General features: G+C 46.0%; 4 protein-coding genes across 4 annotated transcripts; all 4 read right to left on the reverse strand.

The window, feature by feature from the left end:
* Positions 1-5,201: 5,201 nt before the first annotated feature.
* LOC119382624 (cytochrome P450 18a1) lies at positions 5,202-36,810 on the reverse strand. Its single transcript, XM_049412798.1, has 8 exons — positions 36,632-36,810; positions 34,500-34,624; positions 34,265-34,371; positions 23,109-23,410; positions 18,550-18,662; positions 15,625-15,883; positions 6,473-6,663; positions 5,202-5,681 (listed from the first exon to the last, which is right to left on the reverse strand). Exons 1-8 carry the CDS (start codon positions 36,808-36,810, stop codon positions 5,503-5,505), a joined length of 1,455 nt encoding a protein of 484 aa, XP_049268755.1. The 3' UTR covers positions 5,202-5,502.
* A 1,998-nt stretch (positions 36,811-38,808) lies between these two features.
* Positions 38,809-83,776, reverse strand: LOC119381512 (uncharacterized). The gene is made up of 18 exons (XM_049412799.1): positions 83,543-83,776; positions 82,034-82,257; positions 81,346-81,470; positions 81,111-81,217; positions 80,222-80,523; positions 78,458-78,570; positions 69,699-69,957; positions 68,879-69,069; positions 60,922-61,095; positions 53,265-53,347; positions 52,565-52,791; positions 49,985-50,109; positions 49,751-49,857; positions 48,572-48,873; positions 43,555-43,667; positions 42,954-43,212; positions 41,965-42,155; positions 38,809-39,527 (listed from the first exon to the last, which is right to left on the reverse strand). Exons 1-18 carry the CDS (start codon positions 83,576-83,578, stop codon positions 39,349-39,351), a joined length of 3,117 nt encoding a protein of 1,038 aa, XP_049268756.1. The 5' UTR covers positions 83,579-83,776; the 3' UTR covers positions 38,809-39,348.
* Positions 83,777-89,834: 6,058 nt separating this feature from the next.
* LOC125757123 (cytochrome P450 18a1-like) lies at positions 89,835-108,816 on the reverse strand. The gene is made up of 9 exons (XM_049412271.1): positions 108,622-108,816; positions 107,818-108,044; positions 106,815-106,939; positions 106,617-106,723; positions 105,610-105,911; positions 101,410-101,522; positions 99,076-99,334; positions 97,718-97,908; positions 89,835-91,732 (listed from the first exon to the last, which is right to left on the reverse strand). The coding sequence occupies exons 1-9, from the start codon at positions 108,655-108,657 to the stop codon at positions 91,584-91,586; spliced, it is 1,509 nt and encodes a 502-aa protein (XP_049268228.1). The 5' UTR covers positions 108,658-108,816; the 3' UTR covers positions 89,835-91,583.
* Positions 108,817-113,037: 4,221 nt separating this feature from the next.
* Positions 113,038-121,051, reverse strand: LOC119381513 (cytochrome P450 2U1). The gene is made up of 5 exons (XM_049412800.1): positions 120,801-121,051; positions 119,668-119,780; positions 116,214-116,472; positions 114,155-114,349; positions 113,038-113,404 (listed from the first exon to the last, which is right to left on the reverse strand). Exons 1-5 carry the CDS (start codon positions 121,049-121,051, stop codon positions 113,299-113,301), a joined length of 924 nt encoding a protein of 307 aa, XP_049268757.1. The 3' UTR covers positions 113,038-113,298.
* Positions 121,052-129,364: the final 8,313 nt, after the last annotated feature.

The following is a 129,364-nucleotide window of genomic DNA, read 5'->3' on the forward strand; positions in this document are numbered from 1 at the left end:
TCTCGCAAGTGCACTTGTATTGGTTGCCAAGGAAGCCCATAAGCGCATGATCCATTTCCTCGGGGTCTCAGTAAAGTTCTTCGCCCCCACCCCGCCTCTCCCACGTCAACGTATGTTATACAGCATGACGAGACAGGGAAATAGCGACCGGGCGTCACCCAATGCAAATTGCATAACTGGTGGGCCGTTTAAAGCTTCCAACCCACTACAAAGGGCTGAACCTTAATTTCTTCATCGTCATCACTCGTCGCGTCAACAAAGTGCACATAATGCCTTACAGACGTGTAGCTGGTGCCTCGGTTCTCTGCAGAATGACGAATAATGGCTTACTAGGTGCTTCTCAACTTCACAAAAAGTGTGATTTATGGCGTAGTGGGTACCTTTCTAGTGTACTTGTATTGTAGCCCCAAGAGAGTTTACAACGGACTCTAGAAACGCCGCTCTTCCAGCTTTCGCCGTGACTGTGCTGCGGTTTCAGCGCAGGCCTGGCGTTTTTTTAACCGGCCGGTGTTACTCGCACTATTGCGCACAATGTTGCTCGCACAGGCACGGTTGTGGTCTATCGAGAAGCGAAGCGAGGCTACCGATTGGGAAGGCGATGCGAACGGGACCCGATTACGTTGTCGCGTTCTACTCTTGAGGCGAAGCTCAAAGTTGCTGAAACTTTCTTTTTTCGTGATTACACTTTGCTTTTTGTGTACGGTTCCTGTCATTTCTTTATCTTTATTTTTGTTCTTATTGGAATGGCTGATAGCCCGTTATGAGAACTCTGCGAGTGCAGTGGAACTATCGTGTACCTTCACTGTGGAAATGTTCCGTTTTGGTCCGCGTTGTGTGTTGTGTGTGATCCCGAGTGATCGCTACAGCAGATTTAGCCCTAGTATAAGAGGGCTGCTAATTAAAAAAGAACTCTTGAATATTGAAGTCCCCGCCTAGCAGATGATAATCTGCATAATCCCTGCGAGTGCAGAGTAAACTATCGCGCACATTCCCTGTGAGTGCAGCCGCTTTAACTCCGAAAGAGCAATCCTCCCAGCTAAGTTACTGTATATGCTACCTTTAGTGACAGTGACTTTAGTGACAGTGCCATATACAGTGACTCTACTCACCGCCCACTAGACCAGCGAGGCAATCACCCCCTTACGGAAAACAATATCCTAGGTCACTGTCCTACACGGTCTTCAACGCCAGAGGCTTTGAAGGCGTTGTTGCGGTTTCTACGAGAAACAGGTCTAAATGACAAATTGTGAATGTTCACAGACGATGTTCGTGTGTCGCCCTTGGACAGTGCCATAGTCATAATTTTGTAGTGCTGTCACAGACCCTTTTTCATCTTTCCTTCTTTTGCACCTCCGTTGCCCTTCCCAAGTTAACCTCCCTGTCTTTCCTTAAACTTTCTCTCTCTTTCTGCTGTGTATATGTATGCGCAGAAAATAATAATAATAATAATAATAATAATAATAATAATAATAATAATAATAATAATAATAATAATAATAATAATAATCAATCAATCATTTATTTAACGTGCCCAGGAACAACCGTGAGGTCTTTGTGCAGGCGCACGCAAAAAAAAATCAATAAAAATAAACAATACCATACAGACAGTCTTCAGAAATAAAAAGAGCAAAAACACGTAGACCAAGAGAAATGAACACAAAAGGGGAGGAGTAAAATAAGACAATATGAGAAATATTGAAGGGGAATAAAAAATTAGATTGCACATATACAACTATGCGGAAAGACGGAGAAGGGAAGACTTTGTACATTGTGCCATACTATGTCAAAACAGTGCAAAGCTCGGATAAAAACAATGATTGTGGACTATGAAAAACGTCAAGATCAAGAAAGTTAATATTATAAAGACTTTGTACTCTGTGAACGGTAGAGTGTTGGAAGAAGCAGGCGGGTACATGAAACGGTCTGTTCTCTCTGGTTAACTTACGCGGAATTCGAAAATTAACGCAATTGAGAAGTACAGGGCAGGATATGATACCGTGGACTAGCTTGTAGAGAAATAACAGATCAGAACGATTTCGTCGGCAGTGAAGTGATGGCAGTGATAATGATTCAGCAGTATTTGAACGAGATCCAGAGTCATTTTTAGCAAAGCGATGGTTATATATGCTGAGGAATTTTTTCTGGACTCGTTCAATGGTGTTACCGCTGGATTGAGCAATGCCATCCCATATCACGGACGCATACTCAAGTTGCGGAAGACATATTGCCGTGTACAATTTGTGTAGGGCCATGGGAGACCTGAATTCTCGAGATATTCTACAAACACATCCGAGGGAACGAAGGCCCCGCATAGCAGCACGCTTAACGTGAGAAGAAAAGTTTAACGCGCTGTCAACAACAACACCAATATCACTGATTTCATAAACCTTGCATAACGGCACAGAATTGACAAAGTATTGAAATGACACGCTAGATGTTTTGCGAGTGATAGACATGAATTTTGTCTTTGAGGTATTTAGAGAAAGGTTATTGCCATTGCACCATTCGGAAAAAGAACACAAATCTGACTGCAGCAAGCGACAGTCGTTAACTGAATGAATAATAATAATAATATTAATAATAATAATGTTCATACCTTTGAACCAGTATACACACCTATGAAGGAAAATGAAGCACTGTCGCAATGGCAGAGATTAGATGGCTGTGGTTAGATTAGTAAGTCTGAAGGCATACGCTGGAATGAGCTTGCACAAGACAGGGAATGCATGATTGGGAGAGGCAGTAAGCATAACAACAATGAAGTCCTAGTCACCAGCATCTCTATATGCGTGCATCTCCACATAAGGACCTATTTGCATGAATGCATGTACTATACGCTTGTCGACGTTGCGGGCACCTTCGAGCAACATTACCTTTCAGGAGGTCTTCCTGGCGCATGCATCTATCTATCTATCTATCTATCTATCTATCTATCTATCTATCTATCTATCTATCTATCTATCTATCTATCTATCTATCTATCTATCTATCTATCTATCTATCTATCTATCTATCTATCTATCTATCTGTCTATCTATCTATCTATCTGTCTATCTGTCTGTCTGTCTGTCTGTCTGTCTGTCTGTCTGTCTGTCTGTCTGTCTGTCTGTCTGTCTGTCTGTCTGTCTGTCTGTCTGTCTGTCTGTCTGTCTGTCTGTCTGTCTGTCTGTCTGTCTGTCTGTCTGTCTGTCTGTCTGTCTGTCTGTCTGTCTGGTCTGTCTGTCTGTCTGTCTGTCTGTCTGTCTGTCTGTCTGTCTGTCTGTCTGTCTGTCTGTCTGTCTGTCTGTCTGTCTGTCTGTCTGTCTGTCTGTCTGTCTGTCTGTCTGTCTGTCTGTCTGTCTGTCTGTCTGTCTGTCTGTCTGTCTGTCTGTCTGTCTGTCTGTCTGTCTGTCTGTCTAATCCATTCGCTTCGTCTAATAGCAACATTACTTCGGACACTCAATTATGTGGAGGATGAATTGTTACTGTCTTCAGAAAGTGACTCATAACGAATATCATGCGCGCAACACTGACCGTACATGGCCAGCAATGTCTGATTCACACCTCCATATGTGCTGACTTGCCTGACTTGCCGATCCCATGGGAAGGCGCCTCCACGTTCGCTCAGATTATTTCGTCGAGAGAGGATCGAATGGCTTTGTGCTGACATGAGCGGGTCTTGCTTTTTTTGCTCATTTTTTTTCTCTCCATCCAAGTATACAGGCGGCACGCCATTGGACGGGGTTATCTGTGTGTGCAGGATTGGGATTATGCAACTGGCAGGCCAGGGTCCCCCCCCCCCCCCCCAAAAAAAAATAATAAAACGAAAAAAAACGACGCGGCAAAGCTCGTGCTTTTTTTCTGACAGCTACCATAAGCCTACGGAGCCGTCATTATTGCTTTTGATCTCGCGGCCTTGTACTTCTCAGCCTGAACAACGTCCTTAGCGCGAAGGACCGTGGTGCTTATGGAAGAAAGAACGGAGGCGTCATGATTGCATATTCAATTATGCAGATCATCGCTGTTCTGGCTTCGGAAATAGCTCTCGGTATGTTTATCGAAGCCAAACCACAAGACGTTGGTTGTGGAATTGCCTATAACATGCTCTGCAGCAAGAGCGAAAGAAAAGTAAACACAGGGTCCACTTCTTATCGCGTCTGCCATACGCAACCAGCGCCGTCTGTTTGCAAAATAAAGTAGGCATACCGCGAACAGCAACCGCGAACGGCAAAGAAAGTTTATTGCTGCTGCTTTTGAATTTATTAGATCGAAGCAAGGGCTTAACTCTAGCGATAGCGTCAGTAATAAAATGAGGCTTAGTTTAAAACCCCTCCGCAGAAGTGTGTGATTGCTGTGCGGTAGTTTATGTTGTATCAGCGCGAGTCCTGTATATTGTATTTGGCGACGTGCGAAGAGCGTCTGCAGCTTACATGTAGCCCACGCTCATGTGCCAATGTGTATGTAGTTAGGCTGGACAGCAATATCATGTTGAGCTGTCAGAAACAGTTGCATCTCTCTAATTTACTTAATTCATGAATGGATTAAAAGCTCATTGTACACGAGCGGGAACAACCCATGTTACACTTCGTTAATACGCATACTCAAAATATACCTTTCAGAAACTGCAAGGTCTAACCATGACGAGGAATTCCAGTGGGTTCCAAGCCGCTGAGAAATCAAAGGAAATGAAACGACAAATGACGTGGCAAAGGCTGCTCATGATTATTTCGAAACTGGTCATATTCTCATATCACAATCTGACATTCGCCGCATCTTACAAGGGCTGAAACGCGAACTATGCTGGTCAAAGTGCTTCGCAGACGCCAAAAAGGAATCAGTCCTCTAGGAAGTTGACACCATTCTTGAATACCAATAGACCTTCAACTCCCACAATGCATCGACACCCTCATACATCGTCTACAACTCACAGTTGCTTCACAAAGACTTTTTATCCAGAATTCCACGTGAGCCATCTAGGACATGTTCATGCGGCCACGACGACGGTCCCAAGCACAACAAACCCAGACAGCGAGTCGTACAGGAGCTCCGTTTACTGAAATCGAAACGAACTTTTTCACAAACCAAAATACTAGGCCCATAGCTATCAAAGCGTAACATAAAACCATGAAAGTCCTTTAACGCTTTTTTAAAGACACGGTCATTTGTGATGAGTACTGGCTCAATATTATCTAGTGTGTACATCCTGCTCTTGTGTGCCAAAAATTAGCGTGCTTTTTTAAAAGACCTTTTGAACTCAGAAGTCAAGACTATATATTTTTCTTCAATTTTATTTTATTCCTAGCGACGAAGGGAAAACGGCTGGCCGTCGCCAAGAAATGGTGTTAACAACTCTTTTAATTCAAGAAAAACGCTTTGAATAGTTTACGTGAGTGCAGAAAGAAAACAAACCTGCCGAAGAAATTTGCTGAGAAATTTGCAAGCTTTAGACGAGAAGTCAGGTCACCATGTGACATTTAGTCGAACTACTGCGACCCTCTTTCACGTAAAATTTCGGGTAATATTTCATCGTGGGATAAAACGCAATGCTTGTGTGTCGTTTGGGGCAGAGATGAGGACGTGCTGAACGTCGAGGGATAGCGTGGTGCCTTGTTTGGGAAGCACCCTGAATTTTTGAAGCACCGTGGTTACATACAGGAATATTTCCATCAGAGCCAGAGATTCACCTGGACGTGCGCGTCTTCCTGCAAGAAAAAAAATTAAAACAGGAAAAAGAATCATTCACTAAGGCTTTCAGTGAAGCGAACTTTAACATTCACCTGAACTCATGACCCTCATATACGAGCGGTAGTCCGCTAACCGAAAGCGAAAGCAAAAAATTGAGTTGGCATTACAATGTTAGTAAGGCGATGATTGGGGCTAGTTGGTTCATGGCGCTTTGTCTCGTCTACTTCTGTTCGTCTGTACGTCTTCTTCGTCGGTAGTGTTTTCATAAAATAGCGCATAATCAAGACTTTGGCATTACAAGTGTAGGTGTCTGTGAAGGCGGCCAATTTTCGGGGCAGTTGCTCACCACAATTCAAAACATGACACAATAATATCTCCTTCCCAGGCACTAGTATATAATCGTAAGCCAAATACCAGGTCTTGTGAGATTACAATACAGTGAGCTTGGTGGTTGGTCAAGTATTATGACGCACACACAGTAAGTATACGACCAGGACACAGAAAGGGAACGCACGACAGCGCTGACTTACGTGTGAACGGACTGCAAAAATATTCAGCTGTCAATCGGATATAGCAGTCCGCAAATTTTTCTGCGCCAACTGCATGTTAGATAAGAGTACACTATAGTTCTAAGAGAGGACAACAACGCTGCACAACAACGCTGCACAAAAATGCCGCATAACAATTACAGGAGTGGGAATTTCGAACGAAGACAAACATATCCAATCAACAATATTGAGCGCGTACATTGAAACGTAAAATGAGTTCTGTCAAGTAGTTACACCTATAAGATGCAATTTGTACACACCCAGACTGAAAGGAACGAACGCTTGCGGCCTCTCGTTGATACTCGTGCCATCAGCGTTGAGGAATCGCGTGGGGTCGTACTTTGACGGGTTGGCCCAGTAGGCAGGGTCGTTGTGCACGCTCCATAGGTTAGGCACGATTACGGTACCAGCGGGAATGCGATACCCACCGATGACAGTGTCACGACCTGCGCTGTAGTTGAACAAAAATCATAAACGCAGTGAGCTTGCGAAGAATCGTGAGAAAAAGAAACCGCGGTATTAATTCACTCAGCTTATCTATAGGAAGTGATCTCGTCCACCGGCTCGTCTCCTTCGATATCCACCGTAGAGGTTGCCTCAGGTTCTCTGATATGAAAATTTTCTAGCGTAAGATTGTTTCTTAAACATGGGCCCACCTCGCCAGCTCATCTACACTCTAAAAAAAAAAGGGAGCGAGAATGGAGTAACGGGCTCCGTTCCTCCTTCGGAGCAGCGACTTTCTCCTTTGCGGACGATTTACTAGTCGCGCCCTCTTGCGGCAAGCGCCAAGGGAGAAACGTTTCTCCTCAACCACGTGACTTGCGCGCGCCGAGTTACATCGTGATTCCGTGCTGCGGAGAGCGGACGCTTTTTCGCGCTCGCTCGGCAGTCTCAGACCAGATTATCCAGTGCTACCGATCTCGGCCAGTCGCGTGCAATTACTTGCACCTAGGATTGATGCGAGCAACACACGAGTGACGGTCATTGTTTTTGTTCTATGCGTTGAGTAACGTGTGTGGCGTTTTTTTTTCTCCTATTTTATAGGCTCGGCGTGTGCGCGATGCGCCGCATACTTTCGTGTGTCTCGTGTTGTTTGTATACGTTTGCGCACGATCTGCTTGTCATAAATACAGTAAGTCCCGCTTCACAAAACAGTCTTGTTTTAATGAACACCTTAGACTGTACACCAATAATTCAATTTTTTTCGGCGTTAACATACTTGGCAAGAGCACGCGTTTTTAGTTTTACACAGCACTTATCAATACAACAAGCAATATAAAGAAGCATGAAAGTTAATTTTTACAACATATTAGCAAACGTGATACCACTGGACAGCGCATGCGTGAAAGTACGATAACGTATAATTGCTGGAGTTTGACGTGTCGAAACCACCATATGATTATGAGGCACGCCGTAGTGTGGGACTACGGATTAATTTTCAATCAAGTGGGGTTCTTTAACGTGCACCCGAACATAAGCACATGGGTGTTCTTTGCCTTTCGCTCCCATTGAAATGTGGCCGCCGTGGCCGCATTTTAACGTTAACCTGCATCATTCATTCATTCATTCATTCATTCATTCATTCATTCATTCATTCATTCATTCATTCATTCATTCATTCATTCATTCATTCTTTCTCTTTATTTTCCGGAATAAAATGAAAACATTACATTCTGGATGGTCTCCTGGGCTAAAAGCTGTAATGAAACAGCTTGACTAGGGCCCAGAAGACCAATGACATGGCAACAAGTGACCGGTGAAAATATTTGCACCAAATTTACAAGATATATCACACATTGTATAAAAAAAAATATTTACAAAAACAAAGCATATAACAATACCTGTGTAAGCGTAACAGGGAATGATTTTTTGAATAAACACATCTCTAACAACAAACAACACTAACAGAATACTCAAATTTATTTACAGAAAAGAAATTTTAATACTACAAGTACAAGGAAAAAAAAAACAGCAATAGTACACCTGTAATTCTGGCAGTAAACTATACGAAACAATAATATCAACACAATATAATAATAGAAAAGCATGATAGCTAATCATATACAACAATATACAGTGAAATGTAGTACAACATTAAGAAATAATTGAAATGTATGAATACATTAGTAATTCAGAAATATTTCACGTAATGTATTTAGCGCAGGTTTATGTATCATCATAACCTGCATCATAATTGCACATATCTGAAAAATAAGTCAATGACTTCTGTCAATTAAGCCAAAATTCTCAATCACATGCGTTTTGGAATACGCATGCCATCACTGAGAATTAGGACGGACTTATGCACGCGTGCAGTATGTATCTCTCGTTCTCAGGATTTTGCTTTGGCGTGCGAAACTCAACACAAAATGCGCTTCTAATGACAGCTGTGCACAGTAGGTAATCACTAACACTCTCACTCACCTTTGTGAAGAGTACTCCAAATCCAACGCAAGACTAACCACCGCCACAACGACAACTACACAGTTGTCGCACAATGACCGCAATTTCACACGCCAGGCGAATACCGTGACGTAACAGTAGCAGAGCAGCATGTAGGTACAGCGTACTGAAATATTACAGAACACGTAGTGTGGGTAGCGTTCTTTTCCATAAATCGCGCGGTGTAGCGCCAGTGTCTCTACTCAAGTAATCGAGCTGCCGCGGCGCCAAGAGCCACTGACATCGCTCTCGAAAGACCACCGTCCGGTGCGAGGCCATCTTGTCTTGTTTCTTCGCACGACCCGCGTTGTAATGTACGTATACACAAATGAGACGGCCGTACCGCATCAGAAGCATTGTCACTGAAGGGCTAGCAGTTGAACGAATCCATGGCCCATCGTCATACTTGTGGTCAACGCATAAATAGAATGTGAACCTATGTCAACGCCAAACCACTCAACGAAGTGACGAAGTCGACGCGACGAAGACGACGGAGAGGCTAGTGAAAGAAACCCACGTGACTGGTATGGCAAATTGACAGAGTTAAAATATGCGTTCCGTCTCTTTTCTCCCAACTCTCTTCAACCTCCTCTCTGGCGGGATCAACTCCCTCTCCTCCGGGAGGCGCGCTTTCCGCCGCCTTGCTGGCGCCGCTGACTTTGAAATCCGTTGGAAAGTTTCGTGTCTGGCGTTGGTAAGGCGTGCGTTAGCCGTCGTCGCTCGTCCGTTTGACGGTGCGCGCTCGCTGTGTGCTTGTGCGACGCGATGTTTTACGACTCGGGATGTTCGTGCATAGTGCTTTGTTGCTCGAATACTTCCAGAACAAGTCCCGGAATATATGTGCCGGCCCCCAAAAGAACAACAGGTGAGCGTGCCCTTTGAGTTGCGGCTTTCATTGTGTCAGTTTGAATTCACGTCCAGTCCATACCGAGTAGCTGTTCACTGCAGTGGGGCTACAGTTATTGTTTTCAAAAATGACTGATTCGAAAAGGGCACGATGCTGCGTTTAAATCGTTATACGAACAAGCAGCGGACATGAAGCCCATGCGACGTAACTATATAGTTACAGGCTTACAACTCTCACAGAACCGCGTGCTTGAATATGTACTTTGAATTTATCTCCGGTTAATTACTCGCCATCGCCTATAACCGCGTTTCTAAGGCTGTAGGTAAATGTATAAAAACTTGTGCTGCTCTGAGACGAACAAACGAATTCACTTTTGCACGAGTCGACGGCGCTCTTCATCTGATTGGAACTTGTTCCTTTTCTTCAGGGCGGAAGCGTTTTTAAAGTACTCCGGAACGCCACACAGCTGATTGGTGCGCCCAGAGAAAAGCTGAAGAATTGCAGAATCGGCGCATTTCAAGAAGAGATGCCATGAATCCTCCGATATCATCTGTTCATTTTCTTCGCGTTTATCATCACTAGTTTTATGAAAATCAACGTTTTTGGAAATGTATAGTCAATAAAGTGCGGCCAATATTAGTTGTGGTATATGTGGAGTTAGTTTTCACATCTTTAAAATGATCTTTACATGATTATTCTATTTTTAGGTATTCAACTGTTTTCATTGTTTTTGCATTGCAGTGAATGTTCAATTTTGTTATGACAATTTTGTGCAATATCGTGCGCATATATCAGAAGCTCTTCTGCACTTTTGTCAGTATAAAAATTGTTTTTTATTATGTGCCCTAATGTTATGCTGTTTTTTTATTCCACTGTTCTTTAAGTTCTTAACTTTGCCGATACCTTTTGTGTTGCTTAGTGGTCATGAACACGTCTATGTGAATCTCCTGTTCATCACTTCTGTTAATTTCCTGAACCTCTGTCGCACCACACTTGATGAAAATGTTGATTTTCGGAAACGAGGACAATAAAACGAGACCAAAGATATTTTGTGTTGTGAGTGCAATTCATTCTTTTGCGTTCTGGCACATGCTGCACGACTGCAGTGTGTTCAGAATGCTTGATTGCAAATTGCGTACATTCAAACGCGCAACGAACGCGCGGCGCAGCACGCGCAAGCGGATGCAAAAAAGGAAAAAAAAAACGCCGGCGCAGCACGCGCGAGCGGGCGGGCGAGCGGGTGCATGAAAAAAAGTGGGGGAGGAGGCTGCGCAGCACGCGCACACAAACAAAACAAAAAGAATAAAAAACGGCGCTTGCAAGAGAGCTAGGAGAGGAGGTGCGAGGCGCGGCTGGTGTTGCCATGACGACGCATACCGTGTGCGCCGCCATTCTGCAGTTTGAGCTTCTGAATCCCAGCCGCCAGGATAGTAACTGAAGGGACGTTTGGCGCTGCCAGCGCTGACGTCATGAATTAAGACGTCCTATGGGAGGTATTGGCCGCGAGATCGAGCGGAGTCGCCGCCTAGCGGCTTCTGGATGAACCGCGCCTAGTGTGGATTGCTCCATGCGTCGTCTGCTAGCCCCGTTGTGTTTGCATGTGCGCGTACGTCATGCAGATCCTCAAAAGGCGGTTTGTTCCTTTGCGTTAGTGCAACTTTAACCGCTCGTACGTATGCCTAATACGATGTAAAGAAGCATTTGGCCTTGATTGGCTGTATCTGTGCTGTAAGAGGATCAGACAGTGGACTTGTCGAGAATGCTGTTTGTGGTCGTCGTACCCTCCGTTAGCGAGAGTCATATCAGTGTAGGTGCCCTTAAGATGAGAAGTATTAAATGTCATGTGAATATAGCCTTCTAGCGGCGTGGTGGTAAAAAAAAAAAGGCCCGCATGTTCTTGAGCGTTTTGGTTAGATGTTGTTTGTACGTTACGCGACGAGCTTTAGTTGTGTACGGCCCTGGTCTGACTAGAGGGAAATATTTCTGTTACGTTACATCTGACACTTCGGTACTTAAATTGTCCCCTCAAAAGAACAGAAAATGATGTGACACGGAAATCGCAAAACTGAGTTGCCTTGCGCAATTTTAACTTGTGACGAAATTTATACAAAAACACCCGTGTACTTAGATTAAGGTGCGCGTTAAAGAGCGCTGATGGTCAAAATTAATCCAAACGTCGTAGTTTACATTTATGTCGTAGTAATTTCACGCGAAGACACATCTATTTTTTTTCTTTACATTATCTTGAGCGTTTGTGTTGCATTGTTTAGATTGACGAAAGGCAGTGGACATTATTCGCTTGAAAAAAAAACGTACTTTGGTCCCGTAGAATAACCGGACCTTTGTTCCATTAATGTCGTGCAAGTAATCAATCGAAGAAATTTCCGTGCTGTACAGTTACCTTTGTGTACTGTTACTGGAATAAAAACTAGCGTGTGCGTGCTAAACGTCTCCGTAGCGCTAAAGCGCTGTCAGCAGGGGCGTAGCCAGAAATTTTTTTCGGGGGGGGGGGGGGGGGTTCAGCCATACTTTGTGTATGTTCGTGCGTGCGTTTGTATGTGTGCGTGCCTATATATGCAAGCAAAACTGAAAAATTTCGGGGGGGTTTGAACCCCCCAACTTGGGGGGTTCAAAGCCCCCCCCTCCCCCCCCGAAACAGTGACCGCCTTGGCTACGCCCTTGGCTGTCAGCCACGTAGCTTTCCTCAGTAAGCCTATCAACTGTCCTACATTTCATGGAGAATTGAATAAGAAATGCGAATGAATATTTGAGCACGCAGTGCATAAAGTGCTATTTCAACTCATCGTACAGGAATACGGGCTTTGTTTTGTTGAGGAGCATCCAAATTAACAAGAAGTAAATGGTTAATTGAGTCGCGCTATACAGCAGTGCGTAGTAGGTGGAACACAAGCTAAACTTGTACAAATAAAACAACAAGAAAACGTCACGCCGACTGTCGCCGAAGGCGAGCAACCCGTTCGTTGGCAGAATGCGCTTCTCTCACAAGTAATTGTAACGTTCGGCGCGCTTCGTGCATTAATTCGGGAATGAAGAGCACACATATTACCACAAAGCTGCAGTAAACGCATTTTGTTTGCCGGAAATCGGGTCACATGGCTCACAACGAAGCGCTGTTGTGCACCTTTGTATACGCGCCGACAACCGCCTATCCACACTAGCACGGCGACGGTGCTGCCACCTGTAGCCCGATCTCGCGGCGAATACGGAGTAACCTCCCCCTTGGACGGAGTCTGAACCATGTCTGAACGGCATGTTGCTGATCTTGCGCCCTCCCACAGTAACTATTGAAAATAAAGAAATCAGAGAGAGAGAGAAATTTCATCTGTGGCCGCTGTCGGAAGATGGCGCTACTTCAAAATGTCATCGGAATGGTATGAACGGCTCTCAATATGGTCGTTTTCGCACTAACTTATTCAACTCTGTAATTATATCGTTCATTATTATGCGGCTTTAGATTAACTGGTGCGCTTGGCTAAGCCATAGCTACTATTTAATAATGTCGGCGTATATTGTGACGCAGCCATGGAATCGTAAAGAGTTGAATAAAAATGACGCACCTTTGTGCCACCATGGTCCAATGTAATTCAGTGACTATATAAGGGCCAGCGCTTCATACAGGGGTATGTGTAAGCGTCTGTACGTATGCGTCTGTAGTGAATGGTTTTATACATGCGAATGAATTGTGTATGTATTGAATTCATTGTGTGTACTATGTATCTGCCTAGTGAACGTGTGCGTATTAACAAAAGCTGTATCAATTTTCCGGTGTCCTTGAGTAATCCATGAATGGGCCTACCTTCCCGACATGCTGTGTGCAGTATCAACGTACGCCGCCTCTGACAGAAACAACTTTTTTTAGTATTGTTTAATCCCTCTAGATGGCGCCAGCTCCCACCTACTTCATGGTCGCGGCGCCCTCACAGCTCCACCTACTTATATGAAGTTGAACATCTATCTATCGAAACTATGCTCTGCCGCGCCGGGATTGTTTTGATGCTACAGAATGTACATTTTGGAGGCACAAACGCATGGATAACGTCGCTACACCGTGTGACGCTTCGACAAATAAAGACAGCAAGCCTAACTAACGTACAGTCTCCGGGTGAGAGCCCCTTTGCAGTAGCCGTCTCTTTTAAAGTGAACGCCGTCTCGCTGGCCGAGCGAAGCGTACGAGTTCCGTCGTTCCGTTTCGCGAGGTTTTCATCACTACAGGTTTGTCTGCTTGATTTTATTGTCATATCGTTCGATAATAAGCTCAGCGGGACCGTTTTTTGTGATTGCCAGTGCCGCATACTCTTGATCAGTCGAGAATCGATGCACTCGCTAGGCCTCACTTCGCTGGCTCGCTTCGCTGGCTTGGCGTCAGCCATCTTGATTTTGACGGTTTCTCCATTTGAAGACGAACATTGGGGACATCGCAGTTTCTCCCTTAAAGGAGAGAGGGTCACTCCATTTTTTTAAGAGTGTATACATTCTAAACGTGGTAACCTATAAGTGTGATTTTGTGCACCGATAGCAAGAGTTACCAAGTTACCAAGCCTTCTCAATTGCCAACCTAGCTTCGGCTCTCGGTGCATGCGACCACCCTGCCGTAAAGAAACGAATGACTGCAGTGCGCGTAACATTGGTCGTTTCAAACTATTCTAGAATGCCTACTACGAGTACGGTTGTTAAGTGCCCACTACACCATTCTTCCTTTTGCGAATCAACGAAGGGCCCACTAAGCGTACGTAAGGGAACACGCGAACCTACGCAGCTGCTCACTTTGTTGATGCTTTTGCACCTGATGATGATTAAATATCTGACAGCTGTGTAATCTCTTAAATATCTCTTAAATCTCTTAAATATCTGACAGCCTTTAGAACACCCACTCGTTGCGCAGTTCACATGTTTTTGACGCCTGATGCGATAATGCACTTGTGGCAAGCAATATTACATGCGTTAAAGGAGACTCCTTCCACTATATGACATTCATATAGTGTTTTTTTTTTTTCGACGCAGTTTCAAGCAGTAGCGGGGCTCTGTGGCAGAAGACCTGTTTGCTACGCAGACGTCCTGGGTTCGATTCTCATTCGAACTGAAGTTTTTTATTATTTATTTTATTTGCATCTTTCTCGATCTTTCGGTCACGGACAAGATGATGATTTTTCGCTCACAACCAACGACGACGACACCGACGCCGACACGGAAATTTCAGCGAAACGAGCTCTTTCACGCTGTCGCGTTAATATATCTGGCAGGGTTCACTGCCATCCCGGGTTAGCTCGGCCACGATTTTGCACTTACTGATACAGCACAACAAGAATCAAAATGATTACCAGCCTACTCGATATTTTAAGTGCACTGAAATAAGACTACATATCTCCGAGATCTGTCCAGCCTTTTTTTGTCTTGCGCCAGCTAGGTTCCTCATAGGTTCATTGCATTTCTACGAGAAACATTTTGCAGAAAAAACCATATGCATGAACACGCATTTATCCAATAACCACACGTTAAACAAACAAGATCTTACGTAACATGTTACTGGGAATGATTAATACTAGGTATGCCGCGTAGCGAAAACGGCAGACGAGGCAACAATTTTTATGACAGCGCGCATTGAAAACAAGGAATGCACAGAACATAACAATAGACGTAAACGTAAGCGCTGAACTTCAACAGTTGAAGTTCAGCGCTTACAATTTTCAATATTCTTTTGTTCCTTGACGTCCTCGTTTCTGACGCGCGCTGCCATAAACTTTCACGACTAACCAACTAGCTCACCAGTACGTCTTAATTAAGAGAACCGACAGCGACTGGTGCTATTGGATCATAAACTTATATGCTACTATTTTTCACACGAAAGCTCTGCAAGGAGATTTCATTGGACATTTAAGATAACATAAAGTCATAAATATATCAGCAGCAATGTTTTTTTGTTTTTTGTGACAAAATTGCTCTTCTTCGTCTGGACCTGTCCAAAGACACCGTTGCTACCGCGACAATGCCTATAGATATCGATATACCATATGGTACCACAAGGCACCGCGTTGGCTGAAGCAAAGTTTTGTGACGTCAACACTAAGGGGTGGGACGCTTAACTAAGATTGACTGTTGACTCACGCTCTGTGTATGCTGAGGGGTGTTATGGTCCTCCACCGTAGAGTTTCCAGTATGGAAGCCATCGTGAATGGCATGCGGTTTCGGTCTTGCCACTCAGGCGACCTCTTCCGGCCAACGACACGGTCGATTTCGCGCTGCAGTTGTGTCTGGTGGCCGTCCGGATCGTTGGCAGCGATATACGGGTTCCAGAGTATGCTGCTTCTTACCGTGTTGGTGGCCGCGCCGTACAGGTTGATTGAGGTCCCTTCCAAGTAGCGCACTGCGGTGAAATGGCGAGCTCAAACCACTGAATGCAGGATTCTTTTTTACGGGGCTGCCAGGTAAGACAACTCATATTTTAAAATTGGCACATCAGTTTCGAAGAAGCTCGTAATGTTGAAAAATGTTTATATAAGAAAAAACTTTGCCTGAGAAGCACTTTTAGCGCATAACTGCACGCATCTAAATCGACGCAAAAGAAAGTTTCCTTCTGATAAATTCGTATGAAATTCCTTCTTGTTTTGCGCTACAGACAAATGAATCACAGTTTCTCCCATTTTACTTTACAATTATTACCAAGTAAGTTAATGGAACTTTTATATGGAGATGTGGTGAAATATCATGGTCTAACAAGCCCGTAGGAATGTTGACACAGTAATAATAAATAAGTGTAAATTGATAAACTCAGCTGCTTATTGCTTAACCAAGTGATTATTCATTGTTTGTTTCGTTAACTAAGTTATTAGTCTCATATCCCGTTTTTCCAGTGGAAACAAATGCAAGGAACAAATAGACCCCTAATGTCTCAATACCATACATATGGCAAAGTTCATTGGGAATATAGTACATTACTCTTCCTTCGGGTAATGAAACAATACGGTGCTGATCACACATCCTCGCAGAGGCTCCTCATTCCGAGCGACTACGCGCCCTCTAAGCTGGGGGGAACACGCGAACCAGTCGTTGCCACTGGGAAGGATGCGAACACGACCAAGTTTTCGCATCTACCACATCAAACTGACGTTGTGTTATATATATATATATATATATATATATATATATATATATATATATATATATATATATATATATATATATATATATATATATATATATATACATACACTTAGATTATGAAGAGTCTGTCTTCAGTTGCCGTAAAACAAATAGGAACAAGGTATACGCTTCTAAAAAACTGTTTATTGGTCGACGTTGCGATCGGAGACCGATCTTGATGAAGATTGGTCTCCGATCGCAACGTCGACCAATAACCAGTTTTTTAGAAGCGTATACCTTGTTCCTATTTGTTTTACGGCAACTGAAGACAGACTCTTCATAATCTAAGTGTGTGTATATATATATATATATACATATATATATATATATATATATATATATATATATATATATATATATATATATATATATATATATATTGTCACGTGGTCATGACGTCGACGAAGGCGGCACTCGGCGTGTCCGAGATGGAACTCTATTTTTGGGCCGCACTTGTGGCCGGGAAACGGAAAGTCAAGCTACCGCAATACACACTGTACACCGATAGCGTCGGCCGTCGATAAACTGATCTGTGGTAAGGCGCGTCGGCATTTATACATGCGGCATCGAACATTCGAGCATTAACGCTGGTGGCCGCGTGAGCTCCAGAATGAGCTCAACAGTTCGTGTTTCCGCGCTCAAGCCTATCAGAAGATTCCAAAATACTCTGGAAGGTTCTCGGACATTAGGGCGCGGCTTGCGTACGGCAGCGGCTACGCGCGCAACGGACAAGTTACATAAAGGAAGGAAGGAAGGAAGGAAGGAAGGAAGGAAGGAACGGAAAGACGGGGAGGTTAGCCAGTTCTTAGACCGGCTGGCTACCCTGTGCTGGGGGAAGGGGTAAGGGGGATAAAAGATGATAGACGAGAGATGTTACAAAAAAAGAGCAAGAAAAGGAAAAAGAGAGAAAAAAGGAAAGGAGAATACGACACTGTTTACAGTCTGTCTCTAAGACCACTTGTCCGCAAGAAGCGCAATAATGTTTTCAAAGCCTAATAATGCAATGGGAGTTTCTGAAGATGCTCTAGAACTTTGCAAGTCGCATATCTCGGCTAAAGTCAATATTTAGCAATTTAGTTAAATAACCCTAAATAACAAATTAATTAATTACAAAACAAACAAATGTCTGTAGTGCGCAAGGTGACTGTCAGCAATTTGCAACTGGTTTCACTCGCCTGCCTCTAATAATGTATTTTTTTAGCGTTGGGTAAAGATAGCTGGGACACCCGGTATATCGTACATACAAATGAAAGGAGATCACGTTCACGTGAAATTAAGTGCATCCGGTAGTGTCTATCGCACTGGTAGCTGTTGGTCAGATTTAAGAGTTGTTTCCACCGTCGACCTTTTATTTATTTGGTCACAAACGTGGCGCTTTTACAGCTGTAGTTACTTTTCAGCTCCGCCTTTTAAACAGCACTAAACAGGCTAGCCTCAATACTATTTACCAGGGGCGTAGCCAAGGGGGGGGGGGGGGGGGGGTTGGGGGGGTTCAACCCCCCCCCCCCCGAAATTTTTCAGTTTTGCTTGCGTATATATACACGCACACATACAAACGCACGCACGAACATACATAAAGTATGGTTGAACCCCCCCCGAAAAAAATTTCTGGCTACGCCCCTGCTATTTACAGAGGCTAAGGTCATTGAACTATGGCAGAGTGAGTCGCAGCTGCATTTAACCAGGGCGTTTTGCAGCACTTGAAGCCGACGTGTCTCCGTGAAGGTTTATCCACTTGATGCGTACCATGAAGTGTACGCGCAAGTTGTGTTACACCTCTCTTTCCTTCTTTTTTTTTTTTCATCCCTTTGTCTCTTCCCGCAGGGAAGGGTATCAATCTCTTGATTTCCCTGCCTTTAATATATTGCAACTATTTCATTATTTACTTACTTGTGTAGTGGGAAGCCGTGCCTTCGTGCTCGCGAATTTTCCTCAGGTACCCGTCTATGAAGTCCCGGTCCAAGTGCATTTCCATGTTGTCTTCTCGTTTTTCAACTTCTTCTCTATGCGCAACGGGAATCGTAACGTCATTGAATGATGCGCTTGCTGAAGTTCATTATTGCTCGAATTCTTAGCGGAGATGAATGTGTTAAATTGAATGCTAGTAGACATGCATGCCCGGAAGAGAAATGTTTTGAGTCTTGCAACATGCCAATATTTGAACCGTCAGATGGTTCCTTACTTTAGGATGTATAGTAAAAAAAAACACACACACTTTTGCGTTATAACGCGCTTTCTTTTCTGCGGGTCTTGAAAGCGTTAGAGAGAGAGAGAGAGAGAGAGATACGAAGAGGAAAGGCAGGGAGGTTAACCAAGCTTTGGCTCGGTTGGCTACCCTGCACTTGGGGTGGGGGAAGGGGAAATAATAGAAAAGAAAGGGTAAAGAAGAAAGAAGAGTAAGAAAGGGATGGATGAACTACACAACACGAACTCGCACTGTTAGTTCACAGGCGCTCGTGAAGCCCGGTGGTCCTCAAGAAGCACAAGAGGGCTTTCGTGGCCTTGCGCGTATGCGAGACCGTAGGCCAAGGTCCCAAGATCTTCTTTTCTGTCAGCGGTCTTGAGTCCAGGTGACGGAGCTTGACTTCCATACTACGTCGTTGAGCTTGGTATGATGGGCAGTGGCATAGAATGTGTTCAAGCGTCTCCTCGCAGGCGCAAATGTTGCATGCCGCACTGCTGGCCATTCCAATGAGACACGAATACGCATTCGTAAATGCCACGCCCAACCACATGCGGCACAGTAAAGTTGCATCGCGTCTTGAGAGCCCTGATGGCAAACGAAGTTGCATATTTGGGTCAATCGAATACAGGCGCGCGTTGGAAAAACCCGGCGTATTCCATTGCAGAAGAGTGATACGGCGTGCAAGTGATTGTAGTCGCCACGCGGCGTCTGTTCTCAAGAGTGGTATGGTTGTCCGCAGTTCTTGGTTATGAGCCGATCGTGCAGCTTCATCCGCGCGATCATTGCCGACAATTCCGCAGTGACTCGGCAACCATTGAAATATAATATCATGTTCTTCCTCGAGTGCTTGGTGGTAGTCGTGCCTTATCTCGTACACGGATTGTTCGTGTAATCCGTGCCGTAAAGCAAAGCGTACTGTTTGTAAGGCTGACCTGGAGTCGCAAAAGGCGGCTGCTGCAGGATGTACTTGACCGCACCTTGAAGCGCTGCGAGCTCTGCGGCTGTCGACATCGTGATGTGAGAAAACTTGAACTGTAACAGTACGTCATCAGATGGAACAACCACCGCTCCGGTAGAGCTGTTGGAATTAGTGGATCCATCGGTGTAAACATGCTTGCGTTCAATGTAGGTTTCTTCCAACAGACGCAAAGACAACTGCTTCAGGGCTAGCGGTGACATGCGTGCCTTCTTAACGATTCCAGGAACCGATAAGCACACGTCAGGTTGATGCAGAGTCCACAACGCAGATGCCGGACGCATCGCAGGTTTGAAGCCAGGTGGTAATATGTCGTAGTGTTTTGTCACAATACCGCAGAATGAAGCATGGGGCCTCCGCGCTGGCAAACACGCTAAATGATGTGACGGTAGCCGTGACAGATGCCGTATGTACGCTCTCAGCGTCTCAACGATGATATGAGTTGCGACCGGCTGTTCTTGTGCGATAGCGATAGTTGCAACTGTCGATGAGCATCTTGGAAGGCCAAGACATGTCCGAAGTGCTTGGGCTTGCACGCTCTGTAGTGCACGGATGTTAGTCTTCCACGTGTTGGTCAGGGCAGGAAGGCTGTACCGTAGAAATCCGAGAAAGAGGGCTGTATAAAGCTGCAGCATTGAATGCACGGATGGTCCCCATGATTTTCCGGCAACGAACCTAAATATGTTCTCAATGCATATCAGTTTTCTCTTCAGATGTGCGACATGGGGACTCCAGGTTAGGTCGCGATCCACAATGACACCTAGGAATCTATGGCTGCTCTTATAAGCAATTGATTGGCCTTCAATGCACACTGGGTAGAAAGACATCGGTTTGCGTGTAAATGCCACTGCTGCGCATTTTTCTGTAGCGATAGTCAAACCTTGCTCGCGAAGGTATGCAGATGTCAATGTTGCCGCCTTCTGTATTCTTGCGCGCACTTGAGGCCGTGTCACGCCGGACGCCCAGATGCAGATATCGTCAGCGTAGAGAGATATATTAGCCGCCTGTGGCAGCGTTTCGGTGAGCCCCACCAGAAATAGGTTGAAAAGAGTCGGGCTCAGCACGCCACCTTGTGGCACCCCACGACTTGTGAAATGCTTATTCGTAGGCCCATCTTCTGTTACGACGAACATGGATCTCTTTGTGAGGTAGCTTCTTACCCATCGAAAGACGTGACCTCCAAGTTCTGCTGCTTCGAGAGCTTCGAGAACGGCCTCGTGGGTCACGTTGTCATAGGCACCTTTCACGTCTATGAACAGTGCTACCGACAGCCGCTTCTTAGCTTTCTGCTGCTGAACGGAGGTCACCAAGTCAATGACGCTGTTGATTGAAGATCGACCCCTTCGAAAGCCAGCCATAGCATCAGGATAGATGTTATAATGTTCGAGGTACCATTCCATGCGTGTCAGCAGCATCCTCTCCATGACCTTGCCGATGCAGCTTGCTAGTGCGATGGGCCGGTATGATGCCAAATTCAGCGGAGACTTTCCGGGCTTCAACAAAGGCACCAGTCGGCTACACTTCCACTCGTCGGGGACTTCGCCATCATGCCAAGATTGATTGAATATGTCCAGGAGACAGCGTTGTGCCTTCGGACCCAGGTGACGTAAGGCAGCATAGGTCACTCCATCTGGACCTGGGGACGACGAGCGCCTGCACGTGTTCAGTGCTGCATGAAGTTCTTCCATAGAGAATGGAACCTCCATTTGCTGATCTCGTGCAACCGGAACGTCATGTGGTAACAGGTCGGTCGGTATAGCGACGTCCCCAGCGATCTTGGCACAAAATTCACCAGAGACCTCAAGCTGTGAGCGACGTTGATGTAGTGCCAGCGCTGCGAAGGGATGACGCTGTTGCGGATGTGAGTGAATGCCTTGAAGAGTCCTCCATACGGGGGACAAAGGCTTGCGGGGATCCAGCGAGTCACAGAAGCTCTTCCATGGTTGTTCCTGTAGTTTGTGCATACGACGCTGGATTTTCTTCTGAATGCGTCTGGATTCTCTGAGGTCATAGATGGATTTCGTGCGTCTATATCGTATTTCGGCACGCCGGCGGATAGCTCGAAGTTGCTCCAACTCTTGGTCGAGTGCTGTACGTCTCGATGTTTTCAAGCACATCTTCGTGGAAGTCTCCATCGCATTACGAATCACTTCTTCAATTGATTCCGGCGGTTCGTGCATGCACTTGTCCTCCACTGATATCTGATACGCTTCCCAGTCAATACGTCTTGAGTGCCCAGGAGAAGGAGAACCGCCCAGGCCTCTTACTGTCACGTACGTGGGAATATGGCGTTAGCTTATTCATTATGGTACTGAGCGCAAACACGAGACACGGGACAAGAAAACGAGCTCTGCGTCCTTGTTCTCCTTTCCCGTGTCTCGTGTTCGGGCAATACAATAATGAATTTGTTACAACTTGCCCACCCCTGGCGGCGTTGTTGCTTTAGGTTAGTATGCACGCCGCATTCTTTCTTTATACCATACATGGATTCACTCGCGTCTTTCAAGCAGGACAGATCTGCTCGTATGCGCAGCGCTTTGAAAAAGTAATTGTAAAGGCCGAGTACAAACACTGCCAAAGCATGCGAGAATATCTTTCAAGCTCTTACGTCACACTAAAGTACCGGCGTTATGGTTATACCGAGAAATTAAAAAGTAAGCTAGGACGAATGAAGAGCAATATCTTTTATATGTTACTCGACGTAAGGCAGCGCCGGTAATTTAATATGACGTCACGGATTTGAGTCCTCTTCCAATGCCCTGGTCGCATATTTTTTAGGGTCATACAAGGTTTTCAAAATAACTATTTTTATACTGTGGCATAAGTCTTATTAACAGACATATTCAGCTGCAGACCTAGTGCTGAGCACACGCTTTCCAGTGCTTAGGACACCACGATGAGCTAAAGCAAGAACTAGGAGCGATCATCCTTTCAGGGTCTCTCACGTTTTATACCGGTGTCACACGGGCACTCTCGATCACGATCAGGGCTGATCCGGATAAGACCAGACCCAGACAAGGTGCTGCTACATGGTCACTTTTAATCGCGATCAGGCCCGATCAGGATTGAAACGATCGCGATCAGCGCATCGTGATCTGGCTTCCAGATCGCGATTCGACTAACGTCTGCACCAAACCCGATACAGATTGATTTGGACCGTATACCAGCGACCATTATTGAACGTGATCAAAAAATCCGATCGGCAATGGTCCTGATCGCGATGAAAAATGCACATGTGACAGCAGTGTTACTCAACTTAGATCTTTGCGAGACTCGTCGCGCGTTCACCTCACGAGCTTGGTGAAGTCCTTAAAGAGGTTATACGTGATGTTCGCTTTCGTGTTCGGAGTGTACGCGGCGATGGCTCGAATCGCGGGCAGGAAATCCACCACGGAGAGTAAGCTCGACTTGCGAAGGAAGTTGGTGAGAAGGTTTTCTATGAAACAACCTTCGGGATCACTTCGGTTGTACCGTCTCCCAAAGACCAAGCCCGAGATGTTGTTGAATACACTGGCCGCCACCGTCTCTCCTATCAGCGTCGGCCTACCGTTGGTTGTCGATATGTGGCTGATGAAGTCCTGCACCTCCTCCTAGAGACGGTGATACAGGAACAAAAGGAAGCTTTAGCTGGAGACCAAGTCAGATTTCATTATTCGAAGACATACATGTACAGCATGTGAAGAAAAGTCGTTGAACAGGAATGTTTCTGGAGCCAACATTTCCGTAAATGGATTGGTGTTGCTGTTCTGACGAAGACCAGTCAACCTGTCAAAACTTCGGCTCTAGCGACGTTATCGGTTCAATTATTTTTAGCGAAAGCTCTACTGCGCTATATCTCCCAAGATCATTCGTCCCATCGCAGTGACCTTGAGCTGCCGGAGCCCGAGCCACCAAGTGTGTCAGGCGTGACGTCACGCCACGTGATCCGCTGCGGAGAGGCGTCACAGCTGCGATCACTTGTAGCCTCGCCGCTGCAGTACCACGTGACCAGGTGAAGGTTCAATGGCTACTTCACCGGCGCTTAGTCAGGCTAGTGAAAGAAACCCACGTGACTGGTAGATGAAACTGAGGCGCCATCTATGAACTGGGATCAGAGTTAAAATCTGCGTTTCGTCTCTTTCCTCCCAACGCTCTTCGACCTCCTCTCAGGCGGGATCAACCAGATCAACTCCCTGTCCTCCGGGAGGCGCGCTTTCCGCCGCCTTGCTGGCGCTGCCGACTTTGAAATCCGTTGGAAAGTTTCGTGCCTGACGTTGGTAAGGCGTGCGTTAACCGTCGTCGTTCGTCCATTTCATGGTGCTCGCTCGCTGCGTGCTTGTGCACTGTGTGACTCGCGCTGTTCGTGCATCGTGCTTTGTTGCTCGAATACTTCCAGAACAAGTCTCGGAATATATGTGCCGGCCCCCAAAAGAACGATAGGTGAGCGTGCCCTTTGAGTCGCGGTTTTCATTGTGTCAAATTGAATTCACGTCCATACCGAGTAGCTGTTTTTTGCAGTGGGGCTAAAGTTAATGTTTTCAAAAATGACTGATTTGAAAAGGTCACGATGCTGCGTTTACATCGTTAAACGAACAAGCAGCGGACATGAAGCACATGCGGCGTAACTATAGTTAGAAGTTTACAACTCTCATAGAACCGCGTGCTTGAATGTGTGCTTTGCATATGTCTCCGGTTAATTACTCGCCATCGCATATAACCGCGTTTCTGAGGCTCTAGGCAGATATATGAAAACTTGTACTGCTCTGAGACTAACAAACGAGTTCACTTTTGAAAGAGTCGACGGCGCTCTTTATCTGATTGGAACTTGTCACCTTTCTTCAGGGTGGAAGCGTTTTTTTTAAAGTATTCCGGAAGGCCACACATCTGATCGGTGTGCCCAGACAAAAGCTTAAGAATTGCAGAATCGGCGCATTTCAAGAAGAGATGCCATGGATTCTTCGATATCGTCTGTTCATTTTTCTCCGTGTTTTCACCGGTTATACGAAAAATGAGTGGTTTTGGAAAATGTAGTCAATAGTTAGAGCGCTGTACGTGGTTGATGTCTGGGTGTGTGGGTGTGTGAATGTGTCGTGTGGTTGCGCTCTAATTAAGTTTTGGAAATGATCTACCAACTAGCCCAACAACAAGTTCTTTTAGTAGTCAATAAAGTGCGGCCAATATTACTTGTGTTATATGTGAAGTTCATTTTGACATCTTTAAACTCATCTTTAAATTATTATTCTACTTTTTAGGTATTTCAACTGCTTTCATTGTTTTTGCATTGCAGTGAATGTTCACTTTTGTTATAATTTTATGCAATATCGTGCGCATATATCCCAAGCTCTTCTGCACTTTTGTCAGTATGAAAATTGTGTTTTTTAATATGTGCCCTAGTGTTATGATCTGTTTCTTATTCCACTGCTCTTTAGTTCTTAACTTTGCCTGGAACTTTCGTGTTGTTTAGGGATCATGAACACCTGCATGTTAATCTCCTGTTATTCTGTTAATCACTTCCGTTAATCTCCTCAGCCTTTATCGCACCACATTTGATGAAAATGTTGATTTTCCGAAACGAGGACAATAAAATGAGACCAAAGATATTTTGTGTTGAGGGCAATTCATTCTTTTGCATTCTGGCACATGCTCCACGACAGCATTGTTTGCGGAATGCACGATTGCAAATTGCGTACATTCAAACGCCCAACGAACGCGTGGCTCAGCGCGCGCAAGCGGATGCAAAAAAAAAAAAAAAAAAAAAAGCGCCCGGCGCGCCGCACGGCGCAGCACGCCGGGTGGGCGAGCGGGTTCAGAAAAAAAGGAGTTGGAAAGGGCCGCACACACAAACGAAACAAAAAAAAAAATAAAAAAAGTGGGCAGATCTCACGTACCGTGGGAGTCGATGTTATGCGAAGCATGCGGCGGGAAGGTGGCGTCATTTCTTTACTGAGCGAAACGCGACAAAATGACGCTAAAGATTTGTATAATTTTATACGCACACATGCATGTTTAAGAGCCGCATATGTATTATATAACCAGTTGTTTACAGTTGGGTAACGCTGCCACGGCAACGTGGGTATTACCAACACCAGAAGAGGTAAGCTGATATGTAGTGCTTATACGGGTCCCGAGAACGCACGCACGTTTCACGAACCCGTGTGCATGTGTGGAAGAAGTTCTTGAGAGTTCTTGAACAAGGGCATCATCACCCTGATCAGTGAGCACCAGCAGCTGGTCATGACTTGGTATAGGATCCGGTCGTGATCGTGGTGACGAGGGGTCCATGTGTAGTGAAGTATGAGGTATAGTACAGCTGTTGCGAATTGTGGATGCCTCGGTCATTTCGTCGACAAATTGTCTGTCGATATAGGCCGTCGAGGCTGGTAGACCTGGATAGTACTACGTAGACCAACATCAGTGGATGGCGCTTGTCGTATTGGTAGACTACCTGGGTGTATGTGGCTTACGTAGCCTAGTCTACGGAGCGGCTGACAACCAATCTGGCATCATCCTCAGCATGACGCCATCGCCCAGCCTCGTAAGAAATGAAGAGGACACTGCGTCGTTCTTGCGGACTAAGTGCACTTCACGGTGCGATGATGGGAATATCATACGTAGCTTTCGTTAATGTATTCCTCCGGGGTATAAATTATATAGCTTCTGAATCATAGGAATACAAATGCAATGTTTATTACACTGCTATAAAAGCGGAGCCAACGCTGGAACCACCGACGTTAATCTGATATGACGCCTGTATCGTAGTAGTATCATGTAGTGTTTATTGCCTTCTTGCAAAATTAGATAGCCAGCACCACAACCTCATTTGTCGTTGCACCGACAATACGCCTGCATAGACCGTTTTTCCAAACCAGTTTATAGACCTGGCGTGGCTCTGTGGTAGAATACCGGAGTGCCACGCAGAATGCTTGGGTTCGATTCCTGCTGGGATCCTAATTTTAATTCCTTCTGTAGAGAAGCCTTGGAACATAGTAATGGGTTCCCCTCTCCAGCGCCTTCTAGTGGGTCGTCCTTTGGTTGCTTGTGAAAGGACGCCGCTCGCGCAGGGGTTCGTGCCTTGCCGTGACTGTCGCCATTACACAGTGTCGTTGAGTGCCGTCTATTAAACACCCTAACAATTTGGTGGAGAGTGCTCTGCTCCCATTCAATGCCCCTGGAGCTTCGATCCCGTACCCTGCCATCTACCATGCCTCAAGACGCCGCCCAGCAAACGCCTCCTCTCGCAACGAGCCCATGTCCCGGTGTCCCGTATACGTGATCCACTATCTTCACTGGCTCCGATAGCACCGACGTGGAGGACTGGCTCGCACTTTACGAGCGTGTCAGCATCCCCAACAAATGGGACGAAGAAGGCAAGTTAACCAACTTGGTATTCTACCTCGCGGGCGTAGCTAGCTTGTGGCACAACAACCACGCGTCCGATTTTGCGACTTGGTCCGATTTCACGACCGCCGTCATCGGCGTTTTTGGCCGCCCAGCAGTTCGTAAGCTACAAGCAGAACAGCGCTTACGCGAACGAGCTCAGCAGGCCGGTGAATCTTTCACAAGTTATATCGAAGATGTCCTCGACTTGTGTAAGAAGGCCAACGGAACCATGTCTGAGTCTGACAAGATCCGGAACGTAATGAAAGGCATTCACGATGATGCCTTCACCATGCTGCTCGCCAAAAACCCTGGCACAGTGGCCGATGTCATAACGCTGTGCCAGAGCTACGAGGAGCTCCGCCGGCAGCGTTCGACGACCCGTCGCTCCCTGTCACGCGATGCAGAGCTTGCTGGCTTGGCGGCAATATCTGACCAGGCCGCGTTGCTGGCAGAAGTCAAGTCATTCGTGCGCGAGGAAATTGCACGCCAGTTCTCCCTCCTCGCCTTTGCCCACCCGCCGCACGTTCAACAGCCGTCGACCACCCTTCTTCCTCCTCTCCGCCGAGCGATTGAGCAGGAAATTGCGGAGGTCATGCCTGAGAACCACCCGCAACCTCCGGCTCCTGCGCCCCAGAGTTACGCTCAAGTTGTCGCCAGGACGCCCCAAGTAATTCCTGCGGCTGCCCCAATGAGTTACGCCGAAGCCGCCGCTAGACCTCCGTTCTTTGAAGCGGGTGTGCCGGCTACATATGCTGACGCCATCCCTCGGCCCCGACTGCAGCCCACCATGCAGTCATTTCAGCAGCCGACCCGTCAATCGCGTCCTACGACAAGGGCGGGACCTACCCCGGCGAACCGATGGCGCACCCCCGACAACCGGCCCATCTGCTTTGCTTGCGGTTACGCCGGTCACGTGGCACGTTATTGTCAACGCGTGCAGCCGCCTCAAGTCGCGTCACCTGTCACCAGCCAGTCAAGCCGTGCATTCTACGACCCACCTCCACCTACGTCGCCGACGTCACGCCCACCTCCAGGTACTCGCCGCTCTCCGTCTCCACGACGTCGCTCACTGTCACCCATGCGGCCACGTTCGGTCGCGCCAGAGCAGGAAAACTAGTCGTCGCAGTCCAGGAGGCGAGGGCTGCGACGCTATCGAACTGTGAAAGCCCTCAGCGAAGTCCATCGAATATAATCGACGTGTTTGTGGACGGTGTTCGCGCATCGGCCCTTATCGATACTGGAGCCGCTGTATCCGTTATGGACGCAAAACTTTGTCGCTTACTTCGAAAAGTGATGACGCCACTTTCTGGGATGTCCCTCCGTACCGCGAGCTCCCAGAGTATTCATCCTACAGCAGTATGCACTGCTCGCGTCGTTATTCAAGACGTTCTGTACGACGTCGAGTTCATCATAATTGCGGCATGCTCTCACGACGTCATCCTGGGATGGGTTTTCCTCTCCCGCCACGACGCCGTAATTCGTTGCGCACCAGCTGAAATCGAACTCTCACCGTTCTCACATTTGACGCCGACAGACAGTCCATCGGCAGTGAGCAAGATCCTCGTCAAAGACGATACGAAAGTGCCTCCAAACTCGTCAACGGCTGTGTCAGTCTACTGTGCCGGTCTCTCCGACACCATTGCACTCCTTTCGCCATCTGCCCGCGTCTACACTAGGAAAGGGTTGCTGGTACCTTTCGCGACCGTGCGAGTCACTCAGGGCAGCACCGCTATTTTTGTTACCAACCCATCCCCGTGCATTGTTACGTTGGTTCGAGGGGAATGTCTCGGCAAAGTGGAACCCGTTGAAGGCGCACAACTTCTGTACGCACCCGATGACTCGCACTGTACCAGTTCCCGTACCATCAGTGCTGTTTCCACGTCTGATTCGTCACCCACTGAGGTATTTGGTTCCTCCATGGCTGACAAACTTACGTCGGTCCAGCGTTCCCAGCTTCTCTGCTTGTTGGATGAATTTCGTCATTCTTTCGATGTCGGGCAAACATCCCTCGGCCGCACATCCGCTGTTACGCATCGCATCGACACTGGCGCCCAACCACCACTGCGGCAACGTCCATATCGCGTGTCTCCCACAGAACGCCGGGTAATTAATGAGCAAGTGGACGATATGCTTTGACGCGATGTAATTCGGCCCTCCGACAGCCCATGGGCGTCTCCTGTTGTTCTCGTTGCGAAGAAGGACGGTTCTGTGCGGTTCTGTGTGGACTACCGACGGCTCAACAAGGTCACCCGCAAGGATGTTTATCCACTGCCGCGAATCGACGACGCGATTGACAGCCTCCAAGGAGCAGAATCCTTTTCATCTCTCGATTTGCGCTCGGGGTACTGGCAAGTACCCATGGCTCATGACGCTCGACCGAAGACAGCCTTTGTCGCGCCCGACGGCTTGTACGAGTTCAACGTCATGCCGTTCGGTCGTCGTCTTCGCTCCGGACTTCTCCACGCATCTCCAACGTCTGCGGAATGTTTTGACACGTTTGAGCAACGCCGGCCTCCAACAGAATCTGAATAAGCGCCGATTTGCGGCACGGCAGCTGACAGTCCTCGGCTACGTCGTGTCCAAGGACGGAATCCTTTCCGATCCGGCCAAGCTTCGGGCCGTGGCCGAATTTCCCAAACCAACGTCCGTCAAAGAACTGCGAAGTTATGTCGGACTGTGTTCATACTTTCGACGCTTCATACAAAACTTTGCCACCATCATATCGCCGCTGACGAAGCTCCTTGGAAATAACGGACCCCTAAATTCGTGGTCGTGCGAGTGTGACGACGCGTTCGCAAAGCTCCGTCGTTTGTTAACGTCTCCTCCCATACTACGCCACTACGACCCTACGGCCCCGACGGAGGTACACACGGACGCCAGCGGTGTAGGCCTCGGCGCTGTCCTTGCGCAACGCAAACCAGGGTCGGGTCAACACTCCGATGTCGGTTTTTCTTAACGCTCTCGCATTTAAGTTATCAATGTCTGTTCTCGCCGTTCCTGGGTAGATATAACCTGTCAATCACCTGTGGCGCATACCCGTACACCGCGGCCCGTGGTAAACGGGCATGTGCCACACGTGTCCGATGGAAAGGATTTGACGACGTACGCGACAGGATTTTCACGTTATTCATGTCATGACACGACAGTCATATTCGTCAAGTCCTCTTACCCTCCCATGCCAATTTTGGTCTACACCAAGCTAAGGGGGCGGTCCTGAGTACAACCAGACGTAGGTGGCTAGATAGATAGATAGATAGATAGATAGATGGATGGATGGATGGATGGATGGACGGACGGACGGACGGACGGACGGACGGACGGACGGACGGACGGACGGATGGATGGACGGATGGATGGATGGATGGATGGATGGATGGATGGATGGATGGATGGATGGATGGATGGAAACGTTCAAAGTGTCAAAGGTTCGCTAAGAAATGCTTAGCATTTAAAAAACGGCGCGCGCGGGAGAGCTAGGAGAGGAGGTGCGAGGCGTGGCTGGTGTTAGTGTTGCCATGACGACGCATACCGTGTGCGCCGTCATTTCTACAGCTTATGTTTCTGAATCCCAGCCGCCCAGGTAGTAACTGAAGGGACGTTTGGCGCTGCCAACGGTGACGTCATGAATTAAGGCGTCCTATGGGAGGTATCCGGAGTAACATCCCCTGGCTTAGTCATTCAATCTCGTCATGGATAGCGCGCCGGATGAGGCCGTCTGTGCTTTCGCTTCTGCGCAAGCCCCAGGTTGAACAGTATAGTAGATGCAGCTAGACGGCAGGCTGCGAAATCTCAAGCAAAGACAAAGTTGCCTGCTGGAACACCGGAGCTAAGGGAGGCCAGATAAGCACGTTATAGAGAAGCTTGCCAAGCACGGAATTGTGCCATGATCGAAACTACTGTAGCCACCGCCTGTGTGCGTAGACTTTGCGAAACCAAGCAAACGTATTCTTCGTTCGTGATAACTACGTTTAAAAGACCTAAAGCACAGCCAACTTTTTTAACACGAAAGTGTTTTATGCCGGGGTCCACCACAGCTCCACTGACGTATTTCCGTCACGAATATGACGTTGTAAAATATAAAGACTAACATATGGCGAAGACAAAGCTAGAGAAAAAGTTCCATCACCGGGAGTCGAACTTACGGCCCGTCGATCCGCAGCACGCGGAGCGAAACGATTCGGCCACAGACGACACGTTCTTTGCTATGCTAACGGCGAGCTATTTATATACATCATTTGCCAGTGGCGGTACACAGAGATCGGTGGTACATCAGCGTGTCTTCGTTATCACTAGTGAAGGGCTCGAAGAGCGCGCTTTAAAGGTCGTCGCCCCACGCGGATGAGCGCGCCGCTCTATGGGGCGTGTTCGCTCGCACGAGCGCTTATCTCGTGATGGCGGTGGTTTGTACGTCTTGTGCTCTCACCACAAGCTTGCGCTGAGAGCACGAAGGTCACTTCGCTCACCGCAGCGGCCGCTTTTGCGAAAGAAGCGCGCTGCTCACACAGAAATAAGTTACAGCAGTGACAGTTCCCGCTCATCCTGTGTATGGTCGTTCCGTGCGTCCTTTCTGCTTGAGCAGCGCGTTGCAAGTTTCGAGCTGCTTGCCGTTCTTCGCGCGACATTACAACTTGTTGCTGTAGCCTCCATTCTTTCGCGCTTGGGGCGAAAGAATGCACAACAGACGCTCAACTACGTCTGTGAAGACAAGTTTCTCTTTCGTGTTATACTGATTTCTATGACAGAGGGATCAGCCATGTTTTAGGGGCGAAGGTCCTTAAAGTGGCACCCGTTCGTCCCCGTCGTAGTGCGTAACCAAGTCTTAACGCTAGTACCAGATCTTGACCTTCAAGGTGGTGCCGGTGGGAGATTTCTCCTGTGCGTTGTTGAACAATAAAAAATTCGCAGCGTGCGCGTTAACTAAAAGCCGAATTCTTCTGTCTCTCATTCCCCATTAGCAGCCATTGGCACGTTCCAGTAGGAAACGTTAGTAGAAGTAGAAGTGTAAGTGTTAGCTAAAAGCCGACTTCTGTCTCTCATTCCCATTAGCAGCCATTGTTTACCTCCAAGTTAGTGCCTGGTGAGATTTCTCCTGTGCGTGGTTAAACAATAAAAATTTTGTTCAAAACGCCGTTGATTGATGAAATAAACCAACGAAAGACGCCAGATGTTTTCTAAAATAAAAACGAAAAGACGCCAGATGTTTCTAAAGCAAAACGAAAAGGCGCCAGCTGCTTAACGAAAGACGCCAGATGTTTTCTAAAGCAATGGTTTTCTAAACAATGAAAATTCACAGCGTACCTGTAAAATTAAAGTGAGCTGCAAGTCGTCATAACTCTCATCGAACCTTTAGTATAAACGCGCCCGATCTCACGTCGGTGATGATGTACTGGGCAGAATTCACGGAAGATTCACGATTTACCGATGAACCTCCGCAGCTTCGCCCACTCATCATCATTCACTCCGTGGATATGCTGTGATTTTTTTTATCACTTCAAGCCTCCATTTCCCGCTGAACTTCTCTCTTTTTTGGATGTACAACATGTGTGTACAACGACATAGACTCGAATATACATGTTTCTTATATAATCTATGGCGTCGTCCTTCGCTAAAGAACATGCTTGAGTGAAGTCAAAGCCACACCATCCGTAACGTTCTCTTCAATTGTATTCGTCACGTTATTGTCTTAGCCACGAAGTTGACCCCTGGTTTTCCTGACCTTGTTTTGCGATGTTAGTGTGCCCGTCTGTGACCTTTTAAATAAATTTTATTACACTAACTGAAAACCTAAGAAACAAATTGCACTTCGTCCGTCATATATTTATATTTGCTCCGACAGGTGCCGCCACACTACCAGTCGATCTCATTTTATTCTGCTGTGCGGCTACAACCTGCAAAAGCATGCGGACAAACAAAAAAAAAAAATCGATAACGATCACCGATACGCGTAAACCCTGGCAATGTGGTTGTGTCTTCAGGGGTGAAGTTACCGCCGCAGACATGTGGATCGTGGCGTTGAGCGGATAGCGAAAGCGCGACGCTCATCGCAGCGACGAGCTGAAGGGATTCCGATCGCCAGATGCCTCACAAAGATTGCACGATGTCGCAGCTACAAGTCAGCAATTGCTAGGTATGTGGTACACAACACGGCTAGGGCAATTCATTTTGTCCAAGAAAAGAAACCTCGAGATAAACACTGTCGCTCAGCTCACGTCAACACAGAGCACGTTGTAACACAGGCAGACGACGCTCGTTGCCCACAGGAGGTTCAGTGATGTGGACTGGACATATCCACTCAGATCGGCCACCTGCGTGACGTCGCGCTTACAATGCGACACGCACTGGAAGTAGGCGGGGATCACAGCTGAGCCGCTGTGATCGGTGGCGATTCGCAGCTTTAATGCCTTGTAATAAAATGACACAGTTTACGCCCATACCTTAAATCGGTCTGTAAATGATCCTTACGACGTGCTCTACCAGCCCAATGTGTTCGTACAAAATCGGCAAAACCGTTTCAGGGTCCCTTTAATTCCTACACTCCGCGTACCTGTAGTACTGATGAATGGAACCACTTCACTGCTTCAATTGAACTGTGATATTTTTTTTTCACATATGAAGCAGCTTTACGAGACCAATATTTCATATAGCTGCGGCATTTAAGACAACCCTTTATGAAAAGCCAATTTTATAGAAACAGATTCTGAGGAAAAGTTCTGTGCAGGTAACTAATATACGACCGGGTAATGGCACTCATGTAGCCAATGTGAGCTTTACAAAATAAGCTATACAAGGTCGGTACATAGATGTATTTGTGTGAGTTAACGAATTTCGAATATTCTAAATCCAAATGGAATAGCTCAGTTGGCAAAACGCACAAATTTGGATTTGTTATTGTTTTGTTTCACGTTCAATCACTGGCACCAATAATAAATCAAACTGCAGGATAGTTGAATGCCGTAGTTAATTTGTCTAGAAGTGGCGTAGTAATCGGTGAAATGTTATCAAATAAATTATCAACATGTACTTAGCCAGCAACGTTAATAAACACTATATTAGTTTATCGGGTATGGGGAATCGCAGTTCCTTACTTGAATATGTTCCTCCATGGGTTTCTTCGCAAATCCATGATTTCTGAGCACATGAAAAGTGAACCTTCTGTTCACTTGCCATGGTTCTCCATTGAGAGCTAAAACACCTGTCGAAAACAACGGATGATTAAGTTAGTGCATTCACAAAGAGCGGCGAGTTGTAAACGCGCTTCATAGCGCGAATGGGCAAGAAAATGAATGCACAAAAATGCAAAAGCATTGAGAGCTAGTTAACCTGTGAATCCTAGGTAACGAAAGATGAAATCGTCTGGCCTGTAGAGCAAGTCGGGATTTGACAGTCCTTCCCGGATGGACTCCACGTCGTTTAGCACGACTACATCCTTGCAGCCAAGGCGAAGCCTGCGAATGTCACGCTTTTAGAATGTTTTGTAGCAGACGATGATATGTAGCAAGAAGAAACAACAACGTTCCCAGTGCTTTTCTTTATCACCGGCTTCGGCCCGTAGTCACGAAAAGTTACCTCTCTCACATAAGGCGTACCACTAATACCTACTTTGATAACTGTGGTTGTTCATATGCAGTGAGACACATATAACAAATTTTTTTTAGAGGACAGATCTTCCTCAGAGCAGCAAGCGGACATGATTTGCCGCTGTTCACTTGCGGGGCATCTTAGTTTCAATGATCTACCCTTAAAAACAGCGACAGTCCTTAGAAACATGGTGTCAGTACATATCAGAAAATTAATCGCCTCAAGAATAGTTTTCAGGAAGGTAATTGCAAACAAAAAGTCACTATATGCGCCGATATACGTACGCTGAAGTACATACATATGTGTACCGGACAGTACATACATTTCACCACCGAAAAGCGCCAAAAAAACCTTTTGGGCGAAGGACTAAAAGACACATAATGTACAGTTGACGCCAAAAGGTTAGAGACCGCTAGGTCCGAGAAAACTACAAATTTCGCAGAAATTTGTGCTTGTATTCGGTCGAACTGCACAGTACGGTCTCCACAGAAAAAAGATTAGCACAAGCGGCCATTGGCCGGAACGTTCGCTTGTGTTAATCTTTTTCTTCGGGGACTGTACGTGTTGCTAGCGTGTTTTAGAACAGGCCGGAAACCTTCATCCAAGGCACCCTGCCCAAGCAGCGGGAATATTCATCTTTGTCTTGTGTCTCGTGGTTTTTAAGCTTTTGAAGCCGACTGTACATACGGTCGTGCTTGGCCTAACAGACTACATGCGATGTACTACGCATTTATACAATACCGGTGTCACATGGGCACTTTTGATCACGATCAAGGCCAATCCGGATCGCATTTCGTGATCGCGATCAACAATGCTCGCTGCTACGCGGTCCAAACTAATACGTATCGAGCTTCGCGCAGACGTCAGTCAAATCGGCAGATTGACTGACACGATCGCGATTGTCTTGATCTCCGTTGCGCCTGATCGCGATTACAAGTGGCCGTGTAGCAGCAGTTGATCCGGATCGAGCCTAATCCGGGTCGGCCCTGATCGCGATCGAAAGTTCCCGTGCGACACCGGTATAACACGTACTGTGCTACATAACGGTGTACTGTTTTAACGCGATAGCGTTAAAGAGCTCGTATCGCAGAAATTCCGCCGTCGGCGTTGGCGCCGTTGGTTGTGAGCGAAAAATCATCATCTTGTCCGTGACCGAAAAATCGAAAAAGCTGCAAATAAAATAAATAATAAAAATGTTTGGTCCGAGTGAGAATCGAACCCAGGCCGTCTGCGTGGCAAGCAGCTGTTCTACCACACAGCCACGCCTCTGCCTGGAGCTGCACTGTAAGTAGCGTTCATGCTTCCCAAAAATACGCGTCCTCTATACGGGTGTGACAGTACGAGATGTAATATTGCAGTAATATTGCGTGGTACAAGCGTACATTGCCATCGGGCGTCACACCATGTCAACATCATAACGACTTGGTGGTTTAAAAACAGCCACCCATTACAAGAGGCACACACATTTCTGCGCGTATTCTCTTAAGACCACGTAGTGGGTGCATCGCAACTTCGAAATAGCTTCTCGTGCATAATTGCTTCTGGTTTAAAGCATACTACCCATTACATAAGGCGCACACCTTAGTGCGCGCATTCTGTTAAACACTCGTAGTGTTCGAAGTGCGCACTAGGGGCAGGATATCGCTATCGCGTTCAACTCTTAAAGGCGAAGCTTAAGCGTCCCCCAATTTTTATCCAAGAAATAACACGCTAGGTTGGTTGAGAGGCAATTTGAACAGTAGATTTTAAAATGTCGTACAGAGCGCTAACGTTGGTTTTGCTAATAACAATATTAAATGTTCGAAATGCGTCTTTTTAGAACACGTTGCAAACGAGGAGCTAATGTTGCATTAAGCCTACTTAGAGACACCTGCCTAACAATCGGTCCGTGCTGTTTGCTGAGCTCATGGAAAATGATATGAAACGGTTTCCACATGAAGGGAATGTAGCCGAGTATTGGTACACCCTTTGGTCCTGGAGGTAGACGCTTGGAATCGTCTCGGTGGCGTTCCGCTGGCGATCGCATGATACGCAGGACAGTTGTGAGCGCCATGGGCACAACACCGAGACCAAGCAGACTGTTTCCCAAGTGAAGACCTGAAGGTATAATCGTTATCATTATTAGGCTTGAAGACGACAACTTAGCAGAAGCTGCCGAAGAGAAACGAACAAACTGAACTATTCTGTAAACTTTAAGAGTTCCGACAAGAGGCAGAACATATGTGTATTATTCAAAGACGAGAAAATGTTTGAGAAGAAAAAGAAACTCAATGTTAGACAAGACAGCGCAGTCACAGATAATAAGCTTACAATGAAATCCACATCGTGGACACTGAAAACACAGAAAGCAGCAAGCATTTTTTTACGGGGAACACGTCAGAATGGGCTGGAGTAATTAAAATGTGTATATGTGGGGAGGGGGGGGGGTAGCATGGGTTAATCTCTACTGGACGCGCTATTTCCAAGACGAGTCACCTCTGATCGTTTAAACGATTGAACACTATCACCTCAAGTATGGCAGGACAAATGAAAACTGATGGTTTTCTATCATAACAGGAAGAAATTCGCGGTGTGTTCGGTGTTTTTTGGCGCAACGCTAGGACACTGATCCATTTAACGCCAACGTACACAGACAAAAAAAAAGTGAACATCATGCAGTCGTAGATTGATGACATCTCCCATGGAAGACTGCGAAGGAACAAACCTGAATTTTGACGATATGTGACCTCATTCGTAAAAAGTTAGCTGAAACATAATGTACCAGAAACGAGTGACACTTACGAGCAAACTTCATGACCGATTCCTGCCACTCCTTCGGCTTTTATTGATGCTCACAAAATTTGCGTACTTTTTTTTACACAGCTGTGACCTGCATGCTGCAAATCCCTGCCACGGGCATCAGTGCTGATCGCTTCGTTTTAAAACTGCTATACGGACCTACACAGCCAAATAGGAGAGAAGTTGGTTTAAGTTCACATAATCCTGACTTCATTACGGGAAATAAGCGTAAAGAGTTAGACCATTTTAAGCTAAATCTGACGCGTGCACAGTATCTTAAAGAGACTGTCTAAGGCCGTATTCAGCCTTTGTTGCAACCACATTCACATTTATCCATGCATTTGGCATTAGACAGTGAGGCGGTAGTAGAAAACACTGCGACAGACAGACAAAATTGCTCCTACTCATACAATAATAGGTGATGTTTCCAGAAGAGGCGTATTGTTACAGACGGGAACAACTCCTGTAGCAAAGTGCTTTCGATTCAGATACTTTATGAACGATCGCGGCCACTCATGGTTGTGTAGTCAGTTTCTCACTTTGTACTCACGATTAATGGGGCGTAACGTGTGGTGGACGAGCAATTAGGGCAGAATCTAAGAACACAACTGGGAGGAAATGTAATAACCAGGACTAAAGGTAACCGAACACTTGAGGTGAATACCCCAGATTGTACTTTGATAACACTTTATAAGATATACGCACATGAGCGGGAATATAACTTACATGTGGGAGCCAGTCATGCTGGCCACGAAACTCCATGCCGGAGACAGAAGCTCTTCGTCCTAGATTTAGGTTGTAGGTTCTCTCCTGCGGCCCTGTACTACTCCGCTTCGTAATACAGTGAGCGGTGAGCAGAATCAGCATTCCTTACTTGTTACGTTTCTTTTTTTTTTGCCCATTAAGGCAAGTATATTTTCCCAATTTGAAGCGAAACTTGTCGTCATGCGGAAATTGCCTGCAATAAGGGACGGATTGTGTTGGACATAAGACAATACCAGAGCTGTCTTATCAGGAAAGCAAACTGTGTTATTGACAGAAGAAAAAAACGCCTGCTGTTGCGTGAGTGTGCGAATGAGGTAACTGCGTGTATGAAAGCTATAAATACTCACGTTAGCATCGCGTTCTGCTGGCTTAAACACTCGACCACTAGCTTTTCCTAGACGATTAGGTCAACCGTTTGCTTGGATGACCTTCTTTTACAAAGTTGCTTAAACAGTGGTAGCGTCGCAAGAGCGCTACACGGGTCAGAAGAGACGACGGAGTGCTGCCTTGGTAACAGTTTATTTCTTTCCCAGAAGGCTTCACTACTTATACAGTCACGCAGAATCACAAGAGCCGCGCGCCGAACGCGGCTGCTGAGGTTTATAAAATCAACTTGGTAAGAGCCAGAGATATTTATTCTGCAAGGTCTCATGTGAAGTCATGATGACGTCACAAATTTTGGTGACCTGTGATGTCATGATGGCGTTATTGGGTGACGTCATCACGTGGTGATAATTGTTTGCATCATTGGTGTTGACGCCAGCACCGATGGTCACTTTTCGCTTTTGATGAGGCATCTAAGACCCATCAAAATCTTGTCCTCTAACCACACGTACTGCAGTGAGCAGCACGTTCTGCTGATTTCTTGAACAATTTAGGCCAGCGACTGGAACCCGCTATTCTTAATATAAGATGATAACAGAGAACCTCGATGTAGATAATTAGGATAGCTTGCTATGTAGCTGTCGACAGCTCTTCCACTTGATATTCGAGTAAGCCCTTGAGACCTGTATAAGTCTCTGTCTCTTATCTGCTGTCACATTATGAGTTATCGTTCAACGAAGCGGAGCGCCTGCGTATCGTCGACGACCATGAGCAGAGCTGGTTCAATGTCGAGGGAGACGGTCTTTCCTTCTTGAGGATAGATCTTGAACTTCTGGAGAACGGTGGTGACGTACAGAAAGACTTCCATAAGAGCCAGGGTCTCACCAGGGCACGCTCGCTTTCCTGCAAAACATGCAAATAATGAAGACGAAATCAGTGGTGGCGTCGCAAAATATAAGCATTGTCTTGGAGTTTTATGTCGTACGTCTATATATTACAACATGGGAGTATATTATCGCCAAAGTAAAAAAAGGTGATGTTATAGTTTTTTAACACGAAATTGTTTTATGCCGGGGTCCACCATGACTTTAGTGACGTATTTCCGTCACGCAAATGACGTCGAAAAAATTTTCACGATCAGATGGCAAAGAAAAAAAGTTCCGTTAACGGGCATCGAACCCACGACCGCTCGACAGATGCCGGGCACGCTATCCACTGCGCCACGGTCACTTTCTTTCTTCTTTCATGGTATTTATCAAACCGAGTATTACAGTGCACAATAAGAGCACAAATAAAGCAAACAGAAGTACAATCACATAGCGACAATAAGCGCTCAAGCGTTCCTAAGGGCACACTCGATGGCTAACACAACGTGCAGTAGAACAGTGAGAGTTTTTCACATCGTGTTATACTGGAAAGATGGTGAGGCCGAGCACCTCACCAAGAGGGGGTACCAGTCAGGTCTAAAGTCCAGGTCGTCATAAATGTCCTTTAGCTGAATAGTCATGCGAATGAAGTGCATGTCTGAAGAAATGGTGGGTTCTGCGTTACGGTCCTGCATACGTGTCTTCCATAAGCTATGCATACCCATGAGGAAGAACATATCATATGGCACTTCATCAAGCGATGTTGGTATAAGATAACGTATGGTGTCAGAATTAATGACAAAACTTTTCTTCAGTGCTCTCTGAAGGACATCCCAGAACAGAATAGCGTCTTTGCAGCTAACAAAGCAATGTTCTATTGTTTCCGGCACATCACATAGACGGCAGTTTACAGAAGAAACAGAAATACAGACTCTAGAGGCTCTACAAACGCGCCTTTTATATCCGCCGCTCTTCCGATCGGCGGGGTGGTGTTGCCCTCTGGGGCCGGTAAAGTAAAGTAATTCGTCATTACTGTGGCCTCCGCGATTAGCATCTGTAACGCGTTACACGTTCTTCCCATTCGGCGCGTTTTCAATAGAAGTTCAATTTTGTTAACACACCGCAAGGTGGCGATCGTATTCCAAGCGTTACAAAAGTGTTGACCTCGCTCACAGCATCAAGCTAATCCAAACCGAAAATAGCCGTGAGACGCGCGCCTACCTCACCTAGGTGTAAAGGCCTGACCACATGTACGCGTCGCAGCGTGTCAGCGCGTGACATTTTCACTCGGCGTCGCGCTCGCTCCCTATGGGGAGAGAGTGCGCGCAACTACGCGAAGCTGTGCGCCCTCTCTCTCCAGAGGGAGAGGGCTTGGCGCCGCGTCAAAATGTCACGCGCTGGCACGCTGCAAAGCATACGTGTGGTTAGGCCTTAACACCTCGTTCCCCGCTCACGCGCTCGCCCCGAGAAAAATCGCGTCCGGGCTACCGGGGCGGCACGACGCGCTTTGCGTTTCCCTCTAGTCCGGCCGCGGCATTCAATCACATTTTAACATGCCGCGGGGTGGTGACTAAGTTCTGCGTCCAATATGCGACGCTCTTCTGGCTATCACTACCTCGTCCTCTGATTACGCTTGCACCGTTAACTACTACAGCTACCACAAGGGTTTGTTTAACCATTCAACATGAACGTCAGTCGTCGGGATGGAGATGTACCACCAATCATCAAAGTGGGTGCATCCACGTTAAACGATGCTATAGCTGCCAGACATCAATATACATTGTACAAACTCTCTTATATCAATGTACAGTAAATATTCAGTTACTTCTGTAAGGGCACGCTTTACTTTCGTGTTATTCCGATTCCTGTGACGGAGAGATCAACCATCTTTTTTCGGTCTATGAGGCCTCAGCAACATCACTTCAAGCCGTATTCCATCTGCCGATAGGTGCACTATATCTTATTCTAACGTCCATTCTATTGTAACTGTGAAAAAAAATCTTCCTTGAACACTCGTGAGCTTGCTGTCGGTCCTAGCCTAAGAGAAGTATGCACTCAATCAACTGTGCGCAAGGAACATTCGGTAGTAGGGGGGGGGGGGGGGGCTGATTGCTATAACTCCTGTCTTGATCGCCCGTCTTCGTGTGTTCTTCCCTTGTCCGTGTGTAAATTAGCGCTATTTTTTTAGAAGTTATTACTATGTTTTTAGGCTTTGTCGATACATAGAGCTGCAAGATTGTTGCTCAGTCCTTACATTTGAGCTTCGTCTGTATCTGTTTGCACTCGGTAGTTTATTGTCTCCTAATTTTCATGTTAACCAAAACATAAGAACACTGACCCACTCACTCATCGAGTAAACCACGTCGTTTCGATATCGGCTTCTATTTCGGTTTTCGCGCTCACAATATAGGCGACAAATATTTCAGGAGCCACTGTTAGCGCACTAGCCAGTGCTTGTGCACTTGTGTCCTTACCCAGACTGAAAGGAATAAACGCCAATGGTTTCTCGTCCACCTCTGTGCAATCGGCATTAAGAAAGCGTCTGGGGTCGAACTCCGACGGGTTGCGCCAAATTTCCGAATCGTTGTTGAGGCTCCACATGTTCGGCACGACAAAAGTACCAGCAGGAACGTGATATCCGCCGATTACTGTGTCCCGCCCCGCCCTGTAAAATGAAGATATAGCCATGTATAAAGTAGGCATTTTGCGATGGATTCATGATGGACGAGTATATTAAGACGGTACATGAAAGTGTGGTAAACGTTCTTGAAAACGGGTACTTGCTAAATATCTGAAGTATTACGCGCCAAAACTACGATATCATTACGAGGCACACCGTAGTGGAGGGCTCCGGAAATTTCGACCATCTGGTGTTCTTTAACGCGCACTCACATCACACACTACACGTGCCTCTAGCATTTCGCCTCTCCCGAAATGCGACCTCTGCGGCCAGGATCGAATCCGCGACCTTTGGGTCAGCAGCCGAGCACTTTAATCGCTGTACCATTGCCGGTACGTCGCTGTACGTGCATAGCATATTTCATTTTAGCGCTCGTTGGTTATTCCTTAACCTCCAAATTTCATCCGCATCGCTTAGAAGCAGTACAATGCAAATACGCTTGCATACACGTGGCGAAAGTTGGGATGAGGAGGTGTCATGTGAATGGGGTTCACTATAGTTAATGACATAATGCTCTAAAGCGACATTCCTTTACTCCCCTGAACATAGGCGTGCGCAGAGGGGAGGTGGGGGCACCCCTCTGCTCTGCGGTGAGTCTTGGCCCCCCTAATGTAGCCTATGTCTCTGAATTCTGAGCTCTCGCACAGGATGTATACATGGGGATAATGAATGAGCAATCAGTCTTTTCCTCGATGAAATATTATGCTTATCGGCTGAAATTTGCGACAACCCTGCTCCTAATTTCCCTAAAAGGTCCAGTTGAGGCTGCGCTCGCAAACTTACACCCTGTGCATACTGAAAGGCGACGAAGTCCTCCAGCGCAGCGTCTCCAAAACGGATGCCATAGTGTATGGCATCTTTAGGCGGTCCTTCCACTCCGGCAACCTCCGGCGGCCCACGGCCGCATCGATTTCTCGCTGTATGCGTGCCTGCTGGCCATCGGGGTCACTGGCAGCAACGTACAACATCCACAAGATCACAGTTCGCACAGGATTGGTTGATGGACCGTAGAAGTTGATCGCATTGCCTTCCAAATATTCCACTGCAAGCCAACATTTCACATCAGACACCAACACACACAAGCCAACAACAAATTTCCGGTTGCCATATTGCTGGGTAAAACGCGCAATGACCTTGGTAGGCGCGAAGAGACATCGCTGTCCATTACGGCATATGGCCACTAAAATATAGCTGTATTATGCAACATATGAAAACTTATCGTGCAGTTACACCTGAAGGGTGTGCCATTTAACACACATACACGGATGAGGTATACAGACAGAAGGCACATGCCTTGTCTCTACTAATTCTTCTATGTATGCGTGCTGACTTTCCCTCTTCTGATAGCTATGTTCAACCAACTAGCCTCAAAGAGTAACCTCACTCGTATAATGAGAATCGGTTCCCATGTTTTCCTTGATCTTCCTCAGGTATCCGTCAATGAAATCTGTCCCTGCGTACTGGTCCATATTTTCTTCATGCTCTTTAACCACATTTCTGAAAATAAAAAAAAAATACTTGTTAATTGTTTTCAAAGAACTTGTTATGTGCAATATTTCCTACGTAGATTGGCGGCTATGGTTAAAGAAATATGTCTCTGCATATCCATGTCTCTGTGTTAGGGACACGCTTTGTTAAGGGGGCCGTAACACGGTCTCCCAACCATTTGCGGTTTTCAGCGAGAAATGGAAGTAGGGGATCTATTGTACCTGTGAATATGTGAAAAATGGACTGTAAAAGAAAATTTCAGTGCGAAATGAGCCCTAAAGTCGCCAGCTATAAATGCAGCCCACCGCCGGCGACCGCCATTTTGCCATGGCGTGTGTGACGTCATGTGCTGCGCGGAGCGCAGCCGTCGTCTTCTACCAAAGTTGCAGTCGCTGCAAATCGTTGACTTTCAAGTCCAATTGCTGAAGAAAGCTGAGATTGCTCGACTGCATGTGCAGCTGACCCCGACATGAAATCGTTCGCTGGAATGCAGGCGCTCGCATGGATGCAGCTTGTTACATCACGGCTCGCGAGTGCGTCCGTGTTGCCCGACTCTCATACCGTTCGCGTGTTTATAAAAATATTCAATGTACCAAATCAATCGGGACAAGTGGCTATCTGCTATCAAGAGCCTCGATTCCGGGGCTCAACTATGGGCTGTCCGGAGGGCCCACCATGCGGCGGTCGGGCTTGTCCTGACTGTCCCAACGTGGGAGCGGCCCGCTGCACACTGAGTCGCGCACATCCGCATTTTCAGTAAAGTTTTGCATCCATCCATCCACTATAAATTAAGAGATCGACCAAATGCGCTAAAATTTCGCCAGCCTGCTTGTGAACGCACAAGGAATAACCCACATAACACAGATTATGATAGAAAATTGGGTGTTATGACTCCTTTAAATGAACAAAATTGTTTTTTATGCCTGGCACCTAAAAAAATCTGTGCAGTCATGAATGCACGGTACCAAACAAGACACAGTGATATCACTACTTTATATAGGAATGCGCTATGAAGTTTCGGTAGGGAGTGCTGTGGGTTACTTGAGATTCCGCTTCCCCTTTGAATGAACGCCTGAAGCTCAGAAATTATTGATTCCGAAATAGTGAAATTTGCTCTTATATACAAATAAAAAGTGCGACTGCACTTCCGACTGACAGGGTTTTGTAAGTCTGTCGCCCCATAAAAGTGAAATATTTGCTTAACAAGGTGTGGGTTCGAGCTATAGTTGGTACTCCATGCCCTACTACTTCTTGCGCGAAAACATTCTTAGACAAAGGACGAAAGAGACACGTGTGCGCATGTCCGTGTCTGTTTCGTCCTTTGTCTAAGCATTTTTCGCGCAAGAAGTAGTAAAATAGTTGGGAATAAGAAAGCCCCGCCCAACATACATATATATTTTTTTCGTTCCTCTTGATTTCTCATACAAGTGAAATGAATAATAACGGCCACATATGTTGCTTGAAAATTCCATGACGCTCTTTTACAATAGATGACGTGACTGTGGCCGTAAGGTTATCGCAGCAGCGCGAAATTAGTACGCATGTGCACCATGATGGGTTTACGTAGTACTGCGAATAAGACGCGGTATGTGTGTCATATATCTATACACGAAAAAAAGCACCGCCAGCTGTTTTATTCCTCGCTACAAAAGGCTGCGAAATACGAGTAAAAGCAGATGTTTACCTGTACTACGGCATTAAAAGAGGGGTCGTTGCCATTGTGCACATAGGAAAAGCAGTGCATTAAAATGTGAAGCGACCAATAAAATCCGTTTTGAACTCTAACCGAACATGGACATGTAAGTACAGTTCAGTGCAACATGAGTAGCATGTCATATTTTCGCCATAAGCCATGCTGCGTTATGTCATTTCCTGTGCTCTGATAATGTAACTGTCTTGCACGAAACAAGCATTGTATGCTCTATGCTTTGTCGAAACAGGACTTAGACTTAGGTCTTGTCTTAGCAATAAGCGCGCGACGGCGCTCTTTAGGAATATTAAACACAGTTCTGAGGCATCCGCTTTATACAGGTTAAAACAAGCTATAGATAGCTTGCACGTGACGTCATGGACGCAGCTTCATAAATAACGTACTTTTTCACCAACATGGCGGCTTTGATGACAGCATAATCACATTGCGCTTAACATGCTTCAATATGATAAAGATGCGGCCACAGTGTTATTGGCGTCTTTGCGTCAACAACGAAAGAACTTAGAAGTGATGCAATCATAGCATAACGCGACGTCACAAACCTTGCGTCTTAACGTGCAGTGCGCCAACATGGTGGTTTCAGCGACATTAGTGCAAGCTATCTATACCAGTTCCTGTATTTATTCGCCTAATATGCACTGAACTGGTAACTAGAAACATTCCTTCGTGCATCACGCTTTTCGGAAAGACCCTTCTGATAGATATTCTTTTTTATCTTCATTTGTGTTTTTGCTACTGAACATACTTTGCATTACGCATCCGTCATCAGTGCAAATACCTTGCAGGCTGCCTGTTGCGAAACGCACACAGATAGAGATAAGGCGAATGGTATATACGTCTACATTAATGCTCGTCGCCTATTTGTGGAAGTGTGCCCTGCAATGGATGGCGATTCTCAAGCGTTTGTAAAACTTTGCGCCGTGAATTTGCCGCGATCTCACGTCCATACATTCAGGGCACCATCACTCAGATATAGAATGAAGCGCTGGACTGCATGCGTGCATAACTTGCCACCTTCTCAACTGTGCAGTAGAGTAGGTGGCAAGTTATGAGCAAGTGAAGCGAAAAAAATGTCAAGGAAGCGCAGCCCAGGACACCTTGATGGATGGGATCACGAACGCTGCAGCGGTTGCTCCGCGCTCGATGTCAACTGACCCGTCGATGAAAACTTTCAGGTGGTCGGCGTACTTTTCTTCAATGTATTCAAACACCAAAGAACGTGCTTCTGCTATGGGTGTTGAGCGCTTGCTGTGTATACGAGGAATTTTCAGTTGGCAATCTGTATTCTCATGTGACCAAGGTAGGTCTTATCGAAGTTGTACGTCGCCGAAGGCGTCTGAGGAATGCTCATCCTGGGCTGCATCGATTCGTCGAGAGCATGTGAAAGTGTGGCAATTCAGGCAGCCCTGTAGAAACTAAAGTCTTGTAAAGAGCAGGCAAATCGTGTTACTTTCAGACAGTAAGCCCGCTCTGCAACTATTAAAGCGTGCACTGGTCTTGGAGAAGTGCACTCAAAGATCGCTGCATATATCCTTAAAGGCCTGCACAGCGTTGGGCTTAATATAAAGTTTCAATGGATTCCATCGCATGTCAGTATAGTGGTTAATGATGCGGCTGACAGACTTGCCCGGAATGCTTTGAAACATAGGCCAAAGAAGGCTCCTAGAGCACATCAACGTCTTTTAAGAGAAGCTGTCAACAGGTGTTTCCATTTTTCATGGTTGACACCTCACCAGCCATGTGTGACAAAAGGCAGAGGCCTATCTGTTGCATCAAAATTGCACGGGATCAGCGCCTACACCAGCATAGCTCCACAAGATCAGACTTTCCGCGACGCCATTGTGCCCGGCTTTCAAGACCTGTGGTGATATCGAACATTAGTGCAGTGAACTTGAAGCATTCCAACGCTTAGGCTCGCAACACGACAGTGTAAATGATATCATTTTTCCGCGTGGCCACTGGACATTCAGGAAGAAGGTGTCGCGCCTACTTTGAAGTTTTAGAGGCGAAGCACCTTAGGGTCTTAGCTTGTTGGCATGTCATGTCATCGTCACGGCGGCGTGTCATGTCGTATAGTCACTGTCTATCATAAACGGGTATGTGCCACAAAAATTGGTTAAAACCCACTACTCGCCACCGGTCCACGCTATGCATATTATGAGTTAAAGTTTCGTCGTTACTGCCTAAAACATTATGTCTGGCTTAGCAGCGGTGTCAGAATCCCTGACGAAATTTACCTAGGCGCTCAAGTTTATCTTAAACCAGACACAAACTTGGATCGCTACGGTAAAGTCGTGTGTTTGAAACACCACTTCTTGAAACATATCGGCAAAGTGATGGTAATGATGGCGCTTTACTCGCCAGTTAGCCTAACAAATAGCTGACGACGTTAGTGGAGCTGAAGCACCCTTCCCTACATGCCCGGTTTCAGGCTTGGCACCACTAGTGCCTCATCAAAGAAATCTCTCTCAAAACAATGTGGCGAACTACCTCAGTCAGATCGTTCTTCTTCTTCTTCCGTCTTTTATTGCCCATTAGCAGCAATTTTGTTGTGAGAAACACCGGCGCACACTGCATGCTTCGCCCCTCCCCAGGTTTCACTTTATTCGAGCTGAAACAACCTTCCCTACATGCTTCGCCCCTTCCCAACTTTTTTTATTTGTCAACATTCCTACACTTATATGGCGTTATTTTTAAACTTGAACGACCTCGCATGTGACTGGTGATGAGTGACATTTATGTTGGAGTGTGGTGTGGTGATATGGGAGTCCAGCACAACACTGTACGCAGGATATCTCATAGGCCACCGCCATGTGCACTGTTGCGTCGCGGTACGCGCGACTTCTTGGTATCCTGCCCGCGCTTCGCTTTAAAAAGGACATTATTTAAACATAATCTGAAAGCAGGAAACCGGGCGAGGGAATTGGCTGCAAATCTCGCAAGGCTAGGTCCGCCGGCAACCTACATCATCATCATCATCATCATCAACTCAAGGAAGCGCGTCCAGGAGTTTGTAAATGTCGCAACGCTTGGATCATTCAGCCGCTTGTGCGCACATTCCTTTCAAACATTTAGTATTGTGAACTTGAGCTGTATCGTTTACATTACTGCACAATATCCACCGGCAGTTGCGTTCACAGCTATTTCTCATTCATTTGGTCCGCAGTCCGGCTAACTTGCGTAACAATGGAGGTCTGCTCACCTGACATGCTGCCTCATCTCCTTCATCACGCAGTCCATGATGCGCAAATTTGAGTTTGGAACGTAAAAAGCCAGAGTGCGAACAAACGGGAGGAAATCCATGACAGAGAAGAAGCTCGCGTATCGAAGGAATGTACTGAGCAGGCTTTCGAAAACGCGGCCCCTGGGATCATCCAAGTCGTAGCGCAGCCCAAACACCAATGCTGAAATGTTGTTAGCAACGCTGGACGTGAGTGGCTGAGCTATCTGCACGGGTTGTCCTTTACAAGATGTAAGAAATTCCACGAAGCGTTCTAATTCTTCCTAAAAAATAGAAAAGAAAAACACAATCAGGCACGCATCGCCATCAGCTTAAACACAAATATGTTTCATATAACGTGCTTAAATTTGTGAATAATAATAAGCAAAAACAAAACTGTTTAGTTCCAGTGTACTGAATTTTTTATGGGCGAAGCACCTTAGGGTCTCGGCATGTCGGCGTGCATCGTCGTCTGCTGTCGTGACGGTCCATTTGCTTGAGCGCGAGAGAGGGCGCCACCGCATCAGCGCTCGCCGTGTGGCGAGAGAGTTCGTTTTCTGTAGGGAACACCGGCGCAGACTGCAGGCTTCGCCCCTCCCCAGGTTCCACGTTAGTGGAGCTGAACACCCCTGCCTACATGCCCCTTCTTTCTGGGAGGGAGGGGGAAGTGGCTGAAGATTTATGGCCGCCATCTTGAATTCCAGGGCAGTTCCGAGCAAGCGCCACCTCCCCACTGTTTCTTGCATTGCCGTCACGTCGATTGGGGGAGGGGGGGGTGCACCTGATCGGTATTGTACTACTTCGCTTCACCGCTCCCAGACGGCGACACCACCGCGCCAACCAAGAACACCGTGCGAAAGAGAATGTGTGAGAGATATAAGGCGTGTTTGTGAAGCATCTTACATGTACGTTGGTAGCGCAGTGGGTATAGAGCGCCCGGCACCTATCGTCGCAGACCGAGAGGTAGTGGGTTCTATTCCCAGGGGATTCGTGACAATGAAACTATTTCTTCTAGTTTTTCTTTGTCATCCGTTAGTGTGCATTTTATCAACCTCATATCCGTGACAGAAATACGTCAATGAAGTCTTGGTGGATCTCGGCATAAAATACTTTTGTGTTAAAAAAAAAGACACTAAGAGCACGTGTCACCGATTTTCTTACGTGAATGTGTTCCTCCATAGATTTCTTGGCGAAGCCCAGGTTTCTCATTATTTGAAAGCAATATCTTCGGTTGACTTGCCATGCTTCGCCGTTCAACACAGCAATTCCTGTAGGACAAACCGGTTTAGTAGATCTTATACCGAATTTGTACACTGCAGTCAACAGTTCTGGGACATGCGCAAATAAACTACAATAATAAGAGTGAAAATCATGCGGATGAATTGACTTTCGTACCCTTCACACCGAGGTAGTTAAAGACGAAATCGCTTGGTCGATAAAGCACGTCAGGATTTGTGAGTGCTTCTCGAACGGAAACGGCGTCGTTGAGCACCACCAGATCCTTCACTCCGAGCTGCAATCTGGAAATACGAATTCCCTGCGACTTACTATCAAAGTGTCACATTTTTGTCTAACAAACGTTTGAACAAATAAGTCAAAGTTAACATAATTGTGGGATCATGGGTTCTTTCCGGTACGTTTTGTCTTTTAGGCTTGAAAAACTAAGAGCGCACGGAAAACACAGACGACAAAAGGTCACACATACGCACACACGTAGGCGCTTACTTCCAACAAAATTTATTCTTGCGATCCACTGCTAGGTATAGCACACAATCAGCCCATATCGATGCGCGAAACTCCCAAACGCCCCCAGTCAGAGAGGCCTACGTGTGTGCATATGTGTGACCTTTTGTCGTCCGTGTTTTCCGTGCGCTCTTAGTTTTTCAAGATGAACTACCAACGTGCCCAAACTGCCGCATGGCTGGTCTTTTAGGCAAAGAGTGCACAGCAAAGATCGTCTGGCTCAAAACAAACTAACATGCAAGACAGACGCGGTACACATTTGCCATCTAAAAGAGGCGCGCGCACACGCACACACACACACACGCACACGCGCACGCACGCACGCACGCACGCACGCACACACACACACACACACACACGCACGCACACACACACACACACACACACACACACACACACACACACACACACACACACACACACACACACACACGCGCGCACACACACGCGCGCGCACGCACACACACACACACACACACACACACACACAAACAAACACAAACACACAAGATGTACTCATGCCACCCAAAGAGAGAGAGAGATAATATTCTTTAAGGAAATTCCCGGAGAGGTTAGCCTGGTTTGTCGCCTGGCTTGCTACTGCAGGTGTTGGGTGATGACTATGGTATATACAATGATCACATATACACCATATACACACATATAGTACGTACAGTCACAAGCGCACATATATACATAAAAAGAGTAATTCACAAGCTTTGGTTAAGCCGAGTGTTCCTCAAGAACGCCAACAGCGCTTTTTTGTTGCGCATTGCACAACTGCTGTCTTGCCACGGGCCGAGAAGGTGCCGCAGCTCCAATATCGAAACGCGTTGCAAATGAAGTGCTGCCTTCAGAATCTGTCGTTCGGCCACCCAAAGTTCAGCCCACTAACGGCACGGAGCTCGTAAAAATTGACTGCAGAAGCAACTGTGGATATTCAATGGCATGGCACATTTTGCATCGTCTTATACGTTGCGTCTAACTTCGTGAATCTGAGAAAAATCGTCTTGTTCTAACACGGTCCTGTAGATATCACTCCCGAACATACCGTAACACGCGAGTAATGGGCAACTTTGTGCGTCAGCCTTTCACAAGTCTGAATGCTAGAGGCCCATGTACAGTCGTCAGCAAGCTTACTCGAACGCTCCGCAGCCTGGTCTGGACTGGTTTGACTGATGCCAGCAGCGAAGCGCTGGGCGCTGTTCCCGAGATAATACCTCGGTATGCTCAGATAGTACGTCGGCATGCATTGGTAACATCTTGGCAACAGGACCGAAAGCTACGCGGCTCTGGATACGCGGCTCAGGGCAGGCTGCGGAGCGTTCGAGTTAAGCTTGCTGACGATTGTACTGTGCGATGTCAGTGCGCTATGACAGCGGCGTTGTAGTGAGCGATGTCAGTGCATCAAAACTATGCGAAGCTCTCCACTACGGCGTGCCTCTTAATTATATCGTGATTTGGGCAAGTAAAATTCGAGAAGTTGTTTCACAAGTCTGTGATTGATCTGCAGCCCTTTGTTTAAGTTAGAGAGAAAGTGGGCATGTTGCCTGTATACCTGATACGTATAAAGAAGATGCAGGTGCCACTTGAAGCCAATGCCCGAGTCATTATTGCCATGACATGAGAGCGAGAGAGAACAGAGAGAGATACGAAGGGAAAAAAGCAGGGAGGTCAACCAAGGACGTGTACAGTTGGCTACTCTACCATTGAGGACGAGGAGCGAGCGAATAATAAAGTATACCAGAAAAAAAAAAGGATACGAACAAAACTTGATAAAGACAGTTAATGTTAATAACCCCCAAAGAGCAGTGTTCGCTAACAGTTAGTTCCCAAGTGTTCGTAAAGTCTATTTTACGAAATGCGATAGCGTGTCTGTGGCCTTGCGCATCTATAAATGCCTGGCTGAGCTATCCAGGTTTTTTTTTCCTTCCAAGAGTAGTCTCTTATGTAAGCGACTGAGTCTAGCCTACAGAGTACACTATTCAGCGTTAAAGCATGCGCATTAGCACTGTTCGTGCAGTAATGTTGAAGGCCGCTGTGCACAGGATAAATACGGGTGCAATTAATAATGTAATAGCCTACATCAATGAGCGCAGTGTGGCCTGAGTGCAGATATCGAACCCCTTTCATGGTTACATGTGACTTTGGAAGTTTATCGGAGTAAAAATTGGCTTCACTTGGTTTTGCAGTCGAGAAAAGCAATAACTAACAGGAGAAAAAAAGAAGCACCTTATAATGGGACCATATTTCTTGCTCAACTCCTTGAATACCACGTGGTACGGTTTCCATATGAATGGAAGATAGCCAAGAACTGGAATGCCTCTTGGTCCAGGTGGCAAGCGCCTATCTGTCTTGTATTTTCTCTTTGAAGCAAGGTTCCTTAAGATCAGCAGTCCAGCAAATGTGACAGCCAACCATACGAAAATTACCGACCAGCTGCTTTCCCAGGCGGCAACCTGAAAGAGAAGGAGGTAATAAAGCTTTCCTCAATAAGCATATGTCAGAAAACTGCTACTGCAAGAAGTTTTAAACTGAAAAAATACTTATCTCGCACTTAAAGAACGCATTAGAGTGAGGGATTTCACGTTCCAAAGGACTACATGGGTTTGTATGCATCTTTGTCATTCACGCATTTCACAATAAAATTTCATGGGTAATAATATGGCGCTTGACTTCCGTAAGGAACACACAAGCAAGGAGATGCATCGCATTTGGCTTCTCAGAAGTTATGTTGACAACCTCAGCTTCTTAATGTGGCAGCTAAATCTAAGCACACGAGCGTTACTGCATTTCGCCCCGCTCAGACTCAGGTCGCCGTAACCGGGAATGTAGCCTGCGAGCTCGAGAATAACAATAAAGCTTCACTCTCACTAGCACTTAAAAGTGTATGTATTTATATGACGTTTAACAATTATCGCAAACCACTTACGAAGGAGACGTAATGGAGGCGCCTGTGCATCAATGCTGTTGGCTTTCTGCGAAAACCTGACGCACGGATGCGCAGAAAAATAGCTTTTTTATAGCCTGAGCTTATCTTACTCCTGGTCAATTGCGATGGTCCAGCGTCCACGTTTTATGGAAGCTTGTCCCACGATTTTTACAGCAGCTGTGTACCTTGCACGTGCTTTTGCCGGAATCAGGGCATCTTGCTTATGTCCTTTCACTGCCTTTCAGGTCGCATTCCACTTCTAGCTGTCTTACTGCGCGGGCCATGCCGAATGCTGCTCTTACCTCACAAACTGCACTCCGAATTGAAATGTTCACTTTTTGCAGTTACAACTGCCTTCCTGACCAAAAAATTGGTAGCTTAATTCTGTCATACTTACTTGTAACATCGACGAAAATGACCATGGGATGATTATGTGTTTTCATTGTATGTATTTTCATTCCATAAACGACAGCAGTTGACGGTGCTTGAAAGGTGCTCACTGCAGTAACTTCGTAACACTAGTACGGGCACGTAGTAAAAATTTCCATAGCTATCTACTTACGAAATTAAATCCTGGCATTGAACGTCTCGAAGCTGCGCAGGTAGACCTACGAGGAAAATTGCATACGAAAAGACGTCGGAGAATATTTGAATCACCAGTTGTTCTCGAACGTGCACCTTACAGATGGGTCCACGAGCACTCTCGGCTTCCGTTCGTATCGAAATGCGACCGCGGAGACCGGAAATCGAATTCGCCGTTTCGTGCGTTGCAACACAATGCCATTGCTACTGGGACACCGCTGCGGGTTGACTGCCAGCTACGATTGCCGCACTTTTGTTTAAGCGGAATGCAAAGTAGTATTTTACCTGCATACAAGCAAGCCCTGGAAAACTCTAGGGGCATGAAAGCAATGTAAAACCCTCTTAAATGTTCTGTAATTGTAGTCCGCTGCTCATACCAAAAAACTAAATAACAATAACATTATTACTATAGCGATTTTACACCAAGCTCTCTTCAGCTGAGTTGCTCTGAGAGCAAATGGTTCCCTACACGTAGTCGCATTAAATAATTGAACTCACGACGGCCAGATAGATATGCCCGGATAAGGGTAAGCGACGGCCTGACGTGATACCCATTTTTCTTCCCAGGCGCAAAACTTGAATACAGAGCAAGAAGTATGTCCCACCACCACACCATACCCTTAACCGAGAAGAAGCCGTCGCCTGGCAACGACTAATTGCTTCCCCTTGTCTCTTCGGCCTACATCTCTGGTCCCACACGCTATTCCTTATACTGTCCGATAGATAAATGCAGCGATATATGCAATGTAGTACGAAGCCCACAGTACAACGTTGCGTCTAGGAATGTCCACACCCTCAGGGCTACCACCCGTTCCTCTGCTCTCGTCTTCCCCCTGGGATACAGTGCTGGTCCGCTCAGAAGCGGAGGAAGAGTTTCGGCTGATACATAACACACGTGGACTGGCGCAAGCCAATCGGGACCATCGCCCTCGTAAGTCTCCGCCCTACGAGGAAGGTGTCTCAGCCTGCAATAAAAAAGCGTTTCTCTTATCTCTACCTCTCTCTCGCCCAAATAACTAGTTCGCCCTTTGCATATCTAGATACCGGTGTGTGGGAAATTGACGTAGATGAGTTTTAACTGCTGAAATATGAACAATAAGACGAGCACGCCTACAGAACGCGCTCTTGTTTGTCCAAACGTTAATATGCATGTGGCAAACTAAAAGAATGATAACCCGTTAGCACAGATAGGTGACATCGAAAATTCTGGCTATTCCCACGGAAGAAAAACCTCATTATTGTCACTGGAAGCATAGTACAGTTGAAACTCGATTTAACAAAGTGATCACCGAGTCTAAAATATTTCGTTAAATAGGGCAGTTCGTTAAATTGAGAAATATTTTCCGGTCCTTCAGTATCTAAAATCGCAACGTAGCGCAACCCAACAGCTACCAGCGCATTGTTTTTGCCGCCAACCGACTCCTGAAAATGTGAAAAACCCGCGAGGGAAGCCCGATGATGGCCCGGACATGGACATTCCCATGTCGCCCGGGTACGGGGGCGGGGGCTCCATCTGCAAGCGATGCAGGTCAAGTAGACGGTCACGTGAAGCTATGGCAGGCTGCCGACATGCAATGGCGCGGTGAATGAAAGTAACGATTGTGCCAGCAGGCCGAGCAAGATAGTAGCGAGGAGACGATCAGTCCTATCAGTCACATAATCATGAAATGACGAAAGCAACCATCGCCGCCCCTAGCGCCATTTAGTACGTATGAGACCTACCGACTCCCGAGTCCTTTGTTTGGTGCATAAGCGCGGCGTGCAGCCCCGTCAAAATAAAGCAATGGCCGTAACCAGGGCGGCTAGATGGTCTAACGTTATAGGCCCCGACAGCTGGTATGGTGGCGCTGCGGCGCTAGGACAGTGAGCGCCGCGAGTAGCGGCCGCGCGCGTGATCCTGTCGTGTCATGTTGCGAATGCCGCTCTGTGTGAGCTGAGCAATGGCATTGCGGAGCGAGCAGCGCGCGAGATTGTGTGGATTCCGCGGAACTGTATACGTAGAAAGATATTTAAAATAAAACCAATCTTCTTCACGGCAGTGACCTTTACACCGCTAATCATGTTTGCGGCATCAGGGAGGAAAATGTGTCAGCAAAGGGGCCCTTCGATATCTGTTGCAAGTGTGTGAAGAGCGTCGACTAGGACGTCCGTCTTCAGGTTATCAAAGTTTTATCGAGGTCTTCTATTAAATTAAAAGCATTGTGACGAAGATGCACCTCCATCCAGCAGCATCGCCAACGCTCGCCACGCTAGGCTGGTGTGTTTCTTCCCTCATCTATTACGCGAAGAGCTCCCTTTGACTATTGCATCCGTTCTCGCTATTCAGCAGGGGTTCTCGCTATTAATCAGTCTGCGTGTGTTGGTGTTCGCACTAAGAAAGAGAAAAAACATTCGTTCCTCTCGCTTTTTTTTTTACGCTGGCTCGTTCCTTCAGACCTTTCGATGATTTCTGCACATTTTCCCAGCTGTCTATAGAGCCAATTGCACATTGTGGGAGCAAGATGCACATGCAAGGGTGGGCGCCGAGGATGGTGTAAACTCGTCGCCGCCTTGTCTATGTTTGTTAACAAGTGCGAGCACACATCCTGCACAGACCTATCATGCGCCTGGCTCTGGCCATCGCCGCGTCCCCTTCTAGATACGAAGATGTTTAACGCTTCGTCGCAAGGTCACACTGTCACCTTTCCCATAGCACGCAAGAAAACGTGTCGGAAGACACAGGCAGAATGCAGGGATTTCAAACTTCTCTCATCATTGCGCAAGAAGTGGGCACTGCATATGCGGTTTCGGTGCTTCACAAGCTGCCTAAGACCTCCATCGGGGCTAGAAGAAGGCAGAGTTTATGACCACAACGAGCAAATATGCGCAGTAATAGCAAGGAAAGCATTAAAAAATTAAGAGCGTCTGTTTATCTCGCACGTCGCACCGCCCTTACCGATGCTGTCATCTCTCGTTCTCGTGAGCCTTCCATATAAATCTATATAATTTCATTTTTGGCAGCTTACAGCCAGTGTTTCTGTAGCTGTTGCGACAGCCATACACGCCACAATACGTAGTTACACTCCTGTTTGACCGCGAATTAGCTTCGTTCTTTCGAGCTGCTATGGTTCCGCCCGTACGCACCCGCTCTCAGCCGCGACTGATTAGAAACGCGCCGCGCCGTGGGCGGCGCCACTTGTTCAGTCAAAACTGCAGCGCACTAGGCCTATAGCGTTGTAGCATATGGCAAAAGGAAATCGCAATTTTTTTTCATCCAGTTTCTTCAGAAAAAACCTGGCTAAATCGGGTTCGGTGACCAAGTTAGTTTGTTGATTCGCGATGCTGACAACATTTAACGCTATGGGTACCTGCCTGGAGTAAAAATATTTTCGGTAGATTGGAAAACTCGTAAAATCGGCTTTCGTTAGATCCAGTTTCAACTGAACTCGTGTTAAGAGGGAGCTGTTCACATTGGTGTAATCACAGTAGAAACTTCTCGTGTATTTTTATAGCTGCACAGCTGGTAAATGGTCGGTAAAGCTGAAGACTAGTTTCAAATGCGCTAAAACGGTATCTGATAGAGACACGAAGGCGCATCGCAGTACATTTTTAATTACAAAACAAAAACACTCCTTACTCTCCGTGACTTGCATATAAACAGGGAATCATACTGTAGATGTATTGTTTAGAATTTTGCGGGACGCACGCAACATTCTATGTCCTGACAGCACCGACTGCATAGCTGTAGGACTACTACTAAATAAAACAATCTCTTGAGCGCGCATCCTGTATACATAAGCGGTTCCGTGAAGACGTCACAGAAGGTCAAGTTCGAATGAAGCCACGCATAATGTAATCCGTTACTCACACTACGAAGCAAACCATGATGATCACAGTGTTCCATAATAGAGCTGTAGAGACGTAGTATTCGCGCCTACTCCTAGCCACTCCTGCTTAGAAACTAGCAAGAGTTGATAACCGCGCTCTGAGTCTGCACCTGTTCCATATAACGGAAGTCAAGTGGGACTTACCAACGAGTAGTAAAAACGCTATAGAAATACTTTCGAGGGTACGATCCATGCGATTCGAAAAGAAAGTCTCGTCTTTTTATTTCTTTCTAGCTGGTGGTATTTTTTAGTTGGGCAATGTACTAGCGGATGTGAAATAAGTTGCAAGGGCGGTGTAGACAGGAAAGACGCAGTAAACGGGTCGTGCACTAAAGATGACGTATCATTTCAAACAGTGCATTTCAATATGGTTAAAAACAGAGGTTTTAAAAAAATGATCCAGGAGGGCAACATATTCTAAAGTGGAAGAGGTACGGGTGCAGCGTGTTTGTCACAGTACAACTGCCGTCATAAAAGCAGCTGGCAGAAGGTGCGCTGGGGTCTACCATTTTACAGCAGAGCGTTTGCGCGCGAGGTTGGCCGTGTGTGGCAGATAAAAAATTATCATCACAAACCGGCACGCGCTCTCTTCTTCATTGTCGTATTCTGCTACGCTCCCAGAACACGTTTGAAATTTGAAGTTTATTTACAGTTTTAACAGTATATGAGACATGAATTGTCATGGCGCCGGAACAAAAGGCGTGTTTATACACGCCTAACTTGGCTCCTGGCACCACGAGCACAGAAGACAACGGATAACTGCAGGAAAAAAACGCCAGGGCTGCGCTAAAACCGCAGCACAGTCACAGCGAAAGCTGGAAGAGCGGCGTTTCTAGAGCCCGTTGTAAGCTCTCTTGGGACTATTAATACAAGTACACTAGCAAGGTACCCACTACGCCATAAATCACAACTTTTGTCAAGTTGGGAAGCAGCTACTTAGCCAATATTCGTCATTCTGCGGGGAAGCGAGGCACCAGCTACACGTCTGTAAGGCATTATGTGCACTTTGTTGACGCGACGACTGATGACGATGAAGAATCATGGCTCAGCCCTTTGTAATGGGTGGGAAGCTTTAAACGGCCCACCAGTTGAGTAATTAATGTGCATTGGGTGACGCGCGGTCGCTATTTCCCTCTTCAGCCATGCTGTATAACATACGTTGACGTGGGAGAGAGAAAGAGGGAGGGGGGGGGGGAGAACTTTACTGAGACCCCGAGAAAATGGATCATGCGCTTATGGGCTTCCTTGGCAACCAATACAAGTGCACTTGCGAGGAACCCACTACGATATAAATCATTGTAATTTTTGACAAGTAGGGAAGCAGGCACTATGCCATTTTTCGTCATTCTACGGAGAGCGGTGGTACCTGCTAAACGCATGTAAGGCATTATGCGCACTTTGTTGATGCTGTACCTGATGACGATGAAGAATTATGGCGGAGCCCTTTGTAATGGGTTGGAAGCATTCAATAACCTACTCGTTGCGCAATTCGCATTGTGTAATGCCTCGTTACAGAATTCGCGTTGTGCGACGATTGGTGCTTATTTTACTCTTCTACCACGCTATATTGCATGTGTTAATGTGGTTCCTTCCCGACATGAAGCCTGTATAGGAGCTTTGTGCAAAGCAGTTTCAAGCACCGCCATGGCTCAGAGGTTGAATACTGGGCTCCCACGCAGAGGGCCCAGGTTCGAACCTTGTTCCATCCTGGAATTTTTTTCTTATTTCGTTTATTTTTATTTCGAGCGATAGTGGTTACGGACACCGGCGGCGGCGGCGGCTGACAACTACGGCGCCAGAAACGGCCGCTGAAATGATCTAATAACAGCTTTTGCTGTAAAAAAAAAAAAAAATAAAACTCACAGAGGCATACACACATGTATATGTGCATGTACATAAATGTCGCAATTACAAATGAACTAGTTCTATACACCATAATAGAGTGCAATAATTGGAATAAGACACAAATGAAAATGTATAGATGCACGGCTTTACAATAATTGAAGCCAGATATTTTTTGATGCATAGTATAACGAGGATAGTATAACAAGAGGGGGGAAAGAGAGAGGTGAGAGGGTAAAAGTACGGAAAGCCGAGCTAGTTGGTACGAATGCATTGTGCAATAGCGCAAGAAACACAGGGACACAGGCAAGAGAGACGATGCAGGCGCTAACTTTCAATTGACGTTTATGTGTGTTTCCGAAAAAATAAACGTCAGTTGAAAGTTGGAGCCTGTATCGCCTCTCCTGCCTGTGTCCTTGTGTTTCTTGCGCTATTCCACTATGGAGAGGGTAAAAGCCGAGCCAAGTCAGGACGAGCTATGTGCCCACCAGCTCTGCTGTGAGACAGCCTTGCGGGACTTAGTGCAAGCTGCGGAAATTTTTTTTGTCACGCATTTCATGCGCGTTTGTTACGCATGTTGCATTGCAATGAAACAACACACGCACGCATCTGCATTTTTGGGCGTTTTATTTCGATATAGTCATCGACAGCTGACGACTACGTTGATGACAACAGATGATGACAATATCACGACGTATAATGTCAATGAAACACTACAATATCGCAGGCATATTGCAATCTGTGGCACAATCAAAGCCCGTCGCGAACGATGCGAGCACATCGGTGGGGCTACCGGAGAACTATGAGAATAACAAAACATTATGTATGCTTATTAATTAATTAATTGATTGATTGATTGATTGATTGATTGATTGATTGATTGATTGATTGATTGATTGATTGATTGATTGATTGATTGATTGATTGATGTTTCTGTACACATACACCAGATTTATTGGTGTATGTTTCTCCCCTATCACCAGCATAACGTAGATTAGGAAGGAGCAATATTGTAGCCACAGAGTGAACACTCGGGTAAGGGTTTAACGTCCCGAAACCACGATATGATTTTTAGGGACGCCGTAGGGGGGGGGGTGCTCCGGAGATTTCGAACACCTGGGGTTCTTTAGCGTGCACCTAAATTACGTACACGGGCCTCAAACAATTTCGCCTCCATCGAAAATGCAGCCGCCGCGGCCGGAATTCGATCCCGCGACCTTCGGGTCAGCAGTCGAGCGCCATAACCAGTAGACCAACGTAGCAGGGCTAATTGAAAATACTTGACACTGAAAACTAGCGCCAGTTGATTGTGCTATAAATGACAGAACTTTACAATTCACGATGTTCTCCCGGCTTCTTTGGTCAGCGTGGTATGAAGCGTAATGGTTGCGTCTCGTCTACCAGCGAAAGGAGGCCGTGCTTGGCCTCCAGGGAGAGCGTTTTTCCTTCTTCAGGGAGTACCTTGAACTTTTGTAGCACGGTGGTGACGTATAGAAAGACTTCTATGAGAGCCAAGGTTTCTCCCGGGCATGCCCGCCTTCCTGCAAAGTAAGTCAGAGTAGTAGCGATTCATTAAAAGCACAGATGTCTCTGATCGGGAATGTAGTCGCCTTCGTATCACGTGGACCCCGACAGCGTCCCAACCGAGAATTGCAAAGAAAAATGAAAGGATGCGAAAAGGAAGAATGCGCAAAATGCCTACGAAAATATGCAGGGTGATTCTCTTGGAACTTGCCTATTTCATTGGGCGGTAGTCTTGTTACAAAGTATCCGATTTAAATGCGGTTTGCTGCAAAACATTCAAGCAGGATGAAAATTTAATGAATCGTCCCGTTTTGGGAGTTCAACGCTGAAAAAAAAAGAATAAGTAGGAAATAACAAAAACCGCGAAATGCTATACAAGGAGTGACGGCAAGTCCGTCGCACGGTGGTGTGGTCCGGTGCATCGTTCTCGTCAACCAGCGGCGGCTGAAGTTGGCGACGCCAGGCTCATCACGTTACCTTGACGCGAAAGCCGAGCACTCTATACTCCCACGTGCGAGCCTCGCGGCGTCGCCTTGACGCATACCCATTTGGGCGTGCTATCGGCGTTCCTCTTGTATGAAATTTCATGGAATGTCGCGGTTTCCGTGATTTCTTACTTATATTTTAGATGTTGTACATGAAAAGCCAATAAATTTTCATCCTTCCTGAATCTTTTGCCGCAAACTCCATTAAAATTGCATAATTTTTAACGAGATTACAGCCCAATGAAATAGGTCAGTTCTGAAAGAATCATCTTGTACAAGTACAGTCTAAGTGAAAGGCCAGGCAGTAGAGCTGGATCTCGGGAATTTAGCTGAAAATAGCTCGATAAATAGTAATTTGAAATTGCATTTACAAAGTGATTTACGTTTATGCGGGTGCCAAAGCCAAATAGAAATTGACTGGGCAGTGAAACAAGTTTTATTTAAAAAAAAGAAAAGCAGTGGAAGGTGGGAACGTTAAAGAGACGCACGGTTACACATTTCATTACAATCTGCGGGCATGAGAGAGGCCGTAATGTAAAGCACCGGATTTTCACTCATATAAGGCTCTTAAAAGCCCACATGACTCAAAGTGAACGATATTAACACCTATAGCAATAGGTCGGCAAAGTCGTGAGAGCGGGATAAGTAAAACACGTTCTTCAGAGGAGCGTAACTGTACCACGAATTCCTACCAACTAGCACAAAAGTATACCCTTCACCGTAATTATTTTTTCCAAATTCAATTACGATTTTTTGGGCTCATGCTTTGTGTCAAGGGAGTGAGCACGATATCAGAAGCAGCATATTGAGGCTCTTATGTGCAAACCGCTGCTGATAAAAAAGATTGCCAGGCCGCGCTGAATGCGCAGCACAGTCACACGAAAGTTGGAAGAGCGGACTTTGTAGAGGCCGTTGTAAGTCTCTTGAGGAACGATACAATACACATGCACGGTACCCACACGCCATAAATGATTGTAATTTTTCTATAGCGAAGTTCCCACATGTCATTTTTCGTATTCTTCGGGTCGGTAGGCAAAGTCACTCGTGAGTCGACTCACCAGACTCCCTCAGACTCAGATCGAGCCATGAGTCTGAGTATGAGGGAGTCCGAGTGAATTATACTTTGGTGAGTTTGAGTCCGAGTGAGTCCAGCTGAGAAAAGTTTGAGTGAGTTTGAGTCCAAGTGAGCCCTAAGCCCAAAATATACTTATTGAGTGAGTGTGAGTGTGTGTCACATTTTTTGCCGACCTATGGTCTTATCTACTCAACTTCAGCACTACTATCAGCCTTATGTCTGCTCACGTTTATACTGATGTCTACTCGCACATATTTCAAAACATTAGCGTTCACACGCCAGCTCAATATTTATTAAAGCGATAGTGTTAAAAAACTCGTTTCGCAGGAGAAGCTCGTTTCGCAGAAATTCCGGTGTCGGTGTCGGCGTCGTTGATTGTTGCCTTTGCCCGAAAAATCGAGAAAGATGTAAATAAAATAAATAATAAAATCTTTGGTTTAAGTGAGAATCGAACCCCGGTCTTCTGCGTGGAAAGCAGGCGCGGAAGCCACGCCATTTTTTTTCATAGTATTTATTACAGATGTGAGTAATTGGCATACACAACGAACAAAATACTCAAGGCGGCCTCTACAGGCGTACAACAAGCGTTACACAGAAAGAAGTACCAAATAAGAAGCCATGAAAAAGCTTGGATACCTTAGGAGATCGTTACGGCAGTCAACGCAAGAAATAAAACTATTAGCATATAAAACCTACATTCGTCCCCTTTTGGAATATGCCCGTGTGATTTGGGACCCATGCACAAAGAAAAATATTGGTAAACTAGAAAACCTACAACGAAAACCTGCTCAATTTATCTTTCTCTCGTAAAATCGCCTTACGTCAGTTAGTGCTTAGCTTCAGACAGCGAACTTGAAAGCCCTACATCTGCGGCGATATCGCGAAAAATTAAAATATATGTACAGTACCTACTCTATCACGATAAGCTTGGCATTGCATCAAGTGCGTGTATAGAAAAAGTCATGGGACGACCCACGCGGGCGGATCATTAAAAAAAAAAAACCTACAGTAATTTTCTCGTAGAACCAACCCGTACATGGGCTCTTTTTAACACGAAAGTGTTTTATGCCGGGGTCCACCACGGCTCCGCTGACGTATTTCCGTCACGGATATGACGTTGTAAAACATAAAGACTAACCAGTGGGCAAAGAAAAAAGTTCCGCCGCCGGGAATCGAACTTACGACCGCTCGTTCCGCAGCGCGAAGCGCGAAACGATTCGGCCACGGACGGCACGTTCTTCGTAACGCTAACGGCGAGCTATTTATATACACTATTTGCGGGTGGCTGTACTCAGAGATCTGTGTTAGTGTGTTTTTGTTATCACTAGCGAGATGGCGCGACGGGCTCGAAGAGCGTAGAAGAGCGCGCTTGAAAGGTCGTCGCTGTTGCGACGAGCGCCCGCGTCTACAGGGCGTGGTCGCTTGTGCGGGCGCTTATCTCGTGATCGCGGTGGTTTGTACGTCTCGCGTTGAGAGCACGAAGTCACTTGGCCCATGCAGCGGCTGCTTTTGCGAAAGCAACGCGGTGCTCACGCAGAAATAAGTTACAAACGTGACAGTTAGTTCGCTCTCATCCTGTGTATGTTCGTTCCGTGCGTCCTTTCTGCTTGAGCAGTGCGTTGCAAGTTTCGAGCTGCTTGCCGTTCTTCGCGTGACATTACAATTTGTTGCTGTAGCATTCATTCCATCGCCCTTGGGGCGAAAGAATGGGCAACGAACGCTCAACTACGTCTGTGAAGACACGTTTCACTTTCGTGTTATACCAATTCCTATGACAGAGGGATCATCCATGTTTTTTTCTCACGAACTGTACGCGAGTAGAATCGCCTCCCTGGTGGGGCTGTGGAGGAGGCGACAGTGACCTCATTCTTAGCGGAGCTGAAGAACTCATAGAATGTCTTCCCGCCATATTTATACTCTTTGTTTTGTGACGTTGGCACGATTTTTTTCTTCTTCTTTTTGCTTGCTTTCATGCGATGTTAGTACACATTTGTATATATATTGTGCTACGTGAATTTACATGCCATGCACTGTATTTTTTTACCGCGTTCCAAACTGTGTGTTCGCGGCATTTTCTGTGCGTAATATATTGTGAAAACATTCAGTGTGCTATATTCATGTTACCCACTTCTGATTATGGCTTCATTCTGAAGAAAGCAGAAACCCTGTAAATGAATGAATAAAATAAAATAAGTCTGTGTCCTTAAAGGGCATTAACGCAGTGCATTTCACGAACAGTGGATACCAGTCCGGTTGAAACTGTAATTGTTCAGTAAAGTCTTTTAGCTCAAAAGCCATTTGAATGAAAGGCAACCGCGATGATACCATGGGTTCCGCACGCCTGTCTAACATGCGAGTTTTCCATAAACTGTGCATACCCATTAGTAAGAGCATGTCAACTGGCATAAAATTGCTTTTGGGTGGCACGAGATAACGTATGCTATAAGAATTTAAATCGAGTTGTCTTTATAGAACGTCCCTTTATAGAACGTCCCAAAAGAGTATGACGTCTTTACAGCTGATGAAACAATGTTCCATAGTTTCCGAAACTTCACAGAGGTGACAATCGATTGAAGATACAATGATGCCTTTGCTGCATAACCAGGTCTTTACAGGTAGCGTCTCTGTATGAATTTTGTAGAAAAATGCCTTGGATATTAATGAAATAGGCATTTTCTTCACACGCACAAGCACGTCGTCTCCAGGCAATCCAACATAAAGCCTGTGTCGATTCACTCTTCTGTGAAGCAAGGCTGTCAGTTGTCACCACTGCTTTCTGCCCTCTATTTGGAACCACTACGCTAAAGTGTGATTCGATCTTGCAATGTTCACGGTTTCAGTGTTTACGGAAATAAGGTGAAAGTATTAGCGTATGCGGATGACATAGCGTTCTTTTGTATAGAAATTTCTAGTATAAAAACAGTGGTGTCCACTATTCTGGAATTCGGAACCATTTCTCGTGCATGAATGAACTTTGCTAAAAGTTTGGGACTGTGGCTTGGCCCATGGACTTTTTAAACCAACGAATTTCGAGAGTATTGCATGGTCCTGTGTGCCATCGAAATACCTTGGCGTTCCACTGGATGCATGTCCAGTGGAACGCCACTGGATGGAAAGAACGTGCACCCAGCCTAAAGCGTTATGCCCAGACGTTTACTCCCCGTAACCTCTCAATTTTTGGCAGACCTAAAGCATGCAATCTATTCCTGGCAACAAAAATATCCTACATACTGCAAATACTCCATTGTTCCAGGTTTTACATTCAGAGCTTTCACCGAATATTTGCTACCTTCATTTGCTCATCAAGTTATGAGCCGATGAAGCGTGACAATGTTTTTAGACCAGTTTGCGCAGGTGGTCTTGGGAAGGTGTATCTCTTTATTAGACAAGTGGTGTCGCGTTTTTTTTTTTTTCTGTTTTCGGGATGTGCTCATTCGCTGCTTCGAACATTTTTACAAATGAATCTCGCCGATGTTTTACCAAGTTTAGTGGTGTCTGCTAATTGTGCCTCGCCTCCCTATTTGCAAGGATTCATGCATGAAGTGTATGAATCAGTGCGTTTTTTTGACAGTAAGATTCTCTAATGACTATTTATTCTCTAGTTCGAGGAAATTAGATCTATATAATACCATATTATATATGTTATCTCCTGCACCTTTGTACCGCCCACACAACCGCGCCATTGCTTGAAACAGCTTCGAAACGAACACTTTAGGAATGTCTTGTAGTGGGAGGATACTCCTTACCGCATGTAGTATTGCTTGGCAGAAGCGTAGAATCGCGTAAGGTCAAAGCATGTGAATAGCGCAACGAGTGGATGTCTTAAAGGCCCACCCATCACAAAGCGCTCAGACATATTTAATCATCATCAACAACTAAAGCATCAACAACGTGAACAGCTGCGTAGGTACACGTGCACGTGTTTCCTTACGGACGCGTAATGGGCCCTTCGCTCTTTCTCAAAAGGAAGAATTGTGGCGTAGTGGGCACTGCGCAGCTGTACTTGCAGTAGGCATTCTAGGATAGTTTGAAACGGCCAATGGTACGAGCACAGACGTTCATTTCCTTTCGGCACGGTTGAGGCACGCACCAAGAATCGAAGCCAGGCCAGCAGTTGAAAAAGCCTATGTGCACGGGGCCCGAATACGCGATCGCTTTCTACTCTTGAAAGCGAAGCTGAAGCGTTTTCCATGTTTTTTATCAGAAGCGTGAGTTACGGAGATGAGGGGTGCCTTGACACGCCCCGAAAAATCTTTCACGAGAAGTTCTTCATAATATTATCTCGTGTAAGTAGTGTCTTTGAATAAAAATACCCTTACCGGATTTCAACCGCTGATATTTGAAGATACGAGAACAAAAGGCGCCATGTAGAGCATGGAGGAAGGAATACTAAGGAGAGGCCCTATCGTCTTTCAATGCATTGCGAAAAGTGGGGCGGAAGTGACGTCAGATTTATGGGGCAAACAAATCGGTATGGGGCAAACAAAACAGCAGACGCCCCGCGGCGTGCTAACCACCGCGGAGAGCTTCTGCGCAGATTTGTAGTCCCGGCGTGAACTTAGCGCGTATTGTGCGGTTCGCACGCAGTAAAATGTTGCAAGCAGACGTTTACCAGGCCGTTCGTGCGTGGCAGGCTCGAGCACTGCGTGCTGAAATTCATCGTGGAGCGTTTTTGTGCAACAGTACAGAATACCGGTACGTGCCGTGATCAAAAAAGTTCAGCCCCTGCATCATCGTATTCGAACTCACCTAGCAGTGACTTACGCGTTCTGCTGGGCGTTAGGCCTTCCCTTTCTCGTAGCCCGATTTACCGATCTGTTGCCGGATTAGCGGTTCTTTGTTCGTGTATATATGGAGTGAGCGTCGTAGCTATATCGGCGCAACGCCAACCTATAGTTGACGTAACTTCACGTCGAAAAGAGGACACCGCTGTATTGTATACGCGATCGTGCACGTAAAGTTTGTAATTCCAGTACGCACACAACAACAAGCACGCAGCGAGCGCACACCGCACAATACATACATCACGTAGTCCGATAACAACAACATAAGTTTATTGCCCTTTCGTTGAACGACACAGCCTCTAAAAACGTACGATGCCTTCGGCGCATGTTATGTACGGCGCGTCAGACGCCAAAAACAAAAGTTCACGTGTGTTCTGAGTTGACACAATGAGTAAGAAGCAACAGAGCGCACATCCGAGAGCTTCGCATGCAAATACCATGCATTAGTGATCAGCAGTGAAGCGAACGTGTACGTACACATGAAAAGTGACACCCGGTACTTTCCGCAGTGCACGCGATTTGCACCGGGTACGCAACCATACGCAACAGCTGGGCACTGCGTAGCTTTCCTAACGAACACACACAAGGAGCAGCATGCATGAATCGACTGCGCCGCGGCGCCGCTTGCACGGCGAAAAAAAAAAAAAGGCTCGAATCGTGCATGCGCTTGCAAACGACACGACGGAAATCGCGAAATGTTTCGAGGCTCCTTCGCTAGGAGGCGATGCGGGTGTTCGCGATGTGGAGGCTTCACGAATGTGACGTCAGGGCCTCTCCTTATTTTTCCTTCCTCCATGATGTAGAGCAACAATTATGTGAGATATTGTTGTTAAAGAGCATTGGCACCATGGTCGAAAAAGCTATTTAGACGCTAACAGACTCACGGGTCGACTCACACAGGCTCACTAAGACTCAGATCGAGCCGTGAGACTGCTTCTGAGTGAGTCCGGCTGAGTAATATTTGGCGAGTGTGAGTCCGAGCGAGTCCGGTTGAGGAAAATTTTGGTGAGTCTGAGTCCGAGTAAGCTCTAAGCGCAAAATAGGAGTCTTGAGTGAGTCTGAGTGCGCTCCGCATTTTTTGCCGACCTATGCCTATAGCTCACAAAGGAACAAGACACAGAGGTACGACGCGGACGAAGCGCTGTGCCCGCGTCGTCCCTCTGTGTCTTGTTCCTTTTGTGCGCTATAGGGTTAATATGAAATACCAACATGCCCAAGCACATGTTCTTTAAAGTCAACGAGTTTTAAGTTTCGTTCTTTCTTTTTTTTCTGGCTAACCCATCGAAATGCCGGTAATCGAACTAGTGACGCCATGTACAGCAGCAGAAAGCCATGGCCACAAGCTCAGCCATCACTACAGAAATTCGAGACCCTGCCTTACGTTTACAAGGTGTACGTCTAGCCACGCAGACTAGGCACTGCGCAACGAAACAAGGTTGTAAACAAGCATGCTTACCCACGCTGAACGGAATGAAGGCCAATGGTTTTTCGTCCACCTTCTTGCCATCAGCGGTGAGGAAACGTGTTGGGTCGAACCGGGCTGGGTTATCCCATTCTTTCGGGTTGTTGTTAAGACTCCACATGTTCGGTACCACTAATGTTCCAGCAGGTACATGATAGCCCCCGATGGTAGTGTCGCACGCGGCTCTGCAATAGACGGAGCACAAATTTGTAAGTGACAGGCTTATTGCTTCAGCACTAGAGAGCGAGAGAGATATAAACGAGCCTATTTGAAGCAGATGATTTAGGTTCTACTAATCAGGACTTTCAACTAAACATGAAGTTCTTTAATTTGTGCATGCTTAGCAATAAAGTAAATAAGCGGCAGTATTGAAATAACAAATCAAGGTCAAGATGACTGTAAAATATCTAGAAATGTCTGTCAGTTGTGGCGTAACTATAACGGCAGGGCCTTCGTGGCTCTGATTCCGTCGGCAATTCTATCCCAGAGCTCTAGAAAACCACCAGTATATCAAGTGAAGTTGGTCCACCACTGTGGTACACTGGTTACGATGATCAGGTGCTGACCCGAAGAACGCGAGTTCGGACCCCGCCGCGGCGGTCACATTTCGATAAATGCGAAATGCTAGAGCACGCGGAACCCAACTAAAGAGCTTTTAGCCAATTCCCGCCCTACCTATACCTTTAAGAATAACACGAGAAAACTGTGGCACGTCGCGCGTTGTGATCGAAAACGCTAACAAAGGAAGCAAATGCGGGACAAGTAGCCACTGGAAACTCATTTCCATCGCTTCTTATATAGCCGATTCACTCACGCCCTGTGCAGGCTGAGGGGCGTAGGTGTCCTCCAGCGCATGGTCTCCAGAATGGACGCCATGGTGTACGGCATGCGCACCCTGTCCTCCCACGCGGGTGTTCTCTGACGACCCACGACGGCGTCGATTTCCCTCTGCACACGGGCCTGCATTCCCTCGGGGTCGCTGGCAGCAATATACAGGCTCCACAAGGTCACTGTTCGCACGGGGTTAGTTCCAGGACCATAGAAGTTGATCGCGTTGCCTTCCAGATATCTTGCTGCAATCACGAAAGGTGTGTTTTATATTCTGGAGCATGTATCAGCGTATTATCGTTACCAGTAATAACAGAACCTGAGTGTAGTTGCACTGTGACTTAACAAGTTTAGTAACCGAATGCAACGTCATCGAAGTGCAATAAGCATACCTACTTGTGGCCCAGGATTTTTTTTCGGGGGGGGGGGGGGGGGGGGGCAAGGCTTAATTGTTCTAAAGAAAGTATTTCCATGGCAAAAAGAAAAAGTTGCCCGGGAATATAGAAGGCTGGACGAAATTCGGGGGGGGGGGGTATCCCTGGCCTCCCACCCTCCCCCTGCCTACGTGCTTGACTTCTAGATGCCTTGTTGAGTGCGTGAGCTGCTTATCTTATAGCAGGGTGTGTCCAGATAAGATAGAACACGAGGTCCCGGTCACCATTCCCGATTGTGATGAAATTTACTGTAGGTCTAGGCATTACACCCAGAACAATGGTGTCGCAGTTAGTTTTGCGAAAAAAAAAACTTTGTTCGCCTGAAAAAAAAATAAATTTTGGCCGCAAAAAACGCTTTTCCGCCAATTTCGCGATTTCGGAATTTTGAGCGCACCTGGGGAAAAAACGGTGCACTTCTTCGTCACAATATTTATTCCCCTCAAAGAACACGTAAAATAAAATCATATGAGTCTATTATTTCCCTTGTTTGTCGAAGCACTTTTGAAGAAAAAAATCACAAACTTGGCAAATGGCACAAAATACCTCTATTTCGGGAATTTATTGCTGCAAGCAAGTTAAGGTGAGGGTAATAAAAATCGGTACATGTTATCTTTGATACTATCGCTCTCTTTTAAATTAATTTGCGTGGTTTTATCGCGCTCCGTTTTACTCGATAATTGGGCTGAAACGTAAGTGATTTACCAAAAACGCCGAATTTTGAAAATGATTTTCTCAAAAAGGCCATTTTTAACTTTTTTAAAAATCCCTCTGATTGAAGTCAAGGACGTCATCTACCATTGTGCAGAAAAAAATGTTGCATTATTTTGGTTGCTAACAAGTTATAGTGCGTCAAATGTGACCATGCCAGCCTAGCGGCCGCGTCGTTCGTTATGGGCTGAAACTCGGATATAAGATGCTAAAAATACTTGTACGTGACATAATCACAAATCAGCAGCTCCACACCAACAAATGCGCAGCCCGGTGTTATGGTTCAGCAAGCTTTGTCTTGGGATCAGCCGCTTGACAAACCCGCAGCAGCGGCCACTCGATGCTGCGGGCGCTGACATTACATGAGTACCGCTTCGACTGTGGATGAGCTCCGCTTGAGCGCCAAACTACGCTCAGAGGACAAACGGGAGGAGGAATGCATCACTGTAAAAGTTAAAGGCCGTTAAGTGCCAACAAATGTCATAGATTTCAAAACAGGAGAAAGTGCCTCAGATTAGGCTGGCCGACGTTTGGATAGGGGACCTATCTTTGTCAAAGGCGCCTTGTCATCCCTGGCGTGTTAGTTTTATGGGGTTAGTGATGACGTCATGTCAGCGGCGGCGCGTCTGTTGCTGTTGGTAATTGATGCCTGGAAAGAGAGAAACTCGAAAGCAGAGGAGTAAAGCCCTTGCCACATTTCAAGAGAGTTTGCAAGCACGTTCGGGTCTGCCATGTCAGAGTTAAAGGTAGCTGCAAAGAAAGAAAAAAAAGAAAAAAAAAGGGGGGGCGGGTACAACCAAGCGAGAGGGCGAGTGCAGCCATCACAAAGAGCTGCAGAAGGTGGTGAGGAAGGGAACTACAGGCGGGGAGAAAAACCGGGTGGCTTACGTTTAAATGTCCGCCAAGGAGCTGCAGAAGGTGGTGGGGAAGGCAGCTACAGACGACAAAAAAAAAAAGGAAGGTACTCGGGCGGCGTACGTTTAAAATGCCGCCTGCCTACTTTAAGTGATATTGAAAGGGTTGCCTGAAAAGCAAGCTCCTGCTTAATGGGTGAAGTAATTGGCTGGCATATGCATCCAGTGTCGTCGGTGGCTTCCAAAAATTGGGCGCCCGTCAACTAAGAGGGAAAAAAAAAAGTTGAAAGGAACGAGGGGCGGCCGGCGGGAACAATCGGAATAAGACTCGTAGAACTTCCTGAGAAAGCGAGGGCTGTGACAATGCTGGCCAGAAGCGGCCTTTGGAGCGCGGAAAGGGGGAAGGAAACCGTGGTTCGGATTCACTAGAAAATGAAAACATCTTAAGAGAATAACATCTACACGTATGTGCACATTTATACATGCAAGGTTAAGAGATATTAAAAAAGAATATTGATAGTGTATTATGGGAGCTGGTCGGGATTTTATTTTGCGAATAGGTTAAGGTTTTTGAAAGCTGAGCGTACTTCATGTCTCTTAATATTATAGGAATCATGCTATGGCTTTTAACGATTCCAAATTACCACGAGCTAGATTTATTCCTGATGGGTGTAGGGATTGAAATTTGTGTATCAAATACGATTCCATGTATTTCCTCTCACGTGGTGACCGGAAGTTTGTTTGTAGAGTGTAAAGTTTGGCTTGATTGAAATTGTGGTCTTGTTGATTGAAGTGGCTGGCTACTGCTTTTCGTAAGTTGTGCTTTGTGTCTGCGCGGTGGCCGTTCAGTCTTACATGAATTGGTTGTCCAGTTTCGCCTATGTACTGTTTTTTACAGGTGGCACACTCAATGCAGTAGATCAGGTTGTTTGAGGTGCACGTGAAGTTCGATGTTACCTTGTGAAGGTAATCGGATGCTGTGCTTTTTACGTTGGTGGCTGGCTGTATATGTTTGCACGTAGAACATCTTGGACGCCCACAGGGTCCAGACGTTGGTGTAGTTTTTGTTGCGAGTTTTGCATTTACGAGCATATCTTTAAAATCGGCTTCCTTGATGATAATGTCTTCGCGCGACTTGAGGTTAGAGATGATGCGACTCTCCGAATAAGTCATGTTCCTAGGCTTTTTAGATGATTTCGATTGATTAATGATTTCTGTAGTGATAGCTTTAAGATATAAGTCGAGTTCAATTGCCTGTTCTAAGGGAGGAAGCATAGTCATTTGGCCAACACAGAAGTACAAGCACGAGGCTTACAGACAACTCAATAACCCAGAACACTACCGCAAACTAGACAGCGATCCAACAGAACAATACACACTCACAATCACTAACACACTTAGATCCCTCCTTGCTGATGAATTAATAACTCCATCAGAATTCAAGTTTCTGAAACCAAACAACAAAGCAGCAGGGCGGTTTTACCTCCTCCCCAAAATTCACAAAGTACCATCCACCGAATTATACACTGCCAATATTCCAGGGCGCCCAATAGTATCAAATAACAACACCCCAACCGAGAGCCTCTCCGAATTCCTTAACCACTTTCTCGGGGACATTCCGAAGACATTCCCGTCATTTGTACAGGACGCCCCACACCTACTGCGAATAATAGAAGAGATTAATAGCAAAGGCACACTACCACAAAACGCCATCCTCGTCACACTAGACGTTACCGCTTTATACACGAATATCCCGATCCCAGAGGGCCTAACCTCAATAAAGCAAACTTTAAATCAACATAATGTACAGCATTCTACTGAAGTATATTTATCATTACTCGAACTAGTACTATCACACAACTATTTTGAATTTGAAGAAAATTACTACCTTCAAATACAAGGAACAAGCATGGGCACCCCATTCGCACCCACTTATGCAAACATATTCATGGGAATTCTGGAAACAGACTTCCTGGCTCGCTGCGCAGACAAACCCCACACATACCTTCGGTACATTGATGACATACTTATAATATGGGGTCACGGCAGGGACAATCTAGCTAAATTTACATCATTCCTAAACTCCTTTCATCCAACGATAAAGTTCACGTCCGAGACCTCAGCTGAGAGCATCAACTTTCTTGACACAACCATATATCTTGAGAATGGTATATTAAAGACTACGCTGTATAAGAAACCATTTGACAAGCAACAATACCTAGATTATACTAGCCATCACCCAAAACATTGTAAACAGGGCATTTTCAGGAGCCAAGCAACAAGGTTACGTCGCATATGCGTAGAGGATCAGGATTACGTAAACAGACTTACTACCCTAAAAGAAACACTAGCAAACAGAAGCCATCCAAACGCGTTCCTTCATAAGGCTTACACGGACGCACTAAAACTAGATCGCACTGAGACACTCAAACCACGCCCTAAAACCACAACAACAACAACGCCTCTTCTCACTACAAAATTTTCCAACGCACTTCCGAACATAAACAACATCCTCGCAAAATACTATCCGATTCTAACAACCAACCAGAAACTTAAAAAAATCTTCCCCGAACCGCCTAAGGTTGCCTACAGACGCAACGCCAATTTTAAAGATATGCTCGTACATGCAAAACTCGCAACAAAAACTACACCAACGTCTGGACCCTGTGGGCGTCCAAGATGTTCTACGTGCAAACATATACAGCCAGCCACCAACGTAAAAAGCACAGCATCCGATTACCTTCACAAGGTAACATCGAACTTCACGTGCACCTCAAACAACCTGATCTACTGCATTGAGTGTGCCACCTGTAAAAAACAGTACATAGGCGAAACTGGACAACCAATTCATGTAATACCCTTGTCACACGGGTAAGCTTAACCGCTGTTATACCCAACTGCAGTTAGCGGATTTAACCACAGTTACCGTAAACCAGACAGAGGCGCTGTCACACGTTTTCAGCGCTTCCAAGCGTTCTTTAGTTGATACATGGCTGCGTTCGTGCAACACCGCTATAACACCGCCTTGTACAGGGCTTCACGCTCGATTATCGACGCTTCGGCAGCGTGTTTTGATGCGCGTCTATCAAATAGTGTGAAGCACTGTTTAATGAACGAACGCAGCCGTGTATGAATCTCGTGAAATGCACACGAGATTTTTGCAGCACGGACAAACTTCCACCTCAAAGACGGTAGTTTATCTTCCCAAATGCGTTTCAACGCCTCTGTCGTCGCAACGGTCCAGTTGACACGCTTTTGGCTCGGTATTTCGCTGGGAGCCGAGCCGCTCGCGTCCGACATGGGGGCCGCCATGTTGTCAGTTTACGGCGCTAACAGGGGTTGCCTACCTCCGTTTACGAAAACGGTCGTTAGCGGATTAACTGCGGTTAGGGTTGTCGTGTGACAAGGTACAACAGCCGTTAGACGTAACGGCCGTCGTACTTAACTGCGGTTAGACTGCCCGTGTGACAAGGGTATAAGACTGAACGGCCACCGCGCAGACACAAAGCACAACTTACCAAAAGCAGTAGCCAGCCACTTCAATCAACAAGACCACAATTTCGATCAAGCCAAACTTTACATTCTACAAACAAACTTCCGGTCACCACGTGAGAGAAAATACATGGAATCGTATTTGATACACAAATTTCAATCCCTACACCCATCAGGAATAAATCTAGCTCGTGGTAATTTGGAATCGTTAAAAGCCATAGCATGATTCCTATAATATTAAGAGACATGAAGTACGCTCAGCTTTCAAAAACCTTAACCTATTCGCAAAATAAAATCCCGACCAGCTCCCATAATACACTATCAATATTCTTTTTTAATATCTCTTAACCTTGCATGTATAAATGTGCACATACGTGTAGATATTATTCTCTTAAGATGTTTTCATTTTCTAGTGAATCCGAATTACGGTTTCCTTCCCCCTTTCCGCGCTCCAAAGGCCGCTTCTGGCCAGCATTGTCACAGCCTTCGCTTTCTCAGGAAGTTCTACGAGTCTTATTCCGATTGTTCCCCCCGGCCGCCCCTCGTTCCTTTCAACTTTTTTTTTTTTCCTCTTAGTTGACGGGCGCCCAATTTTTGGAAGCCACCGACGACACTGGATGCATATGCCAGCCAATTACTTCACCCTCTTAGTTGACGGGCGCCCAATTTTTGGAAGCCACCGACGACACTGGATGCATATGCCAGCCAATTACTTCACCCTCTTAGTTGACGGGCGCCCAATTTTTGGAAGCCACCGACGACACTGGATGCATATGCCAGCCAATTACTTCACCCATTAAGCAGGAGCTTGCTTTTCAGGCAACCCTTTCAATATCACTGAAAGTAGGCAGGCGGCATTTTAAACGTACGCCGCCCGAGTACCTTCCTTTTTTTTTTTTTTTTTGTCGTCTGTAGCTGCCTTCCCCACCACCTTCTGCAGCTCCTTGGCGGACATTTAAACGTAAGCCGCCCGGTTTTTCTCCCCGCCTGTAGTTCCCTTCCTCACCACCTTCTGCAGCTCTTTGTGATGGCTGCACTCGCCCTCTCGCTTGGTTGTACCCCCCCCCCCCTTTTTCTTTTTTTTCTTTCTTTGCAGCTACCTTTAACTCTGACATGCAGACCCGAACGTGTTTGCAAACTCTCTTGAAATGTGGCAAGGGCTTTACTCCTCTGCTTTCGAGTTTCTCTCTTTCCAGGCATCAATTACCAACAGCAACAGACGCGCCGCCGCTGACATGACGTCATCACTAACCCCATAAAACTAACACGCCAGGGATGACAAGGCGCCTTTGACAAAGATAGGTCCCCTATCCAAACGTCGGCCAGCCTGATCTGAGGCACTTTCTCCTGTTTTGAAATCTATAACGTGTATCCATCCGTCGGCTCCCTTCTTGATCTTAAACAAATGTCACAGTATGCAACGAAAACTCTGCCGGCGATTTCCCAGTGAGCGCCTCCAATAGTGCGCTCATGTGTTGCTTTCTCTCTTCGGATGGCCTAAATATAATTAGGTTCATTCTATGAGCAACATATGGCACAAAAGAAAGCCATTGACATCTAAAGAGGGCTGTCATACGTGCTTCCGATGGTCGAGCAACTGATACTGCAGTTGTTCATCTCGTGCCAGAACACTTGTGTCAGCCGGCTGTGAAAAGAAGTGTGTCCAAGTCCTTTACTTAGCTAAAGAACCGCTTTTACAATACTATATTGTTGGGCGTCCGCAGATAGAATATTCAACGCAAGTCAAGCGTTTATCACGATATTATGCGGCTTCGGGCATGACAGCAGGGAAAAAAAATACATCCGTGCTGTATTGAAGGCGCTCACTGGGAAATTGCCGGCAGAGTTTTCGTTGCATATTATGACATTTGTTGGCACTTAACGGCCTTTAACTTTCACAGTAATGCATTCCTTCTCTCGTTTGTCCTCTGAGCGTAGTTTGGTGCGCAAGCGGAGCTCATCCACAGTCGAAGCGGTACCCATGTAATGTGAGTGCCCGCAGCATCGAGCGGCCGCTGCTGCGGATTTGTCAAGCGGCTGATCCCAAGACAAAGTTTGCTTAACCATGACACCGGGCTGCGCATTTGTTGGTGTGGAGCTACTGATTTGTGATTATGTCACGTACAAGTATTTTTAGCATCTTATATCCGAGTTTCAGCCCATAACGGAAGACGCGGCCGCTAGGCTGGCATGGTCACATTTGACGCACTATAACTTGTTAGCAACCAAAATAATGCAACGTTTTTTTCTGCACAATACTAGACGACGTTCTTGACTTCAATCAGAGGGATTTAAAAAAAAAATTAAAAATGGCTTTTTTGAGAAAATCATTTTCAAAGTTCGGCGTTTTTGGTAAATCACTTACGTTTCAGCCCAATTATCGAGTAAAACGGAGCGCGATAAAACCACGCAAACTATTTTAAAAGAGAGCGAAAGTATCAAAGTTAATATGTACCGATTTTAATTATCCTCACTTTAACTTGCTTGCAGCAATAAATTCCCGAAATAGAGGTATTTTGTGCGATTCGCCAAGTTTGTGATTTTTTTCTTCAAACGTGCTTCGACAAGCAAGGGAAACAATAGACTCATATGATTTTATTTTACGTGTTCTTTAAGGGGAATAAATATTGTGACGAAGAAGTGCACCGTTTTTTTCCCTAGGTGCGCTCAAAATTCAGAAATCGCGAAATTAGCGGAAAAGCGTTTTTTGCGGCCAAAAGTTGTATATTTCTTTTTCAGGCGAACAAATTTTTTTTTCCACAAAACTAACCGCGAAACCATTGATCTGGGTGTAATGCCTAGACCTACAGTAAATTTCATCACAATCGGGAATGGTGACCGGGACCTCGTGTTCTATCTTATCTGGACACACCCAGCATTGGCGTCGGTAGGATAGTGCAAAAGGAACACTTGCCCTCCTCCCCCATCTCCCCCTCCCCACCGCAATGCAACACTGCTTTTCACCCCTCAAGACGAAATATTGCCGACGCCCATGCCTTGTAGTGCAAGAATTTGACATAATGACTTTCCAAAAGCACTGGTGTAACAGTGCATGTGGCTGTTTTCCAGAGCGACTGGGTATGGGTGGATCAAGTTCCAAACTTTTGAAATATTTGTACAGAAGACACAGCGAAAAATGTAGTGCATCGTTTTAACCTACTTGCATTATTTGCAATAGGGGCATATTGTTGATAATATTGTTCAGAACATGCCAGAGAAGCTAACGCACCAGAAATATGTCGACTGTTTTTTCTTACTTGTGTAATGAGAATCGGTTCCCTTGTTTTCTTGGATCTTCCTCAAGTACCCGTCAATGAAATCTCTCTCTGCGTAATTCTCCACGTTGCCACCGCGTTCCTTCACTTCATTTCTGTAATTAAAAGAAAATACCACAGCTGCCAAGTTTGTGATACGCGTAATAGCAAGACGATTTTTTTCTCCCGACTCAACAAAGATACCAATGGCACATGATGAATTATAGAAAAGGACATATCACAAAATTGCCTGAGTAAAATGGAAGCTTACCCTTTCCACCAATGAATAAAACGTTGCGGTGCATTCAACCACCAGTTATCTTGCTGTTGGGAACATATGCATCATTACTAGTTTGAACTCGTTAAGGAACTCGTAAGAGATCCCCTTGGTCATTCGCTTAAAGGCTGGGCTATGTAATGTAGAAACTTGATGGTATGAACCCCCAATCATACCTGTGATGACGTGCCCAGAAATTAGTGTCTGCCTTGATAAAAAAAGACTTGGAGGGCACCTGAGCTTCGCCTTCAAGAGTAGAACGCGATAGCATAATCGGGCCTCGTGAGCATCGTTTCCTTCATTGCTAGCCTGGTCTCGGTTCTCGGCGCATTCCTCAACGCTGTCGTAAGGGAACGAACGACTGTGCTCTTAACATCGGCCATTTCAAACGATCCTAGAACGCACACTGCAAGTACAGTTGTTAAGTGCCCACTACGCCATAATTATTCCTTTTGCGAATCAGCGAAGGGCCCACTGCACGTCCGTAAGGCAACAAGCGAACCTACGCAGTCCACTTTGTTGATGTTTTTGCAGCTGATGATGATTAAATATGTCTGAGCGCTTTGTGATGGGTGGGCCTTTAAAACACCGACTCGTTGCGCCATTCACATGTTTTAACGCCTTTCGCGATGCTACGCTTCTGCCACGCCATATTACATGGGTTAAGGAGGCTCATTCCAGAACATGGGATTCATATAGGTATTTTTTTTTCAAACCTGCAGTTTCAAGCAATAGCGGGGCTCTGCGGTAGAACACCTGCTTGCCACGCACACGACCTGGGTTCGATTCTCACTAAAACCTAAGATTTTTATTATTCATTCTATTTACGTCTTTCTAGATTTTTCGGTCACGGACAAGATTTTTCGCTCACAACCAACGATGCCGACACCAATGCCGACACCGACGCCGGAATTTCTGCGAAACGAGCTCACTATCGCGTTAAAAAACCACGACTCCTAAATAAAGCGATGATGTCTGAAGCTTTTCAGGGCAAAATTCCATGGACTGTATATTCATAGTCGAAAGTCAGACTAGAGTATAACAATACCGAACATATGACTGAAACTGACTGTAGAATACATAAATTTATGCACGCTGCACAGAGGCCATACTTTTAAGTATAGTCTCATTCAGCCTATACTTAGCCGGATCATGAAAACTAAAGTTACCTCGGCGAGACCACCCTGAAAACAGCTCAACACAAATATGTCACGTAAAAAATGTTTCATCATACATGTAACAATTGCATACTGCTACCCTATTCTGTGTCGGTTGGCTACCCTACACGTGGGGTGGGGTAAAGAGAGAATAATGGATTAGATAGAGAAGAAAGAACAAGAGTGACTACAGGAAAGGCATGGATGTTGACTAGACTACGCCCGGTTTGCTACCCTATACATGAAGAAGGGAATGAGGAGGTGAAAAAGAGACCGAAAGAAGATTAAGTGCACGTAATTCACAACACACATTCACAGAGACGATGCGCTCACCTTACAAGCTTTTTAAGCTCCTCTATAACGTAATTCATGATGCGCACTCTCGTGCCTGGGATGTAAGACGCTATCACGCGAAGTACAGGCAGGAAGTCCATGACGCAGAATAATTTTGCACGGCGTAGGAAGGTGCTGAGCAAGCCCACGAAGAAACGGCCTTCGGGATCATCCAGGTCATACCGGCGTCCAAATACTAGTGCTGAGATGTTGTTGGCCACACTGGCAGCGAGTGGATTAGCGATTAGCATAGGCTGTCCTTTCTTTGATTCGAGGAGATTCACAAAGCATTCTAGCTCTTCCTGAAAGTATTTGCAAAAGAAAAAAATTACAATGGATCATCAACGTGTTGTCGGCTAACTGATTTATCGGGGTTTGAGAATATCAATATTTGAATAATCACGACTAATATATGGAACACCAAGGACATAATCGGCCAGCAAAAGAATCGAAAGGCACATGAGGATAACAGAAACACATTGTCGGGATCATATTTGATCTAGAAAAAAAGAGTAGTTTTTCGGATGGCTGGTTCATTGATGAGGAATACGAAAGAATGTGGCCCTGGCTGCAAATTTTCAGCAACGTGCATTGCGGCACTTACTAACGTTACAAGAGTGCACCACAACGTCTCGTATTTGGGTTTGGAGGCTATTACGATGGGAATAGAGCGAGGGGGGGGGGGGTAATGTTGACCAATGGTCCCCCATACGCGTGTTATTGGGATCCTCATTCACATCATTCTACGCCGCGGGCAATAAATCAGTAGTGGCGATCCATGGCTGGTGCCTATGAGCACATGCTTGCTTGCGTGATATTCTTGGGACGTTTCCTGACATCAACGTTCTCTAATGTTATGCTCCAGTAATGGGGAAACAGTGCCACTCACCCGAATGTGGTCCTCCATAGGTTTCTTGGCAAAACCCAGGTCCCTCAATACGTGGAAGCAATACCTACGGTTCACAAGCCACGCCTCACCGTTTATTCCAACAATGCCTGCGTAGGGAAAAAAATTAAAGCGTGGAACGAAAATGACCCCCTTCGTAGAATTGTCTGATTAAAAATCCCTATGAAGTAGTATATAATAAAAATGAACAAGAAATAAGCTATAAACTTTTCTATACCTTTTAACCCAAGATATCTAAACATGAAATCATCGGGTCGATGCAGTAGGTCGGGGTTCGAGAGAGCTTCTCGAACGGTCGCTACGTCGTTCAGCACCACAACGTTCTTTATTCCAAGCTGAAGCCTGCGAACAACACACTTCCGTATATATAGTGACGCGTTTTTATCGACACGCTTGATATAACGCTACCGTTCTATCCAGCGCGGCCTTGTTATAGAGTAGGCTCTTAATTGGCGGCGGAATTGTGAACAGTTCTATCAATGTACCAGATTTATTGATAAATTCAGGGCATTTAATGTCCTTAGATCAACGGTACATGTGGCATTGAGAGGCAATGCACAACATTTGTGGCTTTTCAAGAATTTCCTTCTTTTATATCAGAGAGTTCAGACACTTAAGGCGTTTTCACAATCGTGTGTCCTCGAGGCGCAGTTTTGCTATTCGCACAAACAATACTGACACCAGAAAATTTCTTTTGTATTATTTCTATTTTCCTACCTTGTTGGCCTATATACACATAAATGGTATTCGTGTACTTCCGGTACTTGGTATTTGGCGTATTGCTGTCGGTATTTGTGTACCTTACAGGGCGTAAGCTTGTCCGAGTTAGACTCATTGCTTCATTTTTCTGCTTTTCAGCGTTTTTTTTTTTCACTTTAACGGCAACATATAGAAAGAACACGCACCTGATAATTGGACCATATTTTTCAGAGATCTCCCTAAAAGCTACGTGGTATGGTTTCCATATGAACGGGAGGTAGCCCAGTAGTGGCAGGCCAGTTGGTCCAGGCGGCATCCGCTTGTGCTTCTGTCTGCCATTTGAAGCGAGGCCCTTCACCGTCACCAATCCAGCAATAGTGACCGCCACAAAGGCAAAAATTACCGGCCAACTACAGCACCATGGCCATACCTGAAAGTCGGGGAGTTTCATGTGATCAACAAAAAACTACACTATTGGTACGGTAGAGCGTGGATACTTATTTACAGAACGTTTGACTAGAAGCAGAAGAAGTACCGCTTAAGTGTCACATTTCAACCCTCGTGCACCGTGCGCCCAGTGCTAGGGGCATTACGAATAAATTCGTCACTAGGACGCGGAAATAAGTCGCAGATGTACCTGATGAACAACAGTCGGAGAAACATGCGAGAAAGCTTACAAAACCGTGCACCGAGAAGGGTGGCAGAGAAATAGAGAGCGTACATTCTTGCTAGCAACGAGTACAGTTTTAACCATCGCCTATAGGCGCGTTTGTTGTCTCTGCAGCCGTAAGCTCAAAAAATTATCTTGTAGCACACAAAGCAAATTGAAGATTCGCCACTGTCCGAAGCAATCGTATACATGTATATCTTGGTGGTACTATTGCTGAAAGTGAAAAACTGAAAGCACGCAGTTCAATAAGCAAGAAGCAAGGAGCTGCACAAAATGAAGTGTACGCTCCATATTTTTGTTAAACTTCATGGAAATAGTGAACTAATATTTTTTTTCAAACTGTCAGATCAGTTTCGAATGTACGAAGTCATATTACTGCTCTCATTGAAGTAGACAGACGACAAAGTCCTTGTAGCTTTTTTTACAGTACAAATCCAAGTAGTTTACTAGGGTATGTTTGTGCAGATTGGACTTGGTTAACGCCACTACATATTATCAATCAATCTCATCACAAATCCATCGTTCTCTACATAATATGACATGCAGATTCACAGTACACATCAGCAACAGTGAACACTGAATCTCCCACTTACCAGTTGTCTGAAGAAGACAAACTAATCATCATAGCGCTTTAGTCACTGCGAGATACACTTCGCGTGTTCGTCGGCAAGCTGAAATCCCCATATGTCCAGTACTTGCAAGCCTTCAGTAGGCACCATGACACGACTGTCTACAGTGGAACGTGGTAGGCCCGAGATATTGAGTCCAGTACTATGGAGCGCAAAAGTGCTAAGCTCTCGTGAATTTTTTGTATGCTCACCTCTATCTTTTCTTCCCTTAGTCCCCTTCCCTAGAGTAGGATAGCAAACCGGACGCGCGTCTGGTTGACCGTCCTGCCTTTCCTTCTTCTTCCTCCTCCTCTCTATGTTAGCAAGTCGCTCTACTATACTAACGTCAAATTCCCAGCGCTTGCTTTACATCGGTACAAAAGTTTGGTGTACGTTAGCACAACGTCCACTGAAGTTCGGAATCAAATCTCACTCACCGTAGCAAAAAGGTCTTGCGAGGTAAGTAGAGCCATGGCAATATAACGCAGGCTCTTTAACGAAATCACCTTCGTGTTCACCTTCGTGTTCTCGAATATTGTTTCATTTAAAGATCCCACTCGGCTCAAGAATGCGATTGCCAGCGCGGGCCTATGACATAAGTAATCGGTACCCTTCAGTGACACTCCACGGCCATTCTTTAGACGTCTAACGCCTTCTTCGTTTGAAGGGCGGCGTTGTATTCAACTCGAGGAGAGAGGAGGTAGAGGTCCGAGTCGACCATCGTAAAAGCATGCGGAGTTACTCTGTCAGATGATGCGCACAGACGGGCTGCTGCATTTTCAGAATCGTAAACATGAAGCACTTGTTGCAAGCTGCTCTTTCGTCTCCTTACCTGCGATAACGTTGCTGTGCTCCTTTTATTTCTCTTTGTGATAAGAGTCACGGGCTTACGTACGTCGGAGTTTTTATGACCCTCACATGCTGCTTTTGATTTGCCAGAAAAGTACGCAATGCCATCACCTGGAAGCTCTAAGCAAGCAACAGTACAAGGGTCAATGCAAAGTGTGTAGGCAATGGTTTACTGTGCTGCGGCACATTTCCACCATACTGAAACACCAAAAATCAGCAAGCATTTGCCACAATCACACAGCAAAGCATTCTCTTAATACTATACAATGACTTTATTGCTGGCAATATTGTAGTCAACGTCCGCCCAGTTATCTCTTTAAAGCAATGGCTTCTTTCCCGCATAGCACGTTCTGTGTTTGATCAAAGCACCTGTTCGAGCGCTACAACCTTCTAGAACTAACTGTTGGGCTGGTAGATAACCCATCTTGATAAAATAATTGCAGAACAATTGTGCGCCCTCTCGTACACGCACTCACATACCAGCGCAATCTTTCGCTCGTTAGATTGGAGCGTCTACGAGTGTTTTGAATGACTGAGACTGCGAGTGTCTGCGTGATGGGATTCTGCCGAACCGCGCTTCAATCATTTTATCAAGCTCTTCTTGCCTCACCGGAATGTCAACAATTCAAGGGTGCCTAGACAGCTTATACTGCCAAGTGTATTCGACAGCGAGACAAGCGGCAGTAATTCTGAGGCAGCTGGGCAGATCGTTACGAGGCACGCCTGGAATGACAGTCAGCACCAGTCATCGTTGCGCGTGATCGTCTCTTTTCCGGACTCGAAGATGGCTTAGGCAGACACAGAGCAAACGCGTTTAGGGCCTATGAAGGCAGCTATTACTGTAGGTTATTGTAACTGGAAACGAGGTCAGCCTAATAAAAACTGGTTCGCAAGAGAAGTATTTCACTAAGCAGCGGACAAATGATAGGATGAAGGGTAGCTGGGTTGCTTAAAACAAAGGCCTGGCGGGAAACTGGGCCACGACAGACAGGCGGTCGAGATATAAGGGATCTCTGAGACGTACTGCAGCGCCGTCTCGCGAAGCCTTTGTCGTCTGGACGGTCAATAGCCGAGAACCATCATCTTGGCCTTATTACATGGCACACGCGTTTCAGCTCGCGTGCTTATTTTCGGCACCAGTGCTTGACAATCAAATTTAGTTTTCTTGGATTCTTTTAATAGGTAGTGTGCGAATAGTTAAGACTGGGGCTAAATTGATTTTGAATGCTTCGCTCGAACGCCAGTACCCGTGGCGTCAAAGTTATACATCACGGATTTCGCAATACTTTTGTGTGATTAGTGGAGAGCAGCGGGTGATAAGGCTTACGTTGAAGCCTACGTTTCGACAGGGGCATTTGCCCTCTTCTGCGGTTCTCGTGACCTTGGTAGGGGTCAATGTTCGACAGAAATGCTTTTTTTTAAATAAATTATGTGCCGTTATATTGAAATATTTGCACACTTCCCTTGTTTGAGCTTTGTTCGCTTCAAATTGTCACCATTATCTCAACTTTTTCCTTTTTTACCTTCTATATTTTTGCAGTTCATTTCGCTAAAAAAGGCCAAGTTTGTAAATGTTGGCACATTAACAGTCTGCTTTCTTTTTAAATGTAAGTGAACTGCTACATGAAGCTTATCAATTTTTCTCGAGATTGTTCAAAAGTCTCAAATCTCGACATGTGTCTTCAGTTATTTCTGGCTTAAAATACTTATAATTTCTGGATTAAAAGTCATCTGCCTGTGACAAAGCTGTCTTACTTGAAATTCAAAACTTTTATTTTACGCATGTAAACTCTCTTTCATGGTTAGATGAATAAAGGTGTTGTGTCCCTTCCGTTACTGATACCTTCTACATCACCACATGGCTATCTGATTTCTCAAAGGCTATCTACCTCAATGATGGAGCCTACTTCATTCGGCGAACCTCAGTATACGATGCAAAAAAATTTTATGGGAAAAAGAAAATGCATGGCAAATTCGGTGACATAACAGTTGTGTTCTTGTCTCTCTTCTGTTTTCCATTTCGCACTAATTTTGCATATATTGTCAGTTATTGCTTTTTTCTACTTCTACAGAGATTTTTTTGCTTCTGATATAGCTTCTTAAAAACAGGTTTTTTGTATTTGCATACAATTTTTTTCTTTTAATGATTTTCCTGTTATCATACAGAAGTTTTCTCTCTCTGGAGGAAGAAACTTTGTTTCAGGGAAGGGGGTAAAAGGGAATTCAAGAGCTAATTTGGTGGTTCCCTAGGTTCAGGGCTCCACTGGCTTTCGCCTCCCGGTGGACCTGATCTAGGAGCGCGAATTGCGTTTCCGGGGTCGAGCTGGCGAGATGAGCTTCCCACTGCTCCTTTTTAAAGTTTATGCTATGGTGGCTATGGTTTAGAAATGCATCCAGACCTACGCTATGCCAGGACGTCTGTCCGTGGTGTGGCGGCAGGCCAACTCTCTCCCTAGAACCGAGTTCAGATAACAAAGTAGTGCATGCTTTGTTCCCAATGACGACCAGAATTCGCTATGAAGAAAACGTTTTTTTAAGGCAAGGGGTAGGAAAACGTACTTTGAACATACTTTGAAGTATGTTGGATTGGGTCCCAAGTCCAGGGCCCCACTGGCTTCCGCCGCTCTCCCAACGTGACTCATAGAGATAAAAGCGAAGGAAAGGCAGGGAGGTTAACCAGGTTGCACCCGGTTTGCTACCCTACACGGGGGAAGGGGGAAGGGGAGAAAAAAGAATAGAGAGAGCAAGGAGGAAAGAGGGAACAAGTAATACGCGCACAGTGTTCACCGCACACACACAGATAGTCACAACCGAGAAATATTTGACATCGCTTCCTCTGCGGTTGTCTAGAAGTAGGCGTTAAAAAAGGCTTGCAAGGACTGGCTCCAAGGAATCCAGAACTTGCAGAGCACATCGGGCTGACGGAGTTGTCATTCCGTTGAGGAGGGTGCGCATCGTGGTCATGAGAGACCTCACCACGGCGAGGACTTGTAGGTTCTTGTCGTGGCAGTCATCCGTGGACGATGATGTACATTGCGGGACATTCTGCATCGGCTCTTTATGACTGCGCAGTGGTGGCAGTGAGGGCCACGCGACATCCGCCGCCGCTTTCAAAGCCTCTGCGTCTTTCCGGCTCTCCGATTGTGATGCAGTGGGCGGTGGTGTTGGCGGCATTGGTGGTAGCTGTCGCTTCAGAGAAGTCTGATGGTCTGTCGGAGTAGGAGATCGCGTTGTCCGTCCAGATTGGGCAGCAGTAGCCTTAGACCTTCGTCGCCGACGCGAGCGTCGTTGTCTATTTCTCACCACATCAGCGGCCTCTTTGTGCGTTGAGCCGTCCCGTACCATCTGTTTCATGACGCTCCATTCCTTTTTCACCAATGGACAGTCCCTTGATGAGGCTTCGTGTGATCCATGGCAGTTGGTACACTTCAGGGCAGTTGCTCGGCAGAATTCCGCATTGTGTGGCTCTGCACAGCGGGGGCAAATCGCCACGTTTCTGCAAACTCCGCTCACGTGACCCATTTTTTGACATTTACGGCACTGGAGTGGTCTTGGTGTAAATGGACGGACCACGTGACGAAAGTGTCCCACCTTCACGTGGGATGGCAATATGTCACCTTTGAAGACAATCTTTACGCAACGCGAGTTGCCCAGACGTGAGACTTAGACTATGTTGCTATGATCACTAACTTCCTTGATGAGCATTGGAAGGTCGCCACAAGGAATGGAGATGTCGACATCGTATATGACGCCTACCACCATGTCCTTGTTAAGTGGAAGGTGAGCTCGAACCTTCATACCGTCGAAGTCTGTGACCCTGGTCAGAGCAAGCAGAGATGCCTGGTGTATAACATCGATGGCCAAGACATTCTTGCGGGGGTTGACTCGAACATCCTTGATTTGTGCCTGTTTCGCCATCGGACAATCTGAGGCACCTGAATCGGCAGACCATCTCGAGGAAACTCGAGTCTCTGGCTCCAAACGTGACTCATAAGTGCTAATTGCACTTATGGGTCCGAGCTGGCGAGTTGTGCCTCCCACTGCTCCAAACTGGTTACAAAATTTTTCCCTAAAATGCTTTTAAATTATCTGGCTTTCGGCCACACTTCCAAGAGATGTGGTATAAAGTTAGCAAACTACCGCACCACGGACAAGCGTTCATGGCACAACGTAGGATATATGTACCTTGCGGAGGTCCGTAGCGTCTTCCCCTTGAAGGGATTTATGGGGGACGCTATATTTTTGTCGTGTGCTCCGCCAGTGAGCGAGAATGTCTTTTGGAGTCATTAAGTGAGGTTCGGTTGTGGGAGGCTGACGCTATGCTCGGTTTTTCAGATCTCGAGCTAAAGCGCCTGCTCTCTCATTCCCCTCCAGGCCAGCGTGGGCTGGGTACCAGATTAGCCCGTGCCTCTTGACTAAGTTTTGTCCCATCAATTTAATCATTTTTGCGGGTCCGTTCATATTAAGTCGGTACACTTCTTAGGTGTGTGAGACCATGATTGCTGTACTTCTCTATGTCCTTGCTCTCTAATGGCCAAGGCTATGGCAAAGGACTCTGCCTTCGCAATTGGAAAGGTATATAGAGAGGCGCTCGTGACCGTCTTCATATTCCAGTCAATTGCTGTTGCTACTCATTTCGCCCAGCGTCAACGTATATGACGTTTGTCTTTGCTTTTAATTGTTTCTTAAGCCACTTGATTCTTTCTTCTCTTCTTCTTGTGTCTTCTTCTCTAGTCATATTTTTCGGTAAAGGCGCTACCGAAATGATGCGACGTATGGTATCTGGAACGCTTACCAGCTCCTCTAAGTTTTGGGGATATGGTGGGATACCTACCCTTGTCAGGATCTCTCTGCTTGACCGTGTCCCGCTTAGATGGCTTCTCTCGGATATGAGAACTGCCGCCTTTAGCTCGGCGTACGTATTGTGCACGCCGAGCTCGAGTAATTTTCCGGTTGGTGTGTTTACAGGTAGTCACAGCCGCCTTATAAGCACTTTTGATTATGTAGTCGACCTGCCCTTTTTCGCTTTAGCTTAGCGTGTGTAAAAGCAGGCCTATGTTATCCTGCTCATTTGAAAAACCGGGTATACATTCCTCCTATATCCAAGAAATTATATGTAGGTAAAACAAAAAAAGCCTATAAATTTAACGTTATTTAACATACATATTTTACAGTGTAGGTATATCCTTAGTTCAGTGAAGGCCCACTGAGAGCGCACAATTCCTGGCTGTTCATGTGTCTATTGATATTCTTTATATTGACAATTCACTCTGCATAGTTAATTCAATATTACTCGCACAATGCGAACTTCATCGAATCTCATGCTTTAAATAAATGCTTCGCTATGCATCATTAACTTTAATGAGGTTTACATTACCTCTAAATTGAAGCTCAGTTGCTTGAAACGGCTACCCCAGAGCCCACTACAATTCGTATATATAAGACTGGCAAGTAGGTTCCGTGCTTTAGACATACCGCGGTGTAGTCAAGGCCTGTCATGCCTCCGAATCAACTCAGAAACAAATGGCCTCTTTGTTTTCGGGAAGCGCTTCTCTACTCAGTTGTTCTAGTTTCTTGTTATTTAAAAGCACAAACTTAGTCCCCGTAACCTTGTCTTTCCGTCTCATCTGAATCACACGTACCTTTCTTCAAGTAAGACATGATTCCGGGGTCTGAACACTCTGCATGTCAGGGAAGGCAATAGTACACCCCGAAAATAACATTTCCAGAGCAGAAAGCGCATGTCCAATAACCGCAGGTGTGTTGTCAGGTCATCGCACAAAACCGGCGCACATTTTTCGTTGTCTTTTCGGGCTGTTTGCGCCACGAAATAGCTACCTGTGAGGTTTTGTAGATAACGCTTTATTCCATAGCAGTGGGAGGAGAGGGGGGCAGGAGGGGGGGGGCAGCCACCTTTGTTACAGAAACGTCAAGTCGACAACACTTGTATGATTGAGTGTGTACGTCGCTGCCATTTATCTTCACACGCGTCTTGAGATAGGACATACTTTGAAGGCAAATGGAGCAGAAGACGTTGGCAAAGAATGCTGGAGCCAGTTCAACGTACCCATAAAATGTTATGGCTGTTTGTCTTTAGCGCCTGCGTTAGCGCGAGTGGAGAATTGCAAGAGATATTCCTTTTTTCTTGCTGCGCAAACTTCAACTGGCATCTGCAATGCGTCAGCAGATCCGGGTGGCAGAACTACCAACCCTTGAGTTGCGTTTGCCTTACTTTAGAACCTGTCACTGCGGGTATTCATCAATAGAAATGCTATTGTTTATAGTTCAAATGCTTTGAGTTTATAGTTCAAATGTCGCACATTGTCGCAACAAGCCGCCATTCACGATGGGTGCCCTGGGTGTTTGGTTTCGTGCAAATACGAGGGGCCGCTGCCTCATCAGCGCATGCAGATGAGGCAGTGAAACCATAAAATCTTATGCCATCCGTACTATTAGAGGCAGGACAAAAGATTGTTAAGAGGCAGTTGGCTACCCCAGTTGACCTCTCGACGTTTCTCACGATCTTTTAAGTGGCATTTACACAAGTCAATTTGCTGTCCTGTTATCCCTTACATTACAGCGGTCGGCGTATGTTCACATTGCCTGTTTCAGCGCGGAAAAGAGGATACAATAGGATGCTTTTTTTATGCGAACCCACAACTTTATCTCTCTGAAATAGGCGATCTTAGTGTCCACACCTAACGAGATACAAGGAAAGGTGTTTGCACATGAAACAAGAGTGGGAGCCAAGTCGCTGACTCTGTCGCCCACCGCCAACAGTGGTATCATTGTTTTGTTTAGAGACGTAATAGCCCTGAACATTTTATTGAGCAAACGTTTTTAATGGCTATATGCTTATTAATGTTCACGATGCCACTTTTAATACCTTTCTCTTTCAATAAACCTACGTACTCCTCTCTCTCTCCAGGTCACCGCATCGAAACAAATGACGTCTCATAAAATTATTGTACTCCAAATGTCAAAACTTATCAAACAACGCCAAAAGCTACAGTTGTCGCATTACTCTTTTTTTGGCGAGTTGTTTTACTAAGAAATGTTAAATTGTGCTCGTCCAACACCACCGAAGACTTAGAACTGTGCAAGGTTCTCGGTACCGTTTCTTCAAGGCTTGACACCTGCTTCGCATCTTGGCGTGCATCGACGCCATTTCTCTATTCTTTTTCTCCCCTTCCCCCTCGCCTCGCGCAGGGTAGCAAACCGGGTACAACATAGTTAACTTGTTTCCTTTGCCTTTTTCTCTCTCGTCCTTTCTCGACGCCATTTTCGCAGCAGATGTAATAATAATAATTGCTGGGGTTTAACGTCCCAAAACCACGATATGATTATGGGGGACGCCGTAGTAGAGGGATCCGGAAATTTCGACCACCTGAGTTCTTTAACGTGCACCTAAACCTAAGTGCACGGATCTCAAGCATTTTCGCCTCCATAGAAAGCAGATATAATGGTACATCCAAATAGCTTTTTCTTGTCTATTGGTGCCATCAAATCTCAATACAAACGTCCATCAGTTTGCTGGGTCATATTGACATAAATGCTAGTATCTATGAGTAATAATCGCTCGTAAGCACGCGGCAACATCATCTTGGTATAAAACGCAGTTTTTGCGTGTCATTCGCCACAGAGATTACAGCGGGCGCAGTGACGAGGGAGATGGTTTTGCCTTCCTTCTGGAAGCACCCTGAACCTCTGAAGTGTTGTAACCACGTACAGGAAGACTTCCATCAGGGCCAAGGTTTCACCCGGGCACTGTCTCCTCCCTGCAAACGAAGCAATGACACGACGAGAATAGAAATGTAAACGTCTAGACCAGAAAACCTTTCTGACCTCATCTCCCAATTCTGAATGGTTCTGCGTGCGAAAAGGATTGTAAGTCTCAGTAATCAATTAATCGGTGCCGCGTTTTCACAACTGTTAAGGTGTGACGTGCGCTGAAATACAATGAGCTAATTAATCATATCCAGCTTTTATATTTTCGAATTTTTAGCGTTTGACTCAATCGCGATGTCATCTTTCTGCAGACGAATTATTCCACGACGCGCTGTTGACATAATCACTTAGGTAACCGCTGCTGCGCACTTCGTGAGGCTCGCCGACATAAAAAAGCGTCTCGGCAAAAACTCGCAGGCATCCACAGGTACCTTACGCAACTGACACCGTAAGCCGTATGTGACAGTTGCCAACAAATGCATACTTTTTTGCCTTGCATAACGTTAAGCTATCGCGTTCAGCTGGCTGCTTTTAATGTTTCGCAATGTTCAGTGGCGTGAGCATTTTCTCGCTGGAACATTACGGCATCGTTTAAAGGGACCGCAAAAGCTTCTGAAGACACAAAGAACAAACACGTTATTTTTCTCCTGTCGTAACCAGCCTTTTGGGCGCAATACGTGACGCTATCAGTATGTTCATGTGACGTCATGAGGAAATAAGCTCTTGATTTGTTCATATACGAGGAACATCGGTTGTGACTTGCCTCCTATACGGCTTTGCCATGCAGCAGCACGCCCGTTCTGCCCTGGATCTCGCATGACTATCGTGCTCTATCAACTTAATCCACTTCTTTTTTTTTTTTGTAACACGAATGTCTTTTATGCCGGGGTCCACCAAGTTATCAGTGACGTATTTTCGTCACGGAAATGAAGTCGAAAAAATGCACACGATCATATAGCAAAGCAAGAAATAAGTTCCGTTAACGGGAGTCGAACCCACGGCCTCTCGGCCCGCGACATCAGATGCCGGGCACGCTATCCACTGCGCCACGGTCTCTTTTTCTTTCTTTATTGGACTGCGCCACGGTGTCACACTCTGGAGCCTCTACAAACGCGCCTTTTATCTCACACTTTCCTCTCACAGTGCTCTTGGTCGGCGGGGTGGTGTCGTCCTCTGGGAGCGATAAATGAAGTAATGCATTATGACCGTGGCATACGCGGTTAGCTTCTGCAACGCGACGTTGGTATGCGTACGCCCCCATTCGGCGCGTTTCCAATGGGAGAAGTGCAATTTTTTCACCGCCTTAACACACCGCGAGGTGGCGAGCTTCGCCCAAGCATCGGCCTCGCTCATAGCGTCCATCCATACCAAAAATAGCTCTGCGACGCGCGCCTGCCTCGCCTGCATTTTTTTTAGGGGCGAAGCTCCTTAAAGCGGCACCCGTTCGTCCCTCGTAGTCGTAATGCGTAACCAGTCGTAACGCTAGTACCAGATCTTGACCTCCAAGGTGGTGCCGGTGGGAGATTTTTCCTGTGCGTTGTTGAACAATAAAAATTCGCAGCGTGCGCGTTAACTAAAAGCCGAATTCTTCTGTCTCTCATTCCCCATTAGCAGCCATTGGCATGTTCCAGTAGGAAACGTTAGTAGAAGTAGAAGTGTAAGTGTTAGCTAAAAGCCGACTTCTGTCTCTCATTCCCATTAGCAGCCATTGTTTACCTCCAAGGTAGTGCCAGGTGAGATTTCTCCTGTGCGTGATTAAACAATAAAAATTTTGTTCAAAACGCCGTGGACAGGTGAGTCTTACTGCAGATCAAGGAAAAAGTTATCGACAAACTGGACACGCACACCCAGAGAGCCATCCTCGCACTAGACGTGAAAGGGGCTTTTGACAACGTGTCGCACGAAGCCATACTGCAACACCTGAACGTCTATAACTGCGGAGAAAAGGTGTATAACTACATAAGAGCTTTTCTGAAAGAGAGGACAGCCACAGTGGGAATAGGCGACTTGCGCTCCGAGAAGTTTGAAATACCGCCGAGGTGTACGCCACAGGGCTCCGTTATCTCTCCAACGTTATTCAATCTGGCGATGAGCTCCTTACCAAAGGAACTGAAAGAAATAGAAGGGATTGGCCATGCAATATATGCTGACGACCTCACCATCTGGACTACGGGAGGATCCACAGGCCAACAGCAAGATGCTCTGCAAGAAGCGGCTGACAGAACAGAAAGATACCTGGAAGCATGTGGACTGACGTGCGCACCAGAAAAGTCTGAGCTCCTAGTGTTAAGAAAGCGCACAAGAGGCCGACAACCGCAGCAGACACGAGACCCGGAAGTGAAGGTAGGAGGCGTCATAATTCCTCAGGTTTCAACGCTTCGTATCCTGGGACTCCGAAAACCGTGCTACAGGATTCAGAAAACCGTGCTACAAGTTAGCCATCTGATCAAAAGAGTGACTAGCAAAAGTCACGGACTCAAAGAAGAAGATTGCACGAAAATTATACAAGCGCTGATCACAAGCATTATCACGTACGGGACCCCATACGTAGACATGAAGAACAGTCAACGGATTAAAATAAACACTCTAATCAGAAAAGCCCACAAGATTGCCATGGGCCTGTCGCCCTCCACATCCACGGAAAAGCTGCTTAAAATGGGAGTGCACAACACATGGGAAGAGCTCGTGGAAGCGCACAATGTCAACCATCTGGAGAGACTGAAGCTGACGAATACGGGTAGAGCCCTACTTCAAGATCTAGGTTATCAAGTCGAAGATGGCATGCACGTTCCTCAGCGTATCCCGCACGAGATCAGAAACAACCTATACATAAGCAATATACCAAGAAACATGCATCCTGAGTACGACAAGGGAAGAAGACACGCTAGGATACAACTGCTAAAGGAAACACTAAAACGCACCAACAGCAATGAAGAAGACGTGAGGTACACGGACGCAGCGGCTTACATTACAAATGACCGTTTTGCAATCAGCGTGGTCGACGAAAACGGTCAAGAACTGACAGCAACATCCATACGTGCCAAGGATGCAAGCACAGCGGAAGAGTTGGGCATAGCCCTAGCCATCGCTACACGCAAGAAGACGCGGGCTACCGTGATCACGGATTCGCAAGAAGCGTGCAGAAGGTACATGAACGGAAGGATCGGAAACGCAGCACTCCATGTATTAAAGAGCACGAAGGTGGAAGAAACCACCATCCTCTGGACACCGGGACACGAGTCTCTCGCGGGGAACCAGGCGGCGCACGCTGCGGCTCGAGATCATGCGCGCCGAGCCATCTCCGACACGCAGAGAACACGTACCGATAGCTGTCACAACGAGGATGAACGCATACCGAAGAAGTATTCAGATATTTTGGCGCATTACAGGAAGCAGAGGAAGCGGTACCCGCCGGCACACAAGAGTCTGAGTAGAGAGCAAGCGGTGACCTGGAGAAGACTCCAGGCCGGAACTTACCCGCACGGAACATTGATGCACGCAATGTATCCAGGGACTTACAGGCGGGACTGCAAGTTTTGCCCACCGGACACGCGCAACACCCTGCGCCACATGGTGCTGGACTGCTCGAACAATCCGGACGTACCACCGTCATCACCCCCAAGCGGAAACGCAGAGGAAGGCGCAGACATAGAGAAAGAACTAGAAGACCAGTGGGAGGCTCTGCTGGTGACGCAAGACCCTGACAACCAGCTACGATTGGTGAACAGGGCTCGGGCGGCGGCAGCGAGCCATGGCTACCTGGACTGAGGAGGCCACCCACCTTAGGGCTCAAGTACCAAGAGCCTGGTCAAAAAATAAAGTTCATTTCTCTCTCAAAACGCCGTTGATTGATGAAATAAACCAACGAAAGACGCCAGGTGTTTTCTAAAAGCAAAACGAAAGAACGCCAGATGTTTCTAAAGCAAAACGAAGAGACGCCAGCTGCTTAACGAAAGACGCCAGATGTTTTCTAAAGCAATGGTTTTCTAAACAATGAAAATTCACAGCGTACATGTAAAATTAAAGTGAGCTGCAAGTCGTCATAACTCTCGTCGAACCTTTAGTATAAACGCGCCCGATCACACGTCGGTGATGATGTACTGGGCAGAATTCACGGAAGATTCACGGTTTACCGATGAACATCCGCAGCTTCGCCCACTCGTCATCATTCACTCCGTGGATATGCTGTGATTTTTTCTTTCTCCATACTCGCCTGGCTGTAGCACCGCGTTCTCTGCTTACGGTCGCCCCAAGAAAAATCGCGGCCGGGCTACAGGGGAGACACGCCGCGCGTTCCGTTGCCCTCTAGTCATGCCGTGGTGTTCAGTAATTCTTTAAAGGGACCCTGAAACGGTTTTTTAAGAAGTTTTGTCAGCGTTTAGGCTACAGCATCATCAAATCATTCGCACCACAAGTTAAGCGACGCACCATGTACCAAGGCCGCTACGGACAATTATATCCATACCCTTCTTCTCACCACTGCCTTGCCTCCTCAAATCATGATACACGCTGGTATCTCTGGCCACTGCAGCGCTCTCATGAGCGCACTCGACGGTTTGAGCTTCGCCCAGTCATGGCCTCCGATACTGCGCGCCGACAGGTTGCGCGCAATCTCGGAGGCCCAGTGCGCCCAGCAGCACGCCGTCTGGCAACAGAGACGAAACTCGCGGAGTGGTTGATATCTGCTCCGACAGGTGCCGCCGCACTACTAGCCAATCTTATTTTATTCTCCTGTACGGCGACAACCTGCAGAAGCATGCGATGCGGACAAACAAAAAGAATTCAAGAACGATCATCGATGAGTGTAAACTCGGGCAGTGTGGTTGTGTTTTCAGGGGTGATGTTACAGTTGCAGACACGTGGATCGTGGAGTTGACCGGATAGCGAGAGCGCGACGCTCATTGCAGCGACGAGCCGAAGCAATTCCGCTCACCAAATGCCTCACAAACATTAGACAATGTCGCAGCTTTACGAGTCACCAATTGCTAGACATGTGGTACACAACACAGCCAGGGCAATTCATTGTGTCTAAAAAAAAAGAAACCTCGAGCTAAACACTCGCTCAGCTCACGTCAACACGGAGCACGTTGCAACACAGGCAGGCGACGCTCGCTGCGCACAGGAGGTTCAATGACGTGGGCTGGACATATCCAATCAGATCGGTCACTGGGTGCTACGTGTATTGGAACAATCCTACGTGTAAAAGGCGCGAGAAGTTGAAAACTCGTTCGGCTGAGCCGCTGCGATCTGTAGCGATTCACATGTTTACAGTCTTGTAATAAATTACACAGTTGACGCAGAGAGCTTAAATCGGTCTTCAAATGATTCTTAGCACTTGCATTGCGGGCTCAATGCGTTTATACAAACTCGTTAAAACCGTTTCAGGGTCCATTTAACATGCCGCTGGATGGCGAGCTTGGCCCAAGTTCTGCGTCCAATCAGCGACCCTCTTCTGCCTGGTGCACCGCTTTTTCTGATTACGCTCTCAACGTTAACTACTACAGTTACACAAGGGTTTCTTTAATCACTGATCATGGACGTTAGTCGTCGGGATCGAGATGTACCACCAAGCATCAACGTGGGTGCATCCACATTAAACGGTGCTATATCTGTCAAACACCAATAGACATTGTGCAAACTCTCTCATGTCAATGTACAGTAAGCATTCACTTACTTCTGTAAGGACACGTTTTACTTTCGTGTTAAACCGATTCCTACGGCGGAGGGATCAACCATGTTTTTTTTTTTCGTTTTTTTTTTTTGGGGGGGGGGGGGGTCGGCTGTGCAAGCCGAGATAACAGCGTGTAGCCGAAAAGCGAGAAATTCTGATAGGCTCAATGCTTAGTGCTGACATGGTACGCGTGTTTCTTGAAGTACAAAGGGGTGAACAGGAAATAACGCTTGTTGGAAGGGTAGTGAGAATCTAACCGCTTCCAGCTCTTTGAACTCGGAGTGGTTTAGGGGCCCTATAAGAAACGCAGCTAATATAAGTATAAGAATTATTTTATGGGATATCATTCATGCTATGGCCTCACCAGTTCCAAAAGGAAGAAACGCCGCTGGCTTCTCATCCACCTCAGTGCCGTCATCATTGAGAAATCGCGTGGGATCATACTTGGATGGCTCGGGCCAGTAGGCAGGATTGTTGTGAAGACCCCACAAGTTTGCAACCACCATTGTGCCGGCAGGGACTTGATATCCGCAGATTTCCGTGTCACGGCCTGCGCTGTGTAATTCGAGTTGCAGTTGTCAATATGTTGTGCAGAATGCGTGTCGCTTATATAAGCGAAAAAGAAGTCGACGTGCCAACTATGCAACAATTTAATTGTTGATCTCGGAAAAGATAACGAACTCGGTCACCTACTTTTGCGCTGAACCATAGTTCCCCTTAGCTTAAATGAGCACAGAAAATTTCGTAACCCAATGTTAAATCGTCGGTTGAGGATTTTACGACAGGCTAAATGCGCTAACGAAAACTCTTCGGCATGGCTTGAATACAACTTGCTTAGTTCTATCTAACATGGTTGTCAGAAACCTTATCTCCATGCTAGATTAGCAGCAAGCTGGCCTGCATCTGATCGACATTTCCCTGAATTTTCGATTATTTCGTGCACCCCACAACATGGGTTAAATTCACATTATTCGCGATACTTTGAATGCAGGAAGCTCCACAATGCCCGATGTGCTAAACGTACTGACAATGCCAAAGGAAAGTATAAACTGTCAGCAATGTTTAAAATATGGCTCACGATAAAAACTTCGTCCCGGAAAGGCTATAGGCGTTTGCGATTTCATTCTCATTACAAACTCCAAAGACTGCATTATTCTTCGTGTGCACGACAAACGTTGTTGTAGACACTGCTGGACGGTGTCTACAACACGGACTCAAAGGTTGTGTAGGTCAGCCATAATGAGCACTGTTCCGGTTTTCGTTTGACATCGCTAAACAGTGTTTAAAGTGCAATCAGGATTTATATATCCACAGTGGTCGGTTCTTCAACATCGCTAGAACGTGATTAGATGTTGAAAGAAGTGTAACATATTGCTCCTATATGCGGCTGCTTGGGAAAGGTGTCACTCAGCAGACCACTTAGAAACGCTCGCTTTTTCATACTTTTCCTTGCATCTGTCTGCGCACATGCACGAGTTAAGCGAGTATATAATTTCTTCATTATTTTGTTACGCTCCTACAGCGGAACGTATCCAACTAATCGCTTTTATGGCTCACCACCCTACTTAATTATTTCTCTCCCCCCTGAGTGTTGCAACTGTCCCATTACTACATTTCTGCAAGGACGCAGATCGGTATCCCCGAGCGCTGACACTTTAGCTGACACAGCTATGCACGTACACTGGCGCCACAATTTAACATTGTTTCCATCGATGCACTTACGCCCTCTGCAGGCCGAGAGGAGCCGTGGTCCTCCAGCGGAGCGCCTCCAGGATGCACGCCATTGCGAAAGGCGTGCGGCGCCTGTCTTCCCAGGCGGGCGCCCCCTTGCGTCCAATTGCTGCGTCAATTTCTCGCTGTATGCGTGCTTGCTGACCGTCCGGGTCGCTGGCCGCTATGTACAGGTTCCACAGGACTGCGCTTCGCACGGTGTTGGTAGCTGCGCTGTAGAAGTTGACTGTGCTGCCCACGAGCGTTGCAACTGCGGGGAAACTCTTGTTCTCAAACGCTATAGTTTGCTAGAGACCATCATCATCAGCCTGACTGCGCCCACCACAGGGCAATAGCCTTTCCCAATGTTTCGCCAGTCAGCCCGATTCCGTGCTTGCTGAGGCCACGTTATAGTGGCTATAGACCATGGATGTATCTAAATCTTCTCTTCATTAGCAGCGGCTTGCTTTCTGATGATGAAAAGCCGTTGAACAAGGGAAGTCGTTGCTGCCAAAGTTTCTGCTAGAAGAGTTGTTTTCATCCGAGTGGCATCTGCTTTATTTAGCAGCTTTGCCGCTTTCACGAAGAAACGTTCCCTTGTCGAAGCGTTACCCTCCGCGGTGGCGTAGCGGTTATGCTGCTTGTCTGCTGACCCGAAGGTCGCGGGATTGAATCCCGGCCGCGGCGGCCGCATATCGTTTGAGGCGAAATTCTAGAGGCCCGTGTGCTTACAATTACATGGATGTTAAAAAACCCCAAGTGGTAGAAATTTCCGTAGCCCTCCTCACGGCATTTCTCATAATCACATTGTGGTTTTGGGAGCTTCAACCCCATCAATTAGTCAAAACGCTGACTCCAGCTGCATTTCTAGTTCAGCTACCTTTCATCGATGCAAGCCTCTATCCTTCCACAAACGTGTCTTGGCTTGGAACGCTTTGCTGTAGTCATTTTCAACAAGGGCCCTTCGTTCGCATCGAACCTATCTCGACCATCAACATGAAGACAATTTTTTTTTTCAGCATAATGAAATAGAAGTCATGTGATTAGAGGTCGACCTTTCTCGTCTTACATTAAGTGTAATAAAACAATTTGTGCACGTTTGTGTACTGTATACTTAGAAGAAAACTGGACGAGATATTTCTTCTGAAACCCGGAGATGTCGAAATACTTCAGGTGAATAGGCAAGAAAATATGTAATCGACCGATCACTTGCCCTACAGCAACAAAAACACAAAAAACCCCGCAGATAATGTAGTGTACGCCCTGTTCGAAACTTTTTTTTTCTTATCAAATGATGTCACTCAACAAGGCACAAGTTTTTTTTTTTATTTCCTAACCGTGCTTACCGCGATATTTTAATTCACTTTAAGTCCTTGCCCACTCGGTGAAGTCAAAGTTCCTAGATTTTTTTCTCTTCCTTGCAAAGTACCAACAACAATCGAAGCACCACCAACGACTCTCATTGCCTAAGGCTCGTTTTCGGTAGCCACGTTCTTCCTAACGCTGTTCCCTCACCTGGTGCAACGCGTCCCCCGCTCACTAATCACGAGCGATTAGCGGGAGGAGAAAGGCGCGTCGCGTTCGCATATTGTTCGCTGAAAGGTGCGTGGTTAATGTACTTAGACGTACGTGGCTTTGTAAATCTTCCAAGTTAGGAAGAACATGGCGGCAGACGCCGGCTACGGGTAAGAGAGGCCGGGAGAGGAGGCAGTTGTCGGTACTTAGGCAAAAAGGGAATAATCTAGGGACTTTAGGTGAAGTGGCACTGTTTTCTGCACTGTTTCTGCAACAATGGCACTGTTTTCTGCAAAATTGGCGAAAGCATGCCCCCCCCCCCCCTGTTTTTTTGGTCGCCATTATTGCACAACACCGGTCCTCCATTTGCACCGCCCACCCTAGCGATCTATATCTAAGCGACCACTCCCCCATCTTTCTTTTTCTTTCTTTGCGCACAAGCTCATTCTTCTCCTCCTCCACCTCCGTGGTTGGGGGAGGGGAGCAAGGCGTCAATAAAAACTCCGCTAAGGAATGCATGACTGTAGGTAGTAAGCGCAACTAATCGACGGGACACAACTATAATGGACAGGACACAAAGAAGATGCACACACAACAAAGCGCTATGTTGTGTGTGCATCGTTCTTGTGTCCCGTCAGTTAGTCGCGCTATACAATATACAGTCATGCTTTACCAACACGCCCAAGTCTTCAACCATAGTAAGGAATGCAGTTGCTTCCCCGACGAAAACAAGCCGCCTCGCCGAAACCTTGGCTCCAGCGAAATTCCGTGTTCGACAATTTCTCGCCATCTCAGTCAACGTCACCTATGGAAATCACAATCTGAACTTACGAGTAAATTTAGAACCTTTTCCTTTATCTTCATCAATCTTCCTCAAGTATCCGTCTATGAAATCCTTGTCCATGTGTTCCTCCATACAACTTTCGCGTTCATGCACTTCCTTTCTGTAACAGACGACACACAGATTACTCGAATTTTCTGTTCAGATGGATATTGGTAGCAACCATAAACAAAGCGAATCTTTCTGTCTCTTGCACTAATTGCAAGCTGCACACGTTTAGAAGGTACAAGGCACAAACAGAACACTGTACTGACTTCCGCACCTTGTTGACGGCACGGTATTACTGTTGAGTACCAGAACAGCGCACTGCGGCATTATTATATGCATCATACCAGCGTAGCGTGCCTTCCTAACAAAACAACATACAACGAGAAGCTGCCGTCACACTGAGCACTTTGTGTCACTTTCTTTCTTCCGCCTCAACCTGACACAGACTGAGACCGACATGAGGTGCAAGAATAAAAATAAAAAAAATTACAGCGTATCCACGGGTGAATGATGAAGAGCTTGGGCGAAGCTCCTGAAGCAATCATGGTTACACCGTGAAATGTTCAATGGTTTCGCCGAGCAGTAATCAAAGCGATACGCCGCTTTGATTACTGCACGCCATCTAGCGTGCAGGGTGCCGCTGCTTTTTTTTTCTTTTTTTTTTGCGCACATATTGCACACATCTCTATGGGACAGCGCTGTCTAGTATATAGTCATCCAACTGCAGTTTGCACGCATCTCTATGGGACAGCGCCATCTCTTGAAGGATACGGGAGACGCGATGGCGGGGGAACGCCGGATGGAGCGACGACCAACCAGGTGATGCTATAAGGAGCTTCGCCCCTAAAAAAGATGGCTGATTCCTCTGTCATAGGAATCGGTATAACACGAAAGTGAAACGTGTCGTCACAGAAGTAATTGATTGTTTATAGTACATCGGTGTATGAGAGCTTGTACAATGTCTACTGTTGTTTGGCAGATATAGCACCGCCTGATGTGGACGCACCCACGTTGACGCCTAGTGGCACATTTCCGTACCGACGACTAACCCTCATGATCATGATTTATTCCTTGCGGTAGCTGAAGTTGTCAAGATATACCTGGATACCGCATATGGTGAATCCCGCGCAAATATGGCATCATGAAGCACATAATAAACACTGATACTCGATACGAACTCCTTCAAAGCGTAGTGAAACGCGAATATAAACGTTACGCGCGTAGTGTCTCCCCTCTAGCCTGGCCGTTAATTCTCCCAGGTGAGTGGGGAACGCAGTGCGAAAGACAGGTGAGCGTCGGAGCGCAGTTTTCCGACATGGATGGATGCTGTGAGCGAGGCTTGGGCTAAAGCCACCACCTCACGGTTTGTTAAAGCGTGGACGAAATTACACTTCTATTGGAAACGCGCTGAATGGGACGGTCGTAGCAACGGCGCGTCTTTCTTTTTTTTTTTTTCGAGACTGGTGGCACGCATATCACCGCCCCATTACAGTGAAATCTCTGTGATACGAATCTCACGGGACCACCAAAAATATTCGTATCATCCGAAATCCGTATCACCAGAAAGCATGGAAAATAGGCATGCGACAAAAGAAAGCCGGAGTACGTCTTCATTTATTGTTTTTCAGGGCCGCAGCAACGTCAGGAAGAACCCCGAATGTTGTCAGTTAAGTTTTTAGATGTCAACAATCATACCAGCACTCGTAAGTATGCGGCCCGTACGCGCGTATTTAATTAATGAAGCAGGTTAGGCTAGGTCTAACTGTCCCCACGCGGGAGCGGCCCGCGGTGTCACCCTAAGGGCTGGCACTTCTCCGGATCTTTAAATAAAGTTCTCCGTACCGTACCAGGTGCGTTGTGACCCGCGAAAGCAGTAGCCCCTTCTAAATTTTTTAGTATGCTTTTTTGCATGACACCGAAGTACTGCAGCAAATCTAACACAAGAAGCGCTTTGACGCGATGGATCAAGGCCACAAAATTACAGAACCACGGTCCTGTGTTATGATTTTGTTATCGCGGAGGTGTTGGGGATGATTTTTGGGAGATTTACGACCGTGCCCGCACAAGTGCGACCTCAACGGTCGCGCATGTTGACCTTGTGAGGCCTGACTCGTTCGCCAAGACCTCCTCGCCTTCTTCCGGTCCTCGTCCACCTTTAGAAAAGTGTTTTTCTTACCCCGCAATTCTCACAATTTGGCGGTGCGGCGCGCATGCCCACGCTTGTGTTCCCGCACTCGCACGTGCTTGGCGCGTCTTCCGCGACAGCGCGGACAGCACCTCTCCGTACCTAGGTGGTAGCGTACGTTCGTATCAAACGTCGCTGGGTGAAAATCGGTTCGCAACAACCGTACTCCATTACGTTACACGCCAATGGGTCTTGGCCGGGACGAAGGAAAAATTCGTATGACCCGGAACTCGTATGAGCTGTGATCGCATCACCGAGGTTCCACAGTATAAAGGGGACGCTCATAGCATCCATCCATCCATCCATCCAAGAGCACTGTGAGAGGAAAGTGTGAAAGAGAAAAGGCGCGTTCATGTAGCCTCCGCTATGTGTTTGGCGGAGGCTAAGTGAGCTAATCGCCCGCCAGCCATCGGCGCGGACCAAGAGGTTATGGTTTCGACTCCTCTCAGTGTAACTTTTTTCTTATAGTTTTTTTCTTTGCCATTTGATGGAGTTCATTTTGCTGACGTATTTCCGTGACGGAAATACGTCATGAAAGTCTTGGTTGACCTCGGCATAAAACACTTTCGTGTTAAAAAATGACAAACTTCACGAACAGTTATTTTTTGTGAATTGGTTTTGGGCCCTATCGATCGTGCAGTAGTATATATGCCTCTACAACAGAATGTTGTGCGCCATATTTCATCAACGTTGCAGTCAGCAGGACCCAGCAATATCCAAGCGGCTACGCTGCAGAAAAGCAGTGCTGTGAAATGACAGGTGGTGATTTCAGGTCGAAGATTGGGGGATAAAGATTTATGGGGATACAATAGGTACGAGGCGTTTCGAGGTCTGTGGAAAGGTGTAATGGTTTCGGGAATTACATTTAAGAGCCAGGTGGTGTGCATGAAGTCAGTGGTGCAATCAATACCTGATGTGAATCAAAGAACTGTGAAACGCCTCGTGTTTGGCGCTCACGGGAAGACGACTAATGAGGCTGTAAAGGGCGATATGAGATGGACAAGTTTTGAGGTGAGGGAAGTTCATACCAGTATAAGGTTCGAAGAGAGGCTAAGGAATATGACAGTAGATGGGCAGATAAGGCGTTCCGGTATTTATGTAGGAAGAGCGTTGATCCATAGTGGAGAAAAAGAACTAGGATACTCACCAGCAAGCATACGGCTGGCAGTGTAAGCGATATGACAATCAAGTGCGTTAAGCGAAAAGTCAGAGCGGCGGAGAGCATTTATTGAATAGCAGCGATGCAAACAAAAAAAAAACGTGTCTGAGTGTAACTACCGAAAGGGCAAAAACGAAATAAGGAGGGAGGCATGTTATGATAATTTAAGGGGAAGCGCTTTACTGTTTGAAGCGAGGTTGGGTTGCCTTAGAACGAGTAGTTATAAAGCGACATTATATAAAGAAGAAAAATGTACGTGCAGTGGCGAAACTAAGGAAACGACGGAGCATGCTCTGACTGAATGTGGAGATATTCACCCTGGTATATGTTTTGGTATTAGCGACAACAATGGAAAGCGGGACACGTCCCCGATAGAAATAAGATACCTTTAGATTATTAGTCGGAGAAAATTAGTGAGAACTGACAAAAATAAATAGCGGAAAAAATAAGGTCATGCTGCCGTAAGCGGCAGAGAGCAGGGCTGTTCATTTGTTTTTGGTTTTTCTATAGTAAGATCGATTTAAGCGAAGTAGACAACGCATTAGGCCATCTTTAAAAAAAAGCATTTTCTTTTTGTTTTTGTCGAGCCTGGTGGCGCACATGTCCATCGCCCCTTTATAAAGGGGACGCTCGTAAGCATCCATCCATCCATCCATCTGTTGTTACCGAGAAAAAGACGTCGCAAGAAAGTGTGAGCAAAGGAGGCGCGATACGCATGGTATTGAATAACCTTCTCGGGCTGACTTTGACAAGAAATGTCATTTGATTCAGATGTTGTTCTTCAGACTGTTTTTTTTTTCTTCTGTGGACAGTCTTGTCAATCGACCAGAAATGCTGGAACCTCATAAATGTGCTCACCTGATGAATCTGCTCAGCTCTTGCAGGACGGACTTCATGGCGTACAACTGCGTGGTTGGCAGGCGCGTTGCCACGTAGCGAAGTGCTGGCAGAAAATCCGTGAGGGAAAAGAAGTGGGCTTCGCGTAGCAACGTGCTCAGCATTCTCTCAACGTAGCGACCCTTCGGATCGCCCATGTCGTAGCGTTCGCCGAAAACCAGAGCTGTGATGTTGTTGGCCACGCTGGATGCTAGAGTATGGGCGATCAGCATTGGCTCTTTCTTGCCTGATTCGAGCACAGCCATGAAACACTGCACCTCTTCCTAACATAGGGTGAAATACAAGATAAATATTAATGACCTGAATCATCATTTGTTCTTCAACGTTTCAATGAATGTGATAAAGAATTAAGATAGCAAACAGCTTTGGGAGAAATATCGCGTTATCTTCTAAGAAGATGTTTCTGCAGCAAGATACAGAAACACACTAAAACGTAGTTCTCGAAAATAGAGGCAATATATTGGGGCACGCACTATTGCTCGTCTCGCATTAGCTAACATCTGTCGTTTTTGTCATCACATTTGTAGCGCTGCGAATAAAAGAAAGACATATTTATATGCAGTGAATAAAAATGTAGCCGCATGACACCTCCCGTGCATCGCAGGAATGTATTTCTTGATAACGTAATCAGGGGCGTAGCCAGAAATATTTTTTTCGGTGGGGGAAGGGGGTGAAAAGGGAGAGAGGGAAAGAGTTCAACTACCATTTAGGTACGTTTGTGCGTGCGGTTGTATGTGTGCGTGTATATGCACATACGCAACCGCACATGCAAAACTGAAACATTTCGGGGAGTTTCAACCCTCCCCCTTGGCTACGCCGATGAATCTAATCAACCATAGACGAGCGCAGGGCATCCATTAGAGGGGGTCAGGTATCATCGCAGCAGTCTTTATTTATATCGCACATATGGTATAAACTTTTGCATCTGAAGCTACTACTACGTATAATGCTAAAACAGCGAGTCTTACTTGGATGTGCTTCTCCATAGATTTCCTTGCAAAACCCAGGTCTCTCAACACGTGGAAGCAGTACCTCCGATTCACTTGCCATTTTTCTCCGTTGATTGAAGCGATACCTGTTTTCAAGAAAGAAAAAACGTATCTTAACTGTCCTAAGTAAAGTAAATAAATAAAGGCAAAAATAAATATCAGTCGAAGCGGCCGAACCTTCAATTCCAAGGTGTCGAAATATGAAATCACTGGGTCGATATAACACGTCTGGGTTTGAAAGTCCCTCCTTGATGGATGTGAGATCGTTCAGTACCAGCACGTCCTTGCAGCCAAGCCGAAGCCTGAAATTTTTCAAGTGCCTTGAAGAATATCCTGTACATAATGTCATCACTACCGAATTGTCCGAGTTTCGGCTACACATGGCCGGAGACGGCCATATCTTACTGTAAACGGCCTTTGTTGCCTTTTTCTGTGAGCACTTTCAAAATGTTCAAGCAAGAAAATATTGATCCGTAAAGGCCCGATAAAATTTTAATCTGATGTCCTTATGAGTTGTTACCACAATATTAACCACGAACAGTCTACCTCTCAGCTACTAACACGGGCATTGGATTCCCATATAACAATGTGCAAGCTCAATGTGCCCATATTACTTCCATGATCTATGTTCTGTCATAACCCACCGATGGTAAATGTGAAACCTCAATGTGTGTAATGATTTGGCGTTTGTCACTTATTTTGGGATGCCTATGTGTCATAATACATGAAATGTGATGCTATTTTTGTTACAACATTGTCCATGGGTCTCAATCCAAATCCCGCCTGTTGCAACTTCACTACCGTCACCCCAACATACACACAATCTCGTTTTGGACGTAATATACAGCATTGATAACATTGGATAAGGAGCATCCCTTCACTTGCTGTTTATCTCATAGAGGCGTATGCTGAAGAAATGCTGGCTCCCAAATTTTGTTTCTTATTTATTTGCGCCTTCGATATTCCAAGATATTCCAAACAAGGATAGCAACTAAGATAAAATTTTGAGTGCTGCATATCTATACTCGTCAGCCATGCAACAATATTAGGCGCTCGTATCGCAATAGCAACGTTCCGATTTAGGCCTTTTAGATGTTGCTGCCGCATGCCAATAAGAAACATTTGCTCCACTTTTCTCTTTTATCAACTACAATATAAAAGTCATATAGATCGTGCTTACTTTATTATGGGTCCATACTGCTTACTTAGTTCCATGAAGGTGACATGGTAGGGGGTTCGTAGGAAAGGAAGGTAGCCAAGTATTGGCACTCCTCCTGGGCCGGGCACCGTAAGCTTGTTTTTCTGACGAACGCTCTTCGCACGGAAACTCTTGATCGTGAGAACTGCAGCGATGATGATAGCCAACGAAGTAGTAAACACCTTCCAGACAGATCCCCATTCAAACATCTGAAAGAGATACGTTCTTTTTTTTTACGATGTGACCAGGCTGCTGCGGTGTAAATTCAAATCGTAAAGCTATAGCGCGCAGTGCCTTCCTTAGGGTAAATGTCGATAAAGCCTATGTTATGCTTTATGTCCACGCATAACTGATCATCTGCGTTATTATCGTTGTTATTGTCGCCGTTGTCGTCATAGTCACTGCCAGCTTCAGTCGCACACACTGTTAGGGAATGTCAGTCACACTGCCTCGGACATGAAATACCACTGTAAACTAAACAAGGCAAAAGTAAAACAAGACAAGACAGTCCTATTGTGGCAACATTGGCTCAACCGACATTCGCTGTTGTACAATCTCTCCTTACCATAACGTAGCATTAGTATAACGCTAGTGACCAATGTGATGACTTTGCTCTCGACCTATTTGTGAAGATGAATACCCGCAATAGTCAGAGAGGCCGCGGCATGTATTTGAGATCAAAATACGAAATGCGAGTAAAACTGCACTTAACGTATCACACCGATCGACATCCCTAAAGATGAGTGAGGCAGTGGAATTCCAGATAGCATAGTTTCCATTACTCACATATGAGATCATGTGCTGGAGGCTCGCAACGTTCATCGCCACATATGCTTGAACAGGACGAATACTCTCACACGTACAGCTATGAAGCCAGGTTCACGACAGGAAACTATAGATCAGCGTACATTTATCAATAAGTTGTTTTTCACCGTTGTCGTCATATCCTGCTCACAGACAAAAGTGGCAGGTCGATGTAGCTTGCCTTGACCGGGCCGCTATCTTACGGATGTCCTTCCGTTGTAAGAGAGGAGACTAAACACCATAAACCCTCGATAACGACCTTGTAGGCGTGAATGCGCTGCCTCTTGGAACGCACTTGCGGGTCTTCGGTCACAACCGGCCCTTGTCCCAACGCACTCTTACACCGTTATCGTGTCGCTTTGAAGTTGTGTTTGGCGAATTCTTGTTTAAGAGATGTTTCAGAAGTGTGACTTAGCCTGGAGTCCGTGTTGATTCGCTGCGTAATGTTTAAACCGTGTTTGTTATCACGGCAAGACACGCTGCTTAAAATGTAACAAAGGACCAGTCAGGGAGAACAACTAACCTCCTTCGCATAATTTCTAGTGCTTTGTTATAGTCATACTTGTAAACGGTACAGAAAACTCAACGTAATCGATTACGTGTGCAATCACTAAAATGTTGTCTTCTTTATTTGGCGTATTTTCCCCTCAACCCTCAGTAATGTTTGAGAATCAAATAGTAAGTAGAAACAGCTGTACACAGGGTACCGTTAGGTGCTATGCTGCACTTAGGAATTTACCTTTTCTGACAATTGCCACCAGTTATCCGCAGTTGTTTTGTGTCGGTGCATGCACGCGTGCGTGTGTGTATGTGAGGAGATGGAGAGGTTTATATTGGTTTTCTGCGTCAAGTTTTTTCGGGGCAGAGAACCGATATGAACGTTCTTTTTTTTTTTTTGAAAATATTCGGACGACTTTCGTGACTGTTTACTTTTTTGAGCTCCGCAGCAGTCGCCCGGGGACGTGCAACTGCCATTTCTCAGTTATTCCGCATGTTTGCCAAATGCCTCTCGGTTCGTGAAAGCCATATTGTGGGCAGTTTTCCATCTTCGCTAGCACTTCGGCAAGCGTACTGCGCCTGTCTGGTAAAGAAGACGAGAGGCGTTACGAGATATCGATAGAGTAAGCGTGGAAAGTGGCATCGGGCTTTGAATATTGTGTTTATTCAAGCTGGATGGCAACGCGGCTTGAGAGTCGTTTGTTGATTTTGCGTGGCAGTGACACAGTATTGTACCGAAAATCTGGCCAAACACTGGAATATGCGCGAGCGGCCATGCTTAGTGGCCGAAGTTGTGCGAGCATAAGCAATGATTAACTTGCTGGCAATGATAACTAATTGTTCGGTGTTACTGAACAGAGGAACCAGAGCGTTGAACGAGTACAATTCGTTACCTATAGTGTCGCCAAGAATCTTATCGATATGCAGTAATTACAGAGATCATCAACCCTGACTACATGTACGTAACAGCGTCCATCTTCCAACCGAAACTATTGCGACAGAGGCACAGAAAGAAACGATTTATACTGAGTGTGCATTTATTGTGACGCCGTGGGGGTGGAATAGCGGAGTGATTAAACTTCACTGTGCAGTAGCCAGTACGCAAACCATGAGCAAACGTACGCAAAATTCCAGTCCAATGGCATTATACAGTCGCTAACTGGCAAGGATTGAAGTTAACAAACTTCCGTGAACCATCTTTCAAATTTCCGATATCGGCATAAGAAATGCTCATGCAGCACCACGGCGAGGTACTTAGCGAAGCACCCGAATGTCACTGGAGAAGAGGTATCGAAAGGAGCGAATACTGAAAGGCCCTTCGACTATCACACCCGCTCTCCTTAGCTTCGGCTGTAAGCAATCGCATTAAATTTTCGTTAACACTCAATAAGTGCACCTAGTTTTAAACTTCAGGAGGGTTTCCACTTGGGCTTGTTGGTAACTCATCTGAAGGTAATCTGATGCGCACAAACACACGGGGGCGCAAGTAGACACACCGATAGACAGGTGAAGTGCAAACTAACAACTGTTTATTGGCGAGAAACGTGACCTGATTTATATGTACGTTGGAACACACTTTGTGCATTGCAACGCAAAAGTCAAAATATTCACATGCACGTGTGGTGCCAGTCAGATATGCAATTTCTTTGGCTGATATAGAAATAGAAGGTATGCTGATTCATTTGTCTTTGAGGCATGAGATCCTGTGAGCTTCAACAATAAGTCGAGTCCATAGGTCGGCAGAAAAAATAGAGCTCACTCAGACTCACTCAAGAAATGTATTTTGCTCTGAGGGCTCACACGGTCTCAGATTCACCAAAATTTTCGTCAACCGGACTCACTCGGACTCAGACACACTAAACTTTTTCTCCACCGTACTCACTCGGACTCAAACTCACCAACATATGACTCAGCCGGAGTCGCTCAGACTGACGGCTTGAGCTGAGTCTGAGTGAGCCTGAGTGAATCGACTCATGAATTCGTTAGTGTAAAATCAGTTTTCGATTATGGTGTCAAACCATTATCTCACATAATCGGTGCTCTACGATACGCCTTTTGATCTTGTAGCTTCAAGTGCGAGTTATCAGTGGTTTAAATCCAGTAAGGACAGTTTTTTATGACATACGCGACTCACACGAGACATTTTTTGTCGAGAACTTCCTGTGAAAGAGTTTGCGGGGGGAAATCATGGACACCCTTAATATCATGGCACACCCCCACCCCTAACTCACGCCTCTGATCAATAAATACTGAGGGGGTGTGTTAACGCTAGTGCGTTAAGATTTGTGTGAATAGACATGAGTATAAACGTAAGCCGATATCAGCCTGATACTAATGCTGAAGTTGAGAGGGTAGGACCATAGGTCGGCAATAAAATGTGGAACTCACTCAGACTCACTCAAGAAATATATTTTGCGCTCAGGGCTCACTCGGACTTAGACTGACAAATCTTTTCTCAACTGGACTCACTCGGACTCAGGCTCACTAAAATTTTTCTCAACCGGATTCACTCGTATTCAAACTCACCATGACATTAATCACCCGGACTCACTCAGACTCACGGCCCGATTTGAGTCTGGGTGAGTCTGAGTGAGTTTGCCGACCTATGGTCGCGTCATTTCATTTCTGTTTTTTGCAATGTCAGTAGATTCTTGAAATTCAGGTTTACAATCACATTTATCGCAATGAAGGGCCAGCCACCCCTCTGTCTTGTTTCGTCACCTGAGGCGCTTCGAGCATTATGTGAACGAATGCTAGAAGGAAACAATTATAAGATATCTGGGCTTTAACGTCCCAAAACCACGATTTGATTATGAGAGACGCCGTAGTGGAGAGCTCCAGAAATTTCGACCACGTGGGGTTCTTTAACGTGCACCTAAATCTAGGTACACGGGCCTCAAACATTTTCGCCTTCATCGAAAATGCAGCCGCCGCGGCCAGGATTCGATCCCGCGACCTTCGGGTCAGTAGTCGAGTGCCATAACCACTAAACCACCGCGGTGGGGCGTAGAAAGAAACAGGCGACGTACCAGCGATCTGCAAAATGCGACAGCTGTTTAAATGTTCTTATAGATACTTGGCACTGTTTTTTTTTTTATTCATAGTGACACGTTTTTAATCGCATGTCTTTAAGCTTTTTTGTACATTGTCACGGGGTCGTGACGTCGACGAAGACAGCAGTCGGCGTGTCCAAGATGACTTTATTTGGGCGAACTTGTTGCCGCGATACAGAAAGTCAAACTGTGAGGAAGCGATACACGCTGTATACTAATAGCGGCGAACAGAGCGTCGGCCTTCGATAATCTGCTCAGTGGTAAGGCATGTCGCCATTTATACATGCGGCATCGAACATTCAAGCCTTTTCGCTGGTGGCCGCGTTAGTTCCAGAATGAACTCAACTGTTCGCGTTTGCGCACTCAAGCCTATAAGCAGATTCTGAAATAATCTGGAAGGTTCCCAGACATTCGAGCGCGGTTTGCGCAAGACAGTGATTATACGTACGTGTAACGGACCAGTTACATAAACATAGCAAAGAAGGGCGCGTGGCAATATAGGGATTTTGTATCGCAACTTTGCGAAATGACACCACCCAGCACCTCGAGTATGATGTCAGCCGAATAGCTAGGATAATATCTCCAGCATTTCTCTCGGTCTAGAGTTGCGAACTCATTCTTGCTTTGATGGTTTGCACGCCACCTACGAACATAAATGTGTTAGGAGCATCAGATCGAGTAGCTGCACCTTTAGCTTGTGCGCTCCGCAAGGTCGTTCATACTGTGGTCATACTTACTTTTTTTTAGCCACCATGCATGGTTAGTAATAATTCACAACTTTATTTTCTTTCAATTTCTTCTCAGCACACCTGAGCTTGCATCCACTGAGCCGTGCATTTTACACTGCTGGTGGCATTGTGCTGACTTTCAAAAGGGTAAATCATATTTCAGGATTAGTCCACTCCATCTAAGTGTGATAACTAGATTGTACGATTCGAAGCATTCTATTTTCTCAACGTTCCACAAAATTCTTGTTTTTTATACATCTAAACGTGAGACTTCTCTATATACATAAAAAAACGTTGACCTCGCTGATGAAATCATAATCACTCATCGTCGTACGAAGCGTAGCTTTTGCGTGTCATTGACCACAGAAATAAAAGCGTTCCTAGGGTCGAGGGAGATGACTGTGCCATCCTCTGGAAGCACTCTGTAGCGTTGAAGCAACGTGGCTACGTACAAAAATACCCAGTGTCTCACCAGGGCAAGCGCGCCTACCTGCAAGCATATGAATTATATATATCAGAGGTGGAAAGGTGCACTTTCTTGCGGCTGGAGAAAAGTCAACGCCCACGGCAAGCACTGTTTTCTCATTAAGCAGCATCATGACGCAAACGTTTCTACATAAACATCCGTGCATATGAGCGATCTAGAAACTTCTTCGGTAGGTTTAGCCAATTATTTTTTTATCGTCCACTTTCTGCGTAATGTAGCAATTCGTCATAATGCACGATAATTTAAGCACTTAATTTAAATTTTCTTACATTAACAAAATACATCTAAATTTGTGCAACTTATGTCGCCCTCTTCCAGCAATTCTACTCAACTAATAATACATTTTTCTTGTGCATGTCATACGTTCTTTTAAAAACACTGTTAGCATTAGAAAAGCATCTCATAAACTGGAATATAGTTTAAAGCGTATTTGGGAAACTGGTCAAGGGGAAGAAAGTATTTGGTTGTACGAAAACCTCACCGTTGTTAAGCGTTTTTTTATCGCAAGCCTGTGGGAGGGGGAAGTTTTCAGAGGACGTCGCTGGTGTTTGTCCATGAATATACTTAGTAATTTGCATCCTCAAACTAAAGCTCTACTCTAAATGGTGCCACCTTCGTAACGTGCTCTCACGTCTTACACTGGGAAAATGACAGACAGTGGCAGCGACGTAGTCCCTGTTTTGTAATATTCGCCTGAAAATGCACGATCGGTGAGCCAGTGTACAGGAACCAAAGTACTCACTTCGTACCTACCTACACTGAAAGGCAGGAAAGCCAGTGGCTTCTCAGCAAGCTCCGTGCCATCAGAATTCAGAAATCGTGTCGGGTCGTAGTGACACGGTTTGCACCAATAGGCGGTGTCATTGTGCAGGCTCCACAGGTTGGCTATCACGAAGGTGCCGGCAGGGATGTGGTATCCACAAACTTCGGTGTCGCTAATGGCGCTGCGAGGCAAACGAATAGCCAAGAGAAAATGGCTACGGCAATCTGAAGGCCAATGTAGTTTACGAAAACATTTTTTACACAGCTCAAAGACGCTGAAGCCCTGAGCATTTGAAGACAGCTGGCGAGAAACTGCAACAAGAAGTGTTGCAAAAAGAAACCTTCCACAACGAATACTGGCGGACATTGAGCTCGTTTAAGATTATTCAATCGCATTTTTTTTTTCTTGTTAACGAAGAGTTTGCCATACCAATCTCAGAATTACAGTACTTACATCTGCGAAATTTCAGACTTCAAAGAAACGATAAAATATAATATGAGCACAATTTCATATTCCATATATTCAATCCGATAGAGAACATGATAGCCCTTTAACATACGACAACAAACGGCACGTTCTCATTAATACGTATGATGCCTACGGTATTCGGATGGACGTTTCAGTTTATTGTTACAGTTTATTGCAATTGAGATTACAATGATCGGTACAAAAAGATATGCAGACGAGGGTCCCAAAGTCAGTGACTGCAAACGGGACCCTCGATGTTTTATTCATGAATAGCCGCATTCGCTCTGAAAGCATGTGGCCGGAATTTCAGCAGAGAACAAGGACTACATACACAAAGAGCAGTGATAGTGTGCCAATGTCCCACTGTCAGATTTACTGCACAATTAGAGCTTACCTGTGTGATCTATGAATTAACCTTCGAATGCGACAAAAAGACTAATTTTTGCATACGGTCGCTTTTAGTTGAAAAATGCTTCTAAATACGCTCACAGAAGGAGTTGCGTAAGGAGAGAGGTTGTGACGTTATGACAATAATATAAAAGACAGCCGGCAAGGAAGAACAAAAACTAGTAAGCAAGCAGATTTGAAACTCAGAAAAGACATTCTGTGAGAACAAAACAAAATATGAGTAAAATACGTTGCGATGTGTCACGTATGTCGTTTTCTAGAAATTGTACTACTTTGTTATTGGCTAAGTGCTGCCAGTTATGCAATGTCAAGAAACACATAAAGAATTGGCCGCCATCCCGCTCTGCGAGCGTGAACGTCCAGCGAAGCTATTCTGCGACCATTTTCAGCAAGACGAATTTGCTTCTGTCGTCGAGCCTTGTATTCACGCTGTTCTTCTGTTGTCTTTAATTTCCGTGGTCTACTCACGGCAGTCTCAGAAGGAAAAGAACGGGTTGCTTTACGGGTCTCTTTTTATATATGAAAGCGGGAAACACACGCGGGGAGAAGGAAGGGTCATTTGACGGCATTCGAAGCCCTTGTGTGAAGTGCAAAACAGCTGCATCTTAACCTTTACCGGGAACGCATGGGAGGGTGTTCTCATTGTTCACAGGGGCCCTATCATCCATCATGCGGTTTTGATGCTTGTTTTGTGGTTCTCTTTATTAAAACGAATGCTGAGCGGTATGCTGTATGCAATATTGCAAAGGAAAATATGCCGTTTGCCTTCGATTCCTAAAGGGCCCTTAAACCATTCAGAGGCCGAAATTTAGTTGTGCCATGGCGTTGCAGTTGTGCACAAGTCTACAGCGAACGTGTTCGTTGGATCGTCTGTCCACTTCTCTGAATGTCCTTCCTCAGCGTCCAAGAGTTGCCAGGCGGATTCCCAAGAACAGACAGGACAATCTTAACTAAGTATTAAGTTACTTCTTTCCTCGTGTTGAGAAAATGTCGAAAAAGGTATGTTGCTGAAGTAAACATTTCGGCAGGAGGGCTTGACTTCTTGAAGGCAGCAACTACCTTTCGTAACGGCTTCTTATGGAAGCCTTGCTCACTCTCCTCCAACCTCAGAAATCGAAAAGGGGGGCAGCGATCTTGTGCTTGCTGCAAGCTGCAAAATAATCACTCACATTCTGTGTACGCCGATGGGCGCCGTTGTCCTCCACCGTAGCGTCTCCAGGACTGACGCCATGGTGTAAGGTAGACGACGTCTGTCCTCCCATTGTATAGCCTTCTCGCGGCCGATCACGGTGTCAATCTCTCGCTGCACTTGAGCCTGCATACCGTCCGGGTCACTAGCGGCGATGTACAAGTTCCACAGAATGGCGGTCCGCACGGTGTTAGTGGCCGCACCGTACAGGTTGATTACGTTCCCTTCCAAGTGACGCACTGCAAATCACATAAACCATTAGTTCTACATGGAGCGACCGTCTTCCACATGGAGCTACCGTCCGTTATTTCTTTCTTCGTGCTCTTCCGAAAGCCGATTCCCCTCGCCTTGGGGTCCTTATGCCTTGCTCTTTCCTGGCATCGAGGCAGCTCACCCGACACTAAGATGCCTTCACAGCTAATCGCCAAAGCTGTTTTTACACTTGAATAAACGTCAGTCTCCTCTCTGTTCTCCAGCTGTCAACACGTGTATTTCTTGCCTCCTCTTAGTCTAGCTGCAGACATACTCATACCAAAAAATCACACGCATTGCCTCCGGGGTTGCCAGGTTTGGCTACTTATTTAGGCCGGTGGCAGCAGAATAAAATGTCTTGGCTACTTTCCGGCTACATTCTTGTGTCCCCGATTTGAACCAAATTATGAATATTTGTCGACTACGCAGCTGCTGGCGTGCGACTATGCTGTTTACAACATGGGGCAAAGATCTGTTTACAGCTCCCAAAATTGAATTAGGCACTTGCTTTACACAAAAGACGGGGCTGGGCCTCGGGGAAAACTGTTGCATGGCGCCTCGTTGCGCAGGCTACCTACTGCGCAACGCGACTTTAAATCGTAATTGGAAGTGAAGAGGACAATCGAAAGCGCTCCGCATCCTGGGCGCTCGGCACTCGTCGACATTAGGACTCAAATATCCAACCAAGTGTTTATGTCATTTCTTTAATTTCAAGTCAGGAGCAGGGAAAATAAAGAAATGACATAAACCTCTGCGCAGCACGTGTACGAGCGGAGCTGAAACTCATGAGAAAAAAAAGGAAATCCGTCTGCGAAAACTGAATATAACGGGTTAAACGCTGCGATCCATCGCCACGCAAATAAGTAAGACGAATTCAATGAGCCGCTTTCTGTGAGAGTTTATCGACGTTTACACCCTTGACAAGGATATGGGCAGTAATAATAGTTGTTCTGGGAAGATCCGCTCACACAGGCCATTCGAACCCTTGTAAACCCTTGCAAGATTTGCAAAACCTTGTAGAGGATTTCGCATACGTATACACATCTGGCAGAACAGCAGGAGCGGCGATTCCTCTGTCACCTCATTTATTCCACACGATGGGTACGCCATTCAACTGGATATGGCACTTAGCAAGTTAAGAAGACGCTGTGCAGTGGGTCCCGATTTGATGAGCAATCAGATGCTGACAAATCTGCCATATCAGCGAAAAAGGCACTTTTCGACATATTTAATCATGTGTGGAGCACGGGAGAGATCCCAGTTGTTTGGAAGACAACATGGGTGGTGCCAGTACTAAAGTCCGGATAGGATCCTGTGAGCCTCGCATCATATCGACCGGTATCACTTGCATCATGCGTATCTAATTTGATGGAAAGATTAATGTGCGCAATATTAACTTAGTATCTTGAGCAAGGAAGACGATGGCCATCATGTATGACGGGATTTCGCCCACGAATGAGTTCCCAGGACAGAGAGAGAGAGAAAGAAATGTAACGTGGAAAGGCAAGGAGGTTAACCAGAAAACATCTGGTTTGCTACCCTGCACTGGGGAAGGGGTAAGGGGAGACAGAAAAGTAAGAAAGAGAGGAATGGGATAGGGAGGAAGGGAGGCACACAAACACAGGAGTGTCAAAATCGTTCGACAAGGCGGGTCGCTCGCAGAAACTCGCAGGTCAGCTCACAATCGCTCGCAGGTCAGCCTAACCCCGCCTGCTGCAACATCACCACGGTGAACATCACAACCACCACCATCCCCTCCTATGTCATTTCTTAGGACTTGGTACGAACTGCGACTCAGGAACATTAACTGATCCGACTTCGTTATCACGCAAGAAGTGACTGAGGACCCCTGATGTTGCGTTTCAAGAACTGTTAACGTGTCACCTTTACCCCTTAAAATCTGGGAGGAAAGGGAGGTCGTTCTCGGAAGCACGTCACCACTTAATTTTCAGTTTTGAATCCATTGCAAAGCTTGTTTTCTTTCGGAATCGACCAATATTTCGAGGGGGGGGGGGGGGGAGGCGGTGGGGCTGCAGTAAATGTCGACGCCCCCGTCCTAATGGAGAACCCTTCGCACGCCTATTAGCGCTGCCATGTGCACAAGACTGCGATACGTAATCTGAAAGACAACTCACTATGGCAAAACACCTCGTTCAACGTCTCGGGGGACTTCGAGAGTCCCGGTTATTGAACATCGTTTGCGACGTTGGTCATTAATCTCCCTTAAAGAGACAGCCTTCGTAAGCGGGCGCTAAATGCAGGTAGTGACAAGCAGTGGTGGCCTTATGGTTTCGAACAGCGGAAGAAAAATGAGTGCACGAAGACGGAACGATTTACCGATTTGCATACTTGCATTTGCCGATTGTTCCTCCTGCTGACGTTATCACCCATTCACACAAAGTAAGACAGACTATTCAAAACTTTCAATTTGCTAACACTTATAACTAATGGTCTACTTGTAAGCAGACGAAGAAAATATTTGATAATAATAACTGAGTGAAAAGGGGTAGCCGTCGCCAGGAAATGACGTCAAGAACTTCCCTTATTCTTACTTCAGTTAAAAAGGCTCCAATAAGAAAAATCGTTCAGTCCGGAGTCCACTACGTCACATCAACAGAATTGTTGATACTGAAGAGCAATGACCAAATAAATTACCTCTGAGTAGCTTTCGATCAGACCAGATACAGCGCAAGATCAAATATTTACTTCTGGACGGCTTATTGCTGCTTCGTTAGTGCGCCCAAATAGAGGCGAACCTTTTGTACTTGCGTTAGTACTCCAAGTGCTCCGGTAATGTATAAGATATAGTTTTATTTTTTGAATGGACCACACCTATACGCACGATTATTATTTTTCGGCAATAACTTTCAGCAATTTTATTGCCTGCTGATAGTCCTAAAGAAACTTTGCATAACAAAATAAAAGGCATTTATGCTAATTAATTTCCGTTTTATATTGCTTGTTCTGAGGAAACGCGCCATAATCTAACCCTGAAACCCTGGAAACAGCATACACATAATTGAATTTCTCTTATACGTAAGCACAATAGTGTGCGCTAAAATATGGACATGATTTATGTGCTAAGTGTTCTACAACATCACAGCGGTAAGCTGTCTCTTCTTGCTCTATAGAGTCTTTGCTCTCAGCAAGCATAGCAAATAGGCTTAATAAAAAGCGCTTACGATTAAAATGCGAGTTATTTCCCTTGTTTTCTTCTATCTTCCTCAGGTAACCGTCGATGAAGTCTCTTTCCAAATAATTTTCCATGTTCTTTTCTCGTGTCTTCACTTCCGTCCTGCGGCACACACACACACAAAACACGTGTCCATGAGAACGTCAGCTATGTTTTCGTAACTTGCAAACTTTTTACACTTGACTAACACACATTTCCTGCATCAGAAACAGCCCCTTTTTCTTCGTACTACTTTATATTCAAATAGGTTAGGCGACATTACAGTAACGCCTGAATCTAGGAAGAGTGCAAGGGTTTCCCATGCATATGCTGTGAAGAAGTTTATCTGCCGGAAATGTGACTAAATCTTTTGTCACTTCCCCCCGCTGGATGTTATCCTTAGGATTTACCGAAGTATGAAGCGAGGTGTACGTTTTTTATAGAAATGATAAATTTCACCGATAGCTTAATGCAGTAGCTATTTGCGTTCTACATCTGGTTTCTTACATAAATTGATTATTCTCCCTGGCAATGAGCGCGTTCATGCGACAGTCCGACACCTCAGCCTTTATCGCGTGCGGAAGGCCAGCCCAACCCAGAGAAGGTAAAAACAATATCACTAGCATACACACACATACTACAAAACTACAGACTATCCCGTAGAACCTTCATTCCACCCTACCCAAAGCTAACCCGTGCAGATGCTGCTGCTTAGCGCCAGCTCAGAACAAATATTTTCCCTGGCCTTGCACTTCGCCACACTTTCTACCCTACTCAGTATCCTGACCGATGTCATTTCTGAGGAGGGCACCCAAGCTAGTACTATTCCACGTGGGAATAGCCCAAACAATCCGGCCTAGCTAGAATACTGAATCCCTGTTCCTCCCTGAGGGAAGACGATCTTTACAGTACAGCCCTGGACGATCAGCGAAGACTGACTGACTGGACCAGCCGGATTTCAGCAGCAAATGTGACGCTAGACCGAGCGCTCCACGCTCTGGTACTTCATAAGCAAAACGAACTTAAAGTCTTCCCTTTCTACTCCCGTCTATGTCTACGCCAGTGTGTTAAGATAAGACGCTCAAGCTGAACTCGTTATTGACGCAATAGTCTTCCTCCTTAAAATTTCACAGCAGTACTCGCCTGATAGCTTTCTTCATATTCATCATTACGTCGTTCAAGATGGAGATCTTCCTGTTTGGGATGTATTTGCAGACCGAGCGTACTGTTGGCAGGAAGTCCAGTACCGACAGAATGCTTCCGTAGCACATAAATTTGCTCACCAAACCTTCAATAGAGTGGCATCGGGGATCTTCGAGCTCGTATCTCTGCCCGAATACCAACGCAGAGATGTTGTTGGCCACGCTGGCAGCCAGCTTCTGAGCCACCAGCATAGCTTGTCCCTCGGCAGATGCGAGATGATTTACAAAGCGTTGTATTTCTTCCTGTTAGAAATAGTCTTAATAGTGAAAAGTCAAGCGAAGAAAACTTAAGCAATATAACTGTTGGTGCTCTCAGTTAAACTGTTTTACGTCACATGGGGCCACGCCACACTTTCTAAACATAGTCAGAAAACATTGCCGATCTGAGCTATAGGCTTTTTTTGTAAGCATGCGAGCCAAACATTACTGAGTTGTCCACAGCAGGAAAGCTGTAATTCTGTGTTACAGCCGGCCAAATATCTCTTGCTCTTTTCTTCGCAATGCCTTCACTGACTACGCAGCAAACGGTCCCGACAGGTACTGGCTAATTTCGGCGCGCCGGCAGACAATCCCGGAAGCCAAGTGCCGCGTCGCGTAGGTTCCGCAGCCGCCATAGAGGCCGTCATGTGCCGGCATTTCACGCGTCTAAGCTAGAAGCAGCAGCCACCATATTTACAACAGCGGAGAAAGCGTCCAAAGGCATGACGCATGGCGATGTGACTTAACAGCGCCCTTACCCCTTGCCATACCTCCCCCCCCCCCCGCTCCTACACACTGCATCTACTGTTGGCGACGAAAGGAGAGAGCAAACGCTCGCCTTCTGTGATAACTCCGTTACACTTGATGGTTAAGAAATATATGGTGGCATGAGGTTCGTGGAGTGAAATAGCACAGTATTACATATTGTAAAAAATCAGTGCAAACAAGACGGAACACAAGAATAGGACACAGTACGAGTAAATTTAATGAAACAAAAATAAACAAAAAGTTCGAACCAAAAAGATGAAAAAAACTTGTGCTGCGATTGAAAAAAGGGCTGGAGGAACAGTGGGTGTAGGTTGCATGGCGAAACATCGCAATCGCGCCGTTTCCTGCTCTGTTGGTGTGGTCTATAGGATCCATGATACACGGAAGGGCGCGATAATACGGTACACAATGAAGAAGATGGACTGTGGAAAGGTGTATATAGGCAAGTCCGGCAAATGCATCAAGGAAAGATTTCGCCAGTGCAATAATACTTTAAAGGGAACGCCGACGTCACACCTTTCGGCCCACTGCAAATCATGTGGATGCAAACAGTTTTTCAGTAACGCTGTTATTATGCTCAAACATAAAGACAAAAGGGCGCGTGAACTCGCTGAAGCGTTCTTTATCAAAAACGAGGGTAATGATTGTATATCTGAGCCGCCTGTTTTTCTACTGGACTGCGAGGTACACAAGCTCAACCACTTCTTTGACGTCACCTAAATTTTCTGCGCACGCATGTGTTGGTTTTCGACGTGTTCAGTTTGGTTTCATTAAACTTCAGTTGTTAGATAGCGCTCGTACTGTGTCCTTCTGTTCTTGTGTTCCGTCCTGTTTGCGCTGATTTATTACAATATGCATCAATTCCAACTCGCCCACCTCTCTACCTTAGTCCAGTCTTAAGGTCATTCTATTATAACAAGAAAGTAGTTGCAGAGCCCCTTACATTGCTGCTCTGTCTAGAATGCCTACAATCATTTTACCAACGGCAAGGAAAATGTCTTAGTTTATATAAAGAATGTGTTATTTCGTCACACGCGCCAACTGCAGCATGAAAAGTGCGCACACGATGGGCTGAAACTGCGCCTTCCACCACTCTATCGAGAAAGCACTCAATGGCGGATGACACGTCGTCTTTATGCTGACGGAAGGTAATCGACAACGGCAGGAATACTACCAATGCACCACTAGTAAATTTGCGGTAAAAGAAAAATGGTCGATTACTTGAATGTGTGCCTCCATAGATTTCTTGGCGAATCCCAGGTTCCTTAAAACATGAAAGCAGTATCTCCGGTTTACTTGCCATGGTTCTCCGTTGAGTGATGCAATGCCTGTTTCGATGAAAATCAACGAAAAACGGGTGCTTTATTGAAAATCCGTAGTAGAATTCCCCGAAATGATGAATCCCAGCGCTGGTCGTACATAGGTATTCAGAAGAGTTTTCAAACAGGAACATTTCTAACCTTTAACTCCCAGGTAACTCAAGATGAAATCATTTGGCCGATAAAGCACGTCCGGGTTCGAGAGTCCCGCTCTGATGGATTCGAGGTCATTCAGTATCACGACTTCCCTACATCCAAGCCGAAGCCTGTGAATGCCACATATGTCATATACAACCACAATGAGCCGATTCAACCACAGTAAGTAAGCATGAACTAACTTGATATTTTACCGCAAACAAAGCAACTTGATAATACAAAGGAGGCTTTACAGAATGTGCTGCAGTGCCGAAGCCCTGAGTCGTGTCCACCTCGCGTGCCTTCATGCACCCATGGAGGCATGTGCATATCTGTTCTGCCCCTTTCCATTTTTTTTATCACCTCTCATTGTATTTATTATGCCGACTTCGTGCGTAAAGAAGCGGTCGTCATTCTTCAAGACAGTATGTATATTTCAGCATGCAAGGAAGCATTGGATCATCGGTGGAAGGTTCTTACTTCGTTCAAGCCAACAACCTTCGTGCGCTTACCTTACAATAGGACCGTACTTTTTACTCAATTCCTTGAAGGCCACGTGGTATGGTTTTTGTATAAAAGGAAAATAGCCAAGTATTGGAAGCCCCCTTGGGCCTAGTGGCACTTTCTTTTCTGGTTGTTTTGTGGTTGTAACTATGAAGAGCCACAGCGTCAACAACGCAATGCAAACGACCGCCAAGCAAGCTGTCACCACTGGCCAGCAGCCTTCCGACAGAGCATTCTGAAAACAAAAATTACCAAGAATGATATACAAATAAGTTACGGCTGTCTCTGTGAAGCTCCACTCGTTGCTCAGTTACAGCTTGGAGAGCCTCGCGGCATTGACAACTTCTTTCAAGCTTAAATGCATATTCACTACGCTTCTATATCCAACTTGTTTACGCGAGAGCGTATTTTGCGTACTGGGTCATCAGGTGTTTCCGAAAGGTTTAGGCCAGGGGTGGCCGCCATACTATATCTCAACTTTTGGCTGGGGCTTGCAGTCCAAGGTAAGTGTCGCCCTACAGTTCGTTTACATGCTCGTCGTAATAAATATGGTACGTATAGCTTTTATTCAAGGTTATCAGTACTATTGGCTGTAATCAGCAGTAGATATTGGTTACGTAATCCGCTATGCTCTTCTTATAGCTCCACAAATTTTATAAACCTCGTTGCATGCTCACTGAAAACGATGCTGTTCTGAATAGGAGCATGTGCCTCCGCACCCGCGCGCATGTGCAACGCGTTGCTTACAATCGTAATAAACAGTTTATTCCGCCTTAATCATCTTGCTTACTGCATTCATTGCGACCCCGCATCTCTTATGGAACCTTTCCGTGCTGAACGTATAAATGGCATCGCAACTGATTGTCAACAATCTGAAAGGTGACAAAGCGGACAAAAGTGAGCGAGTTAAGCGTAAAAAATAAAGCGAGCTTCTCCTGCTTCATGCATTGTGTAAGCTAAGTAAACCAGTACGAACGTCTAAACAATGTAATTGATATCTCAAAGAAAGGATAGCTCTTGAGGTATTGTCTCTAACACATTCATTCTCATTTAACTTATAAAGTATCCTAACCGTGAAGTATGCAACCGTGAGGTTTTCAGCAGCACACTGATGGTAAACTTTGATAAACGTGGACGTGAAGGGTCAGGACGCGCCACGGTTTCTCCGCTTGAAGCGTTACTTGCACGTGTACTATTTCTTCTGTTTCGAAAAAAAAAATCTTTGCGCTTTTCATTTATATCAGTATGAATATATCAAATAAGCCGTTGTCAGTTCAGACTTGTCCTGTTCCTGCCTGTGTCATCCTCGCGTCTTTTCTTTATTCGTGTGTTTCAGTAGCCCGCTGCATTTCCTTAGCTGTGACACATCGGTTTTCCCAAACGTCCGAGATGAGCCTAAGATTGATGCTCGTCTGTTTGTACGAGTTTTCCTAACTCAAATGATGACCGGGGTGTATAGGTGACCTTTGTTTCTCTACATCTGAAATTTCCCAGGCACCAGGCACGTGACAGATAAGGTACCCACGCAGATCCGAGGCACTTCTCGATTCTCACGATTACACTTTCTCCTATCCGAGTGCAACAAACAACAAGTCGGCGCCCGATTTTTATCCATTTCTTTCTCTGCACGACGACTGAAAGTTAAATATTTGGTAGTGATTCATCATAGAATAAAGTGGACAGACGAGAAGAGAAACTGCCAGAGTATACTCGATATTTATTTTGTCTTTTCCTCTTCTCTTGGGCTCGTATTACGTACTGTCACACAACGAACGCCTTCACAGGAATCCGCGGCAAAACATCTAATGTAATAGCACAAGAAAGTGGAAGCGACAATTACAGAAACCGAGTGCGCTGAAGTCAGCGCTCTGTACGCTCTGTCTCTGTCGTCGTCAGGGGCGTAGCCAGAGATTTTTTTCGGAGGGGGGGGGGGGGGTTCAACAATACTTTGTGTACGATCGTGCGTGCGTTTGCATGTGTGCGTGTATATATACGCAAGCAAAACTGAAAAATTTCGGGGACAACTCCCCCCCCCCCCCCTCTTCCTTGGCTACGCCCCTGGTCGTCGTCTCTCACTTTTTTTGCGCTGTTACGCGAGCTGCAATAAACCAAGTAGCCCAGCAAGCAACCATTCCACGGCAAAAGTCTCACGCACACCATCAAAATAACACTTACATAGAAACGGAGGCCTTGAAGATTACGGAGCACCATGTTAGCGCAGAGCGCACCTGTGCACTGACGCAAATGACATGTCCGAAGTGCTCTCCTAATCTTTTGTGTATCAGTCTGAAGAGCTGTTCGGCACTTATCGTGTGGCATAGCCGTATCATGACCAGCCAGCTGCTCTTCATGCAAGAGCAGTTGCTTACCTGTACAATTGTATGAGACGCATGCGCTGCTATCTCATTCATATTTCACGCTTATATGTTTCTTTATAGCCGCAAAAGGAATGTCGACGTGACGTAACGGTCATGCCTTCTTGAAAGAGGGGCGGAGGGTAACAGTGTGGAAACCGAAGGGGCGAAGAGATGCACACAAAGGACACTAATGCAGCGCTGACCTTCACCAAATGTTTATTGTGCATGTGCAATATAAGAAGTCGCACGGTTCCTTGTGCATTCGTCTAAGACGACACGAAGGCGACAACAATCTTGTCCCTCTTCATGTCCTTCTCAGTCTATCATATTGACTTCCCTTTCCCAAAAGAAAAAAAGAAGCTTTCTGCACCTAACGTGAGCTTGCACTGCCTCCGCTCATATCGCTCTCTAGAACGGACGCAGCGCGGCAGCTGCAATCACTTGCTCGCCGCGTTACACTTTTATGATGGAATACGCAGGACTTACCCAACTCGCGCTTGTATTCTATTGTCCCTAATTTGCGACTTCGTTTGCCATCCGGATTCTCCCGTCGAGATGCAACTTTGCTGTGTCACATGTGGTTAGGTGCGGCATTTACGAATACATATTCTTATCCCATTGGAAGTGGACGGGAAAATGACCGCCGCCGCAGCTCAGTGGTAGAGCATCGGACGCGTTATTCGAAGGTCCCTGCCGGCGGCAAGTTATCTTTTAGTCCACTTTACTTTCTACACATTTACATCATAATTACTTTAAACACCATCCCCTATACTTTCCTTGACTTTCTTGTCTGTTCGTTCTATTATTGTTGTGTCTAGCAAAGAAAAACGATCGAACCGTTAGAATTCCCCTTCTTTCGTTCATTCATAGCTAGGGTCTCGTTCTGGCAGACTGATGCCTTCAGGCAGTATGCGAGGGATTATTGGTCAGCTGACAGCTCGTAAAAATATCACGTGCTTCGTGACGCTAGCAGGCCGAAAAGAGTATTTCCCACTCGCCGTCAGGGCTACTAGCCGCGCTGACTAACACTCCTGGGATTAAATGCGCGTGTATACCTTATAACGTGGAATGTCAGGAAACTAGGGGTGTGCGAATATTCGAAATTTTCGAATATTCGTCGAATACTACATTCGAAATATTCGTATTCGATTCGAAAATCGTGTATTCGAGAAGTTTCGAATATTCGATAACTTCGAATATTCGAAAAATTCGAATATGCGATTCGATTATCATGCATAAAATAACTCGTCTTCCACATTTCTGACGCGTTCGTATAGCTAAAAACGCTGCTGAGAGGAGCGATAAACATCGTAAGTACACGGAAGCACCATATCTGGCTGCGACGAGCGCCCCAATACGTGTAATTTATTGCTGGTGCATCTCCGACGAGCACCGCTGTTGGCGATCATGTAACCGTACATTTTCAATATTATGCGGCCGTAACGTGCCGCACTACCACTCGTTCACTATGCGGGACAACTTCTGAAGAAAGACAGTGACCCATGTGACTGGTGGCGTACTGTAGGCTCCTTCAGATACCCCAGTCTGCAAAGCTTTGCCCCATGTAACTCCCTATACCAGCCACTTCTGTTCCAAGAGAGCGTGCCTTTTCAGTGGCAGGGGGTGGGGTGTCTCTGTTAGAAGGGAGCGCCTGCTGACTGATCATGTGGAGCAACTCATATTTCTTCATGATAACATCTAGTCAAGACTTTAATTGTGCCGTGATATTTGCTTGTGTTGTGATGTGCATTGTGCTAGCCTGGACATTGTGTTCTGGAGATAGCAGTGTATGTTATGTTGCCAGTCAGGCTGTTAATGTGTTTTTTTTTTTCAAATAGCTACATGTTAATTAAAATATTGTTACTGTGGAGGCATTTTTCCTTTGATATTCGATTCGATATTCGAAGGTGGATATTCGTATTCGATTCGTATTCGAAAAATTTGATATTCGCACACCCCTACAGGAAACCCTTTCCATCAGTTACGTGTAGCACACACCCGCACAACATGGCCAGTAGTATACGTGTATGCGCCACAGGTGATTCACAGTCTACCTACATCACACCGGGGACAGCATGAATAGACGTTGGAAATCTCTACGCGAAAGCGTTCAGGCGCTCGTGTCGCAAAAAATTGGGTGCCGGCGTCGACGGCGTTGTCGATGAGCGATAGGTCCCTATGGAAGCAAAGTAAAACTGCGGCTCGAGCTGGAATCGAACCCACGCCTTCTGCATGGAAGTCAAGTGTTTTTTACCACACCGCCATTCCAGTTGTCCAAACCGCTGAGGAAAAATACCTAAAACAATCGTCATGTGCGGGCAACGCGAGTTGTGGTTGCAGTATTGGCTATCAGCTCTTATAACAATTGAATAACCATTGGCTACATGAACAATAGTCAAGCGTTGCTCAAATATATATGCCGACGACGGCTACTTATATGTGCGTCGTCGCACCGTAGCGTGGCCTTTGTTGCCATAAAATTGACACATCTGCTACAACGTGAAAATCGTCGTTACGTCGGACCATTAGCTACCATTTACACACCAGTGTTGCTTTAAGAATGCACATAAGACATGCCGCCCGGATTCCATCACACCACCTCGCATCACTTCCAACTGCTAGGCCACACTCTGCATTCAGCGGAATTATTGCTTCGCATAGCGCAGTGATTCCCACGAACTTCACGCACGCAGCAAGACCGCCGTTGCCGTAATGGTGTCTACATCCACTGGAAGCCCTGATAAACATTCCTGGTATACAAAAGAAAAAACACTCGTCATATCTGGCCCTACAGCAAGCCACTCTATTGTTCCTGCATGAAAAACACAGTGGACGCCTTCACATTTATACTGACGGTTCAGTTTCTTCTACAAGCTCAGCAGGGGCAGTGGTCATACCCGAGAAATCCGTCACCATAAAGTTCAAGACGTCGCATTTGACATCATCGACGGCTGCAGAACTCACCGCCATCCGTGCTGCTCTAGAGTTCGTAGTGGAAGAAACGTCACAGGCGTGGTCAGTCTTCTCTGACTCCAAAGCGGCGCTCCAGTGCATTATGTCCCCATATCGTCATGGACCAAATGAACAGTTAGTCGCTGACATAAGACTGTTTCATCACCGCGCCATTGAGAAGCACCACAGGCTAATCTATCAGGGGGTACCGGGCCATTGCGGTATCTACGGAAATGACCGTGCTGATGAAGCTGCCCGATCTGCCCATGATGCTCTCCATTGTGCAGCTATACCGCTGTCAAGAACGGACGCCGCAACAAGGCTTCGTTCCCATGCACGTGAACTGACACTGGCACAGTGGAACTCGACGTAATTTACCAACGCCCGTCTTCACAACTTGGACCCGAATCTACAGCTCCGTCTTCCGTCGAGAATAACCAGAGCTGAGGAGACGCTCCTGTGCCGCCTGTGGCTCGGGGTGGCCTTCACGA

The sequence above is a fragment of the Rhipicephalus sanguineus genome, chromosome 2 (genome assembly GCF_013339695.2).
Source record: "Rhipicephalus sanguineus isolate Rsan-2018 chromosome 2, BIME_Rsan_1.4, whole genome shotgun sequence".
NCBI classification, from domain to species: Eukaryota; Metazoa; Arthropoda; class Arachnida; order Ixodida; family Ixodidae; genus Rhipicephalus; species Rhipicephalus sanguineus.

Excerpts from the sequence above, each read along its gene's own strand:
- LOC119382624 (XM_049412798.1), bottom strand. The coding sequence starts at position 36,810 with ATGGCGCTCACAACTGTCCTGCGTATCATGCGATCGCCAGCGGAACGC. Across the intron at positions 23,411-34,264 it reads CCATGGAGGAACATATTCAA|GAGGAGGTGCAGGACTTCAT; the intron begins GTAAGGAACTGC and ends CACCGTCTCTAG. Across the intron at positions 5,682-6,472 it reads GTTCGTTCCTTTCAGTCTGG|GAAGACGCGCACGTCCAGGT; the intron begins GTGTGTACAAAT and ends TTTTTCTTGCAG.
- LOC119381512 (XM_049412799.1), bottom strand. The coding sequence starts at position 83,578 with ATGGCTCTACTTACCTCGCAAGACCTTTTTGCTACG. Across the intron at positions 81,471-82,033 it reads AAATATGGTCCAATTATCAG|GCTTCAGCTTGGAATAAAGA; the intron begins GTGCGTGTTCTT and ends TGTTGTTCGCAG. Across the intron at positions 69,958-78,457 it reads AACCGATTCTCATTACACAA|CAAGATATCTGGAAGGCAAC; the intron begins GTAAGAAAAAAC and ends TCGTGATTGCAG.
- LOC125757123 (XM_049412271.1), bottom strand. The coding sequence starts at position 108,657 with ATGAACGTTGCGAGCCTCCAGCACATGATCTCATAT. Across the intron at positions 106,940-107,817 it reads CAGTATGGACCCATAATAAA|GCTTCGGCTTGGCTGCAAGG; the intron begins GTAAGCACGATC and ends GAAAAATTTCAG. Across the intron at positions 106,724-106,814 it reads TCGACACCTTGGAATTGAAG|GTATCGCTTCAATCAACGGA; the intron begins GTTCGGCCGCTT and ends TCTTGAAAACAG.
- LOC119381513 (XM_049412800.1), bottom strand. The coding sequence starts at position 121,051 with ATGCTGGTGGCTCAGAAGCTGGCTGCCAGCGTGGCCAACAACATCTCT. Across the intron at positions 119,781-120,800 it reads AATATGAAGAAAGCTATCAG|GACGGAAGTGAAGACACGAG; the intron begins GCGAGTACTGCT and ends TGTGTGCCGCAG. Across the intron at positions 113,405-114,154 it reads CTGCCTTTCAGTGTAGGTAG|GCGCGCTTGCCCTGGTGAGA; the intron begins GTACGAAGTGAG and ends GCTTGCAGGTAG.